At 38.2% G+C, this 144,179-nt stretch overlaps 1 protein-coding gene and 1 long non-coding RNA gene across 12 annotated transcripts; both read left to right on the forward strand.

Moving 5' to 3' along the window:
- The first annotated feature begins 55,520 nt into the window (after positions 1–55,520).
- Positions 55,521–105,288, forward strand: LOC110680453 (voltage-dependent calcium channel type A subunit alpha-1-like). Of its 11 annotated transcripts, none has more exons than XM_021856253.1 (25): positions 55,521–55,678; positions 55,775–56,047; positions 66,249–66,346; positions 66,754–66,909; positions 66,980–67,209; positions 78,448–78,551; positions 78,614–79,086; positions 79,832–80,684; positions 80,855–81,418; positions 81,479–81,622; positions 81,689–81,890; positions 81,953–82,117; positions 82,204–82,314; positions 82,378–82,461; positions 82,529–82,711; positions 82,777–82,868; positions 91,611–91,761; positions 91,829–91,956; positions 92,012–92,214; positions 92,271–92,589; positions 92,674–92,822; positions 95,080–95,280; positions 95,347–95,498; positions 95,570–95,832; positions 103,260–105,288. In XM_021856253.1, exons 1-25 carry the CDS (start codon positions 55,569–55,571, stop codon positions 103,321–103,323), a joined length of 5,472 nt encoding a protein of 1,823 aa, XP_021711945.1. In that variant the 5' UTR covers positions 55,521–55,568; the 3' UTR covers positions 103,324–105,288. The 11 variants fall into 11 exon arrangements, with proteins under 11 accessions (XP_021711945.1, XP_021711939.1, XP_021711940.1 ...); XM_021856247.1 differs by having other exon boundaries at positions 103,270–105,288; XM_021856248.1 differs by having other exon boundaries at positions 95,095–95,280; positions 103,270–105,288.
- Positions 105,289–139,588: 34,300 nt separating this feature from the next.
- LOC110680454 lies at positions 139,589–141,396 on the forward strand. The gene is made up of 2 exons (XR_002502884.1): positions 139,589–139,675; positions 140,096–141,396. It is a non-coding gene; the product is annotated as an uncharacterized LOC110680454 (long non-coding RNA).
- Positions 141,397–144,179: the final 2,783 nt, after the last annotated feature.

A 144,179-nucleotide genomic window follows, 5' to 3' on the forward strand; every position in this document is an offset into this window, starting at 1 on the left:
GAAATGTTATCAATATTATCATGTCAAGATAATTGTAAATTCGGGGTGATGGAATTCGGGGTAATGGTACATTCGGGGTAATGGATTTCTGGGTGATGGCATTCGGGGAAATGGTATTCGGGGTAATGGGGTAGAATCACCATACTTTCTTCGGGCTGACTTTCTTGATGTGGTGGATTCGCTGCTCTGTACCGCTCACTATTCTGTCGGGTACCGTACACGAGCATACGGCTTCTGACAACATTCTTCACGTCTGTCGTTCTCTGGCACACTTCATCAAACCAGTCGTTTCTTCTTCGTCGTTGACCAGTGCCAATCACTTCCTACGCCACTGTGGCCACAGCTTCGTGTAGAGAGTCCTACAGGCTGTTGATACCTCCAGAAACATTGATTCGTCCCAACTGCTCATCTAGCTGCGCGCGATACTGTGCAGCTACCCCATCTATCGAAAAGTGTTGGATATTGAAGCTCAGAGTTCTGTTATTTTTGGAACTCATGACGCTGGATAACCGCTCCCCTAATTTAGCTTACAAAAAGTTAATGATTCGAGTGAATACTAGGGCCCCGAAAGGTTCTGACATCTAGGACATCTGAAAAATGTCACCCATCAACCTGCACGTGTTCTATTTGGGAACAGGATTCGCCATTCGAGTGTCGTCATCACACCTGTGGATATTCTTGCGTGCAAAGTAGGTATTGCTGATTGCCATCCCTCTAGCAGAAGCGAAGGTTTACAATCGCAGTTCATTATCAATGGGAACGGAATAGAGGCCTTTCCGTTCCAACGATGGGTCAATATAATCCTTCTTCCCCGATCTGCGCATATGCACCGCCGACTATCTTGTCATTTTTTTTTTGGCGCTCTCCGTAGGCCTTATCTAGGCGCTCATAGAATTCATCCTTCATATCATCGGGCTTATCCTTCGTTGGCGCATATTTGCTTGTAAGGATACCGTGATCGAAACTAGACAGCCAGAACACCAGAAAATTTAATCAACTGATCAACGCCAGCGAGTGACCGATCGAATTTTCAGCTTAAAAGACTGACTGGTTCTTTAGTTATGGGCTATTGAAAATTTGAGATGTGTCTCCGTTGCATTTTCATTTTAAGATGATCCTTTGGTTTGCACCAGCTTCAATGTTCCAATTCCACAAACAAACATAAGTATGTGTTTAACGAATGCCACGTAGCTTCAAATGAATACGTAATATTACGCAAATGGAATTCATGTTAATAGAAGTAACAAAAACGGAAGCTTCAGTGTCCATGTACAAAACACGTCTATAAACCCCAGTTTCCACCATCACAATGAGTAGACAACAATTGTCCTCAGGAACAGTACGGCACAGCCCACGTCAAAGTGGTTCATTGTTGGGCAGCAAGCATGCGAGGCCCACGGGCAGTCGGAATCGAGCCACCTCCGTCCCTCGAAAGCCCAACTGAGTGGCTCGGAAAGAAAGAACCGCATTCTCATTGCCACTCAACGATGCTTTTCATGTGTGCTTTCCGTGCCATAGTTGTCATCGCAGCTCAAATTGCAGCACGTTCGCCACTTTCTGCGTTATGTGCTGTTTACTACTGCTGCTGCTGCAAGGCTCAACTCGTTGCTTCACTATTTTTCGCTTTGTTTCTATGAGAATACCAACGATAGTTAGTTGTAGCTAGTAGGATAACGTGACGAGGATCATTTTTTCTCCACAAAGCTTTTTTTTCTTTGCATAGACAGACACCTGCAGTTTAAACCAGACAAGGCCAGCAGAAAAAGCCCCGAAGCAAGTTCGCTGTATTGCGCTCTATAGTACAAACAGGCCTATTGAGGATTTACTCTATACATGACTACATGGTTAACACGACGCCCACGTTGAATGCGATATTGGAATTTCCTTTGTTGAATTGTTGTGGAATACTGCAATTTGGAATGAACATTGAACAGTTTGTGGGAATCCGAGGCACGTCTGCTACCGCTTTCTATTTAATTGTGAAACTAAATGGATAAATTTCAATCGAAGGCATGTCCGACATTGTCCTGTAGATGAGCTACATCACGCCCGAAACCGGTCGACAAAAGGTAAAATTTTTAAAACTTTTTTGACGATTGTAAGAACGATAAGGGTTATGTCTTGTCTCGCGTCGCGTCTTGTTTGTGTCCTTTAGTTCTTACGTTAGCACACAACACAAAATGAGTAATTTTATTGTAAAAAAGTAACACATTCAAAAATTAATATCGTATCATTCAGAATTGGGTTTTAATCATTCATATTACTATCAGCATAACAAAAATTCTAGTAATAGATAGTGGAATGTATAACCGAGTTCTTAAAGAATCCTATGAATATTTAGATGTTAAAATGGTTGAAACGAATACCACATATAGGTTTACCACAAGAGCATCAAAGGCAGCTGCTAATCTGTTCTCTACCATCAGAAAAGAGCTATTTTGGGAACTAAACAAAATATAAGCACATATGCAAAGCTAAGCGGAGTAAATACATCCAAACAGCTTTCCCAATGTGAGCATTTCAAAGGTAGATATATCACCGTCCCGATGACGACGAAGAAAGGACGGACGGAGCAGAGAAAATACCATGCAGCTACTAGCAGGTTAACCTCTTTTCAACAACCACACATGAATGGAAGAAGGCTCCACTGAAGGGCCATCTATTTACTGCTGCTGACCTAGTGACTGCTTCGCGAATGCACCAATCTCTTTGTCTGCGATGAAAATTGCTTTCTTATTGTATGTGTCACCAATTTGCCACTGGATGCAGTGGGGTTTGGCGAACCATGGAAACCCCAAAGAGGAGCTTTCAATGAGAAATAAAACATTAAACGACTTGGTACATGCCGCTTTCCATTGACTCACACTATGTAGATACATAAGCACAAAGGCTGTCGGTCTCTGTATTTGACACTTGCAAATTGCGATTCTTCGAAACACTGTAAAACTTTCCATTCATTAACCGGGAAAATCCACTTGTGCAGCGATTATCAGCACGAAAGGTCGCACGAGAGAAACATGCACACTTTCCTCTCATATTCGGAGAAATGATGTCAAAAAGGTTGCCAAATTGTTTTACTGATCAAAAAAATGTTATTTTAAAATGATTTTATTTTATATCTTTATGACCGAGAATTTAGCCTCGGTTCATCAGATGAATTTCATCTCGGGACCAACGGCTTTACTTTCCTTCCGAAGGATGTCGTCACTGATTTTTTAAGGAACTATCTCGGGGATGGGATTCGATCCCAGGTCCTCGTCGTGAGAGGCGCGTGTTCTAACCACTACACCAGGCAGTCCCCTAAAATGAAATAGAATAACATTCAAATGTCAAATTTGGAAACAATAAATAAATATGCCACTCCAAATTCACGGCTTGATAAAAAATTATTAATGAACAGATGATTGCGTCTGCATAAGCTCTGCCAACTAGCTTCCAGTGCTGTGATTCAATCTTTCCCTGTTGATATTTATACCCCGTTCAAAGGAAAAGTGCTTCCAAGCAAGGCACAGTGGGCAAAAACTTGTCAAAAGTAGCAAAGATTTTCATATTTCATACATCTGTTGAGTTTGGATACTAATTTAGCCCACCGCACAAGACTCTATAAGTTGACCTAAAAGGCTCATAGAGCCCCAACTCTCACTTCAACAGTTTTCTCAGAATTTATCATTTTTTTCGTCTAGTTTCGCGTGATTATGGTTTTACTCTACTTTAGAATTGTACGAAAATACATGTGAGCCTTCATTAGCAGCCACATCATAATTCATATTGCTCGTTTATCGACTATTCTATTATTATCATGGAAACGCATAGTTTTGCCATAATTTCAAAAGATTCACGGGATAATATAAAGTGATTGCGAAGTAGATTTAAAAATTTATTGGATTTTCTTCTGGTACAGAGCCTGCTTCTCAGCTTTGTGTTCTCACGAGCACTTCCACAGTTATTAACTGAGAGCTTCCTTTACCGATTAACCATTTTGCATGTATATTAGTGTGGGACAAAATTTAGATTCTCGCTCCAGGCCACTTTTTGAATTCCATTTAGGACCCATAACAACTGGGCAAAATTTTAACTCGATCGGTGAAACTATATTTTAGCGCCAGCTGTTCAAAGTTTGAATGGAATTAACTATGGGAAAACTTACTTATGCAAAGTAATGGCAAGTAAGAAGATACTTCATGCCCTGGGAAGTCGAGGAAATTGTCGGTAACGAAAAGATTCTCGACCGGTAGGATTCAAACCCACGACCCTCAGCTTGGTCTTGCTGAACAGTTGCATCACAGACAAACAGACGTAACACTTAGAGCAAATCTCGATCAAAATCATAGTCTTGAGGACATGTAGTGTGCAAACGTCAAACGCGAATAAAAACGATGCGAGCGCTGCGGGTAGCGTATTGGCCACCTACCATATTTTTAAATCGATCGTTAAAATGGTAGTCGATGGACAATGATGAGATTGTGACGTCTGTTTTTCTGTAGTAGCATGTTTACTGTCACGGCTATCTGGGCCCCAACGTTTAAAATATAGATTTAAGCGAGTACTAGAATAAGATATATAATAAGAATAAGATATATAATAGATATATAATAGAAACAGATGTTCATCGAACATCTCTTCTGTGAATAAGGTGACAAGATGCAAATTCGTAAGCATTTTTTCAATTCCGATCGCTTGGCAGTGATGCAATCTTGCGTTGTAAGGTGAAAAGTACTGACAATTTGACAAGTACAAACAATACAACTGCACTTGTATTTTTATGCGGAGTTAGTCGTGCTGTAAACGTACACATGTATAATACATACCTAAAGGCTTTTGTTCTGATATTATTGTTCAATAGTAGTTTAGTCGTTCTGACACTAAACCGAATAGCGACTTCCGCTTTTTTTACCAGCGCTGCCTCTCCTGTACGTTAAAAATAATGTTGGAAGTAGCGGGCTACACAGTTTAACGTACAGGAAAGGCAGCGCTAGTTAAAAAGCGGAAGTCGCTATTCGGTTTGGTGCCAGAACGACTAAACTACTATTGAAAAATAATATCAGAACAAAAGCCTTTAGGTGTGTATTATATATGTGCGTAAGTTCACAGCACGACTAACTCCGCATAAGAATACAAATGCATTTTTTTCACGCATTAAAAAAATGATTTTTAAATACCTGAAAAACTGTTATTGATAACTGTTTCTACTGTTTGATAGATAACATGTTGGTTTATCCGATAATAATTAAAAAAGAGCATAAAATAATGTTTCTCCCTTCTAAAATCGCTGTTTTCCATCACATGAGCAAACTACCCCCAGTCCCTCAGTCTGGCCGATGAGCATGGTCCATAAGGGAGGAATGACCTTCGGGTTAAAGTCCCTCTCAAACCACAACAAGAACAACAACAACCATGGCCCATGCAAAATTTAAAATTTGTGTGTGGACAAATGATCACGAGAGGGAGGGGGGTCTGATAATCCAAAAAAAAATATGACCTAGTGATTAATGAACAGCCCCAAAAAACGGTTCGTTCTTTCTCCGGATCACTTTTAGGAATTGTTTAGATATTACGAAACGCAACAGGGGGACGGGAATGGGGCATAAAAAAATAAGATTACAGTTTCTTCGCGATTTTGACAATACCCGCTTTTGTCTACCCATAATTTTAGCAACACCCTTTTTTTCAACATTTTCCCGATTTTGATAACATATTGAAAAATATATTGATTAGCTAATCCATAGAAAATTGAATAATTGTTGAGTAACTTCTATAAGGTTACTGTGGGCATTTCAAATACAGCTGTCGAGGAAAACATTGAGCAACTTTGTTCATAACTATGTCAATACTTAAAAAAAATGCGCTCTTAGGCTAGGCATTGGATATCAATAGAAAGCGTTGTGAATGGATGGGCATCTAATTCTTCCGAAAGAGGTGCACTTTGCGAAACAGGACCACGTGATTATTGAGCTGCAATCGAATTCAGGTTAACTTCTGCGTCTATGAGTCCTCTCATGGCGTAGGGGTAACGCGCCCTAACTAGAGATCAGGGAGTCGTGAGTTTGATTCTCACTGAGAAAACGTGTAACTTTTTCTCAAAATTCCACATCAATTTGTCCAATTTGAGTGAAATTATAAAAAACATCCACGTTGTCAGGTGGGTTTGAAACCCACGACTCTTGCATGCTTAAATGCTTTACCAACTAAGCCACCAAACCATTTGGTGACCCAATAACTCATAATTTAAATTAAGAATTCTGAATTCAAAACTTATAGCTTCCTGGGATATTGGGTCATTGAATGGTTTGGTAGCATAGTTGGTAAAGCACTCATCTAGCATACAAGAATTGTGGGTTCAAATCCCACCAGAGCACGTGTTTTTTTTTCATTATTTATCCATCTTTACCATTATTCACTAACCATGCGGATTGGATTACTAAACAACTCAATATTTCTTAACCATTTCAGTCAAGGAATTTCTTTTCTTTTCTTGAGCAAAACAGCATACTTAGCTTAACAATTGGCACCAACGATAAAAAGTACAGACAACAACCTTTCGAAAAGTTCAGTTTCGCTCACTGGCCGCCGAGCGGCGACATTTATGTTTGTATTCCACTTACTGATCACGCTACACTTGGTTTTCACAGTTCTCAAACTTCCAACACAAGAGCATGGAGGAATGGCAGTCGAGAACTGTCAAAACGTAAAGTGGAAAGTAATCAAAAACGTATCTTTTTTGCAATTAACAAACTGGATCGAAAAAATAGTCATTAGAAAAGAAGCGGAATGAGAATATATAACATTGTGTTTATTTCATCTTCCATGGTGTGTGAAAATTAGGGTAAAACATGTCAGAATTTAAACAAAGTTTTCATAATGGCAAGCTTGTGTCCCTACTCACGATTTCAAAGGCACTACAGAAATAACGAACATACGAAGTCGATCTTCCTACAGTCACCTCTCCACATCTCGATTTCGAAGGGACCATCGAGATAGGGAGAGATCGAGACAAAAAACTAATTTTTAATGAGTACTAGATTGAAAAACACTCCGTTACCAAGAAAATAATAAACAATCAGACGTCATTGCACGTTCCTAATTTGTATTGAACCCCTAAAATTGGGTCTAGTAACCTTTGATATTGGTCATATCGACATACAGAGATTAAATTGGGATTGAAAAATTAACAGGAACATCAAGATACGGAGATATCGAGATAAGGAGGATATCGAGATGTGGAGAGAGAAATGGTATGCAGAATGAAGGGACCTAAGAAATCATCGACATAGGGAGAGATATCGAGGTATAGAACATCGAGACACATAGTCCATCTTAAAATTGTACTGTATTTTAAATTTTCAGTCAGTACATAGCTAAAATAGAAATTCTATTTTTTATGCTTCTCTCGCGAGACGAGTGCCTTCAAAGTTTTGGTACATAATTGTATTTGGATTCTAAGCTATTTCACATTAAGGATTCGGGTCTAACTGAGTCTTACAAACATAGTTGCATGTGTATGTAAATATCCTTTTAATCAATTTTTTACATTTTAAAATCCTCAGCACGACAATTCCCACAGTAAGGACTTGAGCATATGTTAATATGTTTCTAAAAAACCTATAATTCATAATCAATAAGAGTTATCTCCTGAATCTTGTTTGATAAAAAAAATATGTAGATTGAAAAATAGTTTTGGAGCTATATATAGGAGCATCGCAAATAATGTTGTGGCTGCTAGCGAGGGATCACATCTTTCGCACTTGTATTTTGATACCGCAATCACTTGAAACTAAATGATTAAATCTGATAAATTATTCGAAAATTATTTATATTACACTATTAGGAATTGGGGCAAAACATGAACAGTAGATCAACTTGCAGTCGCGTGCGGTTGCTGAAATCAGTCCTATTCGACTGCTGAGGCGTTTTCCTTTTGAAAATGGCCTAAATCGCTATCCAATCTCAACAACGACAAAAAATATAGAACTTTTGGCTTTGTTTGATCACTTTTTGCCCACTGTGCAACGTTTCGCAGCCCAGTAATGGAAATAATCTCCAAATTCCGAAAAACTCATTTGTAGGTCAGCTCACGAAACCAGTCACAATGCGGTGGTCGTGCCGTGACCAACACACAAGATGTTTTTGCCATGTATTAGCGAAACCAACATTACTTTAACAGAAGCCACGAGATGGGGATACTTTGGGGGCACGAATTATCATAATGCTCCGGGATCCAGTGCAGTCAGTGCGTGCGTGTTCGTCCTGCGGCACACCGGTGGGACTCGTGGTCGATACTCGTTCGACGTGTGTCGGTGGTCGGTAGTCCTCCTTCCATTAGTGGTGAAACATGCTAGAGCACAAGCACTGCTGGTTGACCCTAGGTTTCGAAAGACTTTCTCTCCTGACTCGCGTGAAAGTGCACCCCAACCATGTTGGCCAACATACGTGCTTGGTGCTACAAGGATTTGGGACTAGAGGAACGGTAGGTTGTTCAGGTGTTTATTGTGAACGTGATTAGTGTTATGTTCGTATAATTACATTAGTGACACAAACGCCACTCTAACATGTTGTTGTTCAATAAAATATCCAGCGATGGTTGGTATCCATGAAGTACAAATGAGGTTTCGATTATTCAGAAATTAAAAAAAAATAAAACGCGTACATCGGGAACGATAAATTTCAAGAAGCTATTGATATGTATAGTGCTGTTCGGAATAAAAGCGATGGAGTAAATTTTCATACAAAATGGTAAACATTTATATGCTCTAATTCTCTCTCATAGGAACTTTTTGCCCAACAGTGTTCCATACTCTTGTTTGAGAATATTTGCATAGCATACTAGAGACGGACTGTACATGACAATGGCTGTTACTCCGTGATTGATCGAAACTGGTAAGAATTGCACTTCGAAATACGTATTGAACACAAACTATTATCGTCTCAGGTGCCATATTAGCAGCACCGTACTATAGACTAATAAACTCATCAATTAATATCTGTGAAAGTGCACAAAGAATACCAAGCTCTTTTGAAATAGGAATGTAATGCCAGATAGAAATGCTTAATGTCTTCAAGTGCATATCACTTCTGAACAAGATATTAAAATTCAGAATCTAGAAGGTAATTCTCTCTAACCAACTCACGGAATCCACCTATCTATTTTAGAAACCACCTTTCCATTCTAGTATAGGCTTCCGAACCAAGAAATTTGAATTCTTCAAGGCAAACATCCATTCCAAGCAGAGCACCTTTCGCTTTCATGGGGTGAAATGTCTACATGGCACATTTTTTCCATGTTATGTGGCTCGAATTTGTCACCTGGAAAAGCTGCTCGACAAATACGAATATTTAGTGACGGTCGTCCATTCTAGCGACATGGTTGCGCCGTCGTTGACGCTTCCGAGCCGGATGTCCTCGAAATGGTTCGCTTTCGCTCATTCATGTTTGTCAAACAACTCGTCATCGATTCGGCGTACCTATATGGAGACTTGACGTTGACATTAGACGTTCAACGGCCTTCGGTATAGGTTCATTTCCTTTTCCAGGTGTGGACGTGCGAATGTGTGATAAAATATACCTACAACAAATTGTTTTGATGGAGCAGAGCAGATTGTTCTTTGATTGATACAAGTAAATACCATCAGCTTTCAGCCCTTTTCAAGCAAAGCAAATGAATTTCAACTATTTTTTATACCTTTTTAGTACGGTCGAGTCGAGTCTAGTACATACACGTAAAGTCGAAACACGCGTATCTGTCAAATTCTGTTTGCATATACAGTCATACCTTGATATAACGTAACTCGATATAACATAATTTTTACCCCGATATAACTATTTTTGGCTCTTCTTTATATTTCATTTTTTTTCATAAACATGATCTATAAACTAGAAAACATACTTAAATTTTCAACCACCAAACCAAACCAATTCAGAACAATACGAGCGTCCACTATCACTAATACAATCATAAATCGGTATCTAGTGAACTAGCTATACACTACTTATAGGTTCAATGTTAAAACCAATATTTTCTAATTGATGAACATCCGTATGGAAAGCATCATTCTTCTTTATTTTTGTTGCAATTACGCTATCAATGGCACAAAGCCTGCAACTCACTTTTTTTTGTAAAAACTTTAATAATGTTTGATTGATTGATTGATTGATTTACTTTCGACGCTATATGCCTACATTTTGTATCAGAGATAATAATTATTGATTTATATTTCGCATTAAAAAAAACTATATCGAACTCATATTAGAGCTATGTTACTTTTAGCTGGGACGCAGGGTCCTCCAGAATTTCCGCAAAGTAATCTTCTTGATATTCGTCTATAGAAACTTCTGAGAAATCCTTCACAGATGGTTTCAGGGGCCCAGATAGCCGTAGCGGTAAACGCGCAGCTATTCAGCACGACCAAGCTGAGGGTCGTGGGTTCGAATCCCACTGGGCGAGGATCTTTTCGGGTTGGAAATTTTCTCGACTTCCCAGGGCATAGAGTATCTTCGTACCTGCCACACGATCTACGCATGCAAAAATGGTCATTGGCATAGTAAGCTCTCAGTTAATAACTGTGGAAGTGCTCATAAGAACACTAAGCTGAGAAGCAGGCTTTGTCCCAGTGGGGACGTAACGCCAGAAAGAAGAAGAAGAAGATGGTTTCAGGGACCCCACAGTTTTTTTTTTTTTTATTTCAAAGAGAATTCAAAACGTTCCTATAAACATTTGATCAGTATTGACTCAACGAATTTCCGTCTGAAGGAATACTTGAGTAACCCCATCAGAAAATTCAGAAATTCCAGGTCCAAGGCCGATTTGAATTTCTTGAATAGTTTCTTTGAAAAAATGATTCAAACATTCCTCCAGGAATTCCATCATAGATTGCCAAAAAAATCCCAAAGAAAATTCCTAAGAAATGTTGCTAAGAAATTCTGCTATCAATACATTTTGGATTCAAGGTTTTTGAATTTCTTCAATAATTTCTTAAAAGAGAGTTTGCCCATTTATCCGAATGCCGTTTGGTTGAATGTCGTTTGGCCGAATGCCGTATGGCTGAACGCTATTTGGCCAAGTCCCATTACGCCGAATTATTAAGGTACCCCGGGGCAAGTGAGAATCCGGGGTAAGTGGGGTGTTTCGTCATAGCTCAACTAGGAAAAGTTTTTCATGAGGGTATTCTTCTAGAAAGTTTAAGATACAATGACAAGGAATGTATTTAGTACTAAACATATTGTTATTTTTATTACCATGTGGTTCATGTAAAAGTTGTCAGTTCAGCGCCATTTTCAACTTGCATGATAAATTGTGACACGTTTCACGTCTTGCATTGACTCGTAAAAAATAAATGTGTTTTAAATCAAATTTCCATCAGTAAGCTATAATTATAATTATTACTACAAGCTGCTTACGATAAACCAGTATTTTGTTTTCATTTTATATGAAATTTTCGATGGTCTATCTTACCCCAAAATATATTTGTACCTGGGGTAAGTGAGATCTATCAAAACAAAAACCAGAATCAAAACTTTTCGTACAAGTTTCATACATTTTCCTAGAGAGTAGCACTAAAACATTCAAACAAATGATTTTTATAAAAAAAGATCAACCTCAAATTACGTAATTGCATAAAGGGGAGAAGGGAAGAAAAGTGTTATTATTCTTTATTTTTTAATTTATTTTTTATTTTTGAAATACGACTTCAAAATTGAATAAACACACAGCTGGAATTTGAAATGCATTATGATAACGATTACTTTTCTATTTTATTAGAACTTTATTTGTAATGTCTACCAAATTAAGTAGTGATGGACAACAATTCCATCCCATAAGGTGGTTTTCTGCCATGCATATAAATATTTACAACACATATTTATAATTTCGTCAATTATTGATTGTTTATATGCTACATTTTAATTAACAATTTATAAATGATATATTTTGAACATGTTTAATTCCTCTTTAAGCTTTTATTGAGGAATTTTCAGTTAATATTAAATGTGAGGTAACATACTATTAAATAAAGGGTTTCTTCCTAAAACGTAACGCATTTTATGGTTGATCCCTTATGTACATCAAAAATGTACTTAAAATTAAAAATATTTGACTTATCAATCCTATTATTGTAATGCTTGACTTACTTATGTGGATTGATGCATGAAACTGGATGTGTCCCACTTGCCCCGTTTAGCGAGGCAACTGCGTCCAATGGCTCATTCTAAAACTTTCTTCCAAGGTTTTCACAATTTCTAAATGATTCGATTAGTTTCATGCACACACCAGCAAATATGTTGCCAAAACGTGATTGTGTTGTTGGATTTGAACAATATTGACATTTGAAAATGTTATTGAACAATTTGTTTGAACTATCGTTTTTTTTCGTTCCCACTTGCCCCGCGGTACCTTAACTATAGATCAGTCTGATTGTCGAGAGTGATAATGTGTTTGCATCAGATTCAAGTTTGTTCAGAGTTTTTATTTTGTGGTAGGACTTAAAATTCATGCTTCAAGAAAGAGTGCAAACTGCACTAAAAAAACCTATTATTATTTATCCAAATTTGTCTTTCTTTTTAACATAGGCTATTCTTTCGAGTAATACTGTTATGATTATTATTCACGCACATTTCACGTTACGATTATTGATATGCACAGTTTACTGCAAGCCTCGTATATGAGCAAGCCGTATATCGAGTCGGTTAATACAAACTGCAGGACAGGTATGTTACCGTGGTTTAAATATCTAACTCAGTGATGTAAAGAAACTTTTAGTTCTTAGGACATGCTTTGTCTACGGAACAATGCAACCTATGAGTTGGTCACTTTCGAGTTGGATGCCAACTGAACCTATCACACGAAGGTCTGTAAAGCGATTCAAGAAACGCCAAAACCGCAATCCAACTACGAAATTTATTCGCCGAGTAAATTTTAGCATTATAAATGCATTTTATTGAAGATGTTCTTCTTTTCATCTCATGCTGAATAATTGATACGTTGTTGTTTGTTTTTTCCTTTTTTAATATGAAGTGTTCTTTTGAATTGAACTGTTTCGTCATTCCGCAAACACCATTTCTCATGGCTGGTGCACAATGCTCTATCAGCAGTTCTCTATTAATTTCAATGGTCGGCCAAACGGCATTCAACCTAATGGTAATGAGTCAGATGACCTTTTCGGCCAAACGTCTTTTCCAGCCAAATAGCGTTCGGCCAAATGACATTCGGCCAAATGACCCGGAATCCTTAAAAGATATATCTATGAATTCTACTGTGCCTTTCATTAATAATCTCATCAAGTAATTTTAGGTGGATTCTCCTTTGAATTCTTCAAGCAATCATTTCCGGAGTTCCAGCAAGAGCTTGTCGAAAGATTCCTTCATAAGTTATTGCTGATTCTACCAGGAATTTATTAATGAAATTCTCGGAAGATTATTCCAGTGATTTCTCCAAGAAATTTTTCTCGGTTTTTTATATACTAAAAAAAATGGTCAGGGATTTCTCCTCAAACTGATCTAAATTCCCGAATCCTCTCAGAATACCGCAAATAATTCTACCAGATGTTTGTCCAGGAACTTTTCCATGTAAAATCTTTCAAGGATATTTCTTGTTTGTTAATCATTTCTTCGTGAATTCTCTTGAACATTTTAAATAATTTTTGGGAAACTTATTCTTAAATTCTTCCAAAAAATATCAATAGAATATTTCATGAGATTTTACTATGAATTTATGAATGAATTATTCCTATTATTATTCTTGAATTTCAAACATTGCCTTTGAACGACTCCTGCACTAGTTTATCAAGAAAGCTCATTAATCAAACCTAAAATTAATTACATTGCACTGAAAATGTTCACAGACTGATCTTATCTAGTTATTTCTTTTCAAGTTTTTCCGAGTATTCCTCCAAGATTTTTTTTCCAGAGTGCTCCAATACATGTCTTAAGAATTACTTCAGTAATCTCAAGCTCGCTGTGAATTAGGCTCTTTTATTATAGGGACGGAGAACATAACAAATTAAAATAAAATGAAAAAAAAAACAGAAAAATACTTTTAATGAAACAATTTCTCTGAGAAATTCATTGAGATAATTCTGTAAAGAATCCCTGAGAATTGTATGTAAAATCGTGACTGACCATTTTCATCACAAAATAAGGCGTCTTTTCGTCTCAATGCCACATGCTTACTTCGATGCTGGAGTCCAACTGAGTTTGTATTGACACATACTCATTAGCAGCATATTCAATGCGACTATAATAAACTTAAATGTGCCCCATCCTATTACCGCGATGAATAAAAGCTAAAATATTCTTCTTTCTGGATTAACGTCCATACAGAGGCTATGAAGTGATGTTCAATGAATACTTCCACAGCCAAGGCAAACAAATAATGAAATAGTGTTTTAGGTTCTTGCTTTATCAGTTGCTACATCCGTTTAAGCCGAAAACTTAATCGATTGGTGCTCTTGAAAATTTGAGGTTTGGCTTCACACATTCAAGTATTCAACGTTTTAAAATGTGAAATCATCTAAAAAAATCTTGAAACTTTTATTACGTTCACTTGAATTTTGACGGTTTTTCACGCTCTACTCTTCGAATGTACGGGTTTCCAGTGACATTTGATGACAGGTTCCCTTGACTTTTAGGAGCTCGCAATATAAGTCAGTTGTCTCCTCTCTCTTAGGTTTTTTTTTCCATTCTTCAATGAGAGCCCCTTTGATACTTTTCGAATATCCCACGGACCCCTAAAAAAGATGTTCTGGAAATAAAAATTAAAGAAACCTTTATGGATAGCTATACTTGGCAAGTGCACCCAAAAGAACTGATAAAGCAAGAGTTCTGATAATCTCTTAACCAAATTCAACAACAAAAAATCAGGTATTTGAGAAGATTTTGACAAAAATCCCACCTGCACGATGTACGATGAACATTCTTTGCAAGGATTGAATGACATTTTCGAGTCTTCCGCTAAGTTATAGCCAGGAAATATTAGCTATATGGTTAGTCATGCACCAAGAATCACTTCTAAAAGCTGCTTGGTATATTTTAAGAAACATGTCAATAGAATTCTTTGAAGCCAACGGCTATGGGGAGAGTTTGCAAAAAAAAATCTTATCAGATATCCACCAAGAATCATCATAGGATTTTTTTAATGATCACTACTTAAGATATTAGACAAAAATCCTGCTGATAGATTCGAGAAGAAATACGCAATGCTTAGAGTGGAATCAGTGAAAAATTCAGATTTTTTCCAAACCAGTCAATAGTTTACCAAGAAACATACAAGAAAATGTTTAATTTTTTGAGTATCTTGCCAGGAAATCTGGGAAGGATTACCGAAAATATGTCAGGAATTTTCTATGAATAGATCTAAAAATTTCGCAACTTCAATTATACGAATAGAAATAGAAGTCGTTTTCATATTTCTCGTTCGGAAAACAAACGTTTTCTCAATATTCTGGAGACTTCAATTCAAAATCCGGATAGCTTATGCAAAGCATAATAAGCAAAGTGAAGCTAGCTGAGCATGAGAAACGCTAATTAAAACACGCCTCTCAAGTGAGAACATTTAAACGGCATTTAAGTACAGTAGTGAACGAAAAAAATGCATTTATTTTTGCAAAATAATGCATAATAGGAAAATTTTAAAATTTTCATATAAATATTTTTTTTATTTTTGTCCATACTTATGACAACAATAATCTTTTGCTCGCACACAGTAGGAGCCCTTTCTCAACAAAACCGAGAAAATACCAGACGACGACGCGACATTGACGCCATCGTTTATACTCGCTTGCTGCTGTGCCACCACAAGTCTGGTAGATCCTGCTGTTTACTCTGTAATGAATGGAATGAACGTGCACAAAGTGTCTGATGTGTGGTGGTGGAAAAGTGTTATCCCAGTTTTGCATAAATTAGACGGTTCTTGTGTTCAAGGATCTAGAAACAAGGAATGTTTATAGGTTACTACCATGCTGGTGACATCAGCGGAATTGCGGTGACCTTCCACGAGAAGAAAAAAGTTGGAACGATGATCAAAGGTAGCAGAAAATGGAACTCTCTTATAGATGTACATAACTAGGAGAGCTGTCTCAGCTCTGCGGTAATATGTATGGCTGTCATGCAATCCCATCTTAAGGATGGTAGAATCGAATCTGATCGACACAAATTTGAAAAATGAAACGAATAAGATTAAATGAATGAGTGAAGGAATAAAGATTTGAAATGAAAAAGGAGACCTAATGACTTACTCCTAAACCTCGTTTAGGTTTCAGGATCTTAGAAATGATACAAAAATTTCCATTTACTCATGCAGAATAAGATGCTTAAACCTATAGAAATTTTAGAAAAACCTTACTTGCCTCTATTTAGCCTGATTAAGAACCATATAAATCTACAATAACCGTGTTGGTAAACGCGCAGCTATTCAGCAAGACCAAGCTGTGGGTCGTGGGTTCGAGTCCCACCGGTTGAGGATCTTTTCTAAAGGAAACCCGAGCAAAGCTTGAGCTCATATTGGAAACTAATTTTGATGTTGTGATGTCGTCGATTTTGATAACTCAGTTTGTTGTCATTTTGGTCATTTTAACGGTTAAAATATCAAAACTGAGAGCAGAAACATGTCTCCATGAAATCAAATTGAAAACTATTTTCGCTGTCAGTGGAGGCAAATTGAAAACTGTTTCTGCTATCATAAACAGCAAATTGAGAACTCACTGAGATATAAATGTTTTCATTTGATAAATAAACGAGTCTGCGTCAAGGCGATTGCTTTATTTTTATATTCTCATATTGTTTATACGTGTAGCACGACTAAATTCATAATGTATTAAAAATATGACTTAAACAAAAATTGAAAATAATAGCAGAACGAAAACAAAATATGATATCGAATAAAAAAAATGATAAATTGATATCAAATCATGACATCAACTTGATGCTGAAAACAAGATTTGTTTTCGAAGTAGACTGTAAAATGCAAGTTCTCGTTTTATGCACAGATTCAATTTACAAATTCCCAATCTAGTTCGCAAATTGAATTAACATTTAGTAAACAACCTCTAATATCAAGCAGACTTATTTGCGATTCTATATCTTTGTCATTACCAGTTTTATAAATAGTACTAGGCACTAATATATATTATAAATCAAGTCAAAAAATATTTCACTTCAAAGATTTAACAGTCCACCCTAACACAAGCTTGGAAATTGTCATCTTTGTCACATACCATCGTCTCTTGCTCCTGCATAATTGACAAATTCCTTCCATTCTTCCGATGCTTATGATTATCCGCACCGCGTCGCATCCGAATCCTACGTCACAACCCACGAGTTAAGTTATTCCCTTCATTAAATTTTCAAAGACACACAAAAACACACCAATACGGGTCTGGCTCAGCAAGCGACAACTAAGTCCTTTTCCCAGTTCAATTCAAACAGTTTGGGGCATCCTCATGAATGACGTCAGTGTCGAGCGAGTCGCTGTTGTCCACCCAACTTTCCACCACCCACAGCGGCAACAGAAAGTGACGACATCCGTCCTTCACGTGGTATCGTGAGTTGAGGATCATTACCATTCCATTCCACAAAAGCAGCTTTCCCACGGTAAGCGCTTTTTGGTGTTTTCGTTCCTTCCAAAATTGAAGGGATCTAAGCTGGGAGGGAATCGCTATTTTTAACTGGTATAGTTTCAACCTCCGGATTCGTTTTTTTATTTTGTTGGTATTCAGACGTATACTACCGGAGAGGTCACGGTGATGATGAGAATAGGATTTCATTTGGCGGTATGGCTCACGAATGATTCACACATTTACGCTGGTCAGGGTTAGAGTGAGAATTACATGACAGAACTAAAGAGTAGAGAGATCTCTTTCTCCCGCAAAACGTCAAGATGAGTCCCACTGGAATGGGGTGGGAACTCATTTTCCCCTTCGAGAGAACGCTGGGGGTATTGTTTATCTTCTCTCTGAGACATTCAAATTATTCTCTGCTGCTCAATGAGTGTCAGTTATTTATGTTTACATTGAAATCACGTTATTCATGCACCTTTCGGACATCGGATTCCAGCGCGAAAATCCCAACATGTGCATTCGGCGTTCGGTAGGTGGTAGACCCAATTATGTGCAGTGGCGATTAGTGATACCTAAACAAGCTTTGTGAGCTTACTGGAGTTAATGTATACTTATAAACTGATAAAATGTATTAAAATGTATCTTTTTCATTGATCCATTTACATTCCATACAATTCAGTCACCCGCAATTATGAATAAGCTGACTTTAGATGATTATAATATAATAATTATTATAATGATGAAGTTTCCTACAACACTTTCTTCTTCTTGGCATTACATCTTCACAAGGACAAAGCCTGCTTCTCAGCTTGTGTTCAATCAGCACTACCAGAGATATTAACTGATAGCTTTCTTTGCCAAAGATGCTATGTTTGCATTTGTATATTGTGTGTCAAGTACGATGGTACTCTATGTCCAGGGAAGTCAAGGAAAGTTCCATTACGAAAAGATCCTAGACCGACCAAGAATCGAACCGAAACACCTTCAACATGGCTTTGCTTTGCAGCCGCGGACTCCAACCAATCCGGCTAAGGAAGGCTCCTGTACAAAAAATTACAGAAGCATTTTTGCCAAAAAATTCCGATATAAAGCAAATATGTCAATGAGTTTGGCAATATTTTTAACCGAATTTATTAGACGCATAAATATGAACGGCTAGCTAGCAACAATGTTTTAATAATAAACACATAGATGTTTATGGATGAATGAGTTACAGGAAACTTTCCCTGATTAAATAAATATCGTCATAGGGGATTTATATGTAAAAAATGATAATGTAAATCGTAATCGCTCTCGTAATGTCCGAGAGCCGATATCCAGGGTTTTATATTCTATAACTCGATACCTCCCTAACTCTATGGTCCTTTCAGTTATGGAGTGATGTACTAAATTCGGTAATTTCGGTTAGGTTCGGTAATTTGGTAAGGCCGTCTTCAGTGTCGTGTACTAGTCGAGTCTAGTACATGACTCTGATAACGGCCTTATAGTGGAGGTCGAATAACGCGTATCTGTCATAGGAACAAACTCTAATGGACTAAATAATATTGTTCTTAAGGCGGTTGTAATTTATTTATAGGTTTTCCACTAAACAATTGGAAGTTAAATTATTAATTTTCAATTTTATTTTTTATTCTATAAATTATTTTTGAGAAAAAAATCCTATATATATTTTGCGAAAATAAACAAACATGACAAAACCAAGACGGTTTTCAAGTTATTCACACGTGTATGTTAGTCCATTTTTACATGACGTAGACTAGTTCTTGAATCATCGCGATAAACTTCATCGACACCTAATGTTTTGAATCTTAAAAAAAATAAAAAATCTATTTATCTCTCGTTCATTATTTCTGTTCCATATATAAAAAAATATAAATTAAAGCATATTTCTGTTTTTTTTTATTTTAATGTATATTAAAAATAAACAATATAATTTCTGAATTTTTGGGTCACCCTATCCCACGAAACAATAAAATACGGGTCCAGTTTTTTTAAAGACATGACTGGATCAACTTAAAAAATATATATATTTTGACAATTGTGCTGGTCTAAATTTGACCCTTAAAAGTTCATGGATTGATAGAACAGCCATTAATAGAGAATTTTTTGTTCCACGAGATGATGAGTTTAAAAGGTGAATTTTGAAATAATCACTCAAATATGGGCCGTACCGAAAGGGGAAATGGATTAATTTGAGTTAAACTTACCTATTGAAACTATCCAAATATGGCTTAATATGATGAAAACAATGTTCCAATTTAAAGTATTGTCCTGAACGTGAGAATATACCGATGATATCCTACATAAATCCTCTTTGTCTAAAACTGCTCATTTTCTGAAAGACTATGATTTTACTTTTTCAATACCTTTTTCCAACATAACATTAATTATTAACATTATTTCTAATTTCGAAAATCTGATTGTTCATTAACAATCTTGTTTGTTTTATATTGATATATTATGTTTGGATGCATTTATACCTATATTCCAATATATAGCGAAACTTCGACTTTCTATTATAGGGTGTCCCAGAAAGTGTGGGCACGACTTTGTTAACGAGAATCACAATATTGTTCCAAACTAATAAATATTTTTATATGATTGTATTTTTCCTTGGGACATTTTAAATGTTACCTGTGACAATTTTGTTTGATAAAATAACCTATTACATTTAAATTTTTGATTTTAGGAAATCAATTCTTATCTAGCCAGCACAGATCCTATCTTTGTGTTTTGTTAGAATTTAAGTAGTAATGAATGTTTTTATTCATATCTTTTAATTTGATGAGTTAAAGTACATTGCATCTAAAATGTTCCACAAGAATTTTTGTTGAAAATTTTATTTGGCTTTGCTAGGAAACATTTGACAAAATGGTAGAATTCTAAAAAAAATCGCTAGTTTTTCTCTCTACATAAGATAACTTCACTTCACTTCAAAACATGTAAGAATCAGATTTTTATCTGCACTAGTCTCCGAATGGCAGTATGGTAAATTCGTGCCCATACTTTCTGGAACACCCTATAGAGTGTCAATTTCAAGATTTCTCGTTTCCCGGTATATAAGTTCTGACGTCCCGCACATCCCGGAATTCCCTAAATGATCGTAAAAGTTGTTGGAAACTACAAAATTTCAATAAAAAACAATGACATTTCTGTTCATGACCAAGCCTTATTTTTTAAAATAAAAAAGCATTAAAAGAAAAGAGAATGCATAGTTAATTGTTTCCATGAAAAAAAAAAAACAAATAAAAACACACGTATATATATTTATATATCTAGTTGCGAACTTTTGTTTGTTGCTCTTCTCTTCCACATAAAGTGTTTTATGACACAAGGCTGAGAAATCAAATCTGAAAGTGAACCTTAACTTAAGCCAAAAAATTTTCAAGAATTAACTTTTAGCATAACCAGACATCCAGAAGTCGCATAAAAGTTCACGTAATAACTCGTTAGATCATACAAACCACATCAAACACGATAAAATCGTCAGATTGATGAGTTTCCTCGCTTAAAACGCTTTTTTCTGAGTTCATTTGTACATTTTGTTTCGTCCGATACACTCGTACAAAGTGAGTCGAATCAATCCGTAGAGCTGTCAAATCGACATTTATTATCATAAGTTCAGTCGCATGAGACCACAGGTTAGTTCGGTAGAAAATTTATACACTCGCATTGAATGCTATTACACATCACATAATATATGCACGTATATCGCCTCCACTTTTGTACGTAGAAGGCCTTTTCGCGATATTTTATAAGTGAAATGTTGCACATGCAAAGCCTCCAGGTGAATCGGTTGTTTGGGCATTCCCTGCAATATCTTCAATGATCTTAAATTGTTACTTTTTGATTATTTTTCAAACGTCTGAAGCAAATTGTTTTTATATTATGACATAAATTTTTACCATACTTTCTTTTATAAGAAGTATAAAGAATTTGAGAAAAAATAGTATTTATTCAAGCTTAGCTTGAATTTGTTTAGTTACTACAAACAAATACCAAAATCATACATAAAACGTGGTATTTTATAATAAGAATCTAGTTTTGGAAAGTTACATTTTCTCTTGATTTATTTATTTATTGGATTGTTGAATTTATATTTCCATTTCATTCGAAATACTAGTTTTGTTGAAAATCTAATAATCCCGGGATTCCTGAATCTCGGGAAGCTTAGATTGTTCCCGGGATTTTCCGGACAAGCAAAATGGTCGGAAATGAACACTCCACTTATTATCATATGTAATTTCTGAAAATTGCATGCCTTTTTCCAAATATGTGTTGTTCTAAAACAACATAACTTTCTGTAAGAGCTTGATTTTCTTCTATTATAGTATCTTGATTTGATCATGATTTTTCTATTTCCCAAAGAATATGTGAATGTTTTCTTACCAACTACCGAAAAGCTAAACATTACATATAATTTGCAATTGGATTAGATGGACAAATTGATGTGAAGATTTGCGAAAAAGTTACACGTCTTCTCAGTGAGAATCGAACTCACGACTCCCCGATCTCTAGTTGGGGCGCGTTAACCACTACGCCATGAGAGGACTCATGAACGCAGAAGTTAACCTGAATTCGATTTCAGCTCAATAATCACGTGGTCCTCTTTCGCAAAGTGCACCTCTTTCGGAAGAATTAGATGCCCATCCAAACACAACGCTTTCTATATATATCCAATGCCTAGCCCGAAAGCGCATTGTACTTTAGATATAGGAATAGCACACTACACTAGCCAGCAACTGCGCTGGCTGAGGTTTCTATTGTGTGGGCTTCCAATGGGTCGCGACGTTCTCAAACGACCGGTTACGGAACATGAGTCCGTTGCTCGATAAATACTTGTTTTAATTATGAATCGTGGTTTACGGCCAACCAGCCGAGTGGAAGTTTAACAACTACCGAAAAGCTAAACATTACATATAATTTGCAATTGGATTAGATGGACAAATTGATGTGAAGATTTGCGAAAAAGTTACACGTCTTCTCAGTGAGAATCGAACTCACGACTCCCCGATCTCTAATTGGGGCGCGTTAACCACTACGCCATGAGAGGACTCATGAACGCAGAAGTTAACCTGAATTCGATTTCAGCTCAATAATCACGTGGTCCTCTTTCGCAAAGTGCACCTCTTTCGGAAGAATTAGATGGCCATCCAAACACAACGCTTTCTATATATATCCAATGCCTAGCCCGAGAGCGCATTGTTTTTAGATATAGGAATAGCACACTACACTAGCCAGCAACTGCGCTGGCTGAGGTTTCTATTGTGTGGGCTTCCAATGGGTCGCGACGTTCTCAAACGACCGGTTACGGAACATGAGTCCGTTGCTCGATAAATACTTGTTTTAATTATGAATCGTGGTTTACGGCCAACCAGCCGAGTGGAAGTTTAACAACTACCGAAAAGCTAAACATTACATATAATTTGCAATTGGATTAGATGGACAAATTGATGTGAAGATTTGCGAAAAAGTTACACGTCTTCTCAGTGAGAATCGAACTCACGACTCCCCGATCTCTAGTTGGGGCGCGTTAACCACTACGCCATGAGAGGACTCATGAACGCAAAAGTTAACCTGAATTCGATTTCAGCTCAATAATCACGTGGTCCTCTTTCGCAAAGTGCACCTCTTTCGGAAGAATTAGATGCCCATCCAAACACAACGCTTTCTATATATATCTAATGCCTAGCCCGAGAGCGCATTGTTTTTAGATATAGGAATAGCACACTACACTAGCCAGCAACTGCGCTGGCTGAGGTTTCTATTGTGTGGGCTTCCAATGGGTCGCGACGTTCTCAAACGACCGGTTACGGAACATGAGTCCGTTGCTCGATAAATACTTGTTTTAATTATGAATCGTGGTTTACGGCCAACCAGCCGAGTGGAAGTTTAACAACTACCGAAAAGCTAAACATTACATATAATTTGCAATTGGATTACATGGACAAATTGATGTGAAGATTTGCGAAAAAGTTACACGTCTTCTCAGTGAGAATCGAACTCACGACTCCCCGATCTCTAATTGGGGCGCGTTAACCACTACGCCATGAGAGGACTCATGAACGCAGAAGTTAACCTGAATTCGATTTCAGCTCAATAATCACGTGGTCCTCTTTCGCAAAGTGCACCTCTTTCGGAAGAATTAGATGGCCATCCAAACACAACGCTTTCTATATATATCCAATGCCTAGCCCGAGAGCGCATTGTTTTTTAGATATAGGAATAGCACACTACACTAGCCAGCAACTGCGCTGGCTGAGGTTTCTATTGTGTAGGCTTCCAATGGGTCGCGACGTTCTCAAACGACCGGTTACGGAACATGAGTCCGTTGCTCGATAAATACTTGTTTTAATTATGAATCGTGGTTTACGGCCAACCAGCCGAGTGGAAGTTTAACAACTACCGAAAAGCTAAACATTACATATAATTTGCAATTGGATTAGATGGACAAATTGATGTGAAGATTTGCGAAAAAGTTACACGTCTTCTCAGTGAGAATCGAACTCACGACTCCCCGATCTCTAGTTGGGGCGCGTTAACCACTACGCCATGAGAGGACTCATGAACGCAAAAGTTAACCTGAATTCGATTTCAGCTCAATAATCACGTGGTCCTCTTTCGCAAAGTGCACCTCTTTCGGAAGAATTAGATGCCCATCCAAACACAACGCTTTCTATATATATCCAATGCCTAGCCCGAGAGCGCATTGTTTTTTAGATATAGGAATAGCACACTACACTAGCCAGCAACTGCGCTGGCTGAGGTTTCTATTGTGTGGGCTTCCAATGGGTCGCGACGTTCTCAAACGACCGGTTACGGAACATGAGTCCGTTGCTCGATAAATACTTGTTTTAATTATGAATCGTGGTTTACGGCCAACCAGCCGAGTGGAAGTTTAACAACTACCGAAAAGCTAAACATTACATATAATTTGCAATTGGATTAGATGGACAAATTGATGTGAAGATTTGCGAAAAAGTTACACGTCTTCTCAATGAGAATCGAACTCACGACTCCCCGATCTCTAGTTGGGGCGCGTTAACCACTACGCCATGAGAGGACTCATGAACGCAGAAGTTAACCTGAATTCGATTTCAGCTCAATAATCACGTGGTCCTCTTTCGCAAAGTGCACCTCTTTCGGAAGAATTAGATGCCCATCCAAACACAACGCTTTCTATATATATCCAATGCCTAGCCCGAGAGCGCATTGTTTTTTAGATATAGGAAGCCCACACAATAGAAACCTCAGCCAGCGCAGTTGCTGGCTAGTGTAGTGTGCTATTCCTATATCTAAAAAACAATGCGCTCTCGGGCTAGGCATTGGATATATATAGAAAGCGTTGTGTTTGGATGGGCATCTAATTCTTCCGAAAGAGGTGCACTTTGCGAAAGAGGACCACGTGATTATTGAGCTGAAATCGAATTCAGGTTAACTTCTGCGTTCATGAGTCCTCTCATGGCGTAGTGGTTAACGCGCCCCAACTAGAGATCGGGGAGTCGTGAGTTCGATTCTCACTGAGAAGACGTGTAACTTTTTCGCAAATCTTCACATCAATTTGTCCATCTAATCCAATTGCAAATTATATGTAATGTTTAGCTTTTCGGTAGTTGTTAAACTTCCACTCGGCTGGTTGGCCGTAAACCACGATTCATAATTAAAACAAGTGTTTTCTTACGTTTTTTCAATAAGTCCAATTCAAAGAACATCAATTCCAGGTAATCAGAGAGGGTTTCTAAGATAAGTCAAACAAGAAGTCTAACAAATTCTTCGCAAAAAAAAAATCGGCCGGTTACTAAGAAACTACTAGGGAAATTCCTTTGCAGTTAGCTTAAAATCATGGCTAATGGGAACGGATCTGGTGAGTGGTTAGAATATACACCTCTCACGGCGAGGTCCTGGGATCGAATCCCTTCCCCGAGATATTCACTTATGGCAAAAAAGGTTATAGGGACCACTTCCTTCGGAAGGCAAGTAAAGTCGTTGTTCCCGAAATGAACTAGCTGAGAGCTAAAAATTTCGTTAATAATCAACTAGGGTTGTCATGGCTATTACGGCTTAACCAGCCGACGGTGTTTTGAAAATACCTGAAGGTCGTAGACACAAAAGTCAATTTGGACAAATTGGAATGTAAGATTGTGAAAAATAATAGAATCGTTCTGGTGGGCTTCGATCCCACGACTCCCCAATACGCTAGACTGGGCGCGTTAACCAACTACGCCACAGAACGGGTAACGATTCTGCAGCGCAATCGGCCAACCTGAAACCAAAGTCCGTCACGACCCCATTTTCTCCTTCACAGCCCTACATCTCCTTCGGCTCTCTGACATGCCCAATTCGACTCTCCTAAGCGTGCCTACGAACAACAGTGAGAGATTTTATTTTAAGCGTCGCACTGTTGCCTTGTTTGTGCCACACTACTCATAAGCCAACGTTGGCTCAATGAGATGGTTAGTATGGGTCCGGCTTTCGACGTGGTCGTATCTCGTCATATCGACCCCTTTTGCGATAGAGAGATCGCCGCTCAATTTTACTCAACTCAGTCTAGCGTATTGGGAGTCGTGGAATCGAATCCCACCAGAACGATTCTATTATTTTTCACAATCTTACATCTCAATTTGTCCAAATTGACTTTTGTGTCTACGACCTTCAGGTATTTTCGTTAATAACGTTTATAAAAATGATTGGCAATGTATGATTCTATTCAACAAGTCAAGAATATTCCATAATATTATCCGCTTAGTATCTCATAAGTAATCATTTGTCAAGGATTCGGAAAGGAATTCCTCGAAAAATCCATCAAGAATCTTTATGGATTCTCGTCATAGATATCACCAAGGTTCTGCAACAAATCCCGACTAGATGCTTGTAACAAAAATATAATAAAATTTTATCAGAATATGATATGCATATCATATTATGATATAATTTTGTTAGGCTCCGTTATTCATAGAACATAATAAAACAGAAATATAACATAATGTGTTTTATTTCGCTTTGAGATATGTTTTTGTTCATTTTAAACAACTTTTTAACAAAATAAATGGATAGTTATGCATTTCAATAATATTCAATATTATCGTATATCGAACAGTATTATAATGTTGATACTTTGTGTCAAACATTATAACTTTGTTTGATATGTTTTTGATAGGATTAAAACACATTTTGTTATGTTTATGCTACTATTCATACACTTTTTGTTATAATTTTAGTTATTTTCACAACATCCTGCATCAAGTTTGTAACAACCTATGTTCGAAAAAAAACTTATAACATAATAACATATGCTAATATAATTTTGTTATGTACCCTTAGTCGGGATACTACCACGAATTAACCAAGTGTAACAAAAAAATCTGTTAAAAATTTCAGTAAGATTATTTTAAGATCTTGCAAGAATCTACTGAATATTTCTTCCAGGAATCCAACAAAAAACCTACAATATTTTATTTAAAAAAATAATTAAAAACGACATCACCAAATCCTAACGAGGGATAGTAGACAGTCTTCTTCTTCTTCTTGGCATTTTACGTCCTCATTGGGACAGAGCCTGCTTCTCAGCGTAGTGTTCTTATGAGCACTTCCACAGTTATTAACTGAGAGCTTTCTTTGCCAAAGTTGCCATTTCTGCATTTGTATATCGTGTGGCAGGTACGATGATACTCTATGCCCTGGGAAGTCAAGGAAATTTCCTTTACGAAAAGATCCTGGATCGACCGGGATTCGAACCCAGACACCTTCAGCATGGCTTTGCTTTGTAGCCATAGTAGACAGTCATTGACCTTGTTGTTTCGTCCCTGACTGCCAGGGTTTGATCAGTCCAAAGTGGAATTTCGCTTTGATGCATAATAAACACAATAGTGTATATCCTCAAATTTCATAATGAGTCAAGTCCTTTACTTTTTTGCGTCGACGCTAGTAGAACCCACTACTTCTGAATGGGTAACCCCCACGCTATAACCCTCTCAGCCAACAATACTGGACACTCCCACGGTTCAATCTATAATAATCGAACCAAATCTCATCATTCCGCCTCTAATCCCAGCGACAATCATCCTGTGGACAGTTCGTGAAATGAACTAGACATCCATCGGTGCTCAGACACGATTCATTTGATTCCTTTGCTACAAGCTCACTGTCGTCCAACCCTTGGAAAGCCATCGGGGACAACGAAAGCCCCTAAAGCCCAGTCACGCACCAGGCCCCATTGGAAAATAAAAGATTTTCCGCTTCTTCATTCCGGCCACACAATTACATCAATGTGCACCCATCGAAGTCGTCGTCGTCGTCGTCGTCGTCGTCGTCGTCGTCGTCGTCGTCGTCGTCGTCGTCGTCGTCGTCGTCGTCGCAGGATATCGACTTGATTTCGTTGTGGAAGCAAAACGTGTGCCTTGGGTGCCCCACATCCGACATAAGGGGAACTAGGTGTAGAATGCGCAAAATGCGAAAAATGAAGGATATTTTAGTCAAATTAGATCATTTCATACGATATCTCCATCAATGTTTACACTTATGAGGAAAAACATTTCCCAGTTCCCACATAAAAATATGAATAAAAATAATAATATGAATTCAAAAATTGTTTGGAAAAACGTTGACATTGGGTTCAATTCTTTTAACTATTATTTTTCATTCTTTTTCTTCAAGGCATTAACGTCCCAACGGGACAGAGCCGGCTACTCAGCTTAATGTTCAAAAATCACTTTCACAGTTATTAACTGAGAGCTTTATCGTATGGCAGGTACGGTGATACTCTATGCCCAGATAAGTCAAGTAAATTTCCATTTCGAAAAGATCCTGGACCAACCGGGAATCGAACCCAGACACCTTCAGCATGGCTTTGCTTTGTAGCCGAGGACTCTAGCCACTCGTCTCAAAAAGGTCCCTTTTTCATATAAGATCAAATGTAATGACTGATTCTAGTAATCGCGACTTTATTTATGCGACTTCCATGTTAACTCAATTAGAATAGATTTTTTATCAATATTCACAATAAAAATTGAGTTTTTATTCATAGGACGCATATAAACCCACTTTCCCTTATAGTTGGTCATGCTGTTGGTGGCGGCAATAGCATTCCTTCATCATCCGTTCGATGGCATTGCAAAGGAGATGATGTTGATGGTTGAGTGGAATATAAATAGTCCAGTCATTATCGAGACGTCACGGTGCTTCTCAGAACCTTTATTATCAGCAAAAAAATCTCTATCAAATCGGTAGTCACCAGTCGTTTTCTATGACTATGATGCATATTTGAGTGAAATTAAAAAAAAATATCGTTGGGCCTGTGTTAAAGTCCGCATTAAATCTCACTTTCGCAAACTAACAAACAAATTCTTGATTAGGTACATATTGTTACATGATTAAATGGGCTTCCTAATGCCGTGTAGCGCTTTGGTCAATTAAAACCAGTTGAAATATATAGGTACTTGCCAAAATAAAGGTTTTTGATGGTACCGCTTCTAGAATGAACATAACTCAAAATCTTGTCGATCATTTTTTTTTTTCAAAACACCTCGCATGCGTAATTTTTTTTGCGGTGTTTTCCTAATAAGTACGGTAAATGGAAAACTGTTGAAAAACACTGATATACTTTGAATTTGTAGAGTCATACCATAAAAAGGGCGTAACTTCAAAACTAGCATTTCATTTTTTATGTTCCCTTGACATGCATCTTAGATATAAAAACGACTGGGTGATTAATACAGTTGTGATCAAGATTTTTATCAGATATTAATGGTTTTGGGTGCACCGTAGACGTCGGCAGGATAGGAATGGAGAGATCGATGTTGGCGGAGAATAACCGGAAGGCTGCAGGCAAGAAAAACAACTATAAAAAATCCCCAAGCTGGTTTACAATGAACCACCACCAGCCAGCCATGAAGTGGCGACATTAGACCGACCGAATGCAGGATGAAATTAAAACCCATGAGCAATCAATAAATACGTGATATTTTCTTTCGCTTCGTCCCGAGGAAACCCACCTACATATCTTTGATGGATGATCATGCCTATACAAATAGGAAAAGTCGTTCCATTCACCGGTATCAGATTTAAATCGAGCTGTTTCATTGCTGATGAACTCGAGTACGCATAAATTTCAACTTTACATTGTGGGCCGATGTCATTTACTGGATGTTTAAAAATAAGCCATAAATATTCTTGTTTTTTTTTTTTTTTGGATAAAATATTGAAGAAAATCAATGAACACAAGCGCTCAATCAAAAATCATTGCAATTGCAATAACTGCAGATTTCAAAACCATTTAAATATGTAGGTCTGAAAAATAATGCATAATAGGAACTTTATACACGGTATTCTAAAAACCATCAATATTTCAAAAAAATAAGATGGACGTTCGGTTAGTGTTACCAAGCATTTAGGCGCATCGAATCAAGAAGTGTGAGTTCGATTCCCGTTTTAGTTCGGAAAACTTTTTGTCAGGAACGTATTTCGACTGTACCACTGGTCGTTGAATGCTAGTCCGTTGTCTAGTGTGGTGTTTCCTTCAATGGACAAGTCGTTTAGTGGAAGCATTAACGTGTCGGTGTCTTTAATGGTATTTATTGAAACGACTGTTGCTACTCTCTTTATAATGGTTTGAAGAACGAGTTTTCACTATGAGTGATAAGTATGCACTTACATTACAGTAGTAACGTGTTTTGAACATTTTTCAAAATTGTTCCATAGTAATTTCCATACAAACCTACATTTTCTTTGGGCCACTTTTAAATCACCACCGAAAAAGCTGATAATTGGAGATCGGATTTTCAAACTTTTGAATTTTGAACCACCCTACTGTTGATGTCATCAATAAAAGTTTAAGATTTGACGTCAATATGCCATATCACCAAACTATGTTGAACAGTCACTCTCATCAGACATGGGCAAACTATTGAAAAAATATAAAAGCTCCATTTTATAATTGAAACTGTTTTTTTATAACATTCCAAATGTAAAAAAAAATATAGACTGCACATTCTGATTTGAGCGTTAGTTACAGAAGCTGTCGGCTGGGCAATCTAAAGTGTATCGCTCCAACGTTGATACGGCACTTAAGATTTCAAAACTGATTTCAATCAGCGGTAAAATCCACTCGTAAAGTGATATCTGCCCAAGAAGGGGAAAGGAAAACAGCGATGAAAAATCCCGTATACATTGGGAAGTAAAGTTTGCTGTTTATACAATCTTCCGATCCAAATCAACCAGTGACGTGCTAGTTTGCACACTAATTCCCTTTACACAAAGTTCAAATCCTGATACAAATGCCCTTCTCTCTCAAGCTTCGATGACTTTTCAATGACTTCAAACCATGGCGATTTCAAAAATTAGAATTGATATTTTCAAAACTTTTAAAATAATTCCTACTTTTATTTTCTTGCACAGCACTGTTGTCTACCTTATTTAAAATCTTAGTATCAGAATTTCTCTAAAATAGACAGTGCTTCAATTCTTTTGAAACATTTCTAAGATTTACGCTAGATTCGCCAAGAACAAAATTTGAATATCTGGACAATTTGGTAGATAGATATATTTCCCTTTAAAATCGACAATTTTCTGTCAATACTTTTCTATGAAATCGCGACTGTGATGGCTACTGGCTGAGTCGGATCTATACTTACCGGGATTTGTGTGCGATTCAATGAATGTCAAAATTCTTTTTGTCCAGAAGAAAACAAACCTTCCATAATAGTTAAATTTCTAAAGTATCAACTTCCTGGTGAATTTATTTGCATCATAAGCTAATCATATGGTCAGGTGCAGTCCATATATTAAATTGAGAGGTTACTGACGAATGGTATACTCAAGTACATAGTACCATCGCAGAATCTGATATCTTAACCTTATCGAAATGATATCAAACAAAACATCAAAATAACATCTCGTTAACAGTTTTTTTTAAAATAATTTTCTAATTTTGAATCTGACTTCAAGGTTTGATATCATTTTCCTAAAGTCAAATACAAATTTTATTTGTTTATCAATACTAACACCCAAGTAACATTTTTTGTTTTTACATTTATTAAGAGCTGTCGTTACCACCACATCGTTAAAACTCATTTAAGAACTTATTAGTCTTAACAACCTTAATAAACCTTTGATAAAACTCCATCAAACTCAAATGGGCCCACACTACAGGAGGTTGTTAAGACTATACCATAAAACCGTTTCTAAACTTCTTAGTTTTGTATCGTATGCATACATCTACCCTTGTAGTGTATTATAAAACATATATAAAAGCTATTGTATAGTCTTTTTGAGCTCAACTAGCGGTATTGGATCATTTGCGATATCCCAAAACACGGAATAAAACCAAAGTTAAAAGCTTATGATTGAACAAACAACAGCCAACAAGTGGTTCATAACCTTTTTTATGATATTGAAATCATCATGAAGTATGACGAATCTTAATAATACATTAAAATCATCATTTTCTACGTGGCATTAAATTTCCTTTCCATCGCGTAAATCTCATACCAAAGAAAATTTACTGGTGGAACGACACAACATTTTTCGATTTACAACAACGAGCCACAATAACGACATCATAATTGACTACCTAATATTTCATTGCATTCCATTTTCAGAATGATTGCATGCTCATCACAATCACAAATTGAAATTTCTCACGCATATTGTAATTATGAACCCGAAACGGCGACAGTAAAAACGGGTACCATCCATTTAAATCACGCTGGTCTTGTCTGGGATGTTTTAAGCAGAGAATTTGTTTATTATAGAGAAGCGTGAATTCTGAAACCAAAGGTTCCAATCGAACCGTCAAACGTGATTCCAATCGAGCAAATTCAATGAGACTCAAAGAGATGTTACGCCAAAGAGACGATGGATGTGTGTTAGTGAAAAGCGATACAAAAGTGACATCATTGATAAGCTTGGTTTCTTACACGCTCGTTCAGATCTACTCAAAAGTGAGTAGATTTCGACTCACTTCGGAACAAAGTGGAACTGCTCAAAAGTGAGTAACACCATCGTTACTCACTTTAGAGTAACATTGTCAAATGTCAATATGAGAGTAACACTTACTCATTTCGTTTAATCTGAAATTTGCGAAAGTGAGTAGATGTCACTCACTTCAGGAAATAATATTTTTGGAAATAAATGTATTGTGTTATTTATAAAATCAGAAGAAATATATAAGGAGCATAACATTTATTCATTATCTCATACATAACTATATGAATAATACAAGATAACAAATGAAAAAATGTGATATTTGTGTTGAAATTTTCGCTGCTCTGGATTGGATCCCCGGATGTTATGAATCTCTGAGGGATTGATGAAAGTCATGGAGGATGTAGTTTGACCGAGCCAGTAGCCTTCCCGGTTAGACTGTAAAGAATTGATAATTAGTACGACGGTAAAACTTACTGTTTATATTTTTGTTTCTTGCGGTTGTTCGATCAAAACCAGGACTTGGTCATTTTCACTCCGACCTCGCTTCACTTGATTGTTGACTTCGCTGCACTAATCTGGAGTTCGCCGGTTGGACATCCGAATCGAATTTTCAAGCGAACTAACTGTTAATGCTCTGCCGGCTCGGCTTTTTTGAAAACAGTCCGACATCACGTCTACGGAAGACATTTCACCACCGTTCGAGCGCGCGAAATTTTTACAAGTCTTTGACGTTTACAAGTAAGTCAAATATGTTTGTGTTTACTCAAAAGTGAGTAAGGTCGTTTTCTTTCATGGTTGAGTACAAAGTTACTCACTTTGATAAAATAAAGTTTCTCACTTTTGACTGCTAACTTGAAACTTCAAAAGTGAGTCAAAGTTACTCTCTTTTGAGTAGATTTGAACGAGCGTGTATGGCGACAGACAGGATGACACGCACACTAAAATTTTGTTTGAATGACTTCAATTGGGTCCTGAAATGTTTAATGAATTCTCGTTTTTATTCAATAATACGAAAGAGCATGTTCTTGCAACTACTTTAGCAAGTTTTCCCGCTCAAATAACGGCTATATAATTTTTTAACTTCAATTTTAAAAATGGTTCCAAATATCAACCTTGACACTTGTGATCTTGTTTGACATTCACTTTTTCGACAAAAATGCCACAGGGCATATATTTTTAACACTGGGGTTGTTCCTATCTGACATTTCGGAAGGGACACGGAAAACAAAATATACCCGAAATTCGAGTTTAAACCAAGGGGTGTGACAATATCCCAAAAATCATAAAAAAAAATGTTTTTTGTACTTAAACCAATAAAAATCATTTAAAAATTGAGTAACAATGTGGTTCTGCCCTAAACTTAAGCGTTTGGTAAGAAAATTGAGACAGGGCTTTAGGACCCTATTGTTGATAGTCATTGCAAATATTGTTTATATACAAAGTCAAAATCCTCTCCGCGTTTCTCTAGTATTATCATATTCTCTGGGTTTAAGATCAATTGGTAATTATTCCGTACAATATGATCATTGATGGGAGCTTTAAATCTTAAGTATCCTTTCGCATAACCCTCCACTGGCTAAAATATTCTTAAATCAGATAATTTGTTCTGCACTAAGACAAATAGGTTTTTTGGGACCCTTAACTAAATGCGCTCAGGAAAGCTAGTGCTGTCAAAAAGGTGAACAAATCGGAAAATTTGATAGTGTGATGTAATTTAATGAACTTAATTTGCTTTGTTATGTATATAGTTATGTTTTTACTTGAATGAATTGTGGTGATATAACCCATGGTCATCGGTTGTACTGATGCAGAAAACGGACACGATTACGATAGGGTAAAATCAATTTTGAGTGTTATCGAAATTTTTTTTTACTTGGACATGTTCACTTGACTTTCACAATCAATTTAATGTCGAAAAAACTATATGTCATTGCACTTAATTTTGAGTTACAGGCAAACGGTACAAAAATAGGAATATTCGTGATATTATAAATCAAAGACATTTTGAGTGTTATCGAAAATTTCAATTTCTGCTCAAACATGTACACTTGACTTCTACAAGAAAATTCATGCCGAAAAATCTACATGTCATAGCAATGATATTTTATTTACAGACGAGCAAACTCGGGAAATTAGTTATTTATGTTGCTTTTTAAGTAAAAACAATTTTGATTTGAAGACAAAAAAACAGGAAATAGTTTTTTTAAGTTTTCTAGGTTAAATAAGTTTTGAGTGTTATCGGTTATTCATTTTTTACTCAAACATGTCCACTTGATTTTCACATTTAATTTCACGTCGAAAAAACTATATGTCATTGCTTTGAATTTTGAGTTACAGGCAAAGGGGTCCAAAAAATAGGGTTTTTCGTAATATTTTCAGTGAAAGAAATTTTGAGTGTAATAAAACATTTCAATACCTACTCGAACGTGTTCACTACACTCAAACAAGCAAATTAATGTCGAAAAAACTACATGCCATCACTTCAAATCGTTGAGTTTGTGAAAAAAATGCGTTTTTCAAAAAATTAGGAAGTGCTTTTTGCTTAATAACTTTGGGTAGACGCATATATTTCAAAAATCTTAAAACGTACATCAATCTTAAATAGTGTCCGGATCCATCGCCGAACTTTTTTTTTAAATCGCTTCGGAAACAACAGAGATATGCATGGTCAAAATTGCACTTCCAACTCTCTGCTTTGTTGGTGTTAACATGACTTAGTGCAGTCTTGTCAGTTTTATCGATGTCTTTGAAAGACAAGTATGATGAGGTTTTAAGTATAGGTTTTAATAGACAATACACAGCTCCTTCAAAATACAATTTATTATCCACCAATTCAGCCGACAAATAAGTTTTAACGGAAGAACTTATAAGTATCTACACAGCATTTCAAAGTGGTTTTTGCTGAAAAGACCATTTAGTACTTTTCAATGCTATATAAAATCTGTTAGGATTTAATGCATCTCTAATAAAATCTTCATAAATAACATATAAGATCGGAAAGCATTGAAATTGTTGCTTGGGCAGTAAATACAGTTGTGTTCAGAATAATTGTAGTAAAAGCCTATTTTCATACAAAATGCTCAACTTTGGCATGCTGTAACTTTGTTTCCATATGAGGAATCGACATGAAATTTTGACAGTGAACTACAAATATAGTCAATTTCATTATCACAAGATTTGAAAATTTTCACACCACCGGCTTAAAAGTTAAGCACCAGGTGAAATCGCTCAAAATAATAGTAGTTTTAATAATATAAATATCTGCTGTATTTTGAGTTTTTGAATTTTTCTTCATTTATCCTTTCAACCATTTCCACCCAAGCTATAAATGTATAAACAAGCCAATGTTTTACAAAATTGTTGCTGAACAGAAAATTACAAAAGAAAAACTACTATTATTTTGAGCGATTTCACCTGGTGCTTAACTTTTTAGCCGGTAGTGTGAAAATTTTCAAATCTTGTGATAATGAAATTGAGTATATTTATAGTTCACTGTCAAAATTTCATGGCGATTGCTCATATGGAAACAAAGTTACAGCATGCCAAAGTAGAGCATTTTGTATGAAAATCGGCTTTCACTACTATTATCCTGAACACAACTGTACATACACGCAAACAAATTTTGTTGTATAATCTACTGAATCCACGGTAGAATAAAGAACTTCACCAAAGATTTTCAACCGACTACAAAAATCTATTAAGTTTACTGTAATCTGGTAAAATTCACTGAGCAGTGCAGTAAATTTGACTATGTCCACAGTAGCATCCACTACAAAGCATTATATTTCAATCCGTGACACCCACCGTATAACACATTGTGGTCAAAATTATGATTCCAAACTTGTCAAATATAGAATGTTCTATAAACAGAATATATTTTCTTGTGTAGTGATGTTGACTATGTTTTAGTAGAGTTAATGTATAATAAATGTAGTCGGTTGAAAATCGTTGGTGCAGTTCTTAATTTTACCACGGATTCTATAGTTTCTACAATAAAATTCATTTCAGTGTAAAAGACTCACACTGGCTCACCAAACGCATATTGAAAAAGGAGGGCATTTTGACTTGCTGACTATGAAAAAGCAGAATATTTGAAGGCAGTCTTCCCATGAACAGAACCGATGTGCAACTTTGGTTTGAACCTTGCAACTTGTGTTGAACCTCCAACGCGCTTCGTCTCTGTACCAGTGTATCAAACCGAACCCGGTACATGTGTTCTTCGGTTCAAGCTTTGGTTCAAAATGGCACAAAGCAGGCAGATAGGGAACGGTTGAAATCCACGCGGATAAATTTCTACGATCATATATGGAACATCTTGGTTCAAATCGTAAGACCCTTGAGGCTCGAAAAAATGCTTCATTTAAGCAGATCAACTAAGATCAATACTTTAAATAAGATTTAGCGGTAACTTTATGAAAAAAAAACAAAGATTTTACTATATCAAACAACAAGACACGATAAGTAGAAATTGATAAGCGTGAATATCAACTATTTTCTGTCTGTCGGTTCGTGTCATCGTTCTGAACCTCGGATGCAACCACAGATTTGCACCAAAATTTAAACTGCGGTTGCAATAGAAGTACAAGTGGATCGGTCTTCGAACCGGCGTTTGCACCAATGTTCACTTTACACAAGTTTGGGTTTAGATTTAGTATGTTTTTTAATTTATTTTTATTATGTTTTTATTAGTATTGTTCCAAACATTACATTCAGGTGTTCCGTGTTATTAGACAACACTATCATCCTAATTTGTTAAAACAAATTTAACATTTTATTAACATTTTGTTAACAACAAATTACATTTCATTTGCCGTAGCAGTTCAGATTTTTTACATGTGAGTTGATTTCACCTGCTTATAAGACAAAAAAAATACGTATTCAATTTACTTAACCTAACTTAATCTAAATATATAACGCATTAATCGTGGCAATGGAAGATTGTAACGATTTTTGCCTTTTTTATTGATTATTTTATTTGACACTTGTTCCAGAGTTTCAACATTGGATATTCTATGTAACTCATTGGTACTATACCAGGGAGGAAGCTTCAGAATCATTTTCAAAATTTTATTTTGAATTCTCTGCAGAGCTTTCTTCTTGGTATTACAACAGCTAGTCCATATTGGTACAGCATACAACATGGCTGGCCTGAAAATTTGTTTGAATATCAAAAGCTTGTTCTTAAGACAAAGTTTTGATTTTCTTTTAATAAGGGGATAGAGACATTTTACATATTTATTACATTTGGCTTGAATACCCTCAATGTGATTTTTAAAAGTTAAAATCTTATCTAGCATGAGCCCTAGATACTTATCTTCATCTGACCAATTTATTAGAACCCCTCTCATCGTGACAACATGTCTACTTGAAGGTTTCAAGTAAGAGAGGTTTTGGTTTATGTGGGAATATTATTAGTTGAGTTTTGGTAGCATTAGGAGAAATCTTCCATGTTTGCAAGTATGAAGAAAAAATATCCAAACTTTTTTACAATCGACTACAGATGACACGCAGACTTCGTCCTTTGGCGGAGAGGCCTGTGTCATCCACAAACAAGGATTTTTGACATCCCTGAGGTAACTCAGGTAAGTCAGATGTGGAAATATTGTTTAATATTGGTTCCAAAATGCTGCTTTGGGGAACACCAGCTCTTACAGGAAGTCTTTCAGATCTGGAGTTCTGATAATTAACCTGAAGTGTACGATTTGACAGATAACTTTGAATTATTCTAACAATGTATGTTGGAAAATTAAAGTTTAGTTTTGCTTTTTCTATGTCTAGTAGAGCAACACCAGTAGAATAGCCGTCAGATTTGTTGGAACGGATCAAATTTGTTACACGTAAAAGTTGATGAGAATGTCCATGGCGAAATCCGAACTGTTCATTGGCAAAAATTGAATTTTCGTTGATGTGGGCCATCATTCTGTTCAAAATGACCTTTTCAAAAAGTTGCTGATTGTGTAACCGAGAGACTTTATTATTTAATTCGAAAATGGTAAGTTGTGGGTTGTTGGTCTGTTTCACAAAGTTGTTCCATTTCAGAAGTCACACAAATTTGCAGAACACACCAACTTCCCAAGACTTACCGTTTTCGAATTAAATTAAAAAGTCTCTCGGTTACTTACTTTTGTCTTTGAACAACCCTCTGAAACTCTATGGAAAATGACTGCAATGTAATAATTCCTTCACAGGCAAAATTTCAAGTTATTTGCAGTTCGTCATCCAAATTTCAGCCAATACGGACTACCAGAAGCTGAGATACAGCACCCCAAACTTGAGCATTTTGTATGGAAAAACAGCATTTGATTACTAACTTATGTCACTGACTGTAACTATTTAATGTCAACAATTCAACTTCAATAACACAGCGTAACAAAAATGACATAGATTTCTGGTCTCTGATTCTGAAACCGTACTCAAAAATGTTCCAGTACGTCACAATTTCTAACTAAAAGTCACCAAAGATGCATAAAACATTGGTTTCATTTATGTTTACATAAAATTTAAAGTATGATTTTAAAACTTTTTTGTTGTCTTATCCGCCCAGCATGCTAAATAGAACATTTTCTTTCAATTTAGATACAATTTTGTTGAAATTTAACGATAAAATTCAGATTAAATCGATTTTTTCAACACGTTTGAGGTTTTCATACTAAATTTGACATTTCACTATTATGGAAAACTACAACACTTTTCTAAACAGCATTTATAAAACCAACAAAAAAACTTTTGAGCATTAAAAGTATTGTTATACACATGAGGTTTGAATTATGTGGCAAATTAAGCAAATAAATTGACGTACCATAAACTTGCATGCAAGTTGGCTGAAATAGCAAAATTTTGCATTTTCCTCTAAAACTAGACGTGCTATGACATTTTTGAAAACGGCAATGGATTCAGCAACCCTTAATTAAGTAAATAGCGGTATTTTGGTGCTTAAGACAATGACGTGTTCAGCAGTGTAATTCGTTTCTTTTGAAACATTATAGAAATTTGAAATGATATCTACTGAACTCTATCAACCACGCACTTGTAAACCACCCCTGCAAACGCCCATTGTTAAGTAAACGCACCGAACATTACCGCAAATCTCAAACTTGGTTGCTTGCTGGATGAAACGGGAGTCTGTGCGACCATCAAACCGCACCACTCGCGCCCAGATTCCGTCTCGCTAGCATCCTCGCTCCATCTCGCAGCATAGTGCTGGTTGACTGTCGCTTCTAATGACATCAGCCAAATGGCATCAGCATCAGTTCACAGTTAAAGCAACAAACCCTGCCACTGACTAGCTCGTCGACTTTGGCGAACAAAGATCTAGGCCGAGCATAGAATGGTAAACTCGCTACAGTATCCTTGCGAACGTCTTCCCGAAAGGATCTTCGCAGATTCGTTGTGCGTGCGCGTGATTATTTTTAGTGCGTTAAAAACAGGGAAATCTTTTTTCCTAATCTAGAAACTGAAAGAGGATGGAAAATGGAATGATAACCGAAGCAATTTAGTGATTTACGCGATGATAATGGAATGTGATGTCATAGTGATAGCGACGCTTCTGAATCATCAAAATTTAATGACCATTCTAGTTGGATACCAGTGATAAACGTCAGCAGAGATGGATATTCATAAAGTTTGGCAAGTTGAACCTGAAAAACCCCTCGCATAAGATTTCACAAACAATGAAATTAAACCAACTATCAGTTTTCCTACTCCTAAAAACCCTTTATAGCTAATGGAATCGGTGCCACTCCAAAACATGGTATCCCGCACGCGTGTGTGGAATATAAATCTGTGTTACTAGACAGATTTTTGGATTGTTTCACTGCGGGACCTAACTTGGCTGGAAAACGATACTGCAACTACTGATCCGGGAAAAATCTAAACCATAATCCTGAACTGGTGCCAACATGGCTGGTGGTGTTGGTTTTTGGTGGACAGATTTCTCGTAGTGATGAAATGCATTAATCGAAGGATATTATTCCTTGCTGTGCATACAGATGTTATACATTGTGTTCTTTGGCTCAACGGTTTTCACACATACAGTACTGGGCAGAATAAAGTGCACATTGAACATTTTGTCATACAAATATCACAAGCTTGGAGGATTCAATCTCAACTTCAAGTGCTCCGAATGACCTGATTTTTTGTTTTACCATAGCTTGCAAATATCTTGATTTGCCCCCACTAAGAAATTTACAGCATCCGATACAGTGGACCATTTTTTTGTTTTGACGCCCTAAACGTTCAAATGTTTTGAGAAGCCTGACAAAAAGCTTCATGCATATTTGAAAATTTCTCGTCTTCAACAGGCCCAACAAAACTTCAATTTTCAAGCTATCGTAATGTCCCTGTTTTTGGAATTGAAAATATGAATTCTTGAGGAACTTACGATCAATGTCGAAGGATGTTTGTAATCTGTTCATCCTAATGATGTGAACCCAGTTTGACCATGCAAGCATTATAGAGTAATGGAGAATTTAGTGTATTAGAGGTTTGAATTATGTATTTCCTTGATTATCACGTCACATTATATTGAATGATAGTAACGTAAAGATGCGCGGGTATACAGTATTCTGCCGTTGTCCCATGTTACTTTTTATGCATTTTGACTTTTTGTCATCAAGCAGTTTATTTTTACGTATAGTTTTAGAAAACACTTGTCAAAAAATAACTTTGTTCGGAAACTCAATGAAAAGCAAGTCAAGTCGGTTTGTCCCATTGTTAAATTTCCACGCATAACTGTCCCACTACTGCATTTCTACGCATAACTGTCACACTATACAATTCGCTGCGTTGATCTCGAGCAAAATGTTCAGTAGGCAGTTTTTAATTAGCTGATGTTTGGGAAAATTGTTTTGAACATCTTCCCATGTTGGCTTTACATCCCATGTGGAACACAACCTGTTTTATGTGTTTGTATCGGGATGCATTAATCATTCATGCGAGCCTGGCGTCAAATTTGATTGGAATTTTCAATATCAAAATATTATTTCCCATCCGTTTTTCAATGAATTTGAGTTGAATTTTCAGGTTCCATCACAAAATGCTTCTAGTTTTTGGAACCGCGGTCATCGATTAGAAATTTATAGGAATTTTGGATTCATCACGGGGAGTACTGAAGTAATCACACTTGAAGAATCAGTAACCACTTTAATTTCGAGTCCATGGCTTGCGACAAATCAACTTCAGGATTTAGCAAACCAAGTCTAAATAAACGGTCGAAACCGTTTTTGGATGACTTGGCCACATGCTGGGTTGTTCCGAATACCGGTTCACTGGTGGAAGTGGCCATTATTTGGCGAATTTGAAACCTGGCTTGCGACATATCATTTTTCATGAATTTGCAAATCAAGTCTGAAGGTGGTTCAAATGTATTTGAATGACTTGACCACATGTTGGATAGTTCTGAATTCCCTGTTCCCTGGGGGAAATGGCCACTAAACTGTCAGTTCTGAAACCAAGCTGGCAACATCAAACTTCATAAATTCCCAAATCAAGGCTAATGAAGGGTAATTCAAACATTCTTGGATGACTTGATAACATGCCAGGTTGTTTTGGATACCCTATTCCCCAGAGGAAGTAGCCATTATATTGGCGATACTGGGACTTATATTGCGACCTATCAAACTACATGAATTTGCAAATCAAATCAAAAGAAGAATAGTTCAAGAGGTTTAAGATGACCTAGCCACATACTGGGTTTTTCCTTATAAGTGGTTCTTCGGTGCAAGTGGCAAATATGTTGGCGGTTCTAAAACTTAATTTGCGATGTACCAAATACAGTCGCCTCTCCACATCTCGATATCGAAGGGACTATAGAGATAGGGAGAGATCGAGACAAAGAACACATTTTCGATGAATACTAGATTGAAAAACACTCCATTGCCAAGAAAGTAATAAACAAACAGATGTCATTTCACGCTCCTAATTTGTTTTTAATCCCAAAACTTTGGTCTAGTAACCTTCGATACTGGTCATATCGACATACGGAGAGAAAATTGGGAACAGATAATCAATAGAAACACATCGAGATATGGAGATATCGAGATAAGGAGGATATCGAAATATGCAGAGAGAAAATGTATGCAGACTGAAGGGACTTATGAAATCATCGACATAAGGAGAGATATCGAGATGTAGAACATTGAGATGTGGAGAGTCGACTGTATCACGATTTTGCAAACCCAGTCCAAAGAAATGTCAAGCCGTGAGAAGATTTGTGTCGTGAATTTTGAGTTAAATATTTTCTCCGCAGAATAACCTTGAATTCGCAGGTGAGTTTCTGCCAAGCCTGTAGCTGGAAGAGTCGATATAGGATTTTTTTATATCTTATAAACTCTCTAGGTAGGTTCATCCACTTTTTTTTTCACTAGCTCATACATTTTCTCATTATCACACATACGACAAACAGAAAACTTCGCTTTCCATTCCAAACTATAACATCATATTTCTTCACTTCCCCACACGTGGCTCCGTTTGGCACATGTCACTTGACCCTTCATTAGATGCCTTAACATAGTCCTGATGTTATACGTCCTCTTCATTTGGTACAATATATACGTAAGAACGGTCATCTACAGCAGTATGCTTAGCACATAATTGGTCACTACTTTCAGTGGGACTGTTATGCGTAGAAATTGACCAAAAACCTCGTATTTCTAGGCATAACAGTCCCACTTTGAATTTCATAGCCAAATTTACTTTATTCCCATAATACAAACTCTTGACTTCAATGAACATGCTATTCTTTATACTATTGTAAAGATTTTGATTTAATTTATCACACACCTGGTCAATACGAGGCCTAAATGTGTTAAAATCTATAAACGCAATTTTCTCGATTGCATATTTTGGAACATGGGACAATTATGCGTATAACGGCAGTATTGCCCATAAAAAATGCGAAAATCGTCATATCATGTTTTATGGTAATTTTAACATAGAAAATGTGAATGAAACATAAATATTTTTAATGACTTGTATAGTTTAATCCTTTTAGACTCAGTTTTTCTCTTTGGACTTTTTTTTATCTGTTACTTTCACCTTACCAGAGAGGAATTGGAAGCATACCTTCAAATTTCATCATGCGGACGTCGAGATCAATATCTGTGTGATGAAAGCTTCTAAAACATCAACAATGACGTGAGATTCTTCACAGGCCTTGTCTCCAGCATAAGCTTTGATTGAACTTTCATATAAGTGTGATAAGCGACTCCGTTTTGATCTAAACCTATGAGCTAGTATTGATATAAGTTGTCTCTAACCGAAGGAACAAATTTTACCCGCAAAAATCTGTTATGAGGCCTATAATATTTTTTATTCATATAAAAATATTTTATAAAATATTTTTTATTCAACTTCAACAAAAAATAAAGGCATATCAAACCTATAAGACGCAAATTCCCTCAAAACTATGACCCTGGCAAAATATTTTATTGTGGTCATGAAGAACACTTTCTCTAAAAACTCCTCCATCCTCTGACAGAAAACAAACTAAAATTTTCAACAATAAAATGTGATTTTTGAAGGTGGAAGGTGTTTCTTGCTTTGGGCAGAAAACCCCTTTGAACTTATTTGCTTTATTACATTATTTAGAACAGTAAGAAAAATATGACAAAAATTGTCCTGGATAGCGCAGTTATGTCAGAATATACTACAATAATCAGAAATTACATTCACTATCAAAAACAATGAAAATAACGCCTGTGGATGCTATATTTACGTTCAAATAATTTTCGTATTTTTTTATGGGCCATACTGTATGTATTGAACCAGAATTTTCATGAGTTGATTATTTTTAAAGTGTTAAACTTAAGGACAATTTTTCTCAATATATGAAAATGACACTTGTTCCAAACTGACTTAACATCGACCATAGATATTTTTTAAATTTCAAATGCTTAATTGCATTGAACATTTATCTAGAGGTTGGAAGATTCGTCGAATCGCAAAACGCCGAAAGGGACAAAACGTTGACAAAATGTCTGATAGAGGGAAATGGAAGAAAATGAGAATTACTTGAAAGAATGATTCTATTTCGATAGAATAAATAATTCGCTATGTGCCAAACGTTATTTAGAGAATTTTTGACCACGACCACGAACGAATCAATTCCAGCCCATAAAATCTCGTTCCGAACTCACCAACCAATGTACCAATAGTGGAGATACTAAGCACGATTGAACTTCATTCAACCGCCTTAATTCAAAAAGTGCAATTAATGTACATGTTAATTTTGTTACGGCAAGTAACGACCATTGCATTGACTTAATGAGAAAAATGATTTCATCGCAGTAATCCACGGAATGTCAGTGAAAAATAATGCCTCCACTATTGGTACACTGTTCCTTTAGTTGCGGTATATTTTTAATTTGTGTTCCTTTAGTTGCGGTATTCGTTGTTTTCTTATGGGATCCTCCACTATAGTAACACTTTATTGCAACTATTGGTACAAGTAAAAAAAGTTGTAGCAATTTAAGTGATATATCATCAGTATTAAAGCAATTTGAACGCTCTTTCTAACTATTTCGTGCATCAACAAGCCAATAGAGTAAGGTGGGGCGAAAGTTCGACCTTAGTGGTATAATCAAAGTTTCCAGGAAAACAATAGCAGTTAAAACAAAGCAAATACCATACAGTGAATCTTCAACATATTGGCTATAATTTTGCTGAACAAACTTGTGTCAGAAAATTTACCCCTTTTTAGTTATAACAGTTTCAAAATTGATTGTCTTATTCGAACTTTTGCCCCACCGGTGGGGCAAGAGTTCGAATCTAGTGTAGGGCAAAAGTTCGCTGGCTAAAACACAAAATATCGATCCTTTTAAGACAGGCATACTTTATAACAGCCGTAAACTTATGTTTGACGAAAAATACACACTAAATTTTCATCAAAAAAATGCCCAAAACCGGGTTAATTGTAATATACTCAAAAATAGCAGTTTTTAATATACTCAAAAATAGCAGTTTTAGCAGTGGAAATGTAAAATTTTGGTGACAGTTTTCACACGATCAGACAAATTTAACTTAATTTGTAGATAATATGTGGATTTTAGGCAATTTACAAGTTTTTCCGTGATTTTATACATGGGTCGAACTTTTGCCCCGCTGATTCGAACTTTTGCCCCACTATGGGCCAAAAATTGTTTTCAAGCATTTATGCAAAAATTAATGCACCTCAAAGCAACTTTATGATAGGTCTAGAAACGCCCTTACATAAAATATTAAAAAAGATTTCATCTTCAATTGGTTCCATGCTACGAAAGTTTGACCAAAAATTACAATATTCACGCCAAAAAACAACAAATAGCCATAACTTTTCCAAATCTCAATCAATTTTTATGATATTTGGATTGAAAGTTTCTTACTTGAATAGCATTCAAACCACCATGATATTTATAAGATTTGTTTTGAACTGAGATAGAAATCTTAAAAAGAAACTCTTATCCCACTTGAACTTTTGCCCCACTTTACTCTACGTTGATTGGCAGTGTCGGTTCTGTGACAAATATGATAAAATCAGTGAAAACGGCACTACCGCAACTATAGGAACACTCACAACTAAGGGAACACTTACCCTACCCAGTAAACACACGACCGTATATAATAGGATATAAGAGTATAAATGTGGAGGCGATATACGTACATTTTGCATGCAGCCTAATGGCGCATTTACGTATATCGCCTCCACTTGTGTACTCATATGCGCTATCGTATACGAGTTTGTGTTTACTGGGTATCCTCCTACACAATCGATCAAAGCATGCGTATCTTCACAAGTGAAAAAAGGAATGCCAACAAAATTTGTAATAAGTTACAAAAAAAGGTATAATGTGCTTCCCTTAGGAAAAATCTATCGCAACTAGAGGGTCTTGTTTCCCGGTGTTGGAAAAATCCCGGGATTCGGAATTTTCATCCAACTTCCCGTGATGTCTTTCAGAGGATGTAAAAGTCTTCATAACTTTCTTGAGAAACCATCTTTTAAGTAAGGAACCGGCAAAAGCAACGCTTACACAGTGATCTAGGATTGCACTACCTAAACATTTATGCGGCTTGTTCAATGCTAGTGATGACCATTTCGGGAATTCCCGGGATTTTTTATCCAAAATTACTGGTTTTCCGAGATATCCTGGTAAGATCCTCTAATCGCAACAGCAAATGCCTTAGTTCTAAAGTTTTTAGATCAAGGTATTGTTTATTCAGTTGTACATGATTTGTGTGCAACTTGATGATAAACAAAATCAAAACAATTAAATTATCACGTATGGCGAAGTAAGGATCCATTATGTGTATAACTTATACTTCTATCCTAAGCAAACAGTCAACTTTCTACAGCCACACTATTCATTTCATTTATTTAGTTACCATCTAAACCAGTGATTCCCAAAGTGGGCGAATTCGCCCCCCTGGGGGCGATTTTCAGGTCGAAGGGGGCGAAAATTTGTAAAACAAAATTTGGGGGGCGAAAAATGTAGAAAGGGGCGAAAAAGCTAACATGGCAAATAAAAATAATTACTCATAACCTTTAAACGACACACATACAAGTTCATAGGAGCTTATTCTAATGCATCTGACAGATAATAAATTCCAAACTCATCTGTTTCAAGGACAATTTGAGCTCAAATCGTTAAGTGTGGTAATTTAATGATTATGATATACAACACTTGTTAATTGTTAAAAACAAAATGTTTGTGTTATGCATGAAGGTTTTCTCACGTCATGTCAATTTTAAGAAAAGTCGGTGATTGAGATTTAGTCAAGATCGGAATGACAAGTCACATATAATATTGAAAACACAGATAACACTCAACAAACATTTTTCCTGTATATGAGCTGAACAAATCACTTTAAAGCTTATTCCAGTTTGACAAACTGTTGTTCAGCTACTAGTGTTACTTGGGCATGTTTTGAAAATACAAAACATATATCTGAGAATTTTCATAAATTATTTTAAATGCATGAAATTATTATATTTATTATAGTTTTTTTACCTGGGAGCAAAAGGATTAATTTGCAAATTTTGTTGGCATCTGGGTTTTCACGGCAAAAAATCTTCAGTACACATTTTAACATTTCGGTTGCACGCATTCTTACCAGTTCTTATAGTATAAATAGTTTTAGACAAAAAATCGGAAAGTTTGGCAAGCAAAAATCGCGTTCCAACGATAAAACCGCTATATGCTGAAGACAACAACACTTTATATATTCATAAATAGATTCGAAGTAACATCAGAGATGTACAAAAAATATTTAAAACTTTTTTTTTTTTTTTTTTAAAGACACTGACACGTTAATGCTTCCAGTGGGCATTTATGCCCTTTGAAGGAAGCACCACACTAGACAACGGACTGGCATGCAACGCCCAGTGGCACAGTCGGAAAACATTCCTCACGAAAAGTTTACCGGCCTGAGGCGGGAATCGAACCCACACTCCCTAGCACGATGCGGCTAAATGCCTGGTGACACTAACCGCACGGCTACGAAGCCCACAATTAATAACATCAGAAAAAAACCTAAGATTTTTTGATGAAAAATATTCTGAATTTTCATTTTTTTTAGTGTTTTGGATTGGATAGAAACTGTTTCCAGAAACGTCAAACAATTATTAGTCAGGATTTGTCAAAGTTATTGCAGTACAATTTAAATAACAGATAAATCAATATGAAATCATAATGAGTGAATCATATTATATATTTTACATTTGAAAAGTTGAAAAGGTCAAAATTGCATTGGAAACTAATTTAGTAATCTGCAATACACGCAAAATAATATTGAGTTTGTTATTAAAAATTACTGTCCAGTTAATCTTGTGTATTGTCCAGTAAGTGTTGTGGCGTTAATATGTGTTTCCAAACACATGTGTTTGATGTTCTTTAACATTTTTTTATCGCTTTTGACAAAAATATAGGAATAGCGCTTAACTCAAATATTTCATTCACACATCAGGGGGGCGATTCCAAAAAATAGTGGCCACAAGGGGGCGAAAGTTGAAAAAGTTTGGGAAACACTGATCTAAACAGATAACACTGAATCAACAATTTCACGCCACAATCCTCGGTTCTGCCTCACGTTCGCCATTTCGGTACGCACTTGATTCGCCCACCTTGCTCGCTGCGCTCCACGCCATCTTGTACCGACCGGATCCGAAGCGAACACCATCTTTGCAGGGTTTCCGTCCGGCATTCTTGCAACATGCCCTGCCCATCGCATCCTTGCAACTTTAGTCACCTTCTGGCCTGACACCAACCCCCTTAGATTTCCGGAGGACCATTCCCCCTAAATGTTCGGAGGACCAGCTTAGAGTCCTTTTCTGGCACTTGGATGATGATCAGCCGCCTCTGACATGGGGAACAGACGCTGCACACTGGGGCAGAATCGAAAAAATGCGGAAACAACCTGTAGTTCTTCGGAATGAAGAGATAGACGTTTGATGTCTTCTGCGAAAATGATCCTTCCAATAAGGCCGATGTTTTGACATAAAGTCATATTTTATAGTGTTATTTGCAAAAATGACTCAAATGCCATTTCGTCCAAATGGCAGTTTAGGTGTATGGTTTCTTCGGCAAAGTTGATCGTTATTTAAAGCTGAAAACAATTGCTGAAGATGTCAAATTTCCAAAACCCACATTTTTTTAAAAACTAACAAAATTTTGATAAATTGTGCTAAAAAACGTTATATGCATAAGTTCAGTTTAAATACCATTTATCGTCTATGGTCATGTCATTCATTGGCGTAAGGCAGAACTGGTAAGAATTTGATGGTAAAAAAAACAGTTTTATTAAAAATAACAGGGATATTACCTATGGGCTATTTTTGTAGCAACTAAACATAACTTTTCTTTTAACCATCAAAATCTTACCAACTTAGGCAATGAATGACATAATCTTAGGCGGTAAATGGTACTAAAACTGAAAAAAAACACGAAACTTATGTATTTTACATAGCATTTACATTAGCACAATTTATCAAAATTTTGTTTGTTTCTCAAAAATAGTAGGCTTTGGAAAACAGCAATTGTTTACAGCTTAAAATAACGATCGACTTTGCCGAAGTAACTATATAGCTAAGTTCCCACTCGAGCAAAATGGTTTAACATAATGAGTTTTGCGCTTAGGGCGTTTTTGCGAATAGCAAACATACAAGCAATGTAAAAAAAGTACAATTAGCTATAAGTAAACCGCAAGAATGTTCATGATTATGTTGAACTTTTGTTTTAACTGTAAAACTGTTACATTGTCATGTAAAATAATTTTGAACTTTTTTATAGGCTTAGCATACTTTCAGATCGCATAGAAAAAATATATAAAACTAGTGGTCCCGGCAAACTTCGTCTTGCCATCAAGTAGGCTGTTGAAAAATGCCCTGCAGTACCCCATACAATATGACAGTTTAGTTTTATCCAGTTTCTTCGATTTTTACGGCGCTTTTCCTAAGCTTTTCTCATGCACGAACACGTCGCATCCCCTATCGAATCCAACAGTGAAAGCATCAGGTGAGTCTGTAGACGCGTTCTCTAGCCATTTCGTGACATACAAACACCATTCCATTTTTATTTATATAGATATCATATCCTTGAAAAAATTAGACATGAATGTTCTGACCTTTCGTAAGTGGATGGCGATGAAAACACCTGCCCGCAAGAATGGCCTATACGGAATATTCCTGTTTTTTGGAAATTTTACTAAGAAAAAATCAAACAAAATTGAAATTTTACGATCAAATTTTCACCAGACCTGCTTTATGTTAGTTATTCACATAGTCATAGGCGATATATAGTATTTTAATTGAAAAATTACAAGCAAAACTCAAATATTTCGGTTTAAAGTACATTTTTTAAAAAAGTGTCAATATTTCAAAAAATAGTAGGCGTTGCAAATTTGATGTCTTCAGCAATTATTTTCAGCATAAAATAACGATCAACTTTGCCGAAGAAACCATACACCTAAACTGCCATTTGGACGAAATGGCATTTGAGTCATTTATGCGAATAACACTATAAAATATTATAACTTTATGTCAAAACATCGGCCTTATTGGAAGGATCATTTTCGCAGAAGACATCAAACGTCTATCTCTTCATTCCGAAGAACTACAGGCTGTTTCCGCATTTTTTCGATTCTGCCCCAGTGCCACATTGGTCCCAAAGCCATATCTAGGAAGACAAAAATGATTGCGCCTAAACCTTCAATTTTAGATATATGGTGTCTTCGGCAAAGTTTCTCCATATTTTTCAGACATTTTTTTCAGAGATGTGAAATTAGGGTGGCCCACATGGTTTACGAGATCAGCACATAAACTTTTTTGCTGACGCATTTAGGACCACCCAATGTTCTACAATGTTTTAGAACAACCGATTTGGAGCAACTTTGCCGAAGAACCCAAATTTCTATCTCTTGTGGTTCGCGAGTTATGATTTTTTTTTAACAAAAGAGTTAGGGTGGTACTGAAAAATCAGTTTTTTCTTGATAACTTTTTATACGATAATTTCTTGCAAAAACTTTGTTCCGAGCACTTTTAGAACTTTTGATTGCGCAACTTGCCGAAGAAACTGCTGTTCTATCTCCTATGGTTACAGAGTTATCAGAAATTTTCTTCGAAAAAATGGTTGTTTTCAAATGCCGATATCTATGAAAGGCGCAAACGGATTTTCAATCTTTTGTCGGCATTAGAAAGATTATTTCTTTCTTTGTTTATGGTGAAAAAATTGTAAGGACGTTTTTTGTTTGAAAAGATTGATAGAATTTTGAAAATGATATGTTTTCAACCGAAAATTGTCCATAACTTGAAAAATATTCGAGATAGCTCTTTAGTTTCTTCGGCAAAAAGTTGCGCAATCAAAAGTTCTAAAAGTGCTCGGAACAAAGTTTTTGCGAGAAATTATCGTATAAAATGTTATCAAGAAAAAACTGATTTTTCAGTACCACCCTAACTTTTTTGTTAAAAAAAATCATAACTCGCGAACCACAAGAGATAGAAATTTGGGTTCTTCGGCAAAGTGGCTCCAAATCGGTTGCTCTAAAACATTGTAGAACATTGTGTAGTCCTAAATGCGTCAGCAAAAAAAAAAAATGTGCTGATCTCGTAAACCATGTGGGCCCCCCTAATTTCACATCTCTGAAAAAAAATGTCTGAAAAATATGGAGAAACTTTGTCGAAGACACCATATATCTAAAATTGACGGTTTAGGCGCAATCATTTTTGTCTTCCTAGATATGGCTCTGGGACCAATGTGGCAGTGTGCGCTGTTGTGAGCAGCTCCTAACATGGAGAACAGACGGTCCAGGTTTGCAGAAGCAAAACCAAACCCCTTTCCCTGTCACCATACGACCAAAGTTCCCACCGGGGGTTGGTTACCCGATCTTCCCTGAGGTTACTCGTACCCCGACCAGTACCACGAAGAGGTAGGGTTAGAAGTTGCTGGGCAAGAAGCCAAGGACCGCACAAAGGGATCTATTTTATTCCTGCAGATACGCGAGGCACCAATGGTACGCCATTCCCAGCCATTTACCGTGCCATTTCTGTTGATATCTTCAGGTTGAATCCCTGGAAAGATTTTTTGGAAAATTTCTGGAAAAATTCATGGAACAATTTATTGTGCAATCATTGGAGGAATCACCTTAGAAATCACTGGAGCGATTCCCAGGGAATCGCCTGTAGAAATTCCTTAATATATCTCTGCAAGAAATTTAAAAGCAATCCCTGAAGGAGTTCCTACAGGATTCGCTAATTCCTGATGGATTTCTTGGAAAAAAATCCTTCAAGAAATACTGGAAGGAAATGATGGATAAATTCATTTAAGAATCTTCGAAGAAATTTCTGGTAGATTCTTGAAGTAATACTTTAAAAATTCTCAGGTCGAATGCCTCATAGGATCCTTTCAGGGATACAAGGAAGAATCCTTGCAGAAAACACTAGAAGAACCCTGAGAATAACTTGGAGGAATCTCTCAAAAAATTGGATTAATGGCTGATGTATTTATGGAGGTTTTCCTAGGGAAATCAGTAGAAGAATCACTAGAAGATTTTTGATAGAAGCAATTCCTGGTGGGATTTTTGATAGAATGCTTGAATTAATTTCTTAGGAGGGATTTATTGAGTAATCTCTTTAAGAATTTCTAGAAGAATTCCTGGTCGAATCGCAGGAATATAACCCTTATAGAATCTGTTTAGAAATTCCTGAAGTTTCGTTAAAGGAGCTCCTAAATAAATGTTTTGAGGATTTTTTTGGTGGAATTCTTGAACGAAGCATTGAATGAATCACTGAAAAATCCCTTAAGAAGATTATGGATAAATCCCTGGAGGACTCTGTAGAAAAATTACAAGAAAAATCGCTGAAGAAATTCCTTTTGGAATTTAAGGATGAGTCCTAGGAGTAAGCCCTGAAAGATCCTGGTGAGATCTTTGGGGGAGATTATGGTGATGAATTTCTTGAGAAGTATCTCAATTAGAGGAATTCCTGAAGGAATCTTTGAGAAAAATGTTATAGCAATCTCTGGAGAAATTCTTGGAGACTGAATTACTGAAGATATTACTACAGTTTTTTTTGTTGGATTAATCTTTGAAGGAATCAGTTGAAAAAACCTGAATAATTAGTAGAGGAACCTTTGAAGGTATTTCCGGAGGAATGCCACCTGAAGTAGTATGCCTGAAGATTTTTTCCCGGAGGAATTTCTGGTTGAATATGTGGATAAATTTCTAGAGGAACTATTGATACAATTTCTGGTGGAATCCCTAATAAAAAACTTTAAAGTAGCCAATAACTAGAGGAAACCACTAAAGATTCTGGATAGAATCTTTGAAGAAATTACCATAGCCATTCTCATATCGATTACTGTTCAAAATAATCCCCGACAGAGACCCCTCATAATTTTTAAGTTTTGCCGGAACACTTCGTGCGAATTTTAACTTGAATTCCTCATCAATATCCATTACTTCGGGTTCTCGAATTTTGAAAATTTTGCTCTTCTTCACTACGATTATTGCCCAAAAATCGTAGAAATATTCCCCCCACAGCCACTTAATTCGAAAAAATAACAATCACATACTCACTAGACTTGCCGAGATCATTCAAAACATGCGAAGAAATATAGTATTGCTGCAACGAACTTTGACAGTCGGTCAAACGATTGCAGCAACATAAATCGGCTTGACTAACTCGGGGGCGGAGTCAATGTTGGTCAACCTGTCTGAGCGTCTGTGGGCTGCATAACATCTCTTATCAGTGTGACTATAGAGCGCTGCATATGACGAGCCTAACCTCACTTATTTGACAGCTGCTGGTCCTGTTGTTTACGTTTCGGACTTAGTCGTTTTTTCCATCATTTTTTCATCTTCGCATTTCTATCACCAGCATGCTGATGGTGACGATTTTCCACGGTAGGAAGAGAGAATAATACGATCCGTGGGTATCTGCAGTGGATTTGACCTCTCCTCGCAGCAAACTTTCACGAAATTAAGAATGAAGTCCAAACTGTAAACAACAGGACCAGTACCTGTCAAAATTGATGCGTGACGTCACAGTGCAGTGGAGTATAGGGCTCTGCACAAAAATCATTGCCTCTCTTTCACTCTTTCACGAAATTTGTAAACAACAAGGCCAGTAAACGTCAAAATCCCATACAAAATCGAAACAGTGCACAACAAAGAGTTCTGGAAAACGTGAACTGTCAAAAATACACCATGAACTACCACCAACGGTCACATAAACATGATCTAGTTCACGGTGTGTTCTTGCTTGTTGACGAGTTCACGTCTGCGGTTCACGGATACAAGAACAGATTTTATTCTGTGTGCAGAGGCCTATTGTCGGCAACCTCATTCTCTTCGGCAGCTTTCCCATAAGAACTGCAGGCGAATCTGTTCGGTAGCTCCAAACCAGTTGTATTCATTTGAATTGATGACATTTTTCACAAAATTGTTTGTTCAGTCACGGAAATCTCGTCAGTGGGAAGCTGACAGAATAAAAAATCATCTGAATGTTTTCATTGGTGTTTTTTGATTGTAAAATACTCTGTAGAGAGCCTGATCCTGTTCTTCGCACATTTGAATCACTTCAGCAGTGGGTTTTTTACAGCTACTGTGCTCATATTTGTCCATAATATGCATCGTATGGAAGAGTTTCTTATTGCAAAGTTTCAGACGATTCGGCCGAGAAAAACTCCCCATGCTAAAGTGAACCTTGAAAGTGTCCAAGTAGCTCTGCTCCCTATTTGGAGTTTGAAATTTGGTTGCCGATAATAGTCGAATAGTGCGGAAGCCATATATTACCCAAGATGCTATTTGGTAAGGTAGCAAAAACGCTGTTCATTGCGACCAAGAATTGTGTGGTACCTATCACGGAAAAGAGTCGGATAGGCGGTCTCCAACAAAGACTCGGAAAGACCGCCCAGACAGTTACAAATACGTGATTATGATCGTTTTTGAAATCGTTGTCCATTCAACTTTTTGTTCATTCGATCTATTGTTCTTTCGGTATTTTGCGCATTCGACCAGTTGTCCTTAGATCTTTTATCTTTAGACCTTTTCCCATAGTTTCCTCAATTGGAGCTTAAACGAAAACAACTCATCAAGAATAGTCGAAATGGCATTAATTTGAATTTTTGTCCCTTTGCTGGTCAGATAAAGTAAAGTGGGACGTTAAGATTTCTAGCTATATTTTTATATGTATTTTTTTGCAAACATGTGACTTATGACTGGTTTTTGAATTTCTATCATTAATGTAATGATATTTTGTGATACAGTCAGTGAACTTTTGCTCCGCACTAGTTTTGAGCTCTTGCCCCAACGGTGGCAATTTAAGAACTGCAATAACTAAACAAATGAAACTTTACTACTTTTCAACTGTTAATCCTCTAAGGTCGGATTTTTGCCCCATCTTACTCTGTGAATTAAATGAAGTGGAAATGAAACATATCAATCGAGATTCATGAAATATTTAAAGCATATCACATACTTCTATTTATACTCTCTGACATTTTCCTACTCCAAGCAAATCGTTTATCTGATCAAACCAATATATCTTATGAATAAAATTAAAACCATCTCATTGTTTTATCTTACTGTAGGTTAGCAGCGGCTCAAGAGGCGGAGCTTCCTGGCAAGGACGACGGGAAGCAAATGGGTCCGAAGAAAGGAAAAAAGGGCACAAGTCCGAGGCATCGAACCGGTCCACCACCACCCGGACCCTCATCACTGTTCATTTTCGCAGAGGATAACTTTATTAGGAAGTAATTCGAATCCGCACTTTTCCGCTAATCCCACATTGATCCAGGATTGACTTTAATCAAATTCGTTTCTCCCTTCTTTTTTGTACTTCCCCCAAGAGCAACTAAATTCATCATAGAATGGCCGCCCTTCGAGTATGCCGTACTGTTGACAATCATCGCCAATTGCGTCGTGCTGGCCCTGGAGGAACATCTGCCGCATGGCGACAAGACGGTGCTGGCCCAGAAGCTGGAACTGACCGAGAGCTACTTCCTGTGCATCTTCACGATCGAGGCCGCACTCAAAATCATCGCCCTCGGGTTGGTGCTGCACGCCGACTCCTATCTGCGCAACATCTGGAACATGATGGATTTTTTCGTAGTGTTCACGGGGTAAGCATTCATGTGGCCGGGACCGATATCTGTGTGTTCTTTTTATCCTTCTCGTCTAGAGGCCCCAGTGATATACTTGTGTGAATAATCTATAGAAAACAGACAGAGAGTGAGTTGAGCGTCTCCTGGGTTTCGTTGAGGTGCTAGAATTTCGTTAGAAGCAGAAATATTTTTTGGAATCGACGGGTTAGCCGCAAGTGTTTCGATAGGATTAGATTTATTGCATGTAGAACTAGAGACATTTAGAACATTGTTAGATTTTAGAGGAGATATGTGTGTTGCTATTATTAGATTTTTGAATAACATATTTGAAGTTTTCAGGTTTTACGTGTAATAGGAAATATTAGGGTTTTGATATATTTAATTAATTTTATTGAACTTGTTTCTTTCTCCTTACTTGTCTTGAATCATATCGAATTATTAATTTGAACACGTGTGTTCTATGAGTCATACAATTCAGATAATGTACAAAACTGTGAAAATACATTTGAAACAGTTATGCTCCTTGGTTTATTTTTCTCATTCAAATTGTCGACCTCAGCAATCTTATTGCTCTGATAAGCGAAGCATCTTGTTGCCAAATATGAGCATTTCACACGCTTCTGGCTAGCGTATTTGTATCTGCCGCCTATGTGGAATACCTTTTAGCAGTCTCTTCAGAGGATATTCAGCATGGACTTCTTTGGTGTCTCCCTCCACGGATTCTACCAGGAATTTTAAAGAAATTATTTGTGGCACTTCTTCACATTATTATGAGCTTATAATATTTCCTAATCCAATTTTTTGTAGTCAATCATAATATTGGCTAAGATTGATATTTATTTTCTGTTAAGGATTTTGCGAAATTGTATTCCATGCTCTAAATCGACTTAATACTGCTCAGAATATACCTTCTTCTCCTTGTTGGTGGCGTAACATCCTTAATGGGACAGAGCCTGCTTCTAAAATTAATGTTCTAAGAGCACTTTCACAGTTATTAGCTGAGAGATGTCTTTGCTGAATTTACAATTTTTACATTCGTATTTCGCGTGGCATGTGCGATGATTCTCTAAGCCTAGAGAAGTTCAGGAAAGTTCCGTTACGAAACTACCCTGTACCGACCAGGAATCGAACCCTGACACCTTCAGCATGGCTTTGCTTTGCAGCCATGGACGTTACTTTAGGCTAAGGAAGGTTCCTAAGGCCCCACTTAGCATTACATTCGAATCTTTTCTAGATTTTTATGAATTACCGTTCTGCCTCAAATTCCGAACAGACTCATATTCCAAACACTCGGTTTTCGTAAGGCGGTTTGGTTGAAATGTTTCGCTGAAATATGTCGCTAAGTTATTTGAAAATGGTAGTCAATTGCGATTCAATTCTACGTCTTCCAATATATTTTATACCTCGGGAGAAGTGTTGATTTTCTAGTTCAAGTTCACTTAAATTAGCTCAGATAAATTTGTTTACGAAATTATGCATTTGAATACGTGCTGTTCGGAATTTGAATCAAAGTGTTCGGAATATGAGACAAAATGAACACAGTGTTCGGCATTTGAATCAAAATGGTGTTCCATACTATTACGTGAAAACAATAAGGTACCCCGGGGCAAGTAAGAATCAGGGGTAAGTGGGGCGTTTCGTCATAGCTCACTTAAGAAAAGTTTTTCATGGTGGTATTCTTCTAGAAAGTTGAAGATACAATGACAAGGAATATATTTATTACTAAACATATTGTTATTTTTATTACCGTGTGGTTCATGTAACAGTTGTCAGTTCAGCGCCATTTTCAACTTGCATGATACATTGTGACACGTTTCACGTCTTGCATTGACTCGCAAAAAAATGTGTTATAAATCGAATTTCCATCAGTAAGTTACAATTTTAAGTATTATTACAAGCTGCTAACGATAAACCAATATTTTGTTTTCATTTCATATGAAATTTTCGATGGTCTGTCTTACCCCAAAATATCTTTGTACCCGGGGTAAGTGAGATCTATCAAAACAAAAACCAGAATCAAAAGTTTTCGTATACGTTTTATACATTTTTCTAGAAGGAAGAACTAAAACATTCAAACAAATGATTTTTATCAAAAAAGATCAATCTCAAATTACGTAATTGCTAAGAGAGAAAAGAAAGGTGTAGAGTAGTGTGTGATCCTTTGACCGTGACGCCTGCTCCTGCGGGGGCGGGTGATGCGGGCAGAATCGATCATGTTACGTGAGTAGTGCAGTGAAAAAGTGTGTAATATTTTGCGGTAAGCACAGTATGCCTACGGAAGAAACAGCATTACATCCTGGTAAAATCATTCTTTATTATTTTTTACTTACCAATTACCATGCGAAACTAAATACGTGCCAGGGTCGACAATTTAATTTCGATTCGGGAAGTGTAAAAATATTTCAGATATCCATTTGATATCTGGGTGTTTTTATGCGGGGCTTACTGTACCGAATTCCGTGAAAATTTGCTGTTTTGTTCCTTATTCGAAATAAGGAAACACGTGTATTTGAATTTTTTGATTAGGGTGATCATTTCCGAAATAAGGTGACCAAAAAAATTTGCGCGATTTTGCTTAATTTTTATTAAAAAAAAATATAACTTTTGAACCGTTCGACCGATTTTCAATCTTTTGGACGAAATGAAAGCTAATGATTTTGACTTTTCAGGAAAAAATATATTTACAATTTTACAAAAATTGTTTTTTTACATGAAAAAAAAATCACTAATTTACGTTTTTTCATGGTTTGAAGGCCTATATTGCCGTTATACGCATAATTGTCCTATGTTACTTTTTGTGCATTTTGACTTTTTGTCATCAAACAGTTTATTTTTACGTATAGTTTTAGAAAACACACACCGAAAATTAACTTTGTTCGTAAACTCAATGAAAAGCAAGCCAAGTCAATTTGTCCCATTGTTGAATTTTCACGCATAACTGTCCCACTACTGTATTTCTACGCATAACTGTCACACTATACAATTCGCTGCGCTGATCTAGAACAAAATAGTCAGTAGGCAGTTTTGAATTAGCTGGTGTTAGGGAAAATCGTTTTGAACACCTTCTCACGTTGGCTTTACATTCCATGTGGTACACAACCTGTTTTATGTGTATTATCGGGATGCATTCATCATTCATGCGAGTCTGACGTCAGATTTGATTGAAATTTTCAATATCAAATTTTTATTTCCCATCCGTTTATCAAGGAATTTCAGTTGAATTATCAGGGTCGATCACAAAATTCTTCTAGTGTTTGGAATCGCGGTCATCGATCAAAAATTTACCGTAATTTTGGATTTATCACAGGGAGTAGTGAAATAATCCCACTTGAAGAATATGTAACCACTTTAATTTCGAGTCCATGGCTTGCGACTAATTAACTTCATGATTTAGCAAACCAAGTCTAAATAAAAATAGTTCGACCGTTTTTGGATGACTTGGCCACATGCTGGGTTGTTCCGAATACCGATTCCCTGGGGGAAATGGCATCAAAACCGTCAGTTCTGAAACCTAGCTGGCAACATCAAACTACATAAATTCCCAAATCCAGGCTTAAGAAGGGTAATTCAAAGGTTCTTGGATAACTTGATAACATGCCAGGTTGTTTTGGATACCCTGTTCTCCAGAGGAGCTGACCATTATATTGGCGGTTCTGAGACCTATCTTGCGACTTATCAAACTTGATAAAGTCAAGAAGAAGTCAAAAGAAGAATAGTTTAGGAGGTTTTGGATGACCTGGCCACATACTGGGTTATTCCGGATTATTGGTTCTTCGGTGCAAGTGGCAAATATGTTGGTGGTTCTGAAGCTTAATTTGCGATGTATCGAATATCAAGATTTCGCCAAACTAGTCCAAAGAAATGTCAAATCGTGTGAAGATTTGTGTCGTGAATTTTGAGTTAAATATTTACTCCGCAGAATAACCTTGACTTCGCAGATGAGTTTGGCACATGTCACTTGAGCCGTCATTTGGTGCCTTAACATTATCTTGAGGATGTACGGCCTCTTTATTCGGTACAATCTATACGTAAGAACGGTCATCTACAGCAGTATGCTTAGCACATAATTGGTCACTACTTTCAGTGGGACTGTTATGCGTAGAAATTGACCAAAAACCTCGTATTTCTAGGCATAACAGTCCCACTTTGAATTTTGTAGCTAATTTTACTTTATTTCCATAATAAAAACTCTTGACTCTAATGAACAGGCCATTCTTTATACTATTGTAAAGATTTTAATTTAATTTACCTCATACCTGGTCAATACGAGGCCTAAATGTGTTAAAATCTTTAAATGCGTTTTTCTCGATTGCTTATTTTGGAACATGGGACAATTATGCGTATAACGGCAGTATAGGGGCTATTGCTATTCTAAAGGCCTAAAGAGGCTATTGCTATTCTCATTTTTTCTAGAAAGTTCAGTTAATTTTATATTCACTGTCGAATTTTCAGCGATGTATGTTTTTTTAGTTTTTGAGATATATTTTTTTGAAAATAAAAAATCAGTCATTTTTCATCGGCACACACTGTAGGTCTCAGCGCATTAAATTAAAAAAAAAATCGTATCTTTTGAACACCTCAACCGATTTCCAATCTTTTTTTATGGAATGAAAGCTTAAGATTTCAACTTTTCATAGAAAAAGATTGGAAATCGGTTGAGCTGTTCTATAGTATTGATTTTTTTTAATAAAAAATCTAATATGCTGAGACCTACAGTGTGTGTTGTTGAAAAATGACTGATTTTTTATTTTCAAAAAAATATATCTTAAAAACTAAAAAATATACATCGGTGAAAATTTTACGATAAACGTAAAATTTTTTGAACTTTCAAGAAAAAATAAGAACAGCAACAGCCCCTTTGGTCCCGAGGCCTTCAAAACGCGAAAAAAACGGAAATTATTGATTTTTTTATCTAGAAAAACAATTTTTGTGGAATTTAATATTTTTCCTTAAAAGTCAAAATCTTAAGCTCTCATTTCCTCCAAAAAGATTGAAAATCGGGCAAACGATTCAAAAGTTATAATTTTATAAAAATAAAAATTTGGCAAAATCGCGTTTTTTATGGTCACCCTATTTCGGAAATGGTCACCCTACTCAAAAAATCCAAAAAAACGTGTATCCTTATTTCGGATAAGGAACAAAATAGCAAATCTTCACGGAATTCGGAGACCCACTAGATCGGTTTTTCGTGGAATGGCTGTATATTTTTATGAAAACTTGCTAAAAATTTCAAAGAAGATTTTCTCAAAACTAGGTTGTTTTCCACTGACACCCCTTTGCTTATAATCTTCTAATGTTCATGCCAATCGTTACTACAAGACTAAGAAGGCTTTCCGTCTTTACTGGGCTGGTAGCGACTGAATGCCTTAAAAATAGGAAATTAGAAACCTTTTGCCTGGAAAAAGTGACCTTAAAGGAATCATTAGGTGGCCAAAAAGAGACCAAAATAACAAAACCTTATAAAATCCATGAGATAAGAGTTTGATTCTTCATAGCGTCAGAGTAGTCTGTCCAAGATCTTACATTTCTTAATTCCTGTTACATAATTTTCTCTAGGAATTTTATCTGAAATGTATTCTGATAAAATATTCAGATATTACTCCGGAAACTTCTAAAGGAGTTTGATGAATTTTTCTAGAGAATTTCTCCAAGAATTTTGCTTTGAATGCCACAAAAATTCAACGTGGATTTACCCAAGACAAATTCTACCCAGAATGAGTTGAAAAAAAATAAAAATCGTGCTCAAAAATCTTCGAGTTTGATTAAATTTTGCACATGTGTTTTGTTTGGTAGAATAAGTGTTTTCCGTAGAATAATTGATTATTTTGACTCAAGCGTAACTTTCGAAAATGGCCTATATATTTTTGGCATGCAACTTATTTGACAAATTCTAACTCCGAAACTGTTGATTTTAGAGTAAAATGCTCTATAAAGAAGTTGTAGTGAACCGTTTGGACTATAAGAAAAATATACATTGAAAATATTTTTTATTTATTTTCATTAAAAATTTAACAATAAAACTTAGATTTCAAATTACACAAAAAACTCATTTTTAATATTTTTTAAGTTTTCGTCAAAGAATCTTGATATAAACAGATGTTTGGGACAAAGTATCATGATGGAGAAATTTTTAATAAAAAGTTTTTAAATGACCGATTTTCAAAATTTTTATTTTTTGACAATATAAATACGTGCAACAAGAATCTTGGAATAATACTAAACCATAATGATTATCTTGATCATTTCTCTAGAAGTAGCCATTTCCGAATTATCTAAAGTTTTATACAAAAAGTTGTGAATTCAATAAAACCTAGGTCATTTTCATTAGTTATTCGCGATTCTCCATCAAGGAAAATAAGTAAGCGGAAAGAAATATGGTCTTAACTCTCAAAAACGTATTATTATTGATGGAGAATCACGAATAACTAATGAAAATGTCCAATTTCATTATTTAATTTAAAATGTTTTGCATTAAACTTGACATAATTCGAAAATGGCTACTTCTAGAGAAGTCATCCAGATGTTCATTCTAGTTTAGAATCATTTCAAGATTCTTGTTAAACCATCATAACGTATTTATTTAGACAAAACCCCAAATTTTGAAAATCGACCAAAAGTTGTTCTTGGAAAAACTTGTTTATTAAAAATTTCTTCATTATGAAAATTTGTCCCAAACATCTGTTAACTAGCAAGATGCTATATTGGAAATTAAATAAAATATTAAAAATAGGGCTTTTTGTGTAATTTATAATTTAAGTTTTATTTTAAAATTTTTCATGAAAAAATATAAAATATTTTTTTCTGTGTCTTTTATTTTCTTGTAGTTTAAACAGGAGGTTTACTGTAGTTGTAGTTATTCATAGAACATTTTTCAAAAAATCGACAGTTTCGGAGTTAGAATTTTTCAAATAAGTTGCATGCTAAAATGTATAGGCCATTTTCAAAAGTTGTTCTCGAGTCAAAATGATCGATTTTCGGAAAAAAACACTTATTCTACCATACCCGAAACATATGCAAAATTCACTGCAAATCGAAGATGGTCGAGTTCTGTGACTGACCGATTTGACATGGAATTATTCCCTAGGGGAACCACAGAAATGGAATTTCTCCAAAGAATGTTTCAGGAATCATCGAAATTCCTTAAAACAAATATTTGTGAAATTGTCCAAGAAAGTCATAACTTCTCTAAAGTTTTATCCAGTGATTAATCCGTCTTTTCCCTGGGACATCCTACAAGGTTTCTGGTCAAAACATCTTTTAAAATTGAATCAATAACTTCTCCAAAAATATCACCTAGAATTTTTTGAGATTTTCAATAAAACTGTCTTTAAGATTGCAACTAGAGATTTCTCTATAAATAGCCTCAGCAATTGCCCCAGAGATTTTTTCTAAGGTGTTGGGGCGCCTGGTTGCTTCAAGGCAAATGGTCAGAAATTTCACTAAGAACTTTTTTTTACTTCACTTGACTTACGAAATTGTATGCTGCAGCGTTCCAGAAGGCATCCCGTTTTAATAGCCCTAAACGATTGTTTGGATCCTTCTAGAACGCTGCTGCCATGGTGAAGACGTCGATACCTAGATGATAGGCCTTTCCATTTGACGTTTATAATCAGCTGATCTCGAAGCACTTTGACAGTTCTTCTATGGGAATGGCAGGTCCGTGATAGCACCGGTCATCCACCGATGTAAACAAATGCATAGACGAACTTGTCAAATGAAAAGGCCTATTGGCTGTTTATGTACATCGAGTCACAGTGTACTATATTGAGAAGGTGATGTATTCCGAAAACTGACAGCTGCTTGACGACGTCATTCCTATCCATCTCGCACAAATTTGTGAAAAAAATGATCTAGCGGATGGTATATGGTACGATAGGAGTGACGATAGGAGTGTTTACAATCAAATTTGATGTTTACACCAGTAAATAGCCTGCCTTGATAATTTTTATGCCGTGCATCGGGTGGATGACTATCTGATGAACATAATGTCAAATTTGAATTTCTTCCCTGTTGCTATAATTCGTTGATTTTATCAAGAAATTCTTGAATCTTTTTTTTAAGGACTCCAGGGAAATGTCTTGAATTTTTTTTTCTGAAAAAGTCACTTTCGTAAGAAAATCCTGAAGAAACTAACTAATCTCATATAAAACTAGTGGAAGCTTTAAAGTCACTCTGTATGAACAATGATCTCTGATATAACGCCTGGACGCTTGAGGAAGTTTTAGAAGATTCCCTAGATAGTTTGCTAAGATAATCTAGAAAAAAAAAACAATCTTGTGATAGTATTTCGCAGGGTTTTCTAAAAGAATTTCTCGAAAAACATTGGACAGGATCTCTATAAAAATATGTGTAGGAATGATCGGAAGAATTATTTAAGAATTTTGGATTTCTGTGAGGTATCGTGGATGAATTCTTGAAGAAATTCACATAAACATGCGGAGGAATTCTTGCAGGGTTTCTTGAAAAAAACCTCTCAACTTTTCTCCTGACGAGGAATTCTGTATAGATCTTCTAGAGTAACAACTGGAGAATTCAGTTGAAGGATTAGTGAAAAAATATTTGGTGGGAATTCTAAGATAGTTTTGGAAAAGAAAAATAATGTAATGCATGAGGAAATTACTGGAGGTATTAGCTTTGGAGTTCTTAAGGATTTCCTTGAACAAATTCTGGAGAAGTTCTTTTATATCGTTGGTTGGTCGACTGTATTTTCTCGTTGATGATGGATTGGCTTTTCAGTCTTGTCAAGACAAGACTGAAAAGCCAATCCATCCTAAAGAAGTTTTAAGCATCCTTTGAAAGATCTCTGGAAGAATATCTGGGAGAATTGGTTTAGAAACCTCTAATCTAGAAAGCTATGAATAAGAGTATATTGACACCAAGATTGACACATACCTATATTGAGATATTCGGTAATCATGAAAACAGTTTCAACAGTAAATAAATCGCAGTCGCTCTGCGAACGTTTGTAGTATACATATGAGATGGATGGATATGGATTTTAATTCAAAACTTGTAACCTTCTCAGTTATTGGGTCACCAAGTGGCTCGGTAGTTTAGTTGGTTATGTGCTCGTCTACTTTTATGCTAGTCCTAGGTTCGAGTTCCAGCCGAACACGTGGATTTTTTTTTTAGAATTTCACCCATAGTTTATTCATCTTTACCACACATAATGAGTTAATTAATTTTATGAATAAGATTTTTTGTTAAAACTGTTTCTACAGTTTCAATCAACGTAAGTACTTTTTCGATCAACGTAGCTGACCAGTTCATAGCACACCTGAATTGATCCACACTTTAGAACCAATTGGTATGGATCGTTAGAGACTAGGGTTCCATGTTATGTAGCAACCTTCACTGGTAGCAGTTCATCCGAAGAAGAATAAGCACCTCCATGATCACGATCGTGAATGCAACACGTAAGCATTACGGCTTACTCCAGAACTAAGGCTAGGTGACTTCGATGTCTGTTCAGTGTAATTACAGTGATTCAGCTTGCAGGGAATCTATACATTATAACTAAAAATAACAGATTATTTCTCAGGGAAAGGGTGTAGAGTAGTAACCAAATTGTGTAATAATATAAATATTCAAAGGATAGATCGGAGATAAACTCAGGAGATTTTCAATACGAAGATCCCATCTGAATAAAACCAACAGCAATTCGAAACCAAATCAACGGATTCAACGGAGATCGATGTATCATCAGCTAAATTCCACCGCCAAACCTTAACGGAATACTGAAATCCATGTAGTTCTAGGATTCTGAGGAGCTTCACAAAGTGTGTTGAATTTTCTTGATCGATCTTGAATCCAAAAGGAATAGAGAGAAATCAAGAAAATTTTGGAGAAACGCCTAAATGCAACAAAAGATCCTACAGCTCCCCAAATACTAATCCCATGCATCCCTGAAATCCTTAAGACGCGGCAAAACAAATCTCTTTTTCAAAAATAAATCTTATTGAACCCAATTTGGATAGAAGAATAGATTAGAGAGAGACTGATAGGGCTTGGAATTTTTAGATAGAGCCATGACAATCGTCTTGGTGTTAGTTTACTTGTCATTATACTAGCTAGTTTAATAGACCAGTAAACTGGAACCTTGACGAACATGAATCAGATAATTTTCGAGGTAGGATTTCCCAACAACCACTATTTTTCCTCATCACCTCAAACATCCCAACTCGCACTAAATCCGATCTGAATTATCGTGTTTTTATAGGCTCATCACGTTGCTCCCTCTTCCGCTCGATATAGATCTCAGAACGTTAAGGTCGATTCGTGTGTTACGACCTTTGAAATTAGTTTCTGGAGTTCCTAGTGAGTAGAATAGTATACCAAGCTAACTTTTAAGTCACTACCGCTCACAACAAGCTACGGAACAGGCCCACCTGCCCTGATCCTTGTTTTTACGTGTTCTCATGATTTGGTTATCACTGTCCATTTGGATCACCCACCGCACTAGATACTTCTTCACCCATAGTTGTATCATCCGTAGTCAATTTTACGACGATAGACGTGTTTATTTTAAAGGATTCATAGAGTTCATCGTTTTTTTCACCCACCTTTTAAGTACTTGATTTCAACATTATGCTTGTTTCTATTTTCTGAGTGAACATCATGCTGAATTAGAACCTTTAGTACTAGTGAACCGTAGACAATCCGTGAAATGTTGTTCATTTATGAAGTCATGCTAAAATTATTTTCCCATTTTATCCACCCTCAAGGTCTACAAGTCGTGCTGAAGTCCATCATCAAAGCGATGGCCCCGTTGCTCCAGATCGGACTCTTAGTCTTGTTTGCAATCGTTATATTCGCAATTATAGGATTAGAATTTTACTCGGGTGCTTTGCACAAAAGTTGTTATAGCTTAGAAAATGCCTGTAAGTAGCCGGTGGTCACCTGGTGTTATCCGATCGAGTTCATATTGTAACTCATTGTTCTCATTTTCAGTTGAAATTGTTGAAGAAGGTGACATGCCGACGCCTTGTTACGACGACGACGACACGATGAACGTCGAACTGCCAGCCGGAGTGCATCTGTGCAATCACAACGAGAGTGCATGCATCGAGCAGTGGGAGGGTCCCAACTACGGCATTACGAACTTCGACAACATTGGCTTCGCTATGTTGACCGTGTTTCAGTGCATCACGATGGAGGGCTGGACGTCAACTATGTATTGGGTAAGTTCTATGACATAAACTTAATATACAGGGCAGTGCGATATAAGTCCGATTAGTTTAATATTCAGCCAGTTGAGGAATATACTCCAAACTTAAATATCTCAAGGTAAGGATCAGCTAAAAATTAGTGTTTGAAAGCGAAGTGCAACAGAATGGATCAGTTGTGTCAGGTTCAAGATCAAGGAAGGTCTATCAAAAGCTCAACACAACCCACAATGAATTCGAGCTGCGAGCCGAGATATATGCAGGGATAAGGATAGAAGCATCTCAAATGGTGGATAGAGTACTTCGTTGAACATCGAATGATGCTGAGAGCGCAGGCAATGAGGGTCAAGACAACGGAGGAAATGTCAATGCCAGTGCTGCGGACGATAGGAAGCATTCATACCGCACTTTGATGGAGGTTAAGGATGCCATTCATTAACGCAAGAACAATAAAGCTTCTGGTAAGAGCTGAAATCAACAAAATGAGCCCGGAGAACTTCTACAGGACGCTCATGTGCACTTCGTTACTCTACGACGACTCGTTCTCCGCTGCAGCTTTTCGAGCTCTTCTGGATGACTAGTTGGATGCCAAAGTTGGTCCAGCGATTCCGGTTGGAGGATGGCTTCCGGTTCACTGGTGCCTCGGCGATTCAAAACTGCTTTGTGACGATTGATGCTACTCGGCCTGCTCAGCGACTCAAGCCGGTGATACGTTACGTACTACTCAGAGTAGTCCCCGGCTGTGGATCTATTCTATTCCGATGAAGATTTCCCCGGTGGTGAAAGATCTCCCGAACCGATGATAACCGGTAAGATGCCAATGTCGGTCCTGTGATTCCGGTGTAGGCATGCTTCCGGTTCACAGGCGCCCGACTATCATTTGTCGGTGCATAACACGATCTACGCAACTAGTCCCCGACGGTGGACTTAACCTGCTTCAAAGCTAGACGGGAAGATGCTGAGGTTGGTCCTGCGATTCTGGTGAAACTACACACTTAAATTATTTTACGGATTCCTGTGAGTGGAGTACGGTAATTTTTTCCAATATTCGGTAGAAAATCACCGTAATCCGTTAACCTTTCGGACGTCGCGCGAATTTTTGTTGGTTTTGCGAACATCCCAGGAATATGAACACTTAGAAAAATGTAGTCTTCGGAAAAATTGTTCAGTAGCTCAAAGGCTATCATTATTTGAGCCATGACATTCGGGATTTTGCCGCTAGGCGGCGCTAGTGAGCATGAAACTTTTGTTTCGCAGATCTCAGGATCCTGACCACTTAGGAAGATGGCGTCTTCGGCTAAGGTGTTCGGTTATTCAAGGACTATCATTGTTCGAGCTAATTGATTCAAAATTTTGCCTAGTGAGAATACAATATTTGTTTCGCAAATATCTCAGGAGCCTGATCAGTTAGAAAGATGGCGTCTTCGGCAGAGTTGTTCAGTAGCTCAAGTTCTTTCTTTTTTTAATCCTTAAAAATTGAGATTTTGTAAAATAATGATGCTCCCTGAGCTTCTTAACAACGTTGCCGAAGGTGCCTGTCTAAAAAGTCAAGATGCTGCAGTATCCGCAAAACAAAAATTTCATGCTCACTAGCGTCGCCTGGTGACAAAATATCCTATTTTTGGTCCAAATAATGATATCCCTTGAGCCACTGAACTACTTTGCCGAAGACACTATCCTTCTAAGTGATCAGGCTCCTGAGATATCTGCAAACAAAAGTTTCATGCTCACTAGCGCCGCCTAGTGGCAAAATTTTGAATCAACTAGCTTGAACAATGATAGTTCTTAACATACTAAACAACTTTGCCGAAGACACCATCTTTCTAAATGGACAGGCACCTGAGATATCTGCAAGACAAAAGAAAAAATTCTATGCCCACTAGTGCCACCTAGCGGTCAAATTCCGAATTAAATGAGGTACCAGCAGATAGCGCTTCAACTTCAGAATAACTTTACTAAAGACCCCAAGTTTCTATATTATCTGGATTTTGAGATATAACGATTTGAAACTGTGGTTTCCTTGAACCGTATATAATGCATTCATTATTATGCGACTTCCATGTACATTTTTTGAATTCACTTTAGTATAAAGGGTCATACTGTAAATAAAAACTGTCGAGTATTGTTCTTAAGAAGATTCTTGAGGAATACATTTTGGTTTGGTGTCGATAGATATCTCTGTTGCAAAATGATAGCATATAAATCACAACTGTTGTACAAATTACAACAGCGCGACAGCCCGAAGGTTAAATTCCGTCGAAATACGGTGTTTTATTTCACTGAACTGTTCAGCTGTTGAGATTACGGTGAAATTCACCGTAGTGTGTTTAGTGTGTAAACACTGACGACCTTCTGCCGGTGCTACTACGTGATGTACTCAACTAGTCGCCAACGATGGACGTAGTCTATTCCTACTAATCCTACTGGAAGGATTTTAACTGTGATTTTACTGAGAAAGCCATAAAATCTAATCCTACTCCTACCTACTACTTGGTTCTCAGCGCTGTCGCCCATTACTCCTTTACTCCAATGTGCTTTAGAAAGCGCTTCGATTGGTTTGCTTATTATTCGACGTTGATCTCGAAGTGCTGAATCGCCTTGCAGTTGCTTACCAGCACCACCTCCGTTTTGTGATGAGCCAACTGCAGCTGGACTTCAGTCAGCCACGATCCAATGATGTCTAGCGATTCCACCGTCAGCATCTCCACATCCTCCGCAGTCTCGCCAGCTATCGCAAGAACGACGTCATCTGCGAACCCGACGATCTCGACTCCATTCGGCAATGTTGAACCAAATATGGAGTCCTGTGGAACTCCCTCCGTTACTTGGGTTGACATTCGTTCCTGGTTTGTGTCGTAAAGTAGCTTTGCAGAACTTTACACAGATATTCATAAACCCGCATTCCTTGTAGGACTGCGACGATAGCCTCCTAACTGGCACTGTTGAACGCGTTCTTAACATCTATCGTTACATGCGCAGTCTCCGATTGTCTCTCTTCTTCTGCTTGGACGCATCCACCGTCGAAGTCTTTTTACGAAATCCGAACCGCCTTTTCGACAATCCGTTCTCGCCTTCCGTGTAGATCGTCAGGCTGTCAAGGATGGCCATCTCCAGAAGTTTACCAAGAGTATCCAGCAAGCATATTGGTCGATATGAAGCAGGATCTCCTGGCGGTTTTCCCGGTTTTGGCAGCAACACCAGCTTCTGCATTCCTTCTGTCTGAGAAGCAGCCTTCCGCAAGACACTTCTGCAGCGTTATCCTAAATATATCTGGCAAAGCCAAGATTGCTGTCCTTAGCGCTATGTTAGAGATATCATCAGAACCGGGAGTTTTGTTCAGCATCAATCCTTTTACTACCGTTATAGCTCGGCTTTAGAAGCTTGGATATAGGAATTTTCTTCATCTACGTCAGAGTACGGTGTGGTTGGCAATGGGAGCCCAACACTGTCAACTTCAGTTTGTTGGAGCACATTTGAGCTGGTGTTACTGGGCCCTTAATCTTTGCCATCACTAGGGTAAATTATGTATTTTGGACAGGCTAAGGATATGTCTGGAAACGGCGATCGATTAACTGTATTAGATACTAATATTTTATTGGGTAATGTTACTGATATGCTCAATGTCCTAGTATACTTTGAGTTTCTGGTAAGTAAAAGCTTACAAACTGTAGCATTTGCTTCCAAAATAGCGTTTTTCAGCGGCCTGTCTATTATACATTTCGGACACCAAATATACATTTTGGACATATAAATACATATGTGAATATAATTTGGACAGGGGATTTATCTCAATATCCATACAATGGTTTCTTAAAAAGATGATCATATCATAAAATTGTAAGAGTATACATGTGTCTTATGCATTTTTCGCTTATTGGATGTATATATTAGTGATAATCAATAATATCATTAAATGTAAGCAAATATCATCAGATCCACAAAAAACGCCTGCAAGTATGCATGCATACGACTTTCCAGTGTGTTTCATCGGATGACCAAATTATATCAACTGAACAAAAACCATAATCTATTTTGGACATCACCTGATTTAAGCCTCATATACTCATATTAAGATTTTAGATGAATTTAGCTTAAATTTTAGACATATTTTATTATGTTGCTACTTTAAAACTTTTTATGAACGCCAATTCTGAGCGCTTTTATTGCATTTAATGTATGTTCTTGTGATGCATATCCTCTTGCATTCGTAGGTTTCACAGATGTTCTGTTTAAACAATTTACAATTTTGATATTTTTGAAGCGAATTTCTGATTGTTATGAAAATGGTCGTCATTAATAAGTAACTTACTGTATTAATAATGCAATACATGATTTCTCGTCCGTATATTCGCCACCATCTCATTGGAAATGAGCATAAAACGACTAGCCTGTCCAAATTATATGCATGCCCAAGTTATATACGTTACCCTACTCGATAGGCGTTGCCCCAGGGATTGGCGTCAACTTCTCGGCACAACTCCTTGTACCAGTTCGTTTTTTCGTCGCTATATCATGTTTGAACGCGGCTCTGATCAGTCGGTATGTCACCTTAGGTGTCGGCCAGGGTAGACGCGTCACGCGAAAATCCTTTGGAGTTTGACATTCCATTATTAATAATTGTTATTCCCAACATCCAGGTGTACTAGGTGTCCTCCTCGGATGGCGTAATAGCTGCACATGAAGATTGCGTTAATTTTGACGATCACAAAACCCTCATATGAGCGTACGACTACTCCCTGTCTGGGGAATCGGCCCATTACTTGGATTGCCGTCGTCTCTGCCCTGTCTGCTACCTAATTGCCGTTACCGATATGGTGGCCGAAATCCATGCATCTGAAGCATTTCTCCACCGAATTTGTCTCTCGAGGGATCAGTTTCATCGGGCAGACCGACCACCCCACCTTGACTTTGCCAGCCTCGACGTACCAAATGTACCATGTTTTTTTGTATGTATCTAGGAGTTTAAAAATCTTCTAAAGACTGGCCTGTTGTGTGTATTGTTCATGCACATGCCAGTGTACAGATCTGTTTGGTGCTGTGTGGGATTCACTTTGTGCCTACCCACAAAAAAAACTCTCCTAGGTTTCCACCTTGCAGTATTACTTCGAAGGAGAACTGTTATGTGTTGTTTGCACCGCTTTGTTAGATTTCAACGTATTCTATCATTAGCATGCTAAGTCCTTTGGCTCCTGTTAGTAGCTAGTAATGCTCTCATTTCGGCCATTCAGCGACCCAAATTAAGCCATTTGCCCATCATGCTAAGACCTTTGGCTCCTGCTAGTATTATTGACAACGTGCTATGCTTTCGCCATTCAGCGAGCCTTTTAGCGTAACCTACTGCCGCCATCCAACGACCCATCTTGGAACCAGTTGCTTCTCAACGAAGAAAGTTACCCCAACACCGACCGTGAGCCATTTAGCTCTCGAATTTTTCGACTCTACTCGTATTCTATTCTGGCAATCCTCGTCGGTGAGTCTGCCTTATTCCGAAGGAATTCACTGCGAAACCGACCGTGAGTCATTTAGCCCCCGATTTTTCCACGCCCTCATAAAGAGCCCGGTGGCGGATCTACCCAACTCTGTCAGAGCTCCCCGCCGTACGACACCCGGCCCGAATTTTACCGGTAATCATTCATTTGCTGTTTGCTCCATTTCTGCTGGAGAAACGACATTTTCTTCACCTTTCTTTACTGCATTCCAGATATTTTCGTCACTACACATTTTGTCCACGATGTTGCTCACTCGGACGTATTCACCACTGAAAGTTTTCATCTCTCTACGCTGCGTATCGAAGCGCGGGCACTCGAAAATTACGTGTTCCGGCGTTTCCTCTACATCGCCGCACGTCGGCGATCCAACATGGTCGAACCTATGCAGGTACTGTTTAAAACTGCCGTGGCCTGATAGCAACTGCGTTATATAGAAGCTGACTTTTCCGTGTGTCCTGTTCACCCATTTCGACAGGTTTGGAATAAGACGATAGATGCCACTTCCTCATTGTGTCGATTCTTGCAGTCTTTCGAACTCCTCTGGTGCCCCTTGCATCGTAGCACTCACAATCTTCTTCCAAACGTAGCCAAGGGAGCATGCCGGCTATGACAAATACCGCCTCCGACGATATGGTGCGGTAGGCACCCGATACCAGCATGGCCATCAGCCTGAACTTACTGGCAAACCGAACTCGATTTCTCTTCGTCTTCAGCGCAGCTACCCCCGCTGGACCAGCGTACCTAAGGATGGATGAGGACACGCTAGCCAATAACCTGCTCTTGCTATTGTTTATTTCCGAATCGTTCGGCATAATCCTGGACAGTGCCGTAATCACTGTATTACAGTTGAGCCGATTATCGATCATTACGCCGAGCTGTTTCAGTTCACGTTTTGAGGCTATGACGCATTCCTCAACTGTGATTTTAGCCATCTGAACCATTTTACAGTTGCTGACGAGCACCAATTCCAACCAGGCGCTTTTTTCGCTTTCATTCTTTTGGCCGCGCTAAGGACTACGGTATCTTTACGGTACGTACTAGTGGTTCCTTTGTCTGCTAAGTCTACATTCAGTTTTGCGAAGGCTTCGAACAGACTACGACCTCTTGAGTTGGTAAGACGACTGCCCCACTCTACCGTCCAAGCATTGAAGAAGCCGGCTATTACAAGTAGTCTCCGATCAGTTAGCTGGACAGTTAGTTCATTCAGCATCTGATTGTACTGTTCTATTGTCCAACGAGGTGACGCGTAGCAGCTGCACACTAGTACTCCATTGATTTTGGCGATTACGAAGCCTTCGTTCGCCTGGATTACAACTTCTTGGATAGGATACTTCCCCATCGTCCATATTGCAGCTGCCTTCGCTTTATCTGCGATCCAGTTACGATCTCCATGTGGTATGCGATACGGCTCAGACAGGATAGCTACGTCACACCGTCTACACAGTTTACTTCTGTCGACACCTTTGCAGAACTGGGCCAAATGGCCATATTCTAGGCACCTGTAGCGACCTGAGAGACGCTAAGTGTCCGAACATCCGACCTTAATTTTGCCGGTTTTCAGCGCTTTGTTGGCTGCGTCTAATGGAAACTATATCGACGCTATCTGCATTCCGTACGGTCCTCCCCAGACAACCAGAAATCGCATGAAAGTTCACGTTACAACTCGTTTATTAATACTAATTACATCAAACTCGCAAAACACCTTGGATAAAGTCGTCAGATTGATGAGCTTCTTCGCATAAAACACTTCTTTTCTGAGTTCATTTGTACATTTTGTCTCGTCCCGTACACTCGTACAAAGTAAGTCGAATCAATTCGTAGCAGCTGTCGAATCAACATTTGTTATCATAAGTTAAGTCGCATAAGATCACAGGTTAGTTCGGTAGAATATTTATACACTCGCATTGTATGTTATTATTCATCACATAATATATGCACGCATATCGCCTCCACTTTTGTACGTAGAAGGCCATTTCGCGACTTCTTATAAGTGAAATGTTGCACATACAAAGCCTCCAGGTGATTTCGTTATACGTACATTTTGGTTGTCTGGGTCTTATCAAGCGTATTGTCATCTCCACACCATCCAGATGACATTGCTCTATCACCACGGTTCCTACCGGTCCCTTCGGTGGTGATTTCGTTCAAATCTTTGCAATGTAGTATCAGTGTAGGACTGAATGCTGTCAACTTCTCGTCCATTTATCTCTCCGTAATACGCTGAGCTTCACCGATCATCGAGTTCATCGAGTCCTTTTTGATTCGATAATCATGTCCCCTGTTTGGGTGCGTCTGATTTTTTGTGCGTCAGCACCAAACTCCTTGAATTGCGGGTCTGTTTTCATGGCTCGCAAGACTTCGGCGCATGTACCTTCGCTTGCTTTTACGACGACCGCTTCACCTTTTCCTTTCTTCCAGATGGGCTTTTGCTTTGTCGCGTTATCCATCCATCTCCTGTCTTTCCTGCTTTGAACCATCCGCCAAGGGGTGTCACCGCCAGTTGCTTGGTCCATCGGTCTTACATCTCCGCTCTTTTGTTTCTTTGATGCTTCCAATCTTTCTTAATATGATTTCAGCAGCTTCTGCACACCGCACCTCCTTTTTCCAATTCTTGGTGGCTTATCCAAGACTATCATGGGTTTTTGTCACGAGGTCGTTACACGCTCAAAAAAGAATTCCGGACAACGTGAACTGACAAAAATACACCGTGAACTACCGTCGCGTTATCATGAAAGTTCCCGGAACCAGGCAACACATTCATCTAAACATGATCTAGTTCACGGTGTATTTTTGCTTGTTCGCGAATTCATGACAGCTGTTCACGGATGCGAGAACGGATTTTTTTTTCTGTGTAATGTCCTTATGCACGTTATGCCTCGTATCGACATACTCGTGGAGCTCATCGAACAGGGTTTTCGCCGCTTCCACCTTCGATAGTTTCGGAAGTAAATTCCATACGATTTGCAACGGCTGTTGATGTTGCGTCTCTTTCTATTCTTGTTCGCTTTGCTGCTTATCGCGTATTCCCTTCTACGCTTTTGCTGCCCATGCAGCTCTTGTTCACGCTTCTGCTGCTCCAGCTGCTGCTGTTGCATCCTTTCGTTTCGCTATGTCGGTGACCACTCTTTGCAAACGGATTCGCCGCATCTCTTCCGTCATTGTTGTTTGAAGTATCTCTTTCCATGCTTTCAGGGTCCCCCCCCTGCGAACCGCTATCTCCACTTGTCATAAGTAATCGTTTTAGTGATTTCATAGTTGTCTTTGCGAGCAGGGCCATGCAGGGGTTGACACGGTCCTTCATGGGGTACCATGTTCAGAGCCAGATCGACGCTTGTCAGGAATTTTCAACTGAGCCTACACTTCCACCGCCTAAGGTGGAGAGTTTTGAACGTACTAGAAGGCCTGCCAGGGTTTTAACGTAACGGGAGCAACCGTACCACCCAAGCAGCATAGTTTGTTTCAACTCAAGAATAAAATAATCTCTTGAAACTAATCCAAGTTGTCAATGGTTGAAAATATGACTTTCAATTGCACTGAATAGCAACGCAAAAAGCGCAAGAGGTGGAGTCTGTTTGCAACATATTTAAGTTATATCGGAATTGCTTATTTGTGGCAAAATACTTGAGAGAAAAAAAATGAAAACAAATATATGAACGAGAACCAAACTTCCGACCTCAAGATCACCAAACTTCTCCTCTACTCACTACTCCACCAGCTCTTCGAACAATTGCTTCGCCAATGCACTATAAAAGCGACCACATGGCCCATTAATCATAGCTTGTTGCTTATAACTTTACTGCACCCTTCGGGATACAAGTTCATTACTGTCGAAATTAGACCACGCCTGAAATAATCTAAACTTTTTGCAAAAACTTCCGCGCAATATATGAGAAACACCATTCAAACAAACAAACTGTTGCTAGACCATGTTTTCGTTGTTAGATGATACGTAAGGTGCAACTCATCCATATTGCAACTCGATTCAGACAAACAAACTTCTAGCTGTCATACACGTAGTTTAGTGCAACTTGGTCGCAACAGGGATGAATCTTCTTGAGTTGTGGGTAAGGAAACGAAAATTGAATGCAAGTTGCGGATGCTTTAAATGAAAGTAATTTGAAACATAACATTAAAATCGACATTTTGGGAGAAGTTTCAAGAGTTTGTTTGAAAAGTTGCTGGAAACATCTTGACAAACTTGACTTCATTGCTATTTGCAAAGGACATTTGCAGCAAATCTTGTCGTTTCAAAAATGTTGAACGTCAAACAAGAAGTGAAATGCATGTTCATTGGAACGGAAATGAAACTTTATGAGCCTCGATATTGATATGCAACCGAACTAGAACCATGTAAGTTACAGATGCTTTTATTGATACGCGATTGAAACCATTTTTGAAAAGCATCTCTTTGGAAGATGTTTCGTGTGCTACTTGGGCATTAGCCTGCCGTTTCAGAGTGGTGTCACTCGTTCTTACTAGGGAAGTGGAAAAGCACTATTGTCGGCTTCATTACGTTTTGTTATCATGTTGAATCCTTGTGATTGTCTTTCTCCTTACAGCCAGTATATACTGTAAATACCGTAAGTAGGATCTTACTGGTATCGATCCTAATGTGCTCGACGACACGCCTTCTTTTGAGCCATCTATAAGGTTAGGCACTCGGTCACTTAGTTTTAGGAGACAAAGAAAGCGTCAACAGGTGGGTTTTCATTTGCGCTAGGCAGTGCTGGAAAAGTTTGAAGCAGCTCCCGAGTGTATACCAAAGCATAACAAACATCACAAACTCGGGAACTGTCTAGGTGTGAGTAAGTCCGCACCCGTCTGCTCTGGGAACATGTCAAAAGAAGTAGCAACAAGCTCGGGAGCGTTTACTCGCGAGTAACCGAGCAAGGTGTGATTTATTATGGTTTTGACAGACAAATTTAATGTGCAACCATCATATCGACAGTAAACTACTAGTTTGTAGTCAAAAGCCCTTGAAAACCACGAATCTCGGAGGGAAAGCAGCTTTTTTCCCAAAAGCACAATATGACTCTGAACAGCTCCGAACACGTTCGCAAATCACTTTTAGCTTCAGTTACTCGGGAGCCGACAGATGCGAGTAAACCAGCACTCTGACGCTCGGGAGCGTGCGGTTTTGTTTTTGTTCCAGTTCAGAAGAAGTGTTCGCCACTTTCCATCACTGCCGCTAGGGAAAAAATCTCTAGAACCCACCTCCACCAAATGTATCATCAATCGCTAGTATCAAACAGCTTCTATCCAGAGAATCACGGGAAACGTGAACTTTGCTCGAAAAGGACTTGCAAGATCTTAGGGTTTCTGAGCGCCGGCTGCTTCAGACGATTATCGGCGGCGTGCAGGAGAAAAGTGTGAGGCGGCGAAGGATAAATCACGACTCAACGGGCAACCAAGTATCTAGAAGGTGGCGAAAGCTGGAAGAACATGCCGGACAGCACCTGTAAAGATGGTGTTCGTTATGGATGTTATTGGTGGAGTACAGTGAGTTAGGTGGGCAGACCAAATACACAACTATTTGATGAGCACGAGGCAAAACCGAAAATGGAGAGATACGACCACGAACCGAGCATTGTGGCGTGAAATTGTTGATTCAGTGTTATATGTCTAGGTTTCAACTAAATAAATGAAATTGAATAAAATTCATCAATCGTAGCACATCAATTATCATTGATGCGTTCTGCGCCCAAATCCAATAAATTTTTGAACATTTTGCAACTTTAATCTTCCATATCTTCTTTCCTTACAGACCAATGATGCTTTAGGCTCAACATTCAATTGGATATATTTTGTGCCTTTGATTATAATTGGTTCGTTTTTCATGCTCAACTTAGTTCTCGGTGTCCTCAGTGGGTAAGTAATCTCATTTAACCGTATATTAGCCCTATGACCATTTTTCCTTCCATCCATTGCAGTGAGTTTGCGCGAGAGCGAGAAAAAGTCGAAAACCGCCAGGAGTTTCTGAAACTCCGCCGGCAGCAGCAACTGGAGAAGGAACTGAACGGGTTCGTCGAGTGGATCTGCAAAGCGGAGGAAATAATCCTAGCGGAGGACCGAACCACCGAAGAGGAACGCATGTATATAATAGAAGCCCGTAAGAAAGCCGCCGCCAAGCGGAAAAAGCTGAAAAACCTCGGCAAATCCAAGTCTTCAGAAACAGACGACGAAGAAGCCACCACCGAATCGGGCGACGAAGGCATCCTGAAGAAGGAAAAGAAACCGGCCAAGTCCGGCTTCTGGCGAGCGGAGAAACGGTTCCGCTACGGCATTCGACACACAGTCAAAACGCAATGGTTCTACTGGTTCGTGATAGTTCTGGTGTTTCTGAACACCATCTGTGTGGCGGTTGAACACTACGGGCAACCGAATTGGTTGTCGTTGTTTCTATGTAAGTAACACATTGCCTCCACGTACGACACGCTCCCATTTGTGGTCAATGGATATTGTCATCGTGAGCTAAGACAGTGTTTCATCACCAGTTCTCATTGCTAGTAGTTTTCAGTTTGCACAAACTTTTAGCGGTTCTTTTAGTTGAATTTAGAACTTTCAAGTAGTACGGTAGCCATCGGCAAGTGGCAGTTTCCGTATAATGCGGGTTGTCAGGTGCAAAACTCTGTAAGTTTGCGTTCACGGTGATGATGTTGGCCAAAGAATATCATCACGGGAGGAGTTTTGTTTCTCACAGATTATCCATTTCAGATTTATTTTGCAATTTGCTGATGGTGGATCATTTCTCGTTTCGTTGTGCAGTATTGTATTTTGTAGTGAACCTTCCCATATATAGACAATATCGAACTCCTGCCTGCTCAACAGACTTAGCGGTTTAAAATTCATTAGCTGAATACTTTGTTATCGATTTAGTTGAGTTCTCCTTTAGCTGATCTTATATGTATATATTTGCTATATTGAAATCAAAGAAATTTGTGTAACCCATATAGCCTTCTATGTGCCCAACTATCCCCGGCAAGTAACGGAAACTCTACAGGGACCTTGCTTCCCGTCTATTTTGCGATTCACCATCATCTGTGTGATTGCTATTCTGCCAGCCTTGCTAACAAATACAGCCTTCCATCCCAATGCACTCTAAGAACACACTCTATTTAAACTAACACAAAATTTCACCCCTCTTCTAGACTACGCCGAGTTTGCATTCCTAGGCTTGTTCATGTGCGAGATGTTGATCAAAATCTACGCACTCGGGCCTCGCATCTACTTCGAGTCGGCCTTCAACCGGTTCGATTGCATAGTTATCGCTGGTTCAATCTTCGAGGTGGTTTGGTCCGCCTACAAAGAGGGTTCCTTCGGTATCTCCGTGCTGCGAGCTCTCCGGTTGCTGCGCATCTTCAAGGTCACCAAGTATTGGTCCTCGCTCCGTAACTTGGTCATCTCTTTGCTCAGTTCGATGCGTTCGATTATCTCGTTGCTGTTTCTGCTCTTTCTGTTCATTCTGATATTCGCGCTGCTCGGAATGCAGCTGTTCGGGGGACAGTTCATCCTGCCCGAGGGCACACCACCGACTAACTTTAACACATTCACCATCGCACTACTCACCGTGTTCCAGATCCTCACCGGGGAGGACTGGAATGAGGTCATGTACCTCGGCATCAACTCACAGGGCGGACACGAAAGCGGGATGATCTATTCGCTGTACTTCATCATCTTAACACTGTTCGGGAACTACACCCTGCTGAACGTATTCTTGGCTATCGCTGTTGATAATTTGGCGAACGCACAAGAGCTAACCGCAGCAGAAGAGCAGCAGCAGGAACGAGACAAGGAGAAACAGCAGATGGAACTGGAGAAGGAGATGGAAGCACTACAAAAAGCAAAAGATGGCACACCAACGACGGAAGAAGCAGAAGCAGAGAAGGAGAAAGAAACCAAAAAGGAGGAAGCCAAAAACGAAGAGGAAGACGAAGAGCAAGGCGAAGGACCGAAACCAATGCTGCCGTACTCCTGCATGTTCATATTCTCTTCGACCAATCCGTAAGTATCGAAGCCTTTGCATAGCAAGCATCCAAAGCCAAAACTCTACCAATTCAAAATTCATAGCCAAATGCAAAGCAAAGTCCAATGCAAACCAAAACCATCTAAAAATACAGCAATCTTTAGATTGTCCTTAATAATCAATGTTTCTCGTTTTCCCTCCCAATCAGAATGCGCCGGGCAGCCCATTGGGTCGTCAACCTGCGGTACTTCGATTTCTTCATCATGATCGTCATTTCGCTGTCCTCGATCGCGCTGGCCGCCGAAGATCCGGTACAGGAGGACGCCCCCCGTAACATAGTGCTCAACAATCTGGATTACGCCTTCACGTGTGTCTTTACGATCGAGTTGTTGCTCAAGCTGATCGATTTGGGCGTGATCCTCCATCCGGGCAGTTACCTGCGCGAAATCTGGAACATCATGGACGCCGTCGTGGTCGGCTGTGCCGTCATCAGTATCGGGTTCGACATCAGCGGAAGCGATGCCGGTGCCGATCTGTCTACAATCAAGTCACTCCGAGTGCTGCGAGTGCTACGCCCGCTGAAAACAATCAAACGTGTTCCGAAGCTGAAAGCGGTGTTCGATTGCGTCGTGGGATCACTCAAGAACGTCATCAACATCCTTATCGTGTACATTCTGTTCCAGTTTATCTTCGCCGTCATTGCAGTGCAGCTGTTCAACGGCAAGTTCTTCTACTGTAGCGACGATAGCAAACACAACAGCATTGACTGCCAGTTAGTAGCTTAAAGAAGGACATGCCGAAAGATGGTTGATTAACGAGATATTTTTTGCAGGGGTTCATATTTCGTGTTCGACGAAGTGGACGGAATGCCGAAGAAGGCGGATCGAGAATGGAAGACGCAGTACTTCAACTACGACAACGTGGCTACTGCTATGCTGACGTTGTTCGCAGTGCAGACCGGTGAAGGATGGCCACAGTAAGTAGCCTAACTTGCGCCTAGCTTGTTGGTTTCCAGTTCTAAACTTGAGTTATTCCTCCACAGAGTTCTTCAAAACTCCATGGCAGCTACCTACGAGGACCAGGGACCAATCCAAAATTTCCGCATTGAAATGTCCATCTTCTACGTAGTCTACTTCGTTGTGTTTCCGTTCTTCTTCGTGAACATTTTCGTTGCCTTGATTATCATCACTTTCCAAGAGCAGGGTGAAGCAGAGCTTCAGGACGGCGAGATCGATAAGAATCAGGTTAGCGATATGGATGCATGTGAATGAATTAGAATTTCATGTAAAACTTTCTATTCTCACAGAAATCGTGCATCGACTTTACAATCGGAGCGCGGCCACTAGAGCGATACATTCCCACCAAACATTCCGGCTTCAAGTACACCGTGTGGCGAATCATTGTCTCAGCACCATTCGAGTATTTCATCATGTCACTGATTGTGTTCAACACTCTGCTGCTGATGTTGAAGGTTTGTTTACCGGTGCATCAATGAACCACGTGCATGGTTCTTGTAGTGAACATGCGCAGTAACGAAGCACTCTCTTCCTCTTGCAGTGTCACGACCAGAACAAAAAGCTGGAGAATTTCATGAAGTATCTCAACATGATATTCACGGGGATGTTCAGCGTGGAAACGGTGCTCAAAATCATTGGATTTGGAGCGAGGGTGAGTTCCTGAGTGGTTCAAAATTTCCGAATGAGATTCACTCGTTTATTATTGCTCTTTTAGAATTTCTTCAAGGATGCATGGAACGTGTTCGATTTGATCACCGTTATCGGTAGTATCGTCGATGCTCTTATTTTGCTCCTTTGGGTGAGTTATGATAACTTGAGCTGAATTAGTCATTCTTTTTAACGTGAATCTTTGAAATGATATACAGGAAAACTCGTTCAACGTCGGATTCTTGCGTCTGTTCCGTGCGGCCCGTTTGATCAAACTGCTCCGACAAGGTGACACCATCCGTATTCTTCTGTGGACCTTTGTTCAATCCTTCAAAGCACTGCCTTATGTATGTTTGCTGATTGCGATGCTGTTCTTTATCTATGCAATCATCGGAATGCAGGTGAGTGTTTCTGCTGATTGGTACTGAGTTCTACAAAGGCTTAATACAAAACCATTCGGTTACAGGTCTTTGGTAATATAGAATTAGATCCGGACACTGCCATCAGTCGTCACAACAATTTCAGATCGTTCCTGGACGGTCTGATGTTACTGTTCAGGTGAGTTCTTATCACTGATTTTGAGAACAAGAAGGATGTTTTAAAGACAAACTGTAACGATGTCGTGTATCTTATAATGAATGGCTTTATTGACAGTTCTCTATTAATGGGGTGCTACTAACATTGCCTAGTGTGGTTAAAAAGCAACACAGCGTTTTAAGATAAGTGATTATCTTACTTACTTACTTACAGTAATATAATATAAATTGAAGATTAACATCAAATAATCCTAGAAACTTACCCGTAACGCAGGTAGATCACCTTTTCGTGGTGCGTTACGGGGTACGATCTATCAATTTACCATCTTGTTTGTCGAGCTACCCGAGCAACACACATGTTATAATTGAGTACTATCAACTGATATATAACCAATTTTGATTGTATATAAGTTGATAATGCTCAATTTTAACATGTGTGTTGCTTGGGTAGTTAATATGTTCTGGTTATTCAAGGATTTGCGGTACAAAGTCCTTGTAACTGGCAACAGTTTCTGAAATTGAATCTATTTTATCTAGCAGATGGTCAAAGATTACCATCTGCTAGATAAAATAGATTCAATTTCAGAAACTGGTTTTGAAGGAGAAGAATGCAGCGCGGGCGGTCATGCTGCAGCAAGGGACCCGGCAGAACGTGGAACGCTATAAACGGAAACGGCAACAGCAGACCCGCCTCTTTCGGGAGAAAAAACGCCGCCTGGAGGAGACGGAGTGCGAGGAGATGGAACAGCTGTGCCGGTCTCAGGAAATGCGTAGGTTCTATCAGAAGCTCAACGCATCCCGCAACGGCTTCGTGCCGCGAGCCGAGATGTGCAGGGATAAGGATGGGAGCATTCTGACGGACGAGCGTGAGGTGATCGAAAGGTGGAAGCAGCACTTCGACGAGCACCTGAATGGTGCTGAGAGCACAGGCAATGAAGGACGGGACAACGGAGGAAATGCCTTCGTCAGTACTGCGGAAGATGGAAACCAACCAGCCCCCACTTTGAGGGAGGTTAAGGATGCCATTCACCAGCTCAAGAACAATAAAGCTGCTGGTAAGGATGGTATCGAAGCTGAACTCATAAAGATGGGTCCGGAAAGGCTGGCCATTTGTCTGCACTGGCTGATGGGCACAATCTGGGAAACACAACAGCTACCGGAGGAGTGGAAGGAAGGGGTAATCTGCCCCATCTACAAGAAAGGCGAAAAGTTAGATTGTGAGAACTTTCGAGCGATCACCATTCTAAATGCGGCCTACAAAGTATTATCCCAGATCATCTTCCGTCGTCTGTCACCTGTAGTAAACGAGTTCGTGGGAAGTTATCAAGCCGGCTTCGTTGACGGACGATCGACAACGGACCAGATCTTTACTGTACGGCAAATCCTCCAAAAATGTCGTGAATACCAGGTCCCAACGCATCACCTTTTCATCGATTTCAAGGCGGCATACGACAGTATCGACCGCGTAGAGCTATGGAAAATCATGGACGAGAACAGCTTTCCCGGGAAGCTTACGAGACTGATAAGAGCGACAATGGAAGGTGTGCAAAATTGTGTGAAGGTTTCAGGCGAGCACTCCAGTTCGTTTGGATCCCACCGGGGACTACGACAAGGTGATGGACTTTCGTTCCTGTTGTTCAATATTGCGCTAGAAGGTGTTATGCGGAGAGCCGGGCTTAACAGCCGGGGTACGATTTTTACGAGATCCAGTCAATTTGTTTGCTTCGCGGATGATATGGACATCGTCGGCCGAACATTTGAAAAGGTGGCAGACCTGTACACCCGCCTGAAACGCGAGGCAGCAAAAGTTGGACTGGTGGTGAATGCGGCCAAGACAAAGTACATGCTAGCTGGTGGGGCCGAGCGCGACAGGGCTCGCCTAGGTAGCAGTGTTACGATAGACGGGGATACGTTCGAGGTGGTCGACGAGTTCGTCTACCTTGGATCCTTGCTGACGGCTGACAATAACGTTAGCCGTGAAATACGGAGGCGCATCATCAGTGGAAGTCGGGCCTACTATGGCCTCCAGAAGAAGCTGCGGTCAAAAAAGATTCACGCCCGCACCAAATGTACCATGTACAAAACGCTCATAAGGCCGGTAGTCCTCTACGGGCATGAAACGTGGACGATGCTCGAGGAGGACCTGCAAGCACTTGGAGTCTTCGAACGTCAGGTGCTTAGGACGATCTTCGGCGGTGTGCAGGAGAACGGTGTGTGGCGGCGAAGGATGAACCACGTGCTCGCCCAACTCTACGGCGAACCCAGTATCCAGAAGGTGGCCAAAGCTGGAAGGATACGATGGGCAGGGCATGTTGCAAGAATGCCGGACAGCAACCCTACAAAGATGGTGTTCGCTTCGGATCCGGTTGGTACAAGAAGGCGTGGAGCGCAGCGAGCTAGGTGGGCGGATCAAGTGCGTATCGATTTGGCGAGCGTGGGGCAGAACCGAGGATGGAGAGATGCGGCCACGAACCGAGTATTGTGGCGTGAAATTGTTGATTCAGTGTTATCTGTGTAGATGTTAACTAAATAAATGAATGGTCAAAGATTCGGAGATAATCAGTCCCGAGACTACACTTGAAGCCAGGATAACAATCATGAGCATTAACTCAACAGGATCTGTTAAGCACTGGTAATTCAAGGACTCACGGGAATTCTGATTACTAAACAAATTGTATAGCTTGATTAGGTTTTGCTGCTAGTAAAAAGCCTTCTTTTTCTAGTATTTTTCTGGGACTAAACAAAAAGCGAAACAAGGATAGGACTAGAGTTCCGTTGCATGATCAAATATCAGTAGTACCGATTGGGTTGCTCAGCAATTAAATTGGCGCGCCTTCGCCGAGGATTCTACCCCATTACCCCGAATTCCAAAACCCAGAACGACCCATCATCCCGAATTACATTACCCCGAATTCCAAAATCATGGGGAAATGTCATCAATATCATCATGTCAAAATAATTGTGAATTCGGGAAAATAGCATTCGGGGTGATGGAATTCGGGGTAATGGTACGTTCGGGGTAATGGAATTCGGGGTGATGGGATTCGGGGAAATAGCATTCGGGGTAATGGGGTAGAATCATGCTGTAACTTTTTTTCCATATGAGCAATCGGCATGAAATTTTGGTGGTGAACTCAATTTCATTATAACAAAATTTGAAAATTTTTACACTACCGGCTATAAAGTTAAGCGCCAGGTTAAGGCCGCACGGGACGTCATCATAATCACCCTATCCATTTCAAGAAGCAAATCTCAAGAACCACTCCATATATCGATGCGAAAATGTATCACTATGATTCTATATATGTAGTGCACAACCCGATAAATTTTCATCTTCATCGGTTCACTAAAACTCGAGATTTGCTTCCACAAAATATTGATGATTATTGTTAGAGTGAGACGAAAGATAGGGAAAATAACACGGTCTCCCGTGTCCCCTTAAAGCGTTCAAAATAATGGAAGTTTTAATTATTTAAATATCTGCAGTACTTTGAGTTTTTGAATTTTTCTTTACTCATCGTTTCAACCATTTTCAATCAAGCGATAAATGTATACACAAGCAAATTTTTAACAAAATTGTTGCTGAACAAATATTTACCAAAGAATATTATTTTGAGCGATTTCATCTGGTGCTTAACTTTTTAACCGGTAGTGTGAAAATTTTCAAATATTGTGGCAATGAAATTGAGTATATATGTAGTTCACTGATTGGAGGGGGGACCCAAAAAATTGGAGAACATCTCAGACAATACCGTAACGAAGGTTGACGCAAACACCAGCAAGTAACAGCAGGGCATTACAATGTAAAAATTCTAGACTTCAAGCAGGACTAGGGTTTCGAAGCCCATCGTTCACAACGAAATCGAGCAACAGCATTTGCCAGGAAGACCTAACGGAGAATCCGAAGTTGATGGGGATCAAAAAGAAGGTCAATGAACTCTACAAGTACATGAAGGACAGGACTAATGTGCATCACAAGATTAGGAGTCTGGTAACGAGCCATAAACGCAGCCGAAAACGAACAGAGAGCGCTTAAAATGAGAGTCGAGGCATCCGAAAAGACGCTACAAAATGCTAAGGAACAAACAATTGCTGACGCACCTAAAACCCCTAAGGCACGTGCCAACAAGCCGTCGAAGAAGCGTGATAGAGACTCGTCAGGAGAAGAAATGGACTCGAAAAAATAGAAAAACGGAGCACAGAACGATGAAGAATGGCAAACCGTCAGGACCTGAAGAACAGAGGGAACAAACACGGCGAAGGAAGTGAAATGAAAAAGGAGGGTGCGAAGAAAGTAACTAGCCACCCGCGGCGTGAGTAGTCGAAGGGAGACACCATACTCGTTAAGGCAAACGACCAAACCACGTACGCAGCGATTCTTCGTAAGGTCAGAGATGATCCGAAGCGAACAGACCGCGGAGAGAACGTGGTCAGAGCGAGGCGTACTAAGACAGGAGACATGCTCTTCGAGCTGAAGAACGTTCCGGTGATCAAGAGCTGATTGCTGAGTCGTTGGCAAACGAGGTAAGCGTAAAAACTTTAACTCAGGAGGTAGTGGTTGAGTGCAGATATCTGGACCCAATGATGGTCTGCAACTGGAGTTGCGATCATAGTGCGATATTGGAGATGTGGCCATGACAAGCCAACTTTCAAAGTCGTACGATGGCACACAGTAAGCGTCGATTCGACTGCCTTTGGCCGTCTTTAACAAACTTGTGGAGAAGTAAAAGGTGAAAATGCCAACTGGGTGGCGGACAGCACGGGAATAGCGGCGAAACAGGTGATGGGTAGGTTTCCCATCCAAGAGGTGGTTTCTAGCACCAAAGAAGGATTTGTGATCACGAAAGTCAATGGTGTCTAAGTAGGCAGCTGCTACGCTCCTCCAAGGTGGACGCTCAACGAATTCAGTCCGATGTTAGCGGAATTGACCGATGAGCTTGTCGGACAGAAGCCAGTACTAATTTGAAGAGACTTCAATGCATGGGCCGTGGAGTGGGGTAGCAGGGTAACCAATGCCAGAGGTTACATCCTGCTAGAGGCCCTGACAAAGCTAGATCCCTAACTCAGAAAGTCCTATTAGAACATTTAGGAAAACCAGAAGAGCAACGATCATCGATCTTACACGGCTGGCGAGCAACATGAACTGGAAGGTAAGCGAGAAGTATACACTGAGAACAGCGTTGCATTTGAAATTACTATATTAAAGGGTTAAATTAAATACACAACGCCACTTGATTTGTGCAGACTAAATTTGCATTTATTTCGAATATTTTGTGCACTTAATTTTACCATGGTACTATTTCGACAGTAAAAATTACTATATCATGGTTAAAAACTTGCAGCAAGCCAAAATCGAACCGAGGATCTTGCGATTGTCAAGCACGAACGCTTACCGCTCGGCTATCGATGCGGTTGGATTGAGGGGGGGCCAGAACGCAAATAAAAAGCGTTCTTGATAGCTCAATCGTGATTGGAATAGTAAATTTAAGAACTTGTTCATGGTTTTCATTACTTCAACGCTTGTTTCAGTGTACCCATAGTGATTAACAGACAATCCACTATACCATTGGCCGATTGGACTGCGCGCCAAGAAACACAACTATCGTGCAGTATTGGAAGACGAAGATCTTCGACAACGACCTTTTCGTCGAAGCTCTTCGTGGAGACAGCGATATTCCGGATCTCGATGCGATGAAGCTGACAAGGACAATGGACAGTGCCAAGAAAACGTAAGCCATCAAACGAGGCACTCTATACTCTTCGCGCCGCTTGTCTTAAAGTCACACGAGGAAGTCCGAGAAGAGCGGAGAATTGTAATCTAGCAAGCAAGAACGGTTTTCAAGCGTGAAATTAAGCTGAGCAAGTCGAACTTCTTCAAAGAGCTGTTCCAAGCAACTGATGCTAATCCTTGGAGGGATGCCTACCGAGTCATAATGGCGAAAATCAAGGGCCCGTCGACGCCGGTCGAAACGTGTGCGGACAAACTGGGAGCCATCGTCAAAGGTCCAGTCCCAAAGCATGACCCTACAATGTGGCCGACCACACCATATCGCAATGAAGAGGTAGGAAATGCCGAAGCTCATCAGATCTGCAACGAGGAGCTTATAGCAGCTGTGAAAGCGCTGAAGCAGAACAAGGCCCGGGTCCGGACGGAATTCCCGACGTGGCACTTGAAGCAGCGGTCCTTGCGATATGGTAAGGAAGGTTATGCAGAAATGACTGAACGAAGGTCAATTTCCAGAAGAATGAAAAATTCAGAAACTGGAACTATTGCCGAAGCCACGAAAACCGCCCGGGGATCCAGGATAATATAGGCCAATATGTTTACTGGATACACTCGGTAAACTCTTGGAACGGGTTATCTTCAACAGGTGGATGAAATGAACAGAAAGATGGAACCGGCTATCAGAAAGGCAGTTTAGATTCCATAAAGGAAGGTCGACGGCGGTCGCAATTCGGACAGTGCTGGAGAAGGCCGAGAAAGCATTGAAACAAATGCGTAGAGGAGTTAGTTACGGTGCCGTGATCACGATAGATGTGACGAAAGCGTTCAACAGCGTTAGCTGAGTGGCCATTGCCACAGCGCTGCACAGAATGCGGGTTCCCGACTTGTTCCAGATTTTGAAGAGCTGAGAACTGAAGTATGAAACCGACGCCGGCCCGAAGGAGTTAAGAACAACGGCTGGAGACCCACAAGTTTCCATTCTGGGTCCAACGCTGTGGAATGCGATGTACGACGGGGTCCTATCGCTGGAGCTACCCAAGGGGGTCGAGATCCTCGGCTTCAGCTAACGGTAATAGGTGAGACGCAGGAGGAAGTAGAAATGCTGACAAAGGAAACAATTGGTTTGGTCGAAGATTGGATGGAGAGAGTCAAGCTAAAGATAACCCACCACAAAATGGAGGTGCTACTAGTTAGCAACTGCAAATCAGTAATGCACGGTGAGATCCCTTCCGGGGGTTATGCCACAGCATCACAGCGAAAGCTGAAATATCTGGGCGTAATGCTGGATGATCGGCTGAACTTCAACAGTCACTTCGATTATGTATGCGAGAAGGCGGCATAGGCGAGCAATGCGCTCACAAGAATTATAGAAGCAGTAAGAGGCGTCTTCTGGCTGGCGTATCAACATCGCTACAAAGATACGGTGCGTTGGCCTGGGGCGCGGCGTTACAGACCAAGCGGAATCGGGATAAGTTATACAGCGTGTTCCATGCGAGTGGTGAGCGCGTATAGGACTATATAGTCGGAGGCGGCATGCGTAATAGCTGGGATGATCCCGATCTGCATCATCCTGTCCGAAGACAGACAGGCGAGGAAGTTGGCAAGAATTTATTCGCTGGCTAATTGGCAACAAGAATGAGATGCCTTCGATAAAGGAGGTTGGACCCACAGGCTCATCCCGAACCTATCGGCCTGGGTGAACAGGGAGCACGGAGAAGTGACACACTTCCTGTCAGTTCACGGCTGCTTCAAGCAGTATCTGCATCGATTTAGCCATGCATCTTCAGCATTCTGTCCTGGATTCTATGGAGATTGAAGAAACGCCAGAACATATTGTCTTCGACTGCCCGAGGTTCAACATAGTACGAAACACGATGTCGGCTGCTTTTGATGAGTATTTCAGCGTAAAAGGTGTGGTTCACGGAATAAGAAGCGATCTCGAACTTTGAAATATGATGACCAACATAGTTTTGCAAATAATGTCTAGCGCTGTAACAATTGGCGAGCAGAGCAGCGAAACGAGGCGCAGAGAGCAACGCTTGACGTCGGGTCGTCGGGACGCTGATGAACCGGAAGCCAACCTCCCACCGGAATTTTCGGACCGACCTTGGCATTCGACAAGTCAGTCTGTTAATGAGAGAAGACTAAGGGGCTTGAACGAAGTAGGCTAAATCCTCCGTCGGGGACCGAGTAGAACGAGCGTAACGTAGTATCGGTAATAAGTCGACAAGGCGCCTGCAAACCGGAAGTCACCCTCCTACCGGAATTGCACCTGTGAACTGGAAGTTTCCCTCCACCGGTATCGCAGGACCGACCTAGGCATCTGCCCGGCCAGCTTCCGAGTAGGCTGTGTCCCGAGCAAGTCCTCGTCCCGATCATATTGAAAACTAATTTTGTTATTGCGATGTCGTAGATTTTGATAAATCGGTGTATTGTCATTTTGGTTGTTTTAACGGTCAATATATCAAAACCGAGAGCAAAACAATGTTTTCTTGAAATCAAATTAGAAACCATTTTTGCTGTCAGTGAAAGAAAACTTTTTCTGCTATCATGGACAGCAAATTGAGAACTCACTAAGATAAACATGTTTTCGTTTGATAAAGAAACGAGTTTGCGTCAAGATGATTGCTTTATTGCTCTGATTGCAGCAAAAATTGTATAACTCTAGGAAGGATAGTTGCATCCATCGACTAACACCTGTTGTGTTAGATTGACATAGAAGTTGCCATGGGGAAGTAAAATGACGCTTTCTCTGAGGAGAGGACTTGGTTGCTATTAGTAGTACCTGCACAGGTTCGGTCACGCAGATACTTCTTTGTGCCCCAATTGTGCTGATGTGCATTAAACTGCGAAGCATGTCGTAATCGAAAGCCTGCGCTTCATTATTGTGCGAGATTGTATGCTTGCTATGCACAGGAAACACGTCGCCGGACCATTTAGTCCAGAGCATGTATGGGGATATTGAGTGCAGGGTCAATATGCTTTACAAGGTAGAATGCTCAATTTTCGATTTGTCAACTTTTCTTCGTTCTCCACTAGGTGCGCAACGGGAGAATCATGGCCGAACATCATGTTGGCTTGTCTCAAAGGACGTCCCTGTGATCCTCGAGCCAACAAACCGAACGAAACTTGTGGATCGACACTTGCCTACGGATACTTTGTATCCTTCATCTTCTTCTGTTCATTCTTGGTAAATTTGTTTGGATTTCTGATCGCATTTTGAATGGTTTTGACTCACAATGCATTAAACGTTTCAGATGTTGAATTTGTTCGTCGCTGTCATTATGGACAACTTTGACTATCTGACGCGAGACTCCAGTATTCTTGGCGCTCATCACTTGGACGAATTCGTGAGGATATGGGCCGAATATGACCCTTCCGCATCGTAAGTTTTAATATTTAGGCCGTTTAAAATTGCACTCTATGTATGATTTTTCTAGGGGGAAACTGCACTTCACCGAAATGTTCGATATGCTCAAGAACATGGCACCACCGCTTGGTTTTGGGAACAAATGTCCGAATAGGCTTGCGTACAAAAAGCTAACTCGGATGAACATGCCGCTAGATGAGGAAGGGAGAGTGAGTTTTACCACGACACTGTTTGCGTTGATTCGAGAAAACTTGAGCATCAAGATGAGACCTGGTAAGATTGGTCGACCAATACAACCACAGATAACTTCAATATGACTTCAATTATAGCCGAGGAAATGGATCAAGCCGATATGGAACTGCGTCAGACGATAAAGCAAATTTGGCCCATTCAAGCGAAGAAGATGATCGATCTGTTAGTACCTCCCAAGGACATGCTGAACACCGGGAAGATGACGGTCGGGAAGATCTACGCTGGAATTTTGCTGCTGGAAACGTGGCGGAACAATAAATGTGTACAGCTGGAATGCGATGCGCCGGATCTACAGGACCGAAAGAGCCACGAGATTCAGGAAGCATACATCGACGATGGACACCTGCATCCGGGTCACGATGCACGGGGTGCCCATCGGCGTTCACCCAGCATACAGTACGGTTACGAACCATGGCATTTGCTAGGTATGCATTGGGAGTTCCTCCATCCGTAATTGGTTTGTGTTTCTGTCTATTGCAGGAGGGGTTCGGCTCTGGAGCGTTCACCTAGTCCGAGGCACCTACACCACGACATTGGCTTCTCGGAGACGGTGTCCAACGTGGTGGAAATTGCACGTAGGGATCACCTAATTGGTAGGCACAGCTATGGGCGCTATAGATATGATAGAGGTATTTTTGTTCCGCATTTTGCACCACTCACATACTCCATTTCCCCCACGGTACCTATATTTATTTTCCTGATTGCGAGAGAGAGTCAATAAGTTGTCCAGTTTGAATGACTGGGTGAACCAAGACCAAGGTTTCAAGTGATAAAGGTTTGGCAGGCAGAATCAGGAATTAAATAAATGCTCGAATCATGATTCCCAACTTCACTCATTTCAATAAAGTTGTAGTTATCGCATGATTTTCTTACCAGTTAATTGATTAGTTTTTCCATAATACAGTAGTAATGTGTGTGTCCTATTTGTTGAACATAATTAAAATGATGGGTCATTGCGTTCCAAAATAAGTGATATTTTGGTTCAATTTGTATTCCCAAAATCTCTACAGTTTTTGAGAGTGATTAGTTACGAATGGAAATTATTCGAAACATGTTGCAGGTAAACTCACTTTTTGAATAGCTAACTTCCAATTTATCAAATTCAATAGAGTAATAATATTTCTGACATGAACTTGAGCAAGCTTATTTGAAAGAGTATTTCCATTTATTTTCATGAACGCTTTAGTTTTCTTCAAAACATGAACAACAGTTCAATCGAAAGATGCAAGGTGCTCTAAACATAAACGTACCTAGTAAAATGCTTTGAAAACAACTGCTTCGTTACAAAAATAAACAATTTTAGGTTCCAACTTTCAAAAATCGTCCTCGACATTCCTAAATTTCGATAAATAACATGCATCAAGCCTACGAGAATGTCCAAAAGCTACCAAAATCTCTTGCTTCTGTCAAAAAAGCAAGTGTATTATTCAAAATATTCTTCAAGCAGTTATTCTAAGAACTCCTTTCAACGAATACTTCTAAGCACAATTACAATGATACGCATGTAACATAACTAACTTTTTTTCTGATTTTTACAGAAAGTAGACCTGGAACAATAGAAAGGATTTTTTTCTAAATCCTATGAATTTTCCTAAGGTCAAGGTCAAGAATCGACAGCAGATTAACCTGCCTAAAAAAATACAAATTATGCATTAAGGGTAAAAAATGCCCCATAACTTTGAAACGCTCTCAAAAATTAATTTTTGAACCGATTTTAGCTTTATATGAAAGATATGAAGATTTTTATCTCTTTTCTCTACAAAGTTACAGCTCATTTACCGTGCCGATTGGCCAAAAATGACCCCAATGCACAAGGAAGGTTAAGCTCAAAACTTTATCAATTAACCACTCGCTGGTGGTGATCAATCGGTCAAATGTTCAGCGTGAATAATTGTCTGGTTCTCCATATTAGTCCTCTTGAAATTTTGAGAAATGGCTTCGATTCATCTTCACCTTAAAACATCTTTTGAAAATATATCAGTATTAAAATACACTCAAAAGCATTGCCAGCCCAAAACGTAAATCGCGTAGACGCAATTATTTACGTATTTATATGAAACTTCGTACATGGAGTATTTATTTGATTATTTTTATTGGGATTCTGCTGAAAGTAGCCCAAAATACTAAAATAAAATACAGATCCAAAACATTTTTCATTTCACAGTGACCCATCATAAAAATGACTTAATATCTTTCAACTTAACATCAGCAAAACCAAATAATGGGTCGATTATCTGTAATGGTTGCCAACTACTATCGTAACCTATAAGATGAAAAAAAAGCACTAGATCATACTTAGTCAGCCACTGACTTTTTTATACAATTCAGCGTAAAACTTTACAAATCATGGTTCAGTCTTATGTCCTGTAAAGTATAAAAGTACTATAGGTATTTTTTAATAAATGCTCATGCAGAGTTGATATTTGCAAATTTAGGTGTACCAAATGCATCTTATACTGGTGTTTAAAAATCGACATCATTTTTTTAAACTCAATAGTTTGTAGAAGTCCCGTTTCTGTTGTAAAGCAAATAGTTTCGTTTTCTCTGAAATGTCCTTTCAAGTTAGCTAGACTTTAAAATTTAGTCAAACACAGCATGTCCATAATAGCCTCACACAATTACAAGAACAACTAGAACACGGCGCCCAAGTGCTTAGAAATCTAGCGTTTTGTCCCGAGTTAAAACACCCCATTAGCGCGCTGCATGTCCTCCCCTTCCCCTGCCGCTCTCACGAACAGCGCCGACTAGCAGCGTGCTTTGGAATCTCCTCCCACCAGTCAATGCAGCGCTACTAACGAATAATTATCCTCAAGAAAATGAATATAGATACACGAATACAGTACACGAACACAATGTACAAAGATTTGCAATTTTGAAAACATAAAGGTTCCTGGTCCGTAGCCACCAGTCCGGCACGTTCGCCCTCGCCAACGCGGTTAGACACCCAGATCAGCGCCCACCATCGGTACAACCGAAGGATACACCCGTACGGAACGACCAGCCTGTGTCAGAGGTCACGATCGCCGAGTCCGGCCCGGCTGCAGGAGCTGAGGGAACGCGAGCGCGAACGGTACCGAGAGGAAATTGGTACGTTGAACTCCGTAGAACGCCCCCTCACTACACTGTCTAACACAGACTTCTCTTTCTTTGCAGTGTCTCGCCCGTACATCCAGCACACTTATCCAGTATTACAATCACACAGAGATTTCGGAAGAAGACTGCCACCAAGACCAATAAAACCAACAACACTACAGTTAAAGTCTACTAATATTAATTTCCCGCGGTTAAACACTAGTCCTACGCATGTAAGTTCGAAGTCCACACACTTTCTAGAACAATAATCAATCGCTAACGTACCGTATTCTCCCATTTACAGCAAAGTCTCCATCTATCGCTAAACACTCACTCGCTGCCATACGGTGTTCATTCGTTGCCCAACTCGCGCGGCGAGATTTCACGCGATCCACGCATCTACCACCACACGGAAAGCGAACGGGATCGGGAGCGCGAACGGCTGCGGGAACGTGAGCGGGACTACGGCTCCCGGTACGTGTTCCGGGATACCGAGCGGGAGCTGTTCGAGATCGAGCGGGAGCTGGAGCGGGCGCGGGACTCCGCCCGGGATACCGATTACGAGAGGTAGGGAGTGGGATGTTTGGGTGGTTGCGAGGGGTAAACGGGGTGGTGTTGTAGTTTTACAGTTACCGTTTTGTCACATATTCCGAGCAGTACCGATTTCAAAGGTAAAAAACGGTATTTTCGGACTATCGAAATACATAGGAACCATTTATGAAAATTCGCCACAATAAATCAGGTTGAAATTCAAAGCTTTGCCTTATGAAACAAGAATTTGAAAACAAAAAATGTGTTCATGGCAACCTGAAATTGAACCATGGACCTTGCGATCGATGCGTACACCACGCGCCTATCGACGCCTTGACGTGAGTCGATGCTAAAACGATACATAAAGCGTTCGTATTGCAATAATCGTATCACCTTTCATAAGGCAAAATGTATGCATTCCGATAGTCTAGTTCACGGCGTGTAGGAAGTAAACAAATTGACAGGATATTGAGAAATTTGTTCCTCAGCATGGCACCTAATACACCCAATTCTGTTTTTGCACGGTTTTTTTTACACGGCCGTGCCAAAAAAGTTTCCATACATTTTTTTTCGGCACTACCTTATTTTGGCATGAAACGTCGAGAAATAGTGTTACTTTTTTTTACACGGTTTTTGAAATTTTGAACTGAAAACTTTACGCATCCCCCGTGCAAAAACAGAATCGGGTGTATTACGATATATATCAGTAGGTACAAAAGTCAATCACCGTCTGGAAATTCCCTTTGGGATTCAAACGAACTAGATCAGTGTTTGTCCGAAATCATCACGCAGTTGTGCACATCGTTCATTGTTGATGTAAAAGATCTTATAAGATTCCTGGGTAAACTGGTCTCGTATCGTACGCAGTTTCAAAATCACTAATTAGTTTCGTTTCTTCATGTGATGTGTTCACGGAAAGGCTTATTCAGCCGACGTAGTCATTTCATTCGTTATCTTGGCCAACTGTGTCTGAGTCCTCCGTGACATTCGAGTGCTTATCGTAGTACTACTCACACCTTTCAATCATCTCACGTCTGTCCGTTATCATGCTTTTATCCTTAACCCTATACATTTCAGTAAGTGGAAAGAATCTTTTTCAGGATGCGTCGAGATTTGTGTACATCTTTCATCTTTCTTCTGAACACTTCTACTTATTCTTTCGGGTGGCGGTTTCTGTTTCGGGTTTATTGCTATTGATTTCAGTTACACACTTAAATTCGGAAATCGACCTCGGTAAACGGATTCGCCAAGATCCCAACAGCTGATATATCGGTAAAACTTTTACAGAGATCTCGGTAAACGTTCACCGAATCTCGGTAGCGAGATTCAGTATTGAAAAATACCGAATTCTCAGCTGTTGGGTTCTCGGCGATTATTTTTGCTAAGGTCGGTGAAATAACTTAACAATACATTTGTTGTGTGCGTTTGAAATACAAATAGCGAATGCGGGAACACCAAACGCGTTAAGATTTTTCACAAAAAATCGAGTGTCAAAGAAAGATGTTTCTTGCTAGGATGGCGGTGAATTATATAATCGTTGCTAGGCGTCTTGCGTGATTGCGTTACCGCATTTGGAGGACGTTCAGTCGAAATTTGAATTTCAAATGCAAACAGCAATATATTGTCGCATGTTCTGTCACGTTCAGAGCTTTTCAGACCGCGCTGCATCATTCGGCATGAGCCCGTTGATGCTCTCGGCTGCGTCGTTGATGGCTTTCTGTACTGTTGATCATTGTTACTCAAGAGAAGTCTCACCGAGGTCACTTTTTCCCGGCAACTCTGCCTCAAGATGCTGCGCGGATAACTCTGCCGCTGTCACTGATACTCAGACCTGAGATGAGACTCGCGAAGACGGTCTCCTTTTTCTGTGATTGGTGAGTTTTTTTTATTCCACTCTAAGTTTACATCAATCATGCGCAAGTGGTTCAAACCCTCACATGAACATCTACACAAAAAATGAATTGCCTTTTGAGTGCAATTTCATGCCAGCTAACGTAGTGCTTTTTAGAAATAACTAGTCTTGTGTTTTGATTTATAAGCCTCTTTGGGAAAACTGCTCCGCTGACTGAGGTTTTAATATCAGTTTATTTTGAATACAATACTTTTCACTTTTTCAGCCATAAGCATTTGACGTTTCGTGACAGCTGAATCTAGGCTACATATGATACTTTTCCTCTTCGCGAGTCTCTCGCAGACCCAGACGATGGGCAGGCAAGGTTGCTAAAGATTTTCAGAAGCCACCTCCCCTTCTTTGCTGTTCAGTATACTCGACCATTCTAATTATTCTTCTCCCCTCTACAAATATTGTAAGTGCTCTTTCTGCCCGGTACCCAACAATATTTTTTTGAGAAGGAGATTCCATTGTGACCATTGCATATGGCATACTCGACTAAAGGTACATAACAAAATTATATCAGCACATGTTATTATGTTATAAGGTTTTTTCGAACATAGGTTGTTATAAACTTGATGCAGGATGTTGTTAAAATAATTAAAATTATAACAAAAAGTGCATGAATAGTAACATAAACATAACAAAATGTGTTTTAATTATATCAAAAACATATCAAACCAAGTTATAATGTTTGATACAAAGTATCAAAATTATAATACTGTTCGATATACGATAATATTGTATATTATTGAAATGCACAAATATCTATTTAATTTTGTTATAAAGTTGTTAAAATTGAACAAAACAATATCTTAAAAGGAAATAAACACAATATGTTATATTTTTGTTTTAATATGTTCTATGGATAACGGAGCCTAACAAAATGATATCATAATATGATATGCATATCATATTCTGATAAAATTTTATTATATTTTTGTTACAAGCCTCTAGTCGGGTATGGCACAATTCCCAAACCGGATGACAGACTAGCCCAAATGATCCTTGAGGGCCTTATTTCTATACTCGGAGGACTGTTTAGGATCTGGATCAGTGTTGTAAGCAATCACGGTAGTCGACACGTTTTCTCTGATATTCGGGAATGCTTCCCTTAAACATTCACAACACGAGCGGTCAAACGAATGTCGGAAAGAAGAATGTCAGTTGAATGCCTTTGACCACGATAGCTTTACTAGGAAACTTTTGGGTTTTGTTTGTTTCTGTCATATTTCGTAATAGGCGCTGCTTTGTGTGTGACATTCGACATACCATTCCACATATGTGTGTAACATTTGACATACCAAGCAAATCAACGCGAAACGTATGATTTATGCAAATGTCATCGTGTCAGACGACATTCAACTGACAGTTTTTTTTGTGTTCCTCGATGTTCATTCTACCGCTCGTGCTGTGTGTGAGAGATAACGGAAGCAAATGGATGCATAAAAATAAGATGACTGCTGACCATGGCATCGAAACGAACGTCGCAAAAAGTGTCGAATGTTTACAGCACTGCCAGGATCTGGATTGGTTAAGGAACAAAAGGTCGAAAGACAAAACATGGGACGGACACAACGTCGATGAGTGGAAGTAGTTTAGTCCGAAGCACTGATTGAAAACCAGTACCAGATGTTTGTAGTGCTGGGAATCATCTGTAGGGTAGGGCGGGGCAAGATGAACACACTAAGGATACACCCATGTTTACCGACTATGACCATTATTTTTTATTTAAAATGACATGGAATCGTTTATATAACATGTTTTCTATCAACCATAAACACAAAAAATTTTATTCGATAAACGACTAAACAAAAGAGATGGTTTGCTGTTTGCTTAATTACGCTGCGGGGGCCCCGCAATTATGCCGTTTTTTCTGAGTAAAAACTGAACTCAAAGTTTTCAACACAGATCCTCAAGCAATTCGAGTGAGAATGCAAAAAAATGCGAGAATTGTTTCGGGAATCTCTTTCTCTTGTTGCGATGCTCACTTTTATTCACGCTTCTAAAGAACTGTTGAGCGTCCCACCCGAACAAGACAGTTCTCGGGGGGTTGTGACAGCATTCATTTTTTATGGAATTTCACTATGTTGTATTTTGTGCTGCATCTTCCTCGCTCATTTTTCGTTGCCTCTCCGCTTAGCATTTTTTTCGCTCACTCGAAAAGAGGCAAATACACCACGCTACTCTAGAGTATGTCATCGAACTCTGATGATGTTGAGGAGTATTACCAAGCCTGGTCTTGTTTAAGGTTGTGATAGCTGCAAAAGCCGATCTTTCTCATCGGGTGTTATGAAGTGAATTCTAGTCAGTGTTGCTGAGTGAGATCACTGGTGTAATGAGCAAAGGCCTGGTCTTCAAAAGTTTTGCCTTCTTCCACCCATCAAGTGGGAAATTTGTGCCTCGCCAAATGCCTTTAATATCATTTCCCTGTAGATTATTATTGAAACTGAAAAGATTTTTATAGAGGAAAATAATCTGCTGAACATATAAGAAAGCATCGTGAAATAATAAATAAATCAACACATTTGTCTGACACTGTTTCCACGAGAATTGGAACTTAAAAAAATATTAAAAATCTGTATAGATTTTGTCAGATAACAAAAGTTTCAATATTCTAAAATGAATTCTGCATAGATATTTCATGCAGAAACTATTTTCTGCGGAAAACCTCTCAACACATTGCAAATTTCCCTATACTGAGAAAAAGGGTTGATTCTCGTTCTCTGGAATATTCTGCTGTAGTGCAATGAGCTCTAGATACAGTTTTTCTAAAAATGGTTTATCGATGTCATCATCCGGACGTTTGATCATAAGTTTCAAAAAATTGATTAAAAATCGATGCCAGTGATAGAACTGGAGGCTCAATTGCTTGAGCTCCAAGTTCAGGATGTTGTCGAAACCTGAGGCCTTCATATTTTTAGTTGTTTTGACATAGGTCAGCAATTCGTCGGCAGTGATCACCAACTCCTCTGAGTAATCGTTGGTAGATTTTGATATGCGATCAACTGAGCTTTTTAACTTAGGAAGACCAGTGCGTTGGTACTGTCTACGTTTGGTGTTGCGCAAACGAATAAGATCTTTGGTAACTCGATCGATAGAAAGAGTGTTGCTCACCTGACCAGTTTTTGTTTATGTGCTACTCTCGGGCCACGAGAGATGGCCTCTTCGATGATCTGCTGCTGCTGCGGTAGGGAGCAAGCGTTCCAGTTGAGAACTCTGGTGTTTCTCTCACGGTCCATATTGAACAAGGAATTTTTGCACCGGTTGCTATGGTCACGGCCCTTAGTTGTTCTCGTTTAGAGCGGCATGTTTCCAGCCGCTCGAACAAGCTCATCGTGAGTTCGGTAACTAGCTCCGGGGGTAGAGGGATTCATCATCTAACGGGCCGGGAGGTGGGGTGATTGGCACAGGTGGGGCTGCGGCGGCTGCCACGATGCGTTGATGGACGGATGGTTTCATGGCCTTTAACGGCGTCAGTCGTCTAGGCGTATTCTGCCACGAGGCGTTGGTTCGATTCCCGCTCCAGTCGGTGAAAACTTTTCGTCAAACGAAAAAATCATCACTGGGCTACTGGGTGTTTCGTGTTGTCCGTTGCCTAATGTTAGTGATCGTTCAGTCTGTGCTGAAGACGGTGTAAATTGTCTTTTTTTTTCTGGCCGGCGAATGCCGACGGGGGGCTTGCTGGCGATGGTTTGGTTGTAGCGGCGGTAGATTTGGTACTTGGTACCGGAGCCGCGAGAAATTTTCACGGTTAGGTGCGCGCCAGCGCATCCAAATAAAGCTAAAAAGGGGATACAAATTTGAGAAAAAATTCAACGTTTTCCGTTCCCAAGTGAAAGCATGTTTATAAGTGCTTCTAAGATAAAATGTTTTTGGGATTCTTTCACCGGGTCACTCTCCACAGAAAAAAATATTTTTATTTTAAAGTGATGTAATTTGAAGTGTACTGTAAACATAAATCAAATTCATGTGTTGTTTCAGCATCATGTAAACTCAATAGAATACCCCCGCTAATTTGAACGGTACCTCATGCAAACCATCGGGGTTCATTTTTAATTTGAACATCTAGTCACCCTAGAAACGTGTTTCTGGTTACCTCTTTCACTGTTTTGTTTTGATTCTGCGTTCCGTTCCACAGCGTTCCATCTCACTTCACTCCGTTCCATGAGCTAAATGACGTTTGAACCATTTTTAATCTGAACGATGTGTAAATTAGCGGGGTACAGATTAAAAAGTGTTCAGATTAAATGTGGTCAAACCAACGGGGGTACCCGGTATTCATTTCTCAACTAAAAATACGTGAATATTACATGATCGTGTAAATTTATCGTGAACTCGATTGAAAAATAATGGATTAGTCGTTGAAATTTCGGTTTATTTCGAAGCGCCAAATATGAGCATGAAAATAAACTTAAATTTACAACATTTTTTAGCTGTGTAGAATCTTTGGGATTTCGACTGGAATCCTTGCGAATGCAACTGGAATACTTGTAAATCCAACCTTGCGTATACGACTGAAATCTTTGCGAATCCAACTGGAATTCTTGTGAATCCGACTACAATTCTTATATATTCAACAAGTATCTTTCTGAATTCGACTTGAATCCTTGCGAATCCGACTGGAATCCTTGCGAATCTGACTGGAATCCTTGCGACTACGACTGGAATGCTTGTGAATCTAACTCAAATTCTTATTTATCCGACTGGAATTCTTGTGAATCCGATTTAAATCCTTGCAAATTCGTCTGGATTCCTTGCGAATCTCTCTGTAATCTTTGCGAATCTGTCTGGAATCTTTGGAAAACCCACTGGAATCTTTGCGAATTCGATTGGATTCCTTGCGAATCTAACTGGAATCCTTGCAAATTCGTCTGGATTTCTTGCGAATCTCTCTGTAATCTTTGTGAATCTGTCTGGAATCTTTGCGAAGGCAAACATTCAATCAGGGGTTTCTCTAGAATCTTTGGAATTCCGACTCAAATCCTTGCGAATTCGACTGGAGCACTTGTGATTTCGACTGGAATCCTAGCGAATTGACTGAAATCCGTGCGAATCTGACTGAAATCCTTGCGAAATCGACTGGATTCCTTGAGAATTTGATTAGAATCTTTGCGAATTCAACTAAAATGCATGCAAATTCAACTGGAATCCTTGCGTATTCGTGAACATTTGCTGTGCTGCGAGCTTAGAGTGCGGCGACGATTCTTTTCTGAGAACACAGCTATGAACAGAGAACTTTCTTTGTCGAAGTATTCATTATTGCTCACTTCATATTGTACCTTTCTGGCGTTACGTTCTTCCATATTGATTAGCTGAGAGCTTTATTTGCCAATTTACCATGTTTTGCATTGGTAAATCGAGTGGCAGGTACGCAGATACTTGAGGCCCTGGCATGTCTAGAGGATTTCCTTTACGAAAAGATCCTCGAGCCCACGACCCTCAGCTTGGTCTTCCTAAAAAGCTGCGCGTTTACTGATACGGCTATCTGAGCCCCTGGATTTACTTTATCCAAAAAATAATCATTAACCCTATACAACACAACACCACCCACCCTGGTTCTAAGAGAAAGATCGTTTCAGGGTGGAACCCCTATCGTACGAGCACCTGTACAATCTGGGCCGCACCGGCGGTAGTGCGTTCGGTTCGTCGGCCCTCAACGGATTCAAGCCCAAGGTGGGAATGCACTCAATCTACTCCGAATCGGACGAAGGCGACTGGTGCTAGCACAGGTTTGAGGACGCACAAATCTCCAAAGCCAACAACACCAACGACGCCCTGGGTAAGAACAATAGCGATGATCCGGTAGATGCTGATGATGACAATGGCAACCTAGAAGACAAACTCAATCATCCGTACGCGAAAAAATTCTACAATCACCCTGACGAAGACTACGACGACGACAACGATGACGACCACGATGACAAAAAGGCCTCCAACGAGAGCAGCGAGGGCAATCCTTGGCCAAAGGCTGCGCAATCTAGCGATAATAGTAGTAAGGGTAGTAGTGGTAGCAGTAGCATTGATATTAATGGTAATTTTAGTTTTCGTGAAACACTCGAAAGGATATTCGCATCCATCCTTGTCGAGGGGTGTATTCGGGCACTCGTCACAATCGTCACTGTAGTGAGAGCCGAGCAACCATGTGAAACACCAAAATCTAACGCCATTTTCGTCCGTACAGTAGAGTTGATTGCGAAGCTTAGCATATTTTCTTATACGTAATCTCGATAGCAAGTTGAAATCATTAGGATATTTGTTTGACACGGATTGACAATTAATTTTAGCAAGTACGGTTCAGTTAATTTAGGAAAAGAATTCCTTGAAAATGATCCATCCAAGCAAGGCCACGAGGAAATCTTACACTTAAGCGAAAAGAGCAATATTCATTAGTAGGCAAACAAGTTTCAAGCTAGATTTTTGGAAAGATTTCAGTACGGTTAATTTTGTGTTATTCAGATATTAATCATATTGATTGCAGTTAGCATTCAATTATTTTCAAGCAAGGGGAGAATGTAACAATACAAACGAAATCAATATAGAATAACAAATTTTTCAATCTTTCATAACATAAGTAAATTTTAATAAACAATTCAAACAAATTAAAAAACAAAACGACAAATGAACCACAACTGGTCTAGTTTTACGGAATTGTTGCCGCTTATTCTTATCTAAACAAAGGAAGGGAAAAATAAAACCAGAACTGGTATGGAAGAATGGAAAACAAATGCCCAGGATTGATCGAAGAGAATCCATTTCATGGATAATCACATGACTATAACCTAAAACCACTTTCTAAAACAGTTCGCACTTAGTTATAGGAATTTTCACCTATTTCAAAATTTTCCACCCCATACTTATTCATTCTTGGATCGGACGTAGAATCGTTTCTCATAGCTCTGCTGTTTGATTTAGAAAGCATTTTTTCAATAGAGTAAGATCTTGATTTTCGTCGAAAGTATCCAATCGGGTATTCGGTAAAAGCTGTAAACTAATCGCTTTTGTCAATCGAAAATAGGTTTAAAACTCAATCATGCGTTTAGGAAAGAAATTAAAAAATGTAGAATGGTTCCAGAATGGAAGGAATAACAAAACAGCAACAAACAGAGAAAGAATATAAGCATATTTATAAGTAAACATCAGGTTGTATTAGATCCGTTGAAGAAGGGAATTGAGGAAATTAGTAAGAAAAATGATAGAAGGTTTTCGGTTGCTTTCGATTGCAAACTTTACACGTCTAATTTATGTTGAACATTGTCTATCGTCAAACAGAAGTAATCCGTTTCACATTGTTATACTTGACTGTTCTCTATTTCACGTTATACTTGTTATAGTTAACATACATAGTAATTGAGAAAACTTTTATAAGTACGTTCAAAACTATTGGTTTAGTTTGTTTTGATTGCATTTCTTACACTATATTTCATATGTTCAGTTTCACTTGAAAATGTCATGAAGGAACGCTTTTGGATGTACTGAATAAATCTTTCCGGATCTTGTGTAAGGTGTCATGATTATTTTTCAAGTTACCAAGATGCATTTATGGTTTAAACATGTTATGCTATAACTGAATTCTACATCATTTACCATTGTCCTTTATTGAACATGAATGAAATCAACATCATTAAACAATTAAGTAAACATTTCAATAATAACATATTACATTTCATTTGCGCGCGGAAGTTCAAGATTTTGTTCCAGCGAATTGAATTTACTTGCACGTAGAAGCAAATATATGGATTTTAATAAAATTTACCGAACTATGGATCAATGCATGAGTTCACTATTTGACGTTTGAGCGGTGCCGTATTATTTACGGTACCATGGTAACGAGTGAATCTGGCACCGCTCAAACGTCAAATCGTCAAAAAACAAAGTCATTCGATAAGATGATACATCCAAATGGATTAAAGATTTATTTTGATTTAGTCTTCAAATGAGCTATCATATCATAAATCTCATTCAAGTGAAGCTGAACAAATGAAATCAACTAGATCCTTAACACAGTACATTCATCTCGGAATCGCCAATTAAAAATAAAGCTTTAACTAGTAACAAATAACTAAACAAATTACGTATTCATTCTTTGCACAAACGATAAACTTTAGATTTTAGCGGCAAGCAATGTGTAACACTTAAATCAGTTTAATTCGTCGGAAGTAATTTTGGCACCAAGTGCGTCCATAATCGCTCTAACAAACAGATCGTGCAGTCAACGCAACAACGCAACTAGCCTAGCCTAAACCGGAAAATTTTGATGTTCTATTGTTTGACAAATTCTAGCAGCCAAATTTTAACGGAAACAGAAGCATTTCTTTGCATCTCCGAGCCGATTGGAACGGTGGCACTGATGCGTAGCATAAATTTCAGTACACAAATCGACTCAAATACTGTGAGAGTTACCGTTATTGCACAGCAGTTTAATTTTTTATACATTCAAACCAGAAACCATTAGCAGGTAACAGAGAACAAGTTATATAGCAAAAAAAATGAAACAAAGTGATACATTAAACGGTTAATAAACATAAACAAATCTTTAAGCGCGCATAGATTAATCATTAATCCAGTTGAGCTGTTTAAAATCGCATAATTCCATTCCATAACGGTTCGAGCTAACGTCAGAAGAGGTGAAACTCAAAGTAGTTAAAAAAATTAAATAAATTAAAGGTTTAGCTAATTCATCGCCTGTAAATACTATAGTATTGAAAAAGGATTTTTACATAGGAATGCGAAAAATTTTCTGAATCAAACCAGTTCTTTCACTAACATATTTCCTTCTGTTTTATTTGTATTTTTTTTTTTTGAGTTTCTCTTGTAATTTGTTTTTATAGTATATCCAAAACATCTGCCTTCTTGTAGCGTATGCTAGACGAAAAAATGCCAGCAATCTAATTAATAACAGAAGTAAAGTTCGGAATAACCGACTTTTCTGAGGTCAAACACATACAGTTCAATCTCTTGGACAAGAGCGATGTACATTTTTATCTCTTCTCCGTTCCACACATTACTAGTATTTAAATTTGTAATTTAGAAACTCACCTCGCTGTCCAAAGAAAACCCCATTCGAACAATTCTTTCCGCTAGACTCGTCATGTGACAACTACACACGTTAAGTGAACGAAAAACGATGAAAATACCAAAACTGCCACTAATCTTACTTTTACAAACAATTCAAACCACAGGAGATGAAATATTACAGCCGGCACAATCCGTTGTTGGTTTGGAAAAAGGAAATTTATGCGATTCAGATTGAGCGAGAAAAGCACAGTTGCACATAAAGTTGTTTCAAAACTTATATCAAACTGAAAAAAATATCACGATACACAAAATTTATCTATTATTTACACAACAGAAGTGAAGATCTTCAACCAAGTACTCCCAAATTTACCCAATTTCACACATACTAATGAATGGACCCAATAAAAGTCAAATATGCGAACATTGTAATCATTTTTACAAGGCATTGAACCAATACAATGAATCGAAAAACACTCAAGCCATACAATTAATGCGATTTATAGCCGATTGGTCCCGAATCAAATCGATTGAACGTCAGCAAATAAATTTCCCTTGATTTATGTAGGTACACCTTTCATTGTACATCCAAAATCGAGCTTTGGGCGAAAGATAAGCAAATTGATTGAACGGCCATTGATCACAATCCTAAACGAAGAAAATCAGATAAGAGAGCGTAGTAATACCGATGAAAATTGTGTAATCGAAATCGTATGAAGAGTAGTATTTCTTGCACATTTGTACATTTTCCACTATTTTATATTTCGCAGTGTACATTCGAATCAGAAGCAGAAGAAACAAGAACAAACACATAAAATCAAGTTACATTCCGAGCAAAATAAAGCGTAAAAAAATTACTCGTTTTTTATTAGTCGCTTGAAAGAACGTCCTATTGTACTCCACTCTTCCCTACATTGGTGCAACATATTACTTGTGCGACAAACATACATGCCTTGTAGCCCTACAGTGCGACACTACTGAAGCTCTGAAACAATACATTTCATGCCGCATATCACAACGATCACAGCGCGCATGCGCTGCATCTGTCACAACAATCAAGCAAACAGGGGAAAGTGGTTCAAGATGCCACTCTTTCTTTCCCACTGCCTTGTTCGACTATATAAAAGTCAGAATGGTGTTCCCAAAAAATGCAAAGTTGTTGCAAATTGGCTAAATTATTCAAAATCACAATAATTTTTTTTTTTGATTGAAAATCAATGGTTTGGTGATAGTTTTTCTATAGTTTCAGTTTGACCAAGGACGAAATAAAGACCTCCATGTTCCTCGCAGTTGCCCAAAGTTATATGGCACATAAGGTAATAAAGCAAAATGTAGAAGGCTATGAAATGTGTACTGCGATCTGTCAAACTTGGGTACCTTTTGCAGTACCAAGGGGCTAAATGCAGTACTAGAAGTGGTACCAAATCTTAACCCGACTACTAAGTCTTTATTCGTCTCTGGTTTGACTCTGCGGTCACTTATTTCGATATTTGATGAGACAAATGAGCGTATAAGGCTTTCTGACGTTTAAACACCTTTGTCTTTCCTACACACGCTCGCATATGAATTTTTTTATATGGAAACCGTTTCCGTATGAAAACAACAAATAAAAAATCCCGTTTGACCTTGTTGCTGGAAAGAGAGGGGTGCGAGAGCCTAATTACTTAATTCCAATTATTATTGAACTAATCGTATCAACTCGATTTAGCTAGCGTGCATTGAAAATCGGTGGATCACCTGTGCTACCATCGGCAAAAAGAAGGCTTAGGTGTTGGATTTGCCTCGTATTCCCTCACGGGACTTGAAAGGGAGAGGACAGCTGGTTATGATAGGCCTTTTCACGAGACGTTTCAAATCAGCTGATCAGGAAGCACTTCTATGGGAATGACAGTCCCGTCTATGCATAACACTGGTTAATGAATAACAGTTTGTTCAGCTGAATTATGCTTGAAAATCATGTGTTCAACTCTTATTCCGCAAAAACTTTTATTTTGGAGGTGCTTCACCGATGTAAACAAATGACAACACGAATCTGTCACATGAAAAATCCAATTGTAAACCCAAATTGACCAAAATTCAAATGAATGGTATCCATGGGTTCCACGATGATGTCCCATTTCAAAACGTTGGGTACAATAATTAAGTTGAGCATTAACAAATTGATATATATTGGATTTTTTGAAATTTATGTTCTTTTTCATATTGAATGAAATGTGAACATAATATTGAACAAGATTTTGTTTATCTTAATAAGAAAATAAGAAAACATGCAACTGTCAGTGAGCTGTCTCTTCTATTATAGTGAGTTTTGATTTCATGCTATCAGATGTCACAGTGCGAAAATATTCAATCACTGTTAACCCAAGTAACATTAGTAGCTGAATAACTGTTTATTCAGCCAAAGTATGCTTGAGAGTGATTTGTTCAACTCTTATTCAACGAAAATGTTTGTTGGGAAAGTATTTCAGTAAATATGCTTTGCTTGTACAATCACAGGTTCATGTCAAAGGAACATCTCAGAATTACGCTGATACTTTATTACGGTCAAATATATTATCAGCCCTGGATTCAAATGTGGAACAAAACACTCATGTCGCTTGATTAGAGAAGCATTACGAAACTTCAATTTTTGTTTGACGCATTCAATTCATACATAATCATTAAGGAAAAGGTTGTCAGTATTTAAAAATCGCTCCAGCAATTACGTTTTCAACGAAAAAACAAGTGTTTTATTATGCTTCATTTCTTCAGACGAATAGAGACATAGTACTCGGGTTCAGATTGGAAGATGTACCACCGCGGTGTACAATATCAAGTAGGTGATATATTCCGGAAACTGACAGCTATTTTACGACGTCATTCCCATCCAACTCGAACAAATGTAAGATGATAAAATGATTTAGTGGTCCGGATGGCACATGGAACGATAGGAGTGACATCATCTATTGACAATCAAAATACAGTGGGGATTCGCTCGTTGGGGGTCCGCTACATGGAAAGGCTTGATAATTCTCCTCAACATCATCAGAGTTCGATGACATACTCTAGAGCAGCGTGCTGCCAGTGCCTCTTTGCGAGGGAGCCAAAAAATGCTAAGCAGCGAGGCAACGAAAAATGAGCGAGGAAGATGCAGCACAAAAAAAAACCGAGTTAAATTCCATCAAAAAAGGGGTGCTCTCACAACTCCCCGAGGACTGTCTGTTCGGGCGGCAGACTCGAGAGTTCGTTTGAAGTGTGAGTGATGGTGAGCATCGCAACGAGAGAGAGAGTGTCTGAAAAAATCCTCGCATTTTTCTGCACTCCCACTCGAATCGCTTGAGGATCTGTGTTGAAAATTTTGAGTTTATTTTTTTCTCCTCAGAAAAACGGCAAAATCGCCTCCTCTTTGCCTCGCAGAGGAGTTTGTATCAAGCCTGCATGGAATGACTCGATGGTTGGATGTTCGCTGGTTGGAAATAGTAATCCTTTATGAGAGAGATTTGCGGAAGTTGACATATCTGTCAAAGTGTGAGCCAATCGAGCAGCGAGAGCTGTCAAAGTGTGAGCCAAACGAACATGCGTAATGTTTGTTTTGAACTTTTCTTGAAGAGTAATGTAATCCGCTTGAAATTATTTCGGTAACAGTAACTTTGCATGAAGCAAAATATGAAATATTTTTCTTTTTTAAATTTTTGTCAATGCGATTTTTATTTGTTGATTTTTTTTTGGATATGTAGCTCAAAGATCTATAACGAAACAAAATACACTTTTAGCAATGAGGAAGCCATGTCCGTGTTACAATATTATTCTCGACGCCTGTAGTATGGACCTATGCACGGGTTCACTATTTGACGTTTTAGCGGTGCCGTGTTATTTTGGTGACCATGGAAACTAGTGAATTCGGCACCGCTCAAACGTCAAATTAGTGAACTCGTGCATCGGTCCATTGTGATGATGTATGAATTAAGAGTAGGCCATGCGGGAGAGCGATGACAGGAGGAAGAGTAAATAAACCATTGTGATTCTATATTCCAGAACCTAAAGCTGTATTTTCACTCTGCTACATTGGCGACGAGTGTTGGTTCGGATCTCATTATACCTTCAGTTCAAGGTTTGGAGGATTCGTGTGCAAGTGTCTTGAAAATGATCATCTGTCCCCCGAACGGGAGCGAACCGGAAGAAAACCAAGGATCAGGTCGGAATAATATATGAAGAACAAGAAGAACAAGGTCCTGTTTATTACTTTTGGTGACCAGAGCGTATTCGAAACTGTAGGTAGCCTATATATTATTTAATCCGCGATGATTGGTTTTGGTTGACGATATGAGGAATTTGATAGTTGACGGTGTGTCGAGTAGAGACAGACAAGCTGTTCTAATTACGAGAGTGCATCGCGGGTGATCCACGCACAAAAGTGCATCAATTCTTTAAAAAAAATCATTAAACTATTTTGAGAACTATTTGTTTCTCATAAATATAAATCAATGTTGGATTACACATTACACATCAGTTTCAATGTGGTGAGAATTTTCGATTTTATCGCTATCATGATGTAATCTCATATATATTGATATATTTATAAACGCAAGTAACTAATTGTAATTTTCACCTTTGAAAAAATGAGGAAAAAAACCATAATTTTAAAAAATTGTTTAGTTCTTTTTAAGAAGATTGAAATGAGATTACCTCATTGATTGCTTCCTATTTCTGGAAAAAAATGAGGAATAAATACAACATTGTTTAAAATTGTAGAAAAAAAAAACTAAATCATAATTGTACAAGTCTACTAAAAACAAACGTATGGGTTATTTTTCAGGTGTTGAAATGCGGAAAATAAAATATTAAAGTCGAATTTTAAGAAATAAGGCTTAAAATAATGTGTAATATCCATTTATGAAGGGTTCCCAACATAAGATATTAAAAGTGGTCATCATTATATCGGAAAACTGTACTGGATCAGTTTGATCAATAGTTAGGAATACGATTCCTGGGCATTAGGTAAATTAAGATTAATATATTGGCTTAATACCGTGCTTGAAAAATCCTAATTATAATATATTCCACATAATTTGGCCAACCCATGTGTTGGCAATCTTCTCATTCAATAATTATGTACGCACTATAAGAATAAGAATAAGATTTTGGCTGATTGAATATGAATAGGGCTATTTGTTTTGTATCTTTTATGTATTTTGTGATTGGAGTTTTGCCAAACATGATATTTCTGAATCAATAAATTTATGTGAGGTATTATACAATTTTAGATGCATGATTCGTATCATAAGTTGATATTATAATTAATTTGTCGCATTTTTTAAAGTAGAAGATGTCAACGGTATATTTTGTTTTGAAATCATTATTTGAACTTGATTTAGTTGATGTTGTTACTTAATAGTGTACAATGCTATGAAAATTCAGAAATGAATAAATAAATACAGATTGGTATTCAATGAACAAAACAAAATGAACACACATTTTACGTTAAAAAAAATCCAAACAATATGGTTGTTTAACCTGATTTATTTGTAAGGATAAAATAACTGACCCTTATAAAAGATACCTCCTTGTAAAGATGTGGTTTAACTATGTTCTATTCCTAATTATTATGGTATTTGTATGATCCGATAATAGATTGCATAAAATAAATGAATTGGAGCAAGAGATTAACTTTAAAAAAAATGACCACTGAAATGTTGAACTAAACTGAAAATATGAAAATTGATAACATTGAGATGTATACTATTAGCTTTACCTTGAAATTGATATGAAACAACAATAATTCGAAAGGTTAAAGTTCGCGGGTACAAAACAAAGCCATGCTGAAGGTGTCTCAGTTTGATTTCTGGTCAGTACAGGATCTTTTTTATAAAGGAAATTTACTTAACGTCCCTGGACATAGAGTATCGTCGTACCTGCCATGCAGATGCAACTTTAGAAAAGAAAGCTCTCAGTTAATAGCTGAAGAAGTGCTCATTGAACACTGAAGCTGAGATTCAGACTTTGTTCGAGTGAGGCCGTAATGCCAAGAAGAAGAACGATTATCTAGTAGTTCCGGACCTCAAATACATAAAAATCTTGGATAAACAGGGAGGTGAGAAAAAGAAACATTCGGGCCATTTCTAGAATGAAATGAAGGAATATACATAATGAACAATCTAGTTTCAGTTTCCTGATGATTAGTAGAGAGTAAAGGAAATACTTCAAGTAATTCCGGTCTACTTCTCCATAAGAAACGAAGAGGATAGAAAACCTGGTCCGTTTCTGTAGCAAGAACGAAGGGAGATTGTGAAAATTCAGCCCATTTCTGAAAAGAAATGAAGGAATAACACAAATCGTCCGGTCCGCTCTTAGCCAATATGAAGAGAGTAAAGAGAACAATTAATGATTCTGGTCTACTTCTCCATAAGAAACGAAGAGGATAGAAAACCTGGTCCGTTTCTGTAACAAGAACGAAGGGAAATTGTGAAAATTCGGCCCATTTCTGGAAAGAAATGAAGGAATAACACAAATCTTCCGGTCCGCTCTTAGTCAGTTTTTAGAGAATATAGAGAACACAATGAGTGATTCTGGTCTACTTCTCCGTAAGAAATGTAGAGGATGAAATATTCCTAGCCTATTTCTGGAAAAAAGAACGTAGGGATGTCGTGGAATTTCGGACCTGTTCAAAAGATGACAGTAGGAATAAAAACGCATCATCCGGTCCGTTTCTTGAAAAATGTTAGAAAACCATATGAAACATGAAAAACCGAAACAATCCATTAACTTGTTCTATAAAAAAAGGTTTCTGAATACAATAGGAAAGACCAGATGTAGGAGATTCGTCTCAGTCCTTCTGGCAGTTCAGTACACCCAAGATGAAGGGAAATGCAAAGGAAGCAAAACGATTCAGTTTGCAATCGAAAAGTCCAGATGTAGTAAATATAACACTTTATGTTTCTCACAGATAAGACTATTAAGAAATAAATGTGATTCATAGTTGGTTTAATTATGTTATAGAAAAATTGTGTTCTCAAGTGGTAATGAGACTCAAAAGATACTATTTCTCATAAAATTACTTGACATCCATTTTTTTAATTTTATGACCATTCATCGTAGTTTCCAAAAAGGAATAGAAGTACTGACGGTGGCGGTGATCGTCTTTTACATGATATAACGTTCAAAAATGAAGAACGGACAAGAAAGAACCAAATTTAATGTAGAAGCAGGAGCTTGATCAGTAATGGTTGTAGGAAAAACGTAAGGTACATAATTTAAAAATAAAAAGGGAGAAAGCAGTTACTAAATGAAGCTAAGTATACTGTCCGTTTCCGACATATTAATAATAAAATACTAATATTTGAATTCCATCAATGTATAGATGATTCAAAAGATCGTGTGGTAAAAATGAAATAATTCCAATATCACTGACGTCAATATTACAAGGAAACACCCAAAGATGACGTGCTTAAAACTTTCTGGCAGAGAGATCAACCGTTCGTACTATGAAGCATTCGCAATGAGAATCTTGATATGATTCAACACATATTCCAGAATAGGTTATTTAACTTGCCCACTAGTTTATGAATTGTATTGTATTAATTTTAATTTATGGAAAAAAGGAGAGATGTAGTATTGTGTTGATGTATGAATTAAGAGTAGGCCATGCGGGAGAGCGATGACAGGAGGAAGAGTAAATAAACCATTGTGATTCTATATTCCAGAACCTAAAGCTGTATTTTCACTCTGCTACAACGCCGAGCAAAATCAGCACTGCTGGTCTGTTGCCAAATCATTCCATTATACTTCCGCTTATCTCTCTATAAAGGATCACTAGTTGGAAAAAGTTCCAACTAAAAAGCACTCGAATGTCAAGAGAAGATGTCAAACTGACTTTGACGTCTGAGTACTGTCGCATTGAAGTCTCCATATATAGAATAAATGTGTATGTATATGGGAGTTTCATGACGATTTGCTCTCCAGAAACGTTAGTCTGGAGCATTTTCACCAGCTGTCAGTCATTCCAACTAACGGGTCGGATTCGCTAGATGGAAGGCAGTCGTGTTCCAACCAGCGAATCCCCGCTGTAGATGTTTGCACCAGTACAGTACCTACTTTGATAATTTTGTATGCCATGGGTACCACTTCCAGTACTACATTAGTACTACATTTGGTCCCTTGGTATTGAAAGAGGTGCTTTTTAGTTGGAATATTTTCCAACCAGCGAACATCCAACCATGGAGTCATTCCATGTAACGGGCCCCCAACGAGCGAATCCCCACTGTATCCAAGTATGGCAGATCGCAGTACACTTCTCACGGCATTTTAGATTTTACTCTATTATCTCATGTGCCAAACAATTTTGGACAACTGTAAGGAACATGGAGGTTTTTATTTAGATTTAGACTCTATGACATATTCAAGATTCTTCTTGCATCTTTATATCTAAACTGCTATCTGTACTACTCCTACCTACATTTTAAATTTTTGCCTCTTGCTAATCTGTTTGTCTTGATAGATTATAATTTGTGGCTCATAAATGGCATGGTATAATTTCGAAAAATTAAAAATATGTGAGCTTATGTGCTTACATCACAGCTATATTTATTTTGTGCCGTTCGGAAAAAAAGATTATTGAAAATGCGAAATTAATTCATTAGATCACTCGAAAATTGACCCCGAATCAGCATGAAAGGTAACTTTGAAAGCCATAAGACCGGTCCAAATGTTGAATTCATTTGTAAACCAGGTCTCAAATAAGGCTGTTTAAAAAAAATTTCTTTTATGTCCAAGACCACTTCAAAAATACGATGGGAGATAAAAATAAGTAAGAAACAAAAATAAAATAAAAATATTTTGTGTTTTTATTATTAACGTAAATTGTTGAACTTTTTTCCATCGTACTCTAAATCGTCATTTTACCCGGTTTTTTCATTTAAACATTTAAAAAATATCTAACTAGTTAATAAGTGCTTTGTATCTAACTAGTTAAAAAGTGCTTTATATCATTTAAACTGCATTCAGCTTCAACATAAAAGTATATACTGCTTCGCGTTGAAAAATGAGATAACCAACGTGCGAAGTTTGATTTTTGACCAACTTCGCCGCGTCGCAGCTCGGTTCTCTATAGTGCCCATAATGCACACGGTGGACGGCATACATGGCGCGCTATTGCAAATGACTAGCAACGCGTCGAAGTTGGTCAAAAATCGAACTTCGCACGTTGGTTCACCCGTTTTTAGTCGCGAAGCAGTATAATAGATTGAACAGCACGTAAAACTATCATGCATTAGGTTGATATATTAAGAATGGTTGATTCAATCTCATGGTTCGTGAATCTTTTTTGTTCATGAGCATGAGCATAGATGACCGTACAATTTATAGTTGCTACTCCGTGATTGACCAGAACAATCGTAATAGACCATTTCCGTGTTTTTTTTTTAATGGTTCATATGCTTTCTATTAATTTACTGAACAAACTTTCCCAAGGAACCCATATGTTTTGAAGACTCTAACTATTGAAAAACAATGAAAAACTGGCGGCACGACAGTACACCGCACGGTTCCCTACAATTTATTTCTCTCCGATTCTTATCGGACCCCTTTTTCTCCTATGATTTTTGTCTCCACGTTGTGGTGAATATTTGATCAGCTGTTTCTAATCAATCATGACTAGGGTTGTCGCAAAATCTCAATTAATCGATTAGTTGATAATCGATTACAGTCCAAGAATATCGATTATCGATAACGATTAATCGACTAGTATTTTTCGATTAATCGAATAAATCAACATTTTTTCTGTAAATATGAGTTCTTACTGCTATAAGGTACACCGGAGTAGGCTGAAACGGGTGGGGCAAAATGAAATACTAAGTTTTAAACATGATGACAATAAGTGTTAGCAGGTTTTTCGTTCCTTAAAGTTGGTTTCATTTGTTAGCACAATGTTTCTGTAGTGAAATTTTAAATTATTACGAAATTTTACATTTCATGTAAACCTAGCCCCAAGATGCCCGAAATTTAATTGAAAAACAGTTTTAAAAATAGCTCCTAATAGATAAATTCTTGTGAATTCGGATGGACATGCACGATAAAATTCTTTTAAAATTTTCGAAGCATGAAGCTGAGGTTCATGGCTTAGTAAATTGTTTCTTCAAGTTATTTGTTTTGAATAAAGATGAATTTAAGTATGTTATTAGTATTTTATTTAGTATATTAGTATTTCGTTGAACCAATGGCCTACACTCATAATTTTGAAGCTTATCCTTTTCTTCTTTTCTTTCCCATTCTTCATGATTTCCATTATGAAAATGAAAAAAAAAATAGAATTGACCCATTTATGCAGAACATACATGAACGAGAATAATAAGATCGAACTTCCATTGAAGTTTGTGATATTTTTATTCATGGTAAATTGTAGGGAATAACTTAAAGAATTTGTAAAACAATTCGTATTTATCAGAACCACTAAAAATGTTTACGGAACTGTTACAAAATTCTAAGGATATTTTGAAATGAGTTTCTACACGATTTTCGAATGAATTTTTAATTCGTTCTTCAAGAAATTTTAATATCTAATATCTTAATACCGATATTCAGTTTTCTCAGGTAAGCTCTGTTTAGGTTACTTCAGAGTTTTCTACCTTCTGAATATTTGTTTCACAATTCTGCAAGGAGGAGAACGGTAAAGATAAATAGAATTTTTACTATTAATCTATGCGTTTGCTTTTTTTTTTACATTATAACCTAGCTATTCCGACATACTGCATGTTTATGGGCGTTTATTCTACAAATTATTACACACAATTTCCTAACGTTATCTTTAAAGTTTATGGAATATCTCCTCGCATGCGTCTGAGTTCTGGACAAATGCATCAGTGAAAAAAAATACAAATCCGTTGACCCGCTCTCATGTCAACTCTTGACTAGGACTGGTATACTGCCCAGAACTGCATATTTGTCACTTTCGACATTTTTGACAACTTCGAGTTAATACCGTGGAGAGTCATCAAACGATAAACACTTACGATCAACTTACTGAAATCTGTGAGATTGTTCTAGAAAATTCGATAAAAAATACCAATTTGTTTGCTAGTTGTAATCGCATAACAGTCACATTGAGATTATACATGGGCCTCGTAATGTTGTAGCAATGAAATTTCTATCAGAATTATTTTCTGACTATTCTTCCAATATGCAATAATGTCTAAACAATTTAAAAAAAATTACTTTCCTCCCATACTACCATAAAATACAGTTAAATATGCAGTTATGGGCAGTTAGGACTGGAACTTTTAAGTTCTTTCCTGAAAAAAGACACCAAACTGGAACCAGGAAAAAAAAACAATGAGACACAAACAAAAGTTAAGAAAACAAAGAGAAACTTAGCAGGAAATAGAGGATATAAGATCGATGTATAAGAATAAGAAGAAGAAGACAAAGAAGAAGAAGAAGAGATCGATTAATCATAAAACCTGACCAGAATTTTCTATGAAGTTTTTTTTAGATTATTTTTTTATTATTTTCTCGCGACATTACCATAAGTGTTACTTTTCGTATTAATGTATGCATTATGTCATGATTTTCACTAGGAATTTCATCTGAATATAATTAAAATTTCCCAGTCTATTTTCTAAGTTGTCACCAGAGAAACGTCAAGGATGTTTTTCAGAAATTATTAGAATATGAAAAACTGAATTTAGTACTATACCATTTAATTCCACTAGCGTTTGTATCCTTTGACAGATACGCGTATTTCGACCTCAACTGTAAGGCCGTCTTCAGTGTCATGTACTAGACTCGACTGGAAATTGTTGGATTATTTTCCGAAATAAATCTGGGGGTAAATTCTAAAGAGAATTTTAATGACGAAAGCTAGACACACGGAAAATAGTCACATTTAATGGTACGAGGCGACCTTAACATGACATATGTAAACACAGCTTTGAGATTTTTTTTTGTTATGCATAACAAATATTAATTGTTTCCCTGTGTGCGACGCTTCGTATTGGTATACTAATTCGCTTTGAATTATTTGGAAAAAATATACAACATTTTGATGTGCACATTTTTTTTTATTTAACAAAAATCGTAGCTAGACGGTAGTTTAAAAATAAATTTCTTGATACTTTTGACCCGTGAAAATGTCCAGGGAAAACTGCTGGAAACATTTTCAAGGAAAATTCCTGAAGAAATGTTGGATAAACTTCTAGAATTTAATCCTTTAAGAATTCATTGAAAAAATTTAATAAAAAAAAAGGCAGAATTCTTGGAGTAAGACCTGGATATTTCCCCTTTTCCTCAGGAAACCTGGATATTTTTTTTTTTGTTGGTCCTTTGTTAAGGTTATGTATTAAACAAAAGGTTATGTATTAAACAAAAAATTTACATCATGCATTGAGGGCGAAAATGGCCATTGGCTTTGAAACAATTGCAGCAGGAATTCTACCAGAGACTCTTTTAGGAATTCCACCAGGGATGCTACCGACAGGATTTTTTTAGGGATTTCTCCCGTAATTTCACCATCATTCATGTTTCCAAAGATTCCTCCATGCATTTGTCCCAGATATTTTCCTCACGGAATTCCCTTGAAAAAATTCTCACAAGGATTCTTTCAGGGAGTTCTTTAGAAAATTTCATGAGATTCTTCCAGCAAAACTACCAAGGAGTCCACATGAAACCCCTCCAGAGATGCCTTCATGAATACTTCAAGAAATTTTGCTTCAGAAATTCTCAGTAGATTATTTCAGTTTTTTCCTTCGCGATTTTTTTTTTAATTTTTTTTGCCAAAGATTCCCCTAGGCATTTTGTGTCAGAGGTTTCTTAACCCCAATAGGAGCAGCTTCAATATTTTGCCATGAAGAAATATTGAAATCGCTATAACTTTTTTTTGTTTCTCAATAGGGAAGGTGTACCGGTATTCGCCATGTACCAGTTATTCGCCACCCCGGATTATATACTGTTTTATGATATATATGGTTGCCAATTGTATAGTGCTCGCTAAATTGCTTTAAGATGAAACGGAAACATTCTTGGAAACCGCAAAATTTTCTCAGAAAATAATAGAAAAAAATCATTATCCTTAAAATTATTGCTCCTTTGCACCTATTTGCCATGGTGTTCCTGATTCGCCACCCTCCATAAGAAATCAACGTAGGTGGCGAATTCAGGAACCGAAATTAAAATCGTGGCGAATACTGGTGCAAGTGGTCCAGTATTCGCCACCCTCATTTTTAATACAAAAATAAAGTCTCTGATAAGTTTTTATATTTTCTCTGCTGAGCATGGATTGAAAGCTTTCGTTTGATGTATTGACAATAACCAACGTTTGATTTATTTATAAACAATATTTTTCCTTAGGGTGGCCAAAACTGGTACACTTCCCGTATATTTGCACCACCACAAGTTCTCAAAAATCTCTTCTTTTTTAATAATCTGTATTTGTTTTGATCATTGGTCATCTGGATCCGGAGATATTCCAAAATTCTTTGGGGGACCGACGCGTAGCCAATGACCCACGTTATATCTCAAGTTACAGATTTTTCTCATGTTCTATTATTGGCTTTTCAAAAAATCATGCAAGCGTTTTGATTCATATTACGGACACTTAAGGCCTCAGTGAAGTATACGGTATAACCCAGCTTGGACCATACAAAATAAAAAATTCTGTATGATTTTTTAGCGCTATCGAGCGTCGGAAGCCCTTAATTTTCGGATGGTGGGTAAAGAAAACGCGTCCGCAACATGAATAATTTTAAATAAATCAAAACGTGTGGCCTTTTCATGATTCTTATTCTGGACGCTCCCTCACTTTTGCCTCATATTCCGGACGCTTTGATTCGAATTACGGACAGCTCATGATAATCATTAATGGAACAGCCAAATCATCAATTAAAATCGTTCAACCACTTAGAGACGTCTAAGGTAGTTGGGCATTATAAATTTGCAATGATATTTATGGAAAAAACCTAATAAAACGAGCCTCAAAAATGAGAACTTTTGGACGGCGAAAATTGAAACATTTCGTGTGAAATGTTTCCCATACAAACGAGAGTGTCCGGAATTTGAAGCTGTCCGTAATATGAATCAAAACGGTATTTAAATAATTCATCCATGGATTCCTTTATAAATGGCTCTAGTACAACTTTTAGGATTGCTTATGGGTCTCTTTCTGAAATTTCTTAAGAGATGGGTGCAAGTATTTTGTTTGAAATTCCTCTAGGGATTGCTTCAAGATTTTTTTTTAGAAATTTGTTGAGGGCTTTCTCCAACCATTGCTTCAAAAACATCACTTGGCTTCTCCGAAACATTTTCCTGTGGTTCTATCAAGAGTTCCTCCAGGAATTTCTTCAGAGTTTCGGAAAAAATCTCTTTGAGGTTCTTGAAGAATTCTTCCAAAAAAATCCTAGGGTTTTCCTTTATAAATTTACCCGGTGATTCCTCTACGACTTATTCTAGGAATTGTTCCAGCTTTTTTCAAGGGATTCTACCTGTTTTTACAGTCGTTTCTCCTAAAATAGGCCAGAATTTCCTCATGTTTTGTATTTCAGTAATCCCTTATTTGTTCTTACAAGATTTCCATGAAGTCTACCGATAATTTCTCAACAAATTCATCATGAAATTCCTTCCAGTGTTTCTTTAGTAAAAACAACAAGTATTATTCCTGAAATTCTTTGAAGAATACCTGTAAAAACTCATCAATTAGGATGTATCAATGTACATCTGAAAACTCCTCCTGGAATTGACCATTTTTTTTTTCTTATGGAATTTCTCCAGTTATTTCTCCTGGATTTTCTTCAAAAATTTCCTCCAGATTGTTTCCTGGAATTCTTACAGGAAATACTCCAAGAATTTCTCCAAGAAATCCGAGGAAAAGTTTTTATTAAATGCCCTGGTTGAAATCGCTGAAGAAATCTCTTAGTAACGTCTGGAGGAATTTCTGAAGGAATTCTCGCTGGAATCCTAATAGGATTTTTTGGGGGAATCCCATGAACAATTCCTAGAAAAATCAGGAGGAATCTGTGGACGACTCCTGGTGAAATTCTTGGTTCATCTTCTGTAAGGATTCTTAGGGCAAATACTGCAGGTGCACATAGAGGACGTTGTTTACGGTCTCATGAGGGTTTTTTGTAGTGTCTTGCATATGAATCCTAGATGGAAGTGATAGAGAAATATTTTGGAATGTTTTTGGGAAACGCTAAAGATTATTTCAACATTTTTTTTTTATTTATTGTTTTAAATGCCTGGAGTAATAGCCTTGAAAATAATGCCTAAAGTAGTCTTGATATGAATTTCGAGACAATCTCTACCAACTTCCTGAATTAATTCCAAGAATCCTTTGAAGAAATGCCTGGACGAATCACGAAATAATTTGGGAAGAAATCCATAAAGGAATTTCTGAAGCAATTCTTGAAAAAAATGAAGGAATCTCATATTTGAGCTTCATGTTAAATTCCTAGAGACATCTACAGGGATTACACAGCTATAAATATTCCTAGAGATCTCTTTGGAAAAATCTTCGCAATGTGACTCCTGGAGCAATTTTAGGATATATCTGTGGAAAAATCTGTACAAGTTTATAAATCTATGAATTCCTGGATAAATTAACGGGAGAATCACTCTGGAAATTTTCATACGATATTTCTGGAGCAATTTATGTAGCCCTATCTGTACCGATTCCATGATTCTAGTTATTGATCGCAGGTTTTACGTTTTTTTACTTTTGTATAAAAATAATATAAATTTCGTTCTATATTCGTGTTTTGTCATAAAATGAAGAATTCGGATATAACCTATTTAATATTTGCTATGGTATGACGTCTTTCTGAGTGTGGATAAAAATCATAGATTTTGAGCTGACGAATGATGGTACAACATGATGTTCAGGAATTGTCCACACAAAGATCTACCAGAACCGATATCACATGACCTAAATCAATCGTCCATGACTTGATGCTCTTGTGAATCAGAATAAAAAAGTGAGCCATACACGCTTATGAAATTCTGACCATAGGTGTATACCACTTCCTTGTATACAGCATGATCAAATTTACAAAAACTGTTCAGAACTCTATTCTAGGGTCTCATACTATTAACAGTGTATGACCCAACCGATTCCCCTTCATTCTATTTACCTTGACATAACAGCCCTTCTGGCAACCCTGTAACTGTTATTGATGATGAATAAATATCACTACTAGTTGAACTTCCAAAGCAGAAAGGTGTTTCTCTTGTTCGCTGCTGAGAAAGCCCTCAGGTGTATTTTTCCTCTGAGTGTTCTTCCTCGTGCCGCTCTTCAGGTTATGGGCTCCAGCATGGAAGACAAATCGAAAGTGTTCGCGTTCGACGGGAATAATTTCCATAACTGGAAATTTAGAATGGAGACGGTGCTAGATATGCACGATCTTCTGGATTGTTTAGTGCGCGACGCGGAAGAGGTCCCGGAGCTGCAAGTGGAAGCGGAGGATACGGCCGCTGTGAAAAGTGACAAAGAGAAAAAGTTCTCCGAGCGAAAAACGTGTGAAAAGAAGTGCAAATCGTTTATTGTTCAAGCGATCGACGATAACCAGTTAGAGCTGATTAAGGATTGCCGAACGCCGAAGCAGATTTGGAGCACACTCAAAAACGTTTTCGAACGTCGCGGTGTGGCTGGCCAACTGTATCTCCGCAAGCAGCTCCTCACGTTGCGGTACGTTGAGGGAGTTTGCCGGATGTCGGAGCATCTCTTGCGATTCGACAAGTTGATACGCGAGCTGAAGGGAAGCGGAGCGACCGTCGAAGAATCAGACGCTGTGTGTCATTTGCTTTTGACACTTCCCCCATCGTTCGATTCGGTCGTGACGGCGATTGAAACGCTACCTGATGGCGTCACGATGGACTTCGTTAAGAAGAGGCTATTGGACGTTGATTTGAAGCGGCGTAATTCAGAAGCATGTGAAGAAGCAAGTGGTGGTGGTGTTGACGGTGTGGCAATGGCGAGTAAGCACAACAAGAAGAAGCTGAAGTGCTATCAGTGCGGGAAGTTCGGGCACAAAAAGGCAAATTGCCGAGAATTCGATCGCGAGAGTGAGAAGCAAAAAGTGAATAATCAAAACAAAGCGCCGAAACCGAAAAGCGATGCATATCGGCAGAAAGCACACGTTGGTGCACAAGAAGATCGACCGGAGATTGCTTTCATGGCTGCCGGTGATGAAGACTTAGTGCGTGTCGGTTGGTTTTTAGACTCAGGGGCAACCGATCACATGTTGTGCGATTCGCGGTATTTTTCGGTGATGCGACGGTTGGAGCGTCCGATTGAAATCGTTGTGGCAAACGGACAGAAACTGTTGGCAGAGTATTGCGGTGATGTGATTATGTACACGGTTGTTGATGACACAGTGAGAAAGTGCGAAGCGAAAAACGTTCTCTACCTGCCGGGGTTAAGTTGCAACCTATTTTCGGTAAAGCGAATTGCGAAAGCTGGTCTTCAAGTGTGCTTTGAAGAAGGAAAAGCCGAAGTGAAGAAGAATGGTGCAGTGGTTGCCTTTGGCAGATTGAATGGCAAATTGTATGAGCTCGATATCTTCTGTAAACGAAGTGAAATGGGGTCAGCCATGATTTCTGGAAAAGTGTCACGCAATGCAGTGCTTTGGCACCAGAGGTTCGGCCATGTCGGTTGTGACAGTTTGCGAGAACTGGTAAAGTGCGAGATGGTTGATGGACTGAAGCTCACGGACTTTGACTCGGAAACAGTTACATGTGAACCGTGTTTGTCTGGGAAGATAGTGAAGCTACCGTTTACTTCTGGAGAAGAAAGGCGCTCGTCGCGGCCGCTGGAACTAATACATAGTAATGTATGTGGGCCGATGACGCCGTGCACCTGGAACGGTAAGAGATTCTTTGTATCCTTTATTGACGATTTTTCGCATTTCGCGATCATATATTTGATGTCCACGAAGGACGAAGTGATTGATTGCTTTCGAGAGTACGAGGCTCTTGTCACGGCTCATTTCGGCAGCAGAATTGCGCGGCTTCGCACAGATAACGGTGGCGAATACGTGAGCGAAGAAATGCGCAAGTTTTGCCGGAACAAAGGGATCTCCATGGAGTTGACCGTTCCCTACACGCCGGAGCAAAACGGTGTATCCGAAAGGATGAACCGTACGCTGATGGAACGGGCTAGGGCACTGTTGGCGGAGAGCGGATTTGGTAAGGAGATGTGGGGTGAAGCCGTATACACCGCTACGTACCTGACCAATCGGTGCCCAACTTCGGCGGTGACAGAGAAGAAAACTCCGTATGAACTTTGAACTGGTCGAAAACCGGACGTGTCAAGGTTGAAGATTTTTGGAAGTGTCGCGTATCTGCATGTTCCGAAACACCTCAGGTCGAAGTTGGACCCCAAGTGCAAGAAAATGTACCACATCGGGTACACAGTGAATGGGTATCGACTATGGGATGACGATCGGAAGAAGATAGTGATGGGCAGAGATGTGGTGTTCGATGAATCCACCATGTTCGGTGGAAAACTTGAAGTGGAACCTAGCGTTCAGAAGAAAAAGGAAGTAGTGCTTGAAGAAAAGATCGAACGAAGTAGTGGAGCTCCAGATGAGCGAGAAAATGACTTGTTAAGTGAACATGAAGAAGAGTCAGGAGCGGAACAGTCTGATGAGGAGCAGCAACCGTCAGTGCGTCGTAGTGGTCGAGAAAGGCGTGCGCCAGTATGGCATGATTGTTACGAATTGTGTGAAACTGCAATGTGTGCTGAAAGCTTCGTTGAAGATCTGCCAACTACAGTGAACGGTCTTAAGCAGCGGTCGGATTGGCCGCAATGGCAAGCGGCAATTTCCGATGAAAAGGAGTCTCTCATCAAGAACAAAACTTGGATTCTTGCTACGCCACCCCCAGGTAAGAATATCATTGACAGTAAATGGATATTCAAAATTAAGCGCAATGATGCAAGCGGAGCCGAACGGTTCAAGGCAAGACTTGTTGCCAGAGGTTTCTCTCAACGCAAAGGTTTTGATTACGAGAGTACCTATGCGCCAGTGGCCAAGCACACGACGTTGCGTGTATTGCTGGCCATCGCTAACCAGAAAGGAATGCATCTTCACCAGCTCGACGTGAAGACTGCATTTCTCAATGGTGTGCTAGATCAAGAAATATACATGCGCCTACCGGAGGAATTCGGTGCTGGAAACCTGGTTGCCAAGCTGCAGAAGTCAATTTACGGCTTGAAACAGGCATCCCGTGCCTGGAATTCCAGATTTCATGATTTCATAACAAGCATTGGCTTCAAGCGCAGTAGAGTCGATAACTGTTTGTATACCACAACTGTTTCCGGAGAGGAAGTATATTTGATCATATATGTAGACGACATTGTGATCGCTACCCAACTAACAATTCAGAGCCACAAACAAGCATGCATGTTTAATTATTGTTCAATAATGGTAATGGCAGCTGAATAAAAAATTTGCTCTATAAAGAGCTGAGAAGGTGCTTTTTTAACACAAACTAAGATCAATGTTCAACGTTATGCATTAGAATGAACAAAAGTTGAATCGCCACTTATTAAACGTTTCCAAAGATTCTCATTCGACTAGTCAAGATTGTTCTACAAATGAGCTGAACAAGACATGTTTCCCCCAATTAAAAAGCCAATATTCCACTAAACAAATGTATATGTATAAAAGGATATTCAGAAGACGAACTAACGTTTTACTTGCGTCGCACTTCAGCTATTCCCACATGTTTAACATAAGCATGAATAAGAGCTGAATAAGTATCTTATAAAATCCTAATTCAGCTTCAGTATATTATAAGAACAGTTGATTCAATAGAGGCCAAAATGACGATTAACAAACACATTGTTCAGCAATAAATAGGCCTTGTAAAAGCGATCACACTATAGCTAAATTTCATAAAATGGACAAAATATCCGAAGTTCGTGTTGAGTTCCGAATGCATTTTAAGGCTCATAAATTATGCTTTCTTAAAACTTTTGAAATAGCTGTTCAGAAAATAAACATGGTCAGTCTCCAGAAATGCAGAATTATTGTGAAAAACAAAAATAAACATTTAAGCTAAGTACTCCGAGTAGGAGCAAAGTACTGACAAACAAAGCGTGATATTGACTTGATTGACATAGGAGATAAAATATCTGAAGACAATATCAAAATTTTGTTCCTGGAACTTCTAAACCTATGTAAAATTTGTTGTACGCAGACCTAATGAATAGCTCGCAGCTATTGGTAAAATCTTGCAGAATCTAAATATGACATGCCAATTTTGTTCTAGCAGTTTATTTTAGATATCATTTCCAGATATTTTATATCATATATCTATCAAGTTAATATCATTTTTAGCTATCCATATTATATTTTCTATTGCTAAGCTTTTTTCGCCTGCTCGGGATGTTTTTCCGTACAAGAAAAATGGAAATTTCTTTGACAGAATTGATTAAATAAATTTCTATAGCCAGCTACATTTGAAATGACATTTCTTCACAACTGAATAAATACTGCGCTCTAAGAAAAATGATTTACTTGGCCAGTTCCGAAAATAAAAATCGCATCAAGATAGGGAAAGTGTACCAGTTATGGCCATAGTGGTTCCCTATTTGGCCATATGTGAAATTTCGATGACTTTCACATTTTTAATCTTTTTGAATGTTCTAACATCAAGATATATCCTATATCTTACTAATAAAACACACAAAAAATTTCAAAATGTGGAGACATTCAAGTATTCACGTATGGCGAAATAGGGAACCACTATGGCCATAACTGGTACACCTACCCTATTCGAATATTTTTCTATTCAGGTGGGTTCTGAAGACTAACCCTTCAAATGATTCAAATATTCTGTATGAATATACAGAGAACTTTTACTTCAATGCATATGTAATAGGTTTATGAAAATACAAATAAAAAAATAATCAAACTATAATTTATAAAATTATTTAAATTAATTAATCAGTTTTGAACAAACTAAAACTTATTATGAAATTACATTAATCATTTCAGACTGTTTTTACTTTGTGTAAATAAACATTATTTTGACCAACATCGACATAAATTTTCTCACTGTGCGCTAAAAATAGCCGACTGAACTCAGCTTGGATCAGCACTAAACAGCAGCTGAATAATATGCTTGTTCAGTTGTAGATTAGCGTACCATGTGTTGATGAGAAGTTGTCGAATAGAAGCTCGAACATGGTCAATATTCAGCTATGAAAAGTTTATATTTTGCACTGGATGGTATAATCATCAATTCTAGGATGGCGCAGATGGCAAGGCATACCGCTGACGATTGGAAGGTCTCGAGTTCGAATCCAGTATACAGGCGATTTTTAAATAAGATTGATTTACTATCATAATAATAGTGCCACTATATTTATAAAGTGCCTAGAAAAATATTTTATTGTTTTTATTAGTCTTTAATTATTTTTAGACCAGCCGTATAAAAGCTGAACTAAATGCTTGTAAAACGTTTTTAAAGCTGAAAAATGAAGTTGGTATTCAACGACATGCTTTAAAGTTTCTCCAAATTTGTGTGAACAATGCTTTAACAAAGGTTGGCCATGGAAATTATTAAAATGTTATAAAACATGATGCTGGATAAAACTGCCATAATGGTGTTTGTTAAATGAGTGAATGTTAGTTGGGTAGTCGCTCTGTGGATACGATTCGAGATTTAAAGGCAAAATTGAAGGACGAGTTTGATATGAGTGACATGAATGAGATCAGCACGTTTTTGGGCTTAACGATAGAGAGGCGTAAAAATGAAGGCGTTCTGCTAATCAGTCAGCGTAAATATTTGGAAAATCTCCTAGCTCGTTTCGGCATGGCTGACTGCAAGCCGAAGCAAACACCGCTGGCATCGGGCGTCAAACTTGAGAAGTGTAACGATCCGTCCAAGTACACTAAGCAACCCTACAGAGAATTAATCGGTTGCCTTACTTACGTTACCGTGATGTCCAGGCCGGATTTGTGTGCCGCTGTTAATTATTTCAGTGCATTCCAAACTTGTGCTAGCGACGATCATTGGAATCACGCCAAACGTATCCTGCGATACATTAAAGGAACTTTGGACCTAAAGCTGGTGTACAGACGAAATGATAAGTGCGATACAATCGATGGATTTGCCGATTCGGATTGGGCGAGCAACATTTGTGACAGGAAATCAACATCGGGGTACGTGTTTCGTGTTTACCAAGCAAACGTATCCTGGTCAACGCAGAAGCAGAAGACTGTGGCGTTATCGTCTGCCGAGGCAGAGTACGTCTCCTTGGGCGTAGCTGTGAAAGAAGCGCTGTGGCTGCGAATGCTGCTGAAGGACTTCAACGTCGATGTTTCTGAGCCAGTCACAATTCGTGAAGATAATCAAGCGTGCATCAGTATTGCTGAAGAAGACAAGCCTACAAAGCGGCTGAAGCACGTTGACGTACGATTCCATTTCGTACGTGAAGAGATCCAGAGAAGAACCATCCAGTTAGAGTACGTGGCATCGGAAGACCAATTGGCCGACATAATGACTAAGGGACTACCGAGACCACAATATGAAAAGCTGCGAAGCCTACTAGGGTTATCGGCTTGAAGGGGGGTATTAACAGTGTATGACCCAACCGATTCCCCTTCATTCTATTTACCTTGACATAACAGCCCTTCTGGCAACCCTGTAACTGTTATTGATGATGAATAAATATCACTACTAGTTGAACTTCCAAAGCAGAAAGGTGTTTCTCTTGTTCGCTGCTGAGAAAACCCTCGGGTGTATTTTTCCTCTGAGTGTTCTTCCTCGTGCCGCTCTTCACATACCTTTTCATTAGAGTGTAAAAAAATTAAATTAGGTTCAAAAGTTATTTTTTAAGAGCGTTTAAAAGCATTGTAGCGCCGCTCCCCGAGGTCACTGAAAGATTATTGCAGCATGGATACGATCGCTTTCCAAAGTTAGTTTTCTTAAGTAAGGAAATATTAGAACTATCTCTTTTTTAGTGCCAATGTCTAAAAATCACACCGATGTACGAGGAAAAAGAGAGATTTTTTGATAAATTCATTGTAAACATTCGTTTAAAAATGTGGGAAAATCTCAAGAGATACTTTAGGAAGATCATGAAAACGCTGAATGTGGAATCTTTCCAAAAGTGAATAAAGGAAATTGAGCAGAATACTTTTCTCTTCTCCCTGTAAAGTGTAAAACATGGTAACGTTAGTAAAAATTTGTGGCGTATGCAATGACATAATGACCCATGACCATTGATTGACAATATACTGCTGTGAATCGCAAGTGAGTTCCATTCAAACGAATACTAAAAAAAGTTCAGGAGATTGACACATGTTTGGATATCAATGAAACTTTCACATTTTGCTCATCATTCTGATACCTTTTGAGAGAAATATAACACGTTACAAAACTATGCAGTGGGACTGTAATGAGGTCACATTTCATTATAGGATAATTCGACTTGGTATTTTTTTACAAATTTTACCGAACAAATTATGCAGTCTCGTTAGTGTAGCTGAAAGGTCATAAATAATATAATATAATATAATATAAGGGTCCGTTCAAATATTACGTAACGCAACAGGGGGAGGGAGGGGGTCTTACATAGTGTTACGGTCCATACAAAAATTTTAAATTTTCCATACAAAACCTGTTACGTGGGGGTGGGAGGGGATTTAAAATTGACAAATTTTGCGTTACGTAATATTTGAATGAACCCTAATATAATAATAATAATATAATAATAGGAGTATATGTTCAAAACATGCATAAACTAAAATTGGACAAAAAATCAGATGGGACTGCCTTGCGATTCACGGCAGTATAGAAATATAGGACTGTGTTTGGAAAACTGGTTTGCTGGTTCGCTACTGACAAGAAAAGGAATCGCCTATCTCGATGCGAGGAGAATTTCTTCCCAGAAATGACCAGGAAATTACATTTCTCTGATCGCAGTACGCAGTTGGTGAGAAATGTCATTTCAAATGGGACTCTCTGTAGGAGATTTCTTGACCCATTCAGTAAAGAAACTTGTTTACTTTTCTTGAGTGAAACAGCATACTTAGCTTAACACAACACAGTGTTTTATTTTGGAAAAATCGTCAAATAATCGAAGTCAATTAATCGATTATTTCGATTATTAAGTGAGTCAGCTATCGATGAAAAATTAATCGATTAGTGAGTCGATTAATCGATTAATCGAAATAATCGATTAATTTGCGACAACCCTAATCATGACAGTTCCCTTTATTTATGTTTTCATCCGCCACTTCCACCGTGGCTGAAATCATCAAAACCATCCTGGAAACCTTCTTGGTGCTGCTGTTGGTCGGCAATGTTTTTAACTGCGGTTCCACCACCGGTATTTCAATATCGAGAGGGATTCGCGATAAGGGCCTATCTGACAAATCAATAACAATGAGAAAACAATCAATGAAATTTTCATGTGCAATTTTTAATCCCAATTGGAGAAAATATACTCTAACTTTAACCTTTTTACTTTAATACACATTTCATAAACCTAGTTTTAAAATCCTCATCAATACCACACACATCTCCTACAATTTCCCTAGCTATTTCGTAATAAAAAAAAAAATAAGGTTTCGCCACAGACAAACAGACGTAACACTTAGAACAAATCCCGATCAAAATCATAGTCACCATGATATGTACGCCCAATGCTAAAATCGGTGTGTTTGGCCGATGGACCAACAGATGGCGGTAGTGTGTAAACGTCAAACGCGAACAAAAACGATGCGAGCGCTGCGGGTGGTGGATTGCCACCTACCATATATTTGATTCGGCCGTTAAAAAGGTGGTCGATGGACATCGGTGAGAGTGTGACGTCTGTTTGTCTGTGGTTTCGCCTTAAACGCACACAAGAATGCCAGTATCGCCCAATGTTATGAGCCTGTAATCGATATTATTTTCAGTATCGCCTACTACTTTTGCGCCGTGTTTACATTCTGGTTTCAATTAAGCCCGCCATGTACGCCTTGTTTATTTTTTGTTTGCAGTGTCGCCGTTTACTCTCGCCGTGTTTTGATTTCGATTTCAGATGCGCCCATCACTTTGATAAACAAAAACACAGGCGTAATCAATACAGTGTGTGGATTTGCATGAAGTGAAGTTTCGTCTTCTATAAATTTGCGTTTTTTGAATAGTTAAATTATCGATAGGGGAAAAGTTCGAGTGCAGTGAATAGGCAATCAAGCTACAATTTCAACGCTATAGTCGCTTAAATTGTGTACATTTTGTCAGTTTCGCCTGATTCGCGAATCTTTCTAGATATGTAGAAGAGATCCAGTACGACGAAATCTTTCACGACAACGGTGGGTTTGCCACCGGCCCAGTTTGCCACCGGGAGCAGAACCTTTTTCGAAGACTATAGCAGAGTACGGCAGAGGCTTCCGGCGGGAAGATGAAGGGGATATTTGTGGTGGTCGTGGAGGATTTTCCGGGGAGATTTATTAGAGTAGTGAAACGGGGAAGCATGTATACTCCATTGGCCATATGGTTTCGGAACAGTTAGACGACACAAGCAGCAGATATCAAACGGTATGAGCCTATGCATGCCATAAAACGTTTGACTTTTACTGTGCGCCCTGTTTTCAAGTTGCCCGTGAGAGAGAGTGAGACAGCACCAACACACGGCGCACAGTAAAAGTCATAAGAACAAAAGAATTTATGGCACGTACAGAGGCTCATTTGCTATGGGGTCATGCACAAATTACGTCACGCTCCAAGGGGGGGGGGGGGGGTGTCGAGCCAAGCGTGACAAGTCTTGCAAAATTTTCAGAGGACTCATACAAAAAGTGTGACAAAGGGGGGAGAGGGAGTCGAAAAAGTTGAAATTTAGCGTGACATAATTTGTGTACCATCCCTATCCGTTGTGTCAGGTTTCTCCGTTTTGTCGTGCAATGTTATAGATTTTACTCAGATGGCGCAGATCATTGATGCGTGCCACTAGTTCTCTCTGTGAGTGACGTAACTATTTGCTCTGCATAAGAACAGCGGGAGTGTAAAAGAGAGAACTAGTGGCACGCATCAATGATCTGTGCCACCTGAGTACATCCAGAACCTTGGTCGTCGCGTGCTTGATTAGACATTGACATTTCGTTATGTCTACAAACACTCAACGCAGGGGTGAGATTGAAAGTTGTGGAAAAATCTCCACTTTGTTCACCCACAGGGTTGAAACAACTGTGCCACACTACTCAAAATGTGGTGAATTCTCAAATTTTCAAAAAATCATAATCATCTGAAAGCGACAATAATCATTAAAAATTATCGTCTTTCGAAGAAAAATATAAAAACAGGGGGTACGGTCTGACGGAAATGGTCTATTGCACAAGTAACCAACAAATGAGGCTTGGGAGTAGCTTACGATCTTCAGAGTACAATTTCGAGAATTCCAAACATTTTAAAGTCATTAATGGCGCCGGCCACGTCGAGGAAGGGAAGGAATGTTAGTGTGACATCCATTGATATTAAAGACCGAGTAAAACTCTGCATATTCATGGTTGTCACGGGAAAGAGTTTTTGTTAGTGGAAGAATTCAGAAACTACACAATTTGGATTCACCTTGGTAAGTGATGCGATTCATGTGGACTCAATAGAAAAGTCAACTTTTGACGTAGATGACAACTAAATATAATATATGACGACACCTATGGTGACGAACCATTCAGAGATTTTGTAAATACAAAATCAGACATGTGTGTTGTGTTTTCATGTTATTGTCGTTGGGTGAAGAAAGAAATGTTTGTGATTTCCATCATTATTTGAGACCGGCTCTCTATCTCCATTTCTACACCATTTATCTTTATCCACCATTCTCCATTCTCTGCATCTCCGTGATTATCTCAGGAAGAGACTTTTTTTAGTAGGGAGGATTCACAAGATACACCATATAGTTTTTCATCTGTACCTAAAAAAACATCAACATTCTTAGTACCGTTTTGATTCATATTACGGACAGCTTCAAATTCCGGACACTCTCGTTTGTATGGGAAACATTTCACACGAAATGTTTCAATTTTCGCCGTCCAAAAGTTCTCATTTTCGAGGCTCGTTTTATTAGGTTTTTTTCCATAAATATAATTGCAAATTTATAATACCCAACTACCTTAGACGTCTCTTAAGTGGTTGAACGATTTCAATTGATGATTTGACTGTACCATTAAAGATTATCATGAGTTGTCCGTAATTCGAATCAAAGCGTCCGGAATATGAGGCAAAAGTGAGGGAGCGTCCGGAATAAGAATCATGAAAAGGCCACATGTTTTGATTTATTTAAAATTATTCAAGTTGCGGACGCGTATTCTTTACCCACCATCCGAAAGTTAAGGGCTTCCGACGCTCGATAACGCTAAAAAATCATACAGAATGATTTATTTCATAGTTTCCCAAACTGTGGGTCGCGACCCCCAGGGGGGTCGTGAGCTGCTCTCTGGTGGGTCGCGAAAAAATTCTCAATTTGTATTAATTGCCTTAGATTTGTTTCTACATTTTTACATGTCTCCTCGAATTGAAGTAAAAATGGTTAGGTACCTACTGATGATCACAGCTTGACGTGGCATTTCAAATTTTCTTAAAAAGATGTTAGAAAATTGAAGCTGTCAAATATTTTGTTCAAAACAAACTTTATTTTTCATATAATAAAAGTTTTTCGTAAATATGGCGAACTATTTTACATCAACGCTATTGTACAAGGAGTTTGGATAAATGTGTAGATTTACATACTATATTTCTGTGTCAAAATTCTGAAACATAAATTCATGAAACATGAAATTTTACAATATTTGTTCAGTAAATTTTGTCACAAATACTGGGAGTCAGTGATTTTCACTAATAAACTGCACTTTTACCGCTAAAATTTCTAGTCGAGCAAAAAATAACTACCGACAATAGCACAAAATTTATAACTTTCTAGTTCAGAAAAAACTTTTTTTTCTTTATTCCTGAAATTCTATTTAAAGTTTATATTTCCATAAAAAATGTTTAATAGTTAAGTATAATATTTCGATGTGAAGAATATTAATTGAACGAGAATTAGTCACATTGGAATGTTGGCAACACCGGAAACTCTGTAATTTAAACGTTTTTGGTGCATATCGTTTCCAATAAAATAACGAAATACTTCGAAAGTTTCAAAGGAAAACTAATGTATCAACATTTGTCACCTGGTGGGTCGCCAAAAACATGCCAGAGGGCTAGGTGGGTCGTGCGCTCGAAAAGTTTGGGAACCTATGATTTATTTTGTATGGTCCAAGCTGGGTTATACTTCACTGTGGCCTTAAGTGTCCGTAATATGAATCAAAACGGTATCGGAACTTTCAAAGTTTTTTTTTTGCGATTACAAAAATGTAGGTATGGGTATCTTTGTTTAAATTAGTTATGTAAAACATGAATAGGAGAATGTTGACATTTGTAGTGACGAAATAATCAATATTTTTAATTAATGCAAACTTGTAACATTAAAACAGTTGTCACAAAAATATCTGTGTTTACATATATAACTGATTTGAAATAGAAGCATGAAACGAGCTCACCAATTGATAATCCATGATTATTGCAATTGATAATATCAATGGTGACTCAAGTCTAGATTATGTTGCAGTTTTCGGCTCTGTTATGGTTCTTTTTTGCCGTTTGAGCCTATAGTTTAAGTTTTTTTTTGTTGTTTTGTAACGTTATAAGAAAAGATAAAGAGGTTTTGTGTCTTTTTGAGAAAAATTTCGAAAGGAAATCACTCAAAGGGGCTTTTCCCTCTTTCAAAATTATCAGTCAAAATAAATAAATAAATAAATTGCAATTGATAATCTGCATATTGCTTTTTATTACGTAATCAGCACTGCCTAGCAAAACGCGAAAACCTAAAAAAAAACTCAAGCGGTGACAACAAAGCAACTCGTTTATTTGGGCTTCCGAAACGCACTGCCTAGTATATCGCAATAAACTCTCCAGCGAAGAAAACAAAATAACTCGTTTGCTTGGGCTTCCGAAGCGCACTGCTCAGCATATCACAAAATCGAAAAAAATACACTCCGGCGGCGAAGACAAAAGATCTCGCTTGCTTTGGATTCCGAAGCACACTGCCCAGCAAGTCGCAAAAATCTAAAAAACTTCCCGGCGATGAAAACTAAAGAGCTCGTTTGCTTGGGCTTCCGAAGCGCACTGCCCACCAAGCCGCAAAAAGCTAAAAAACACTCCGGCGATGAAAACAAAAGATCTCGCTCGCTTGGGCTTCCGCAGCACAATCCCTTTTCTTGTTCACACTATACAAACGCAAAAGTTGATGAATTGACATAGATGGAATAGTTAGCTTATAGTATGTATCTGTAAAAGTTCTCAAAGAGTTTTAAGCAGAAAAGCGGGTTTTATTCCATCCCGACTGGAATGCCAGGCAGAATATAAATAATGAAAAAGTGTTTAACCTTAGAAAAACATAGTTAATTGCTGTTACGGAGATGAACCAGCCAAGGGCTGAAAATCTCCCTAATGAAGATAAATAATAATAATAATAGTTAATTGCTCCGTTCGATATACTTCCTCAGTACGAATAAGTATCCAATGGCTCAATACATCCTAAAAATCATGTAGGATAGCCATGTCTACTACAACAGGTAACTTAATATATATTTTTCATAACACCTTTCATTTGAAATGTTAGTTTTCATCTTGCTCGATAAGAATAAAACCGTCTTTCACCATGATAACATTTCAAAATTATGTACTTCATAAAAAAAACAAAAAGCAATGATAAAGTTCAGGATCCTTAGTGGACTTTTGAAGAACACGTCTGAAAACCAATACCGTAATCCGGGCTAACATTGATCAGCGGGGAAACATTGATCAGTATGACCCTTCTCGTAAAAAGTTCGAATCATCATTTATTTATAGAATATTTTCAAAGCATGAATGGTGCCTCTCCTTCTTACATTCATAAGCTAATATTAATTGAGGTTTTTGTGAAAATCGCGTTTCTTTTATGCGTAAATTTGTCAACTTTTTGAATCATTTAATTTTATCACTATGGATGACACTACCGAAGATTCATGTCTCACATGAGTTCTGCAAATGGTATGAGCATAGAAAATGCGGTTGTTGCTAAAAATGACATCGCCGAAAACGATTCCGTTGTCAAATTTTTAATAAGTTTACTCAATTTAGTAACATTAACGAACTACTATTAAGAATGCCGAATTTCCTTAGGAAATTGCCTACCTTTAGGCGTATTACGCGGCTCAAAGTGATTTTATTTTTAAAATAACTCAAAAAGCATATGACTTGTAAGGGTTTGGTCTTCATATTCGGCTTCAGGGGCCATGATTTAAGTAAGCAACGACATTTTCAACATTACCGAATGTTGTTTACATGGGTGATCAATGTTACCCCATATCAGTTTAATCAAAAAATCACTTAAAACATTTATTTAAACTTACATAAATATTTTCAAAACTGAAATACAGTATACAGTCACGAGCGGTGGGTGCCAGTACTTGTTTTAAAAATATAAAACATGGAACATTTGCATTTTCAAATGAACAGTTTAAGAAATATCCCAAAAACTGATCAATGTTACCCCGGATTACGGTATTTTTAAATGGCGAAAGATTTGACGATGCCTTTTTTTTGTGATAATATAGTTCTACCATACATGCCGTGTGCTGTTTGAATAAGTTCAACTATTGCAATACTTCTCGAAAACTTATTCAAATAGAATCAAGTAAAAAAAAAAATATAATTACCGGGTACCCCGGTTGGTTTGACTACATTTAATCTGAACACTTTTTAATTTGTACCCCGCTAATTTGCACATCGTTCAGATTAAAAATGGTTCAAACGTCATTCAGCCCATGGAACGGAGTAAAGTAGAATGGAACGCTGTGGAACGGAACGCAGAATCAAAACAAAACAGTGAAAGAGGTGAGCAGAAACACGTTTCTAGGGTGACTAGATGTTCAAATTAAAAATGAACCCCGATGGTTTGCATGAGGAGCCGTTCAAATTAACGGGATGTACGGTACTTACTTTATCGATTCTACGTGTTTCGCAGATGAAATTCATACACGCTACGATCTGAACCAACTCGATTTTCCACTTTTAGAACGTTTAATTTCCTGATTTACAAAAAAAAAACGAAAGTAAGATTTTCAACTTTCTCAACCTAACCACTACTTTCGCCGCTTCGCTGTATGAAGAGACAAAGTGACTTAACCACTAATCAAAACAACTAATTGAGTCGATTTTACACTGGTACAAAAGCGTCAAAAGTAACTGAATCATTTTGTCATAACATTTTTGTGGGGAATAATAGGAACTCTCTAGTTTTTGAACGCGAGCTTATTGTATGCAACATTTAAGCAATGTACACGGCGAAAAAATGTTAAAAAGGTGGTTCATTTTCAACCAGTTTTAGAAGACAAGTTGTGATTTTTCTGAATTAATTTTCTCAAAACCGTATGGAAGTTACTTACGTCGATTTGAAAAAGTAATCGAGAATTGTAATTTTTTATTCGGGTATTTTGTATGTTAGCTTGCTCAGTGACATTAACAGTTATATGAATTTGTGATTTAAACTAATTTTGTGTTATAAGTCTTTTTCGTTATTATCATTTTATTTTCCAGGAAACACTGTTATCAGGAAATTCAATGCACCTTTGGGGTTTGTTTAATGCGAAACTATAATACCACTTTAATTTAAATGATGATAAGCATGATTGCCTTTCAACTCAGTCAGTGGTGTGTCAATTCCCGTCGACGCCGTCGGGATTTCGTGAACTATGAAATCACTAATTATGTTTTCTTTCGAAAGTGAAGTAAAACCGTTCGTTCCGGCCCATTTGTTGATGGATTCGATATGTAGGGTCCCAGATATGTGTGAATTAAAGCGAATCAATATTTAAAAATGTTTGAAAATCCAATCTCTCATATATTTTTTACCATCTTTACCATAAATATAAAGACGTGTGAAACTTTCAGCTTTCTAGGTGGTGATTTAAAGGAGGCTCAAAGACGATACAGGTTTATATGGAAATTACTATGGGGAAAATAGGAAAAATGTTGTTAATGAAGGATGTTACTGAAGAAACAAATCACTTTTTAGTTAATTCTGTTAGGACTTTTTGTAGATTTTTGTAGGGCTATAATCCCATATGAAGCTAAATAATAGAAAGCAAACTCATGAATATCTCTTCTCCTATCCATCGGATTGAATTACTCTCTTCAGAAAACTTCAGGAATTTATTTTGAAATTGTGACTTGAGGGACATCCTTATTTAATAAATATCTTACAAAATTTACCAAATGCGTGACGCATTTTGACACCGCATTTTGACATAGTCAGAAAATAATTCTGATAGAAATTTCATCGCTACTTCATTACGGGGCTCATGAAAAATCTTAATGTGACAGTTATGCGGTTACAATTTCCAATGTGACAAAACAACTTGGTATTTTGTTCGGATTTTTTAGAACAAACTGAGTAGGTCGAAAGTATTTATCATTTGATGACTCTTCCCGGTATCAACTCGTAATTGTCAAAAATATCGAATGTGACAAAATTATGGGCAAAAACCTTGGCAGAAACGCACTAATAAAATAAAATAGTTCATAATTCATATTCTTCAGCTCCACTGTGCTGTTGTATCCAGCATACAGAAACATACACCCAAGCATGTTGCACTCCCCCTTTCACATGAAACAAACACGGCAAACATAACCACCGTGCAACAATGTCAGTTATGCTTGTTGTTGCACAGGTTGCACGGCAATGCGACGCAACATTAAAAATGAATCGTCGTCTTCTACGCTTGGCTCATGCAGTGACACTGTGGTGCGGCAGAATCAGTCTCATCGAAGTGCTCTTTGACAGCTGCAGCAGCAGCAAGTGCTCGGTCGGTGGCTCCCGGGTCGCGAAAAATTAGGAATTTATCAAAACAAAGAGTGAATTTAAAGTTTGCAGAGTTTGTGAAGATTGATTATCTCCCTAAAGTTTTGCTCTATGTGTGAACAATGTTGTGCAATCGGTTAGTCGTCACCTGAGACGAGACTCGCGAAGAGGAAAAAAAGCAACGTCATATGCAGCCCAGATTTCGCTGTCACGAAACGTCAGATGCAGCCAGTTGATTTTGTGGGCGAATATGTGGAAAGTATTGGAATAATTTCTAGAAAACTTAATTCAGCGAAATATTTCATTTAATTTGCACTGACGAAACTAAATCGAAACAAGCTAAACATTTGTTACTGCAATGTTTACTGTGTTTGCGGATATGAAATTTAACTTTAAAAGGTTTTCTGAACTTGGAACGATACAATCGCAATTCATCTTTGCCATTTAGTTCATGTAAAAGCTTGAACATCTTGCTCACAAATTTGTGTAAACACAGAATCGAAGAAGAAAATCTTAGCAACCGTAGAAAAAGAAGACCGACTTCGCGAGTCTCGTCTCAGGTCGTCACAGGTGCCGGGAGTGTTTTAAATGATTCATGCTAATTAACAACTTCGAACGTCGCACAGTGGCGTGTCTCCATACAAAAGTCGGTCAAAACTTCAAAAATTGGTGAAAATTTGATCGTTGCCAAGATGGTATGCTAATATCATTTTTGGTACTATTTTATTACATACCGTGTGTATTTTTTGTTACAGGGTCAATCCAGATATTTCTTAAAACATTAATTCAAGTATTTTTCCAGTTTCTTTCATTTTTATCTTCGGATTCCTCAAGCAATTTCTACAAGATTTTATTTATTATGCTCAAAGGATATTCAACCTCCAGAGCTCTCATCAGATTTTTTTTTCAAAACCGTCTAACAATAACTTGGTGATTATTGATGTTTCCAGGAATAACTCTAAAAAAAATTCTAGATGTTTCTATTTCATTTTTAGTGGATTTTTCTACAAAAAAATATCAGGATCAAATGACAGAGGAATCTGGGAAAATCCTAATAAATCTCCACGAGAAATTTCTCGAGCAATTCGCAAAAATTACTAAGTGGATTCGTGAAGGAATTCCTGAGAAAATAGTTGAAAGAATTGGCAAAAACCATTACAGCAGACACATCTCCTTATTTAAAAAAATCTCTAACAACTCAATTTGCGTTAAATTGAATTGAAAATCTGTTTTTTCGTTTAAAGTATTTGCAGCATAAGAAAAATATTTGAATGTAAAATTTTGATATAAATTTGAGGTTTTTTCCGGCTTTCCGTCACTGTGCGTCGTGACAAGGGCTACCTACAAAACAACAAAGGGATCGAGGTCGATACAAAACAGTAAATGTCTTGTCTGTCGCTTCGGTCGCTTCGCGTTCAGTTGGTGCATAGAAGAGTAAAGTGCAGCCGCCCATCCCGCAGATAGTGCTCCTAGTAGCAAATTTCGATAGATGGCCCGTCATTCTATGGTAATGTGTGTGTGTTCTTCGGGTAGATTGTGTTAAAAAATGCCAAAATCAATGAATGACTAAAAAGGGTCATAAATTTGTGCTGATAACAACAGAAGCTGCTACAGAATGTCGCCGTATCTTTGAAATGGCATATTGGCGTTATCAGTGTCCTGGTTTGGCGTCAACGTTCTAAGTGGCAAGTGAACCTATACGTATGTGTCGATTATATTGGCAAAGTTTCTGCTTTACGACCGGGAGCGTATGTGTCCCATAGAAAAGAAAATCTGGGCGGAAATTGACACCTGCTGGGCTTTCCACGGTTGTTGTGCATGGTGGTGATAAAAGCGCACATTTCAATAGTTGCGCGAAAGGTGCTAGAAAACCCAAAAAATAAGCAAAAGTTTGCTGCAAGTGTCGGCTTTTTGGTGAAGATAGAATTCAAGCAACTACAGCTAGTGCAATGGATCTGACAAATCTGTTCCTGTTCTGTTTGATGTCCTGCCTGATTGGGGCTGTGCTGATGCTGCTGATACAGTACTATGCCTTTGTGCGATACTTCCATTTGCCTGAGCTGGGACAGGAGCAGGAGGAGTACCGAAAGTCGGCCTACAGCGAGCCGTACGTGCTACCAGATGTAAGTGTTAAATGGAATGGTTTTCTCTTTATGTTGTGATAAAAACGTGTATTCCTATCTATGTTAAGTAATTTTACACTAAACAAAAAAGATGCTGAAATAATAATTACCAACGAATGAGTCTTTGAGAAGTTTTTGACTGGTTTTGTTTGATATTTTTAGCTTAAAAGTACATCTTACTGCAGAATTTCAGACGATTTGGCCGACAAAACCTTTTATGAGAAAAAGGCCAAAACTCCTTTAGATGCATAACATCATAACTTCTAAAGCTTGTTTACCATTTCCTATGAGTGTGATGAATTTCTTAAAGCATGGTGCTTTTGGTAATTTTGAAACATTAATTTACACTTTGTTTCAGAGAGAAACCCCATTTTATGTCAACTTATACAGATTGTAGGTTTAGTCTATGTCTTAGCTCAATGTTCACAAAAAATCATCCTCATGGTTTCTGAATATGAGTACTGGTACTGCTGAAACCTCTTTGATTTCTCTAGAAATATTATATGTCTATATATGAAAGCAATAATGGCAGATTTGGCATGCAAGTTCCTCAAGAAAGTGCTGTTCGAATACCAACTGAGCCGATAACAAAACTCAGGCACTCAGCATCAGTTGGGGATGCAAGATGCGGAAAATGACTGCGGAGAACTTCTTTTAAAAAGCGCATCGGCGTTTGAACAGGGAAGCCTTATGGAGGAAATTCTAGAAATGGCTCTGATAGAATTTTCGGTAGAAATCCATGAACAGCATTCCATTCCTCTAGCAATTCTTAAGAGGACTGCATATCCGTCATTGATTATTTAGAATTTTTCGTTCAAAAGCATGGAAATATGTTCACTATATCCTATTCCCCAAACGAACTACACTAATTAGATTTAATTTTTGAACAGAAAAACTTCGTTTGAGGTTGTGATGATGACGATGAATGATTACGATGACGGATTCTTAAACGTTAAGAAAATACTAAGAAAATTTGAAAAAAAAAATGCTTAAAGTTTTCTTTGAGGGAATTTGCAGACATTTTTAATTATTACAGGAGGAAATCATTGAAAAAGAATAAACAATTTGTAAAAAGTTCAGAGGAAACGAATGGAACCCTATCTAATTGAATGCCTAGAGTACTCTAACAAAATCTCTAAAGAATTTGCTGAATATGATAGACCTTTGGGAAAACTTGCACAGAAGTTTCCAAAGAATGCTCCAAAGAAAGATTTGGCCAGCACTTCCGTGATCCTTATACATTAAAAATACTTTATGTTGCATATGTAAGATCAATATTAGAATATTGTAGTATTGTTTGGTCACCTTACACAAAAAAACATGAAGAACGTATAGAATCGATACAAAAGCAGTTTTTATTATACGCACTACGTAATTTAGGCTGGTCAGTACTTCCTCTACCATCATATGAATCACGATGCATGCTTATCAATATGAAATCACTGAAAGTGCGTCGTGATTATGCTATGGTTTCTTTTGTTAACGATATTGTTTCACAGCGCATTGATTCTGCTGATATACTTTCAAAACTGAATTTTTATACTCCAACTCGTCACTTGCGCAATCGTCACTTGTTCGCAGTAGGTCATCATCGCACGAACTACGCTAAATTTAGTCCGTTGAATCAGATGATGACTATATATAATCAGCATTGTGAAATGATTGATGTTAACATGTCTCGAACAAAACTGAAAAAATACTTTTTTGATATACAAAACAATAGTAACTGAGGAATGTATTATGAATCGAGTATACTCAACAAATTTATAATATATAAACAAATAGATATTAAGAACACAATGTAATTTAGAATGGTCTACAAAATGCTTGACGTCAAATAAATAAATAAAATCCCTCGAGTAATTTCCACAATAAAGGCCGGTAAAATTCCTGTGGAAATTTCTGGGATATCTGTTGAAAAGCCTCTGAAGAAATGTTAGAATGAACTTTTAAAAGAATTCAGAAGAAAACTATGAATAAACTGCTGGGCAAAAACGGTACAGAATTCCAGAGAGAAAATCCTAAAATAGTGAATGGTGGACTTCCTTGAGGCAATATTTCTCAGGTAATCGTGAGTATCCTGAGAAATCTGTAATGGATTTAAAGAGTTATTCCCAAAGACAATCCTGAATAAAAAAAAACATTTGAATACTCCGTGTGTACCCTCCCTTTGGTTATGCGACCTTGCCGCGATGGGAGAGCATGATCCATTAGCCCATATGATGGAAACCAAAGGCATAACCTGTAGTGGTGGTATCACATTTTGGCATTTTTTGCTTAAAGCCGCGTCATAATTCATATGGCATAGACGCAATAATATCTCGGATGTGATCCAACGGACATTCTGCGTCATTGATAGAATTGATGCCCAGTTCAAATAATTAATCTATTCGAAGTGGACATTAATACTATTGGTGACGATCAGTTTGTCTTTCGCTAACCAGAATGATCCGTAGCCACTCTTACTATTAGCTAGCGAGAAACATCGTTATCATGTACGACGTAGGGAATATTACTTTGA

This window comes from Aedes aegypti, unplaced genomic scaffold, assembly GCF_002204515.2.
Source record: "Aedes aegypti strain LVP_AGWG unplaced genomic scaffold, AaegL5.0 Primary Assembly AGWG_AaegL5_hic_scaff_1418_PBJ_arrow, whole genome shotgun sequence".
Lineage (NCBI taxonomy): Eukaryota > Metazoa > Arthropoda > Insecta > Diptera > Culicidae > Aedes > Aedes aegypti.

Bases quoted from the DNA above. Each gene is read 5' to 3' on its own strand.
- LOC110680453 (XM_021856247.1), top strand. From the start codon at position 55,569: ATGGGTCCGAAGAAAGGAAAAAAGGGCACAAGTCCGAGGCATCGAACC. The intron at 81,891-81,952 runs GTTAGCGATATG...CTATTCTCACAG, and splicing joins GCGAGATCGATAAGAATCAG to AAATCGTGCATCGACTTTAC. The intron at 82,315-82,377 runs GTGAGTTCCTGA...TTGCTCTTTTAG, and splicing joins TCATTGGATTTGGAGCGAGG to AATTTCTTCAAGGATGCATG.